This window comes from Littorina saxatilis, linkage group LG13 (assembly GCF_037325665.1).
Source record: "Littorina saxatilis isolate snail1 linkage group LG13, US_GU_Lsax_2.0, whole genome shotgun sequence".
In the NCBI taxonomy this organism is placed as follows: domain Eukaryota; kingdom Metazoa; phylum Mollusca; class Gastropoda; order Littorinimorpha; family Littorinidae; genus Littorina; species Littorina saxatilis.
The window spans coordinates 35,827,450-35,971,628 of NC_090257.1; the positions used below are offsets into that span (position 1 = coordinate 35,827,450).

Genomic DNA, 144,179 nt, shown 5'->3' on the forward strand with positions numbered 1-144,179 from the left:
AAGCCAACATCCAATATACCCACACAAAATGACGACAGAAACAAAGTCAACACCCAATACACCCACACAAACGATGATCATTCTTGTCATGATTACCCTCATCAATGTGGCCGGCTACACTTTCAGCCAGACTTTGGGTAAAGCAGACATGCAGGTGTTTTCAACTTGGCCACAGTCAGACACTAACGGGTGTGTCTCGGTCTCGGTGTACGGGCGCGAGTTATAATTAATAATAGAGGAGTGCTCTGACGTTAGCGTAAAACTTCCCCGAGGTAGGAGGACCCGCACACCCTGTTTGGGGGTGACTGGACTAGTGCGACTACTGACCACATGTGTAGAAACCCACTGTGTATACAAGGTTGTGCCATAAGTCATGCATATATCAGAAGACGTAAATGTAGAGCGATACATCTGGATCTCTCTAAAGAAAAATCACAAAGTAAAATAGTTTACTTGCCTCAGGTCTTTTAGTATTTAGTTATGTGTCCTTTGCTCCTTATAATTGACTATAGTTTTCAAGAAAGCAACGAGTATAACTGACTATAGTTTTCAAGAAAGCGAAGCGTACAGTCTTCAAAAAAAGGGATTTACAATGCCACCAAGTGACGACTGACAACTACCTCTAGATTTGTATTTGAGAGAGATGCTGTGGATGGGGTTTAGGCGTAACCTGTTTCATATGGGACTCTCTCTCTCTCTGTATGATTGCGATTGACAATTGTCCTTTTATTGTCTTTATTTTTATGTCTTAGTTTAGCAGGGACAGATTGTAAGACAAGGCGTGAGCCTAAAATCTCCATCCTTGAGTAATATCGTTCGTTCGTTCGTTCGTTCTCTCTCTCTCTCTCTCTCTCTCTCTCTCTCTCTCTCTCTCTCTCTCTCTCTCTCTCTCTCTCTCTCTCTCTCTCCTCTCTCTCTCTCCCTCCCTTTCATGGCCGTGAAAGATGAGAAGACAGTCTAGAAACAGGCGCTTGGAGTTAGACCATATTGTAAGTCAGATGTCTAAACGGTGGGGGTTCCCTCCCGGCTCCCTCCCTCTCTCTCTCTCTCTCTCTCCCTCCCTTTCATGGCCGTGAAAGATGAGAAGACAGTCTAGAAACAGGCGCTTGGAGTTAGACCATATTGTAAGTCAGATGTCTAAACGGTGGGGGTTCCACTGTACAGTATGATTGTAGCTCTATCCTACCCTTCCCCCTTCAGTTTCATCCCAGTCCATTGTTAGGATCTCTCTCTCTCCCTCTTGGTCTCTATCTCTGTCTGTCTCTCTCAGTTTCTAAGTTATATTCTTTCTTGTTGATCACACTGAGTTTCAGTTATCAAGTTCCAGTTCTCTCCGCACCCGGTGCCCTCTCACCAACCCGTGTCAAGGTCCCGTGCAAAAGAAAAATTTCAAAAATGTCAACAGTCCACATACTTTCCTGCTTTTAGCCGATTGTTGTTTTTGAAGCCATTATATCAAGGCAGCATTCTTTCCATAATTCAGTAGGCCTTGTTCTACTTTTACAATCACGGTGGCTTTACCCCCCGGGTGGGTTTAGTTCCATCGACGAAACCGATGTTGAGGTCCGTTTCAAGTTTTCCCCGCGTGCCGAGTGCACACAACTGACTTGCGCGAGGAATAAGGTGACCAGGAATAAAAACTGAGATCCTTTCTTGTCATAAAGCCACCCTCTCCCCTTCTCTCTCTCTCTCTCCATCTCTCTCTCTCTCTCTCTATCTAGCAAAGGATACGCAATGTAATAATTGCTACAAAGGCTTAAAGGAAAACGGGTAAATAATCAAATCATGATTATTGAAACACATAAAGTCAAGACTTCACTGTGTTACCGTATATGTGACTGTCAGAACAAATCTCCACTGTAAGCTATTTTGCAGCTCTCCGAGGGAACACTTCCATCTTCAGCTGACAGTAGTGACCATAGTCCATGATGTGCAAAAATGCAGGCAAACTATAGAAGGTGTCTAATGGTATTCAAGAATTGTATCAGGGGATTGGATCAGTTTTCTGCCTGAAGGAATATATCACTGAATTATTCATACTGTTATCACATCCTCTGTAAATATCTATTGCAATTACTTGGGTTATCCACGTTTCCACCAAATACTGGGCTATCTTTGGTAGCTACTTGGGTTATCTATACTGTGATCTCATCTTGTGCAAATGCTTTTTATAATTGACTTGGGATATCCATGTTGTCATCATATTTTTCATAAAGATCTTCTTCATTCATGGGTTGAAACACCCATGGCTTTTACGTTTAGGCCAACAACAACAAAATAGTCTGTTTACGGTATCCCGACCGACCCTATTTTTTCGCGCGACCCTAGACTTTTTTTGGCATTTGGGGAAAAAAAAAGTATGTTTTTTGGCAAAATAACTTAAAAATAATTATGTTTTTTTGAAAAAAAAAAAAATTTCCCGACCTACCGACCCTATTTTTTTGCCTATGTTACCGTAAACAGAAATTTTTTTTGTTTTGCCTTATGATAGTTTTTACCCCACCATTTAGCCAGCCATACACCGCTTTCGGGGGACTTCATAAAACAATCTAAAATGAACTGTACTTACTCAGATCATCTATAATTTGTCACCATTACATTCTAAAAAGTTGTAGCTCCAGAAGTTCTAAACGTGAAATTACAAGAAAAATCTCATTGTATCTGTATAGTCTTCACCTATATCTCCATCTAAAGACTGTCCTTAATTCTCAAATTGAGTTGGAAGTTGACGTCGCGAAGACTTCGTGCAGTCTTTTTACTGAAAATGTGGTGCCAAAGCTTCATGCAGTGAGCTTCTTAAAGAATACTTTACAAAATTGACTTCGCCCAATCAATCTCAGTGCTTAAGTTCCTTGCTGACTAAAGTAAATTATTTATTAAGGCCTACCATGGAAGCAGCTAAAGTTCAATGAAGACATGGGAAATAATCTTGGGATTTATCTCTGGTTGGCAACTGCTGACTGTGTTTTCACACTTGCCTCATGCAGTGGAGTTATTTAGGTGTGTATGTCCTCCCTCTATCTCTTTCTCACACAAAAACACACATATTTTGATCATTTGTACAGGTTTTTTCTTTCTTTTCGATCCCAAAACCATATCACTACCAACCCATGCTTACAAAAGATCAAATCTCAATTCGCAGAAAAAAAGCTCAACATATGTTCGAGCTTTCTTTCCACACACACACACACACACAAAAGTTGAACAAAAGTTTAACATCATAACATGAAACGTTGTGAAGTGACTTACCAATATTGACGAGGCGAACATTGTCATCTGCGATGGCCTTGAGAGCAAGTGTAACGTTCTCCAAAGACTGGTGCTGGTTCATCGGCTTCTTGATTACCTGCATGTACAACAGCAAGGATGACAGGAATGGACTTCTTCTTCTTCTTCTGCGTTCGTGGGCTGAAACTCCCACGTACACTCGTGTTTTTGCACGAGTTGAATTTTACGTGTATGACCGTTTTTACCCCGCCATACGCCGCTTTCGGAGGAAGCATGCTGGGTATTTTCGTGTTTCTATAACCCACCGAACTCTGACATGGATTACAGGATCTTTTCCGTGCGCACTTGGTCTTGTGCTTGCGTGTACACACCAAGGGGGATAAGCCACAAGCAGGTCTGCACATAAGTTGACCTGGGAGATCGGAAAAATCTCCACACTTAACCCGGCCACCAGGCGGCCGCGGCCGGGATTCGAACCCTCGACCTTCCGATTAAGAGGCCGACGTCTTACCACCACGCCACAGCGCCCGTCACAGGAATGGACTACAGTGGAACCCCCCTGTTAAGACCCCTCAGCTTCAGACTTCCTCTTTATTCACACCTTACTTTTTCACATGTTCTCTTCATAACCTCTTTTTTTTTTGATGTTAGAAAGACATTTATCTACAAAACTTGACGGGCGCTGTGGCGGGGTGGTAAGACGTCGGCCTCTTAATCGGAAGGTCGAGGTTCGAATCCCGGCCGCGGACGTCTGGTGGGTTAAGTGTGGAGATTTTTCGATCTCCCAGGTCAACTTATGTGCAGACCTGCTAGTGGCTTATCCCCCTTCGTGTGTACACGCAAGCACAAGACCAAGTGCGCACGGAAAAGATCCTGTAATCCATGTCAGAGTTCGGTGGTTTATAGAAACACGAAAATACCCAGCATGCTTCCTCCGAAAGCGGCGTATGGCTGCCTTAATGGCGGGGTAAAAACGGTCATACATGTACAATTCCACTCGTGCAAAAACACGAGTGTACGTGGGAGTTTCAGCCCACGAACGCAGAAGAAGAAGAAGAATCTACAAAACTTAAGAGTTGTACAACAGAAAATATTTTTTTCTGAAGCCGGATTGATAAGGATGGGAATATCCTTACTGTTCATAACCTCTGTCAAATTTACCTCCCTTTGAAGACTCCCTCCTTTTTGAGGCCTGATTTTCTCAGAATGTTTGAGTTTTCAAAAGGGGGGTTTCACTGAGGTGAATGAGAAATAACTCATAAATTACTCAAATCTTCTTCTTCTTCTTCAGCGTTCAACGGTTGTGTCACTAAATGTTATTCATTATGCTGCATCTAAGCAGTAAGGTTATCACAAAGTTATCACACCAGGGCCCAGGGGGGAGGATCCTGCTAAGATGGCAAGACCTACTGCTTCAGCTTGTGCTGCTTAAGCTTGACTTTTATGTTGCAATCACTGGGAATATGGCAACTGTGCTGTATCTAAGCGTCACAATATTATCCCCGCCCAATTCTCAAAAACAGAAAAATAGAGGGGGTACATTGTGTTAAAAAGCAAACACTGAAACAGGTCATCTGTTGAAGAATTTGCAGCCAGATAGTGGGCATTAAGATTTGATGTGGAGACAAGTCTGAAGGTCTTGATACCTTGAACCGATGATGAATAAAATTATTTCAAGAACACATGTTAAAACGATAACTTGCACAAAAATGCAACCAGAGTCATACCAGGACTTGATACTGAAGTGCAAGACCACTTTACTGTTCTGATCTGAAATATGAGATCAATGTACACACAAAAAATGTTTGTTTCTGATGACAATGCCAACAAAATTAAGGGTTGGTAGGTTGGTTCCTTTTTATTTCTTTTTTTGCTTGTAGTTTGTTTTTCTTTTACACTGGAGCATGTGGCTTTTTATTGGCCAGAAAATGTTCAAACTGTGTGCTCTGGATGTCAGAGAAGAGTAACTGTCCTTGCAAAGTCTGCAAAATCAAATTGTGTCCTTTTATTTCAAAGGTAACAAAAAAAGTTCTAGGGTCGGGAGGAAAACATAGCCTAGGGTCAGTCGGGGAATTGCAAACAAGGAACGTTTTGTTGTTGTTGCCTTATAAGTGTTAGCTCAATGTCATGCTTCAACATTAGAATGCCCCTGGAGCAATTTTTTGATTAGTGCTTTTGTGAACAAGAAACAATTAACAAGTGGCTCTATCCCATCTCCCCCCCTTTCCCCGTCGTGATATAACCTTCGTGGTTGAAAACGACGTTAAACACCAAATAAAGAAAGAAAGAAACATTAGAATTTCAAAGATATGTTAATTTATACTAATGCATGCATTATGCAGAGTCCAAACATAAAAATGAATGGGACACCAGAAATAAAGCTAGAAAAAAGTGTAACTTTTCAATGAACATTCCAAACTATACTGCAAAGAATGGGATCCTAGATCTCCCCATGATTAAGGCTGAAAACACAGACAACACAGAACAACAAACCTGCTTGTTCCATATTTTTGAGAAAGAGTATAGCAGGCAGAGTCATCAAAACATTGTTACTCTCAGTTGAGTCCAGCGATTCATGTGATGCAGAAATGTTCACAGTTTACCTTATAGCTCTTACTTTTAAAAGAAAAAAAAATGGTAAAGACTTAAAAGAGCTGCCTCACATTCACAAAATTACATAACATATAAAACATCTGAACAACAAAGTCACTGTGGTGAGATGAACAAAGTTGAGAAACAAAAGATATCTATACTCACCGATACAAGAACAGCACAAGACAGTACGAATTTTAAAACATCATGACAGAGTAGTATACACACTTAAAGGCCTAAAAAAAAAATAGTTGTGGTTACGGTAACCTGACCTACCCTATTTTTAGGGGCCGACCCTATAACTTTTTATTACATTTGTCAAAAAAACACACAAAAAAACAAGAAAACGAGTGCAGAAAACGCAATGAAAGCGAAAGCGCTCGAGTCGCACACTTATTTCCCTGTCAAGTAGGTTTAATTTGTACACATTAGAAAAAAAAGTTTTAAAAAAAAAAGTGATTGCCTACCTTCCTACCCTATTTTGTTGGGCTATGTTACCATAACCACACCTATTTTTTGTTTTGGCCTAACATGCACAAACATCATGGGTATTGTGCTTTTGTAATTACAGGAAGGAAAATGAAGAGAGTGCAAACATTGAAAGTGCATCAGCTATATTGATCGTTTTTTTTCTCCCTGTGTACGTTTTATCTCCAGCAGCTGAAAATTCTCTTGTGCCATTGGTCTTCATTTGTGTTACCTATGAAGAGCAGGGGTGGGACTCTCATGTGATGAAAAAAGAGGAAATCCCTTTTTTCTAGGGGAGTTCGGGGGCATGCTCCCCCGAATTTTTTTAAAATGGTACATTAAAATCTGTGCAATCTGGTGCATTCTGAGACTAAAATTCAACTCGTTTGGATCAGGTAAAAAAGACATTCTCCTCACTCCCCCACCCCCCCCCCAAAAAAAAACCCCAACACCACCCAACCGAACAAAAACCACACTTTCAAACAATGGTAACATTGTAATGGTGCATATTTACGTAATGAACCATGTATCCATAATCCACTACTGGCAATAGTATGATCCAAGTGATGCCCCAATGCATTGAAGCTCAAAATGACTATTAGTTATGCTGTTGGGGTCTATGTCGACCAAAAGAATGGGATTCACTGTAGGTGGAGTTCCTGTAGGTGGATTCCCTGTATACCTAAGACTTTAAAATTGGCAATCTTGTATACAGGGAATACCACAGGGTGTAGTTCCTGTAGCGTTTCGCTAATAAGTAATATCAATGAAAATCATGTGATGCTTAGCGACATCGTTAGAAATTTGATGTTTTTCGATCTTTTTTATATATTTCTTAGAAATTCGAGTATGGTTTGCAAGTTTTATTGAAAAAGTGCACCCTGTGGGATTCCCTGTACACTAGATTGCCAATTTTAAAGTCTTAGGTATACAGGGAATCCACCTACAGGAACTCGACCTACAGGGAATCCCACTCTTTTGGTCGACATAGACCCCATCAGCATTAGTTATCAGGAGTTTTCAGTCAGCACAATAACTCTCAAGCCTCCAGTGTTCTGTTCCATCTTCACTTCTCTCCATATCATTCAGTCAACAAGTTATAGATACTGTGATGAAATGGGACGCGGAAAAATAGATTACTCCAGCGGAATTCGCAAGTTGTGTCCGCGGATTCGCGGAAAAATCCCACCCCTGGAAGAGTCATGCAGTTGTTAGATGTGCACTTTCTGAACTGTTATCTCATTCATGAATAAGATAGAATAAAATAAAACATAAGCACTGATGTGCTATTTGATACCTTCCTCCACACAATGAGCTTGAAACTTTTCTGAAAATTGACATGATTTTAAACAACAACAGTTTCAAACTCTACTAAGACAGTGTCCATATGATATTACTCAGCAATAATAAAATAAAACAAAACAAATAGTGTAGGTGTGCATTCAGCATCACCAGTGTTCTATTTCTGGTACAGTGAACTACTGATCAAAATGTGAAGACCAGCCCATTACTTATCTTATGTCAGTGTAAAATAGACAAGACTGACAAGAGAACCGGAGTGAAACTAAAAGGAAGAGAGAGAGAGAGAGAGAAAGAGAGAGAGAGAGAGAGAGAGAGAAAGAGAGAGAGAAAGAGAGAGAGGATCCCGGAGAGAGAGCGAAAACAAGTATGTGTGCCTGTGTGTGTGTGCTTGTGCAGGGTGTGTGTGCGTGCGGGCGTGCAGTCATGATCATGTGTCAAAACAAACTAGACCAACGCAAGCCAATAAACTGATCAATAAGCAGTCATTGACTCAAGAACTCTATCACTATAATAATCAACAGATACCGCAGTCTGAACAGCATATTTTTTGTATATATATTGTGTGTATAGACTTTCAATACTGACCCTGCCGATCTTTTTGCCCTGCAACGCTTCCACAAGAGCGCACAACTTCACGCCGTTGTCGAAGTCCAATTCGAAGTCGTCCACCACTAGTCCGGAGTCATGGAGCTGGAGATTCACCCAGTTCATGAAAGTCGTTTTCTGGATCTCGATCCATCTGTCGCTATCCCCAGTCCGCACCGAAAGGCCTCTACCTTCACGGGAGCGGGCCTGATGTCCGATTAGATCCACTTCGGCCGACATGTTTCACACTTTTTCACGACTTTGACTGGAATAAACGACTAAAAAAAAGCCTGCTAAGAGATAGCTGCGCTACTTATCCCAGCTGCTGTAAAGTTTCCAACTGAAAGACACCCGCGTGCACACACAAACACAGGTACTGTGGGGTTGGGGCGTTTCCTCTCCCCCTTTCTGTCGTGGTCTTTCTTACCTACAGCCGGCGGAGTAAGACCGCGCGACACACACAAGTTGTAAACTGAGTCGACTGTGTGCTATTTGTGCACGCCTTCGCTGGGCTTGGACCACCGTCCCTCTAGTCTTTTGCCTTCTCTGGAACGCGCGCACACTTCGCTAGCCGTGTCAAAAGCTACTATTCTCTGCGCGCTGGTGCGTGACGTCCCGTCGTCGTCTGCGTTCCGACACGAAAGTTTTCTCCCTTGCTTCCCACCCAGAAATAGACCCCTCTATGCTTTTCAACGACCATTATGCTTCGATTTGGTAAAAGGAGGTGGGGGTTATGTTGGTATTACGATAGAGAAAGCATACGGTGATTCCACTGTTACTCATTCTTCCCTTCGCTACCTGTCGCGCCGCAACTTTTTGTCAGCGCTCTCTGTGCTGTGAGCGAGACTGACCTTCATGCATATTCATTACCAGTGTGAAAAACCGGTTTGGTGTCTTCTGAGTGGCTGGTGTTTTCCGAGGAGGCTAATTTTAGCTCCGCATGCTCTCGCAGATAGTGTTATGACACGTGGCTTTGTTTACATACTCGCTGTATCCGATGATCGGGTTCGACTGATCCGATCAGTGAATCCGGTAATTAAAATACCGCATTGATTCCCATTGCGACGCGAAAAGTGAAACAACGATGAAGGGATCCAAACACAGTCTGCAAGAAGTGGATTTGTAAGGCCGGCATACGGAGCTAGTGACCTTTTAAGACCCAATTTTCTCAGATTTGGGGAGTTCTTACTGGGGGTTCCACTGTAACTCTAGATTGTCCAGAAGCTGCTGGTGTTAAAAACGCACTGTAGGTGAAGTTGAAGACATAGCCATACATTTTCAATAATATTAAGATCTAGGGACTTGGGTGGTGTTATGGTCTTGGGGAATTATCCCTCAATAATTGTACACTATAGTACAAGAACTAATACTGAAGTTTCGTTTTTTATAAAAAAAAATAAATAAATAAAAAGAGAAGTACACCAGAAGAAGGAAGGAAGCGTACGTCCTGCTTGGAAGACGGAATGCCAAGAGAGAAAGAGCAGGTACACGGGGGTTAACGTACCTGATTAAGACCGAGCGGAAGCCGAAGGCCGCGCCTGACATGTTTGAAGGCAAGTTTTGTCTGTTTTCTAGCTATTGTAAATGACGGGTACCATGTGTTATCAACAGTTTTCTTATATTTCAACAGGCCAAAAAGAAACTAAGAGAGAGAGAGAGAGAGAGAGAGACCTTTATTTTACAAGGATAAAGATTTAAGGCTAAGCGAGAGAGTTCTCGTGATTCTTTTAATTAAAAAAACTCATTCATAAAAACTAGAGACTATGTTTCTGATCAAAACGAATGATTAATCTGCTGTATCATTCGCTTGTCGGAAAGCTCGGCCTACGCGCATCTCTCAAATATGACCTTCTCTTGTCTACTGGCTTGGAAGATTTATTCTACTCCCAAATAGCACTTCTTTGCGCCTCCTATGACTCCTTCGTCCTCTAGAATCCTGTACCCATACCAAATACGAGCTGATTTTGTGAAATAAAGCACATTTCTACTTGCGAAACCCATTGAACAGCCATTTCCGGTGCTTGATCGCCGACATTTTCAGCTTTGAAGGCTATTTACGGGCAAATATCAACCGCTCCCTGACTTTTTATGCATCGAGAAACAAAAATAGTCATCGCTGAATCAGTAGCTTACCTTAAATCCTGACATAAATCAAACAATACATAGAAAACAGACAAAACTTGCCTTCAAACGCGTCAGGCGCGGCCTTCGGCTTCCGCTCGGCCTTAATCAGGTTATCCCTCATGAGGTAACTGCTGGCTATAGTCCAAGACTCTCTGTTAAATAAGGACACTACTTTTCCCCGTGCTGAACTAGAGATGGAAAATGGACCATAGGCACTTGATATAAACATTATCTCATGGACTATGTATTTCTAATACATAACACTAATAACATAAGTACACAAACATGCAGTTACAGCACAGCAGAGCCTGAACTAAAATCAAGGCAAGAGACTAAAAGAAAAAAATGCTGACCTTAAACGGGGTGTGGATATCACCGTTTCTCATATAGTAGAATTCCACAATTGGTTTGTGGTAACTAAAACTAGGCCCTATGTTAATAAATAAAGTAAGTATACTCCACATTTAAACGGCTGCAGGAAAAAAATAGGTCAAATGTTTAGTTCAAACTCTTTTTCTTTCTGTATGTATGCGATACTCCATTTTTGAGCATGAAAAATTAACAGCATCCAATTCATTCGCTTGCTGGTTGAATGAAGGTGTGTAAACCTCATGTCTCTTCTTTTGCATGTAATTTTTTGCTATGACTGTTTTTACCCCACTTTCAAGATGCACACCACATATCAGCTCAATCAACCCTTAACACCAGAGATCTAAGTGTGGACACAAGAACAAACAGACTGACAAACAAAGGGTTTGATGGCTTACTTGATTGCACACATGTGTGTGTGCGTGCGTGCATGCGTGCATGCGTGCATGTGTGTGTGTGTGTGTGTGTGTTTGTGTGTGTGTGTGTAAGTGTGTGTGTATGTCTGCAAGTGTGTGTGTATGTTTGTATGAGTGTAAACTCATGTGCCTTAACAGTGTTTCAATCATGAAAATCAATTTTCACTCAATAACGCATTAAAAGTTGTTCACATGGTTGTATTTACACATTTACAAAATATGCACACATTCAAAACACCAAAGACACAACACAATCATGTCTGGAAGAACATACGCAACATGAAACAGCTGACTTCGGAAGATAACACATGAACAATTCTGTACTTCCATTTTCATGCATGTGGATTAATACACAAAAAAATCAACAACTGAAACACACACACATTTGCACACAGACCACACAGACACCCTCACACACACACACTCTCTCAAACACATACAGACACATTCTCTCTCTCTCACAAACCCTCACACACACACACACACATATATTTTTTATAACATTCTTGCTTCAACTCTTGCCGAGCTGTTCCCTCTCTCTTGAACCATTACTTCATTTTACAACTGGTTCAAAAACGTCCAAAAAGGTGCAATGCAATGTACACGTAGTTACTGATTCCACAATGAGCATAATTACAAAGCATTACAATAAAACAACAAATTGGCAATAGATCAAGTCGTTTCACTTCAGTTCAGATTTCATGAGTAACTTGCTTTCTATACCTTTGGCATTATCTCTACACAGATATATGTACAGACTTTGGAGTGGTGATACAATGTACATGAACATTTAAGACTGATGCAATTAAATAAATATCCAAGGCTTTGGGATAGTAATACATAAAGCCTGTAACAAAAAATAAGAAAGGTTGCAGTAATTGGAACATGACATTTTTTTTCTTAAGAAATCTCCAATAACTACAACCTTAGTTTTTTTTAGCATTTTTGATTTTTGAACATTAAGTCTACCAGTTTCAGTAGTGGAATGCATGAATGGAGACTATTATAGTTAGCAACTAAACGTAGGTTCGAACTACGCAGTTCGTAACTACAGATTTAGTCAGTCTGCAATGCATGAGAGCGAACTTGGTCGAGACTACTTGGTTACCAACAAAAAGAGTAGGTCATAACTTTCAAGTGACGTCACGGGGAATCCCCGTCACTGCGCAGGCGCGGTGAACTCTTCACCTTCGAAAGTGGTAAACAAACCAGCATGGGATTGGGAGCATGGTAACAGTGCGAACTTGAGTGGTTGATCGATGCAATATTATTTTGGCGAGCAAACAAGACAAACACAGGCAGAACACAAATGTTTCACTCAGTTCTTCCGCACATTACGAGAGCTAAAACTGCCCGACCGGGGAGATGTACGCAGCATATAGGCTGAGTCAGTGTCGTCGAAGATTTGAGTGATGGCTCAGTTGCTATACATGTACTGAGAAAAAGTCCGTGTCCCTCATACTGATTGTGCATTTTAAAGCAAAGCTGGAACTTTGTAACAGACAATGATGTATGGATGTATTTAAGTTTGTGTTTCAATTTATGGGAGCGAAACTGACATTTCTGAACTGAAAAAAGTCGTGTTTTGTGGAGTTTAGAGTTGTCAGTAGAGACCGAGTAATCGTTGAAGAGAAATAATTGCATGGTTCACCGATGGAGAGTTAAACGACCATAAAACCGCACCACAGGTATGTCACGAAGCTGTCTAAGTTCTACACTATACAACAAAAGAAAATTGAATGAGGGAATCAAGACAATAGATCAACTCTCTCTCTTTCTTTCTCTCAGTCTCTATCTCTCTCTCTCTCTCACACACAGGCATACGCACACACTAACACACACACACACACACTCACTCTCTCCCTCTCTCTCTAAACCGCTAAGAGGGAGGGACAAAGTTGAGAACAAGAGTGCCAGATAAAGGAAGGAATGTAATTTGGAGCGATCATTAAACAAATTAAGAAACAAGCAAGTTAGCAAGCAAATCCTTGAAAATGTGTGATGTCATACAAAAGGAGCCAACAATGTTTTGGCCTGGTGTTCTACTTACAAAATAAACTAGTAAAAGAATTGTGAGATGTAAAGAGAAAAGATTAACTGGAAACACTACCGAATTACAAGACATCATCAGTGATTTGAATCATGCACTTATGATTTTCTTCCTTTTTTCCAGATCGGGTAGAATACTTTATGTCAGTGACATATTTAAATGATTGCAATTTTGTGCTGGTTTTTAACATGAATAATTAGATACAATGAATACATTATTCAATGAGTAGGAAGTGACAATATTTTAATGTGTATGATCTTGTTTGATGAATGCCGCAAACACTCTGAGAAGTTCTTCTAAGCAAGCAAAGAAACAGAGGTAATGAAGTTGGATACTGAGATGACTATATTTTGTAACTTAGACACTCTGTCTATAAGGAAGCTAGCTGTTGCTTGAACATCATTTGAAAATTAATCTGCGCCAGTTTAAATGCATTGCTTCGGTATGGTAGAGCTGATCATCAAAATGCATCTCATGTGTGAAATTTTAGCTTTGATGTTGCACTGACTTCAGAAGACTAACCTGTTTCGTGAGTAAAAACTGCAAACATTTCAAGCTGACAAGAACAGAACGATGTTAAAATATAAGATATGATAAGGGAAATGTGAAGGCTAAATTAAACAAACATGAAATTGTAACCCACTCTGTACAAGTGGCGCGTTTTGCTGCATTGATCATCTTTTATTCTTTCATGTGTTCTTTTGAGTTTCCGACAACATTTGTTGTGTCATTGTGTATGAACGTTTTAATTTAAATGATGATAAACAATGATTGCATATTTTGTGTAAACGATTTCGCTCAACGTCTCAGATGTGGCATGCAGGCTTCACGTGGAATAAAACCATCCCTCCACTTTAACATATACCAGCTGTCAAAAACACGTGTGTTTACTTTGAAGTGTTGGAATGTTTGATCAATTAATTTGTTTAACTTCTACTGGCATCAATCCGCAAAATGTATTCATTCAAACATTCCAACTTTGCACATGACCCAGTCAGAATGTAAATGTTTGGTATGTATCAAAGTGTATAGATGGCCTAACCTCATGTAAGAGCCCATGCAGATATAAAATAGTAAGCCAAACTTGGCGTTTGCAAGAAGAACGGTGCCTTGAAACTGACAGCAGCAACAACAATTTAATTATCCACAATCAGTGTCTCTCAGCTTTTCACCCCATCCAAACCACCAGCCATCCTCTCACTAAAAACCAAAACAAACTCCCCAAAACACACACACACACACACACATTAAAACACAGAGAATCATGAGATTTGTTTGTTTGTTTATTCATCCTGTAGAATGTTTCTTTAGCCACTGAGCCAACTATGATACTCGTCATAAAAAGTAGGCAGATCCGTTTGAGGGCAAATCTTTATGATGAGGCCGTTTATTAAAAAAACCAAATACAGGTTGACCCAAAAACAATGCAACCCACAACAAGTTAATAACCTACATTTGTGGACATAAACTTCAGCCTATGCATGACCCTTCTACAAAGTGACAATTTTGAAGATCAAATAGGCTGACTTTGTGCTATTTTAAATTAAGTTCCCAATTTTGGGGATCGACTCAACGGTACGGGTTTTAAAATTGAGCGGTAGCCAAACTTGCCCGATCTAAGCGCTCAAGATTGTAACATTCGGGGCAATTCGAATCACAATAGTATACCTTAATCAACATTCAGACCTGGGAATCCCTGTTTTGGACTTGGAGTATTCTCAGACAAACTTGGTGTATTTTTTTTTTTAAATGAGCGTACTCCACATTTAAACATGCTTCACACGCGTCTGTCTATGAGTATATAACTGCTTTCTTCAGGTCACCGATGATCTAGGGGGTGTATACTCAGACATTCAGATAATATAAAAGCTAAAAGTCTGGAGGGTTTAAATTAAGTAAGTATTGATACCGTTCATGGTCAAACTTCGTTTTAGTGAATCGACCGCCGAATTTGGAATTTATTTTTTGAAATAGAGCACAAAAGTCAGAACATCTTCTGCACGTCAATAGAAAAAACAATCAAATCTGCATCCAAATCAGTCAGTTTTGTTCACATATCTGGTCTAACACTGACATTAAGGCATGTTGATTTGTGTAGGTGTCATTCCTCTGAGAAGCTGTAAAAGGCAGTTTTAGTGGGTAATGAGACAAAAACCGGTACGTTTTCGTAACTCCTCAACGCATTGCCTTCAACGTTGCGGTGATTTGTGCTAACAGTAGTAACACATGTGGGAAAGTGCATACGGATTTTAAAGTCATTTAAGACATTAGTCTGCTGTTAATTGACATGCCAGAAAGAGTTCTTAAATTGATGGTAGGTCTTCGCTGACTCATTGAAAAACAATTAATTTGTTGTTATCTTCAAGAACAATAACAGATGCGTCACACAGTTAAATTTCATGTACATATTTTATCAGACATTGGCGGTATGAGGATTTCAACGCGAACATTAATATTTTGCCTCATTCAGAGCGCTGAGCGCAAATGTAGGCCTACGCCTAGAAAAGCTCACGGCTGACACGCTTAACTGATCATGGCTCTTGAAAGAGCATTTTCCAAGAATGTGTGTGTGCGTACAAGTGCGCTGTGAACAGTCATAATTGAAAATGTAGGAAATTAAAGGTAAATTGAAGCTTTCATTTTTCTTAATGCATGCTAATTTTTTTTACAAATTCAGTTCATTGGACAGGGTACATTTTTATTTTTAAAATTCGTTCTGGCATGTCGCGCAACAGCAGAACTAATATCTCACATGACTTGAGATTCCGTGTGTACTTAACGACATGTGTTAGCCCAAATCACTGACAAGTTTTAAGACAATGCGTTGAGGAGTTACTGAAATGTACCATTTTTTGGTCTCATTTTTGTACTTAACGACGTGTGTTAGCACAAATCACTGACAGTTTTAAGACAATGCGTTGAGGAGTTCTGAAATGTACCATTTTTGGTCTCATTACCCGCTAAAACGACTTCAAAAACTGAGAGGATTGACAACTACACGCTCAGCATGCCATAGCGTTCATGTTAGACAAGATATATGTGAACAAAACGGACTGTTTTGGATAAAGATTTGATTGTTCTGTCTAATGACATGCAAAACATGTTTCGGTTTAGTTGTTCTGATTTGTGTTGTTGATTTTAACACGGGAAGCTTGATTTTGTGAATTTGATTTGTGGGAGGGGGGGGGGGGGGGGGGGGGGTCTGTGTTGCAGGTTTCACTGCATAGACACTACGTCATGAAAACCCAATTTTGTTTCTGAATAAAGTAGGGAAATTAATGGCCTTTTCAGTCATATACTTGGTTTTTCAATCAACAGCCTCATCAGTAAGATCTGCCCTCAAATGCATCTGCCTACTTTTTATGACGGGTAGTGTAGAAACCTCTGCAAGCATTCTCAACCGAATCAGATCTATGGAAAAGCACAGAATTGTGATGGTACTCTGAATTTGATCATCGTCCCCAGCGAACCCAGGAACCAAGGTGCAAACAGCCTTCCCTTAATGTAGCGGTCCTTCCTGAAAAATAAAGAAAACATATAACTGAGCACCTTCAGTATTCACGGGGTTGGGTTTTGGTTAGCGAGGGGAGGGTGTGTGTTGGGGGGAGAAGGTGTGTACGTGTTGAGCAGTGTGTGTGTGTGTGTGTGTGTGTGTGGGGGGGGGGGGGGGTGAGGAAGCACTTGCTCTTCACATGACCATTGGGATCGGGGATGGTGTGTGTGATATTGTAATCTAAACTATTAAAAACATCTGTGCGTGTATGAACTTTGTGCTCGGCAGAAATGTTTCTCGATTTTAGTCAAAAACAAGTGTGCCCTCAACCCACACACTTTCGCTCTTCAGCATCAACACTATACAGTTTGAGTTTCATTGGGAAATGTGTCTCGATTTCAGTCCAAAACAGAACTTTCAGGATCCAAAGCACTCGCCTGTCAGCCTTTTTATTAAAATACATTCAACCCACCACATTTTCCAGTGATGAAGATTCTGGGGATGTGTGTTGATCCCATTGATTTTGGCCATTTCAGATCTGGCCAGTTGTACATGGGATAGGAACATAACTTCACCCAGACACATAAAATATTGACACCCTGACAGTCAGTGACTGCTTCATGTGCATAGTTGAATTTTGTTTAAGAACGAATTTCTCAAAAGTCACTCGCAGAAGTAAAGAAGTAACATTTTTGTTAATCTGAGAGTGGTTTCCACAACAAAATCTAACTCTGAGCAGGAAGAAGCCAGGGTGTTGAATGTAGAAGTATCCGAGTGAACAGATTCATTCTTATTCCATGTAAAAGCCTGGCAAGATCTAGGATGGTGAGCCAAGGGAAGAATAACTGTATGTGCCTTTAAAATAATTCCAGTAAATTAGTAATGATTTCATTTTATCTTGCAATTTTGTTTTACTTTCCTGTGCTGCATTAGTTCATTCACACTGTGTAATTTACTTTAAGAATAGTGGCAAAGGATTTGAGAAGAGAAAGAGAACTAAAACCAAGCTTTATGTACCATTTTGTATAAATAGTACAAATTGTACTATGCAAGGATACATACAGATGTAAGAATTTATTTTATACAAAGCCGTAATGTTTTTGTGTCAATAAACTTGCATCTCCTGCCACTACTCTCAGATTCAGATGTAACAAGTGTTGACATAGCTGAATGTATCTATCTAGATTGTAAGTGCATCGACTAATGTGAAACGCTGATCTCTTTACAACACAACGTACAAAAGTCTGCCAAAAACATCTACACAGCTTCAAACTACTATCACCAGTGCCAATTTACATATCATAATCAATTTTACAATAACAATTTAATAGGCACAAGCAGGTACTTTGTAGTGGTACAGAAATGTGTGACTTACTCTTCATGGTAGTCTGTAAAGCAGCATGTCCACTCAGTCTGAATCCTCTCCAGAATCCATATATATCTGAATGCAAGAGCTGTATGAACACTTCATCACACATCATCTCTGGTTTCTTAGGAGGCCTGAAAAAACACACCATAAAATAATTAATTAACAATAAATAATAACTGTATTATAATTAAACCACTCGCTCATTGATTCTTTTATTCCCTCTTTCACAATCATAGTTTATACAGCAGCATTTACCTCTGACTCTGTTCATGCAGAGTAAATATCAAGTATTTAAACAGAAAAATAAGTCATTGTTGAATAACCCTTCTAAAAATACACAATAGACACACTTTCAGTGGCAGTGATTCAAGTGAAGTCAGTTTCTTTCTTCGTTTGTATACACACAAAAATTGTTTTGGGCCAGTTAGTGTTACTCTTGGCTTTACACACTTACTATATCAAATTATACATGCATTCAGCTTAGAAAACATACTTCTAATGTTGGGAGTGCAGTGTGAGCCAGGACATTTACAGCAAATAAGGATACACAACAGTTCATTCAGAGATAGATTTGCCATTCACTGCATTATATTGTTAGTTGAATGAGATAGATCTACAGCGATGCTTCAATGCATTAGATTAGCTTTGTTTTAGTGTCTACTGTTCATTGCTCCACCGTGGGAAATTCAGTCAACAGTGCACAGTTCCGAAGAAACCGATGCTGCTGTGCATAATCATTGATGCATTGACGATCGTTCATTGTCAATGTCACTGTCAGAAAAACAACAACTGTATCTTTCATCGTCACCACTACACAATGGCTCGTAGGCCTATTTTCCTATGACACTGAACACGCTTTCGGAGACACTCAGACAGTACTGCCAGGCCCATAGATCTAGATCTACCCTTGCTCTCACTTTCTAACAAATGTATTATTGCAATATTATCTGACACACACTCACACACCGAGGCGCACAAACGAACACACACACCGTGGGACACACAAACTACACGCACACAACGGATGAATCTTGCTCTTACCTGTTGGATGATCCAAACCGATTAAAATCAGCGACAGGAAGATGTACAAGCCAAATTTGTACAGTCGCTGATGTAAAAAGTGGAAATGTAGTCAATGTTCATAGCAAATCTCCCGACTCAAGGTAGATCGTGTCCCAAATCAGCTGTGCCGGTCACTTCACGACTTGTATTTGAACCCCCTCCAAAGCGCAATCAATGTTTCAACTTCTTTGTCGACATCATTCTTTGGTTCATGCGTCGGACTGCCGAATATTTGATTTTTTTGTACAGCAAAATCAAAGACTGTCATGGCGGCCGCCATTTGTATTTTTGCAATAGTTCGAAACTAAGGAATTTGGTCCTCCTCGGAGGAGGACCAAATTTAGGCAAGTTAGTCACCAACTTAGGTCGGAACATTTGAAAATATCGTGCCATGCATTGCGCACTAGAGCGATAGTTTCGAACTTTGGATTTAGTTCCCAACTAGCTTGATAGTCTCCATTCATGCATTCCACTACAGATTTTGTCATAAAGTCTGTAATATTACACTGGAAACCCCCATTAAAGACTCCTCAAGACGCTGTTTTCTCAGATAATTCTGTTCATGACCCCTGTATATTTACCCCCATTTTAAGAATCCTTCCTTTTTAAGACTTTAATTTTCACAGATTTGGGGAAGTCTTGAATAGGGGATTCCCCTGTACCTCTATTTCTACACTCCCTCCTTCCTAAGACCTAATTGTCTCAACTTGTTGGAGGTCTCAACACAGTGGTTTCACGGTATCATCGTCTGCCATAGTTCACACAGTGTCCATACCAACAGCAGGCTCAGTCTTGAAGAATTCAACTGCCTTCATCTGCACAACTTTCTACTGTGGCACCTGCGATGTGTGGACACCTGTCATGAAAGGACATCTTCTCTTGTCCATTTCTTCACCAAAATATACCTGTCATGACAGGCCACCTGCTATGTGTAGGGACCCTTTGGCGTGGTCCCACAGAAGTCCTTTTATCGCAGGTACCACTCTAGTTAATAAGTATCATCTGCCGTGGTTCACATCGTGTTGGAGAAGAAATCAGCACTGTCAGTTCAGTACTGTCCATAAGAGTTGAAAGGGGGCCCAGCGTTGGCAGGGGGGACCCCGGAGGACATGCGTCGCTGCAGCTGGGCCACGAGTGCTGCGGTCTGTTGCTGCTGTTGCTGCATGGGTTGTGCCGGCTGGCCTGGCTGGCCTGGTTGTTGCTGTCAACACATCACACATCAAAACACAAATTAGTTTCTTCATTCACTACTGTGAAGATCACAGATCGTAACAGACAAGTTTCATCATCTACTGATGTGAACAGATCATACATCAAACAGCAAAGTTTCTTTCCAAATGTCAAAAACTTTGCAGTCATTTTGGCACAGCTGCCAACCTGTTGTCGTGGTGGGGGAATTAGGACACTTTTTACTGCCTTAAACTTCTAAAATTTGCCAAAACTATGACAGCCTATTCCGCAAAATCAATCCTAATTATTTCCTGTGAACGTCTAGGTCTGGAGTGCTATTCACAAGTAGTGAGATATTTGAAGGGGTGTCAACGACAAACACTGTTTTAGCTAAACCGCTCTAAATTCCAATTTTAACTGGCAGATATATGGAAAACCATCTTTGAGCGCCTTTAGATAATGCGGTTGTTACCTCGCTTTTTGCTCCGTACGCATGTGCACAAACACCCTTATCAAAGGCAATTACCGTCACTCGACGCTTCCTACTAGACGAGATAAGCACGGTCAGCGGGGCGACCGATTGCATCAGACCAGATGCGGACACAGCCATGCAAACATGAAAAGATTACCCGGCGGCATCATGCCGTTAGCGACTGAAGTGCCGAGTGGTAGATCCTGTAAGTTTACGACCGTCACGTGACTTTGGCGGGTCGAAACGGGGTTTTGTGAATGGCATTTTGATTTAGTGCGATTTACAGCACAAACAGTGCCACCAAGCGGTCAAGTGCCGCTAACAATGTTCCCTGTATTCCACTCCTGGAGTGCCCTGACACAATAAAAAGTTGTACCACAAAGATGGGTAAAGATGTAACTCTCACCGGTTGCTGCTGCTGTTGCTGCTGCATGGCCATCATCTGCTGGCGCTGCTGCAACTGCTGCTGCCTCATCTGCGCGTTGGACATCTGGCCCATGTAGGCCCCTTGGTGCTGAGGGGCGGGGCCAGAGCTCATCTGGCTGTAGCCCGACATGCCACTCATACCTGTTGTGGGCGTGGCCATGCTGGGAGCTCCGCCCATCTGTGCTGGCATTCTGTAGAAAGAAAAAAAGTTGGGACTAAACTTGGATGATGTTGACTTCAAATTTCTTGCATTTTATCAGTATAAATCTGCAAATACTGGAAAGAAAATTGGCAACCGGCCAGACGTACCAGTTGTGATGTGTGTGTGTGTGTTTGCGTGTGTGTAAGAGTGTGCATGCATGCGTGCATACATGCATGTGTGTGTGTGTGTGTGCGTGCAAGCCTGCGTGTATGTCATTGTACGAGCACATGTGTGTAACTGACTCTCCCACCTCAGCCCTAAGTTAAAATCATGACCTTCTCCTTCAAGCCATTTTAATGACAAGAAAAAGACACTTCTCTTGCCTACTTACATCAGGCTGGGGAACTACTGCCTTGAAAATACTCTGAAAATAAACCGTGGTCCAGGGGGCACCAAGGCCCTGGTGGGGTGCAGGGTCCGAATTGATTTTGGGCATTTCTGGAGGGTATCACTATCAGGAGGCCTCTCCTGGCAGTATATTTCATTATTTCTGGACAGTGTGCTGTGAGCACATCCTCTGAGATTACTTTTCTTCCTGGGAAAACTATTCAGGTTTTCTCTGAAATTTGCGGATAGGAGGAGAATTCCCCAGTCTGATAGATACAGTGGAACCCCCCTTTCTTCTTCTTCTGCGTTCGTGGGCTGAAACTCCCACGTACACTCGTGTTTTCTGCACGAGTGGAATTTTACGTGTATGACCGTTTTTTACCCCGCCATTTAGGCAGCCATACGCCGTTTTCGGAGGAAGCATGCTGGGTATTTTCGTGTTTCTATAACCCACCCAACTCTAACATGGTTTACAGGATCTTTTTCGTGCGCGCCACTTGGTCTTGTGCTTGCACGGGGGGGGGGGGTCGGACACCAAAGTTGACTCTGAGAAATAAATCTCTCGCCGAACGTGGGGACGAACTCACGCTGACAGCGGCCAACTGGATACAAGTCCAGCGCGTTACCGACTGAGCTACATCCCCGCCCACCCATTTCAAGACCCCCCTCCAATTAAAGTCATCTCCCCTTTTAAGACCTTGTTTTCTCAGACTTTCTGTTTTAGAACCTTGATAAATGTACCCCCATTTTAAGACCCCCTCCTTTTTCAGACTTGATTTTCTCAGATGTTTTTGAGGTCTTAAAAGGGGGGTTCCACCATACATACATCTAATTAAAAACAGAAAAAAGACACACCTTCCAGAGGCGGGAAACTGCTGTCCCTGAGCCATGGGCTGTTGGGGCATGTAGCCGCCTTGTTGAGGTGCCATCCCCTGCATCATGGGCGCCGCCTGCTGGCTGTACGACGCCTGGTTGAAGCCAGGGGAGATCATTCCCCCGTTCATCGGGTCCATCATTCCGGGTTGCTGGCCCGGCATGGAACGGTAGTAGCCTGCTGAAGTGACAAAACAAAACCCTCGAGGTATAATTCTGTTTCAAAGCACAGCTTTCACAATGCTTGAAAATCAAAACCCTCAAGGTATAATTCTGTTTCAAAGCACAACTTTCCCAATGCTTGAAAATCAAAACCCTCGAGGTATAATTCTGTTTCAAAGCGCAGCTTCTTCTTCTTCTGCGTTCGTGGGCTGAAACTCCCACGTACACTCATGTTTTTGCACGAGTGGAATTTTACGTGTATGACCGTTTTTACCCTGCCATTTACTTTAGGCAGCCATACGCCGCTTTCGGAGGAAGCATGCTGGGTATTTTTGTGTTTCTATAACCCACCGAACTCTGACATGGATTACAGGATCTTTTCCGTGCGCACTTGGTCTTGTGCTTGCGTGTACACACGAAGGGGGATAAGCCACTAGCAGGTCTGCACATAAGTTGACCTGGGAGATCGGAAAAATCTCCACACTTAACCCACCAGGCGGCCGCGGATTCGAACCCTCGACCTTCCGATTAAGAGGCTGACGTCTTACCACCCCGCCACAGCGCCCGTCGTTTCAAAGCGCAGCTTTCACAATACTTGAAAATCAAAACCCTCAAGGTATAATTCTGTTTTAAAGCGCAACTTTCACAATGCTTGAAAAACAAAATCCTCATCGCAATCTTATGAGAAGCCAAGTTTGTGTTTCTCATTCTTATTTATCCGTTGCGTATGTTGCTTGTTCACTTTCAACACCTGATAGGTGAATCTCTTCTCTAACGTCCAGTACTTTATTTGATCAGACGTTCAATTCATAAAAGTTGAGGAGTTTATTTGCAATATTTCCACAATCTAACTGTTAAAATACCAGAAATTTCCTCTTAATCCAAACGCTGCTTCCAACTCACTTTGCTTCCAGGAAATGAGTACCCGGACACACAAGAAAGAGCATACTGTTGCATGCTTGTCATTATTGGTTTGAGCAGAGCAGTTTTAAGCTTGGCGTAACAGCGTAGCATTTTGTCTTCAAACGTGGCCTGTTACGCTGAAAATCAAGCAGTTGGCAGCTCTGAACTCACTTTGTTGTCCCATCATAGGTCCCATGGCGCCGGACTGCGAGGCGCTGTGGGGCATGGTGCCAGCGCCGGCGTACATCCCTGGGTCCATCATGCGATTCTTGGACAAGATGTGTTGTCGTAGCAGGATCTGGTTGTGTTTCTGCATAGCGTACACGTTCTGGCCTGGTGCCGCCCCCGTATGTCCCTGTAATCACAGCAACAAGACGATTAGTCTCAAAGTCCTCTGTGAACTGAGTCATGACTATATTTTCTTGTTCTTTTTTGATTAATTATATGTGTCAATTGAACATAAATCTATCCACTGTCTGACCTGTTTTAACACAGCCGACGATGATTGTCATTCCATCTTTCACATAGACACATGCATTGCTATCAATGAGTGGTTGTCAAAGACAAGTGGTCCCTATGCAAAGGTGAATAATATAGATACATATGTGCACATTATACCATTATCTTTATTTTCCTCATATCTGTGTCATTCTAGTTCTACTTATAATTGTAACAAAAATTCTTTTCCTATAATTGTCAGTATTTGTACATGGGTACATACCATTGTAAATCACTGAGATCTAGTGAGAACAGTGTGATTCATACATGAACATTAAATGTGTCGCCATTTCTGCGACTATAGGATTGTTGGCTGGAGCCTCTGATTGGAGAAACGCGGGGTCAAATTAGGACCAAAATATAAACAAACTTTACTTTGCCCACTTCAAGCTGAATTTCTAAAAGTTCAAGGAAGTGTCAGTGACAGCACATTATAAAACAGATGAAAAGTTATAGAAAACAGGTTAGGATGCACATAACAATAATTTTGACCATAGTGACTGTTATCGCAGAAATGGCCACATATCAGTATCTTTATTTTCCTAAAATGGTGTCAGGCTACCGGAGGTATGTGAGCAGGGTTCATTCTCCCTTGCAGCAGGGTGTTGAGGGCTGACTTGGTGGGACCTCCGGGCATGGAGAATCGCTGCTGTCGCCCTGGGGCCATGGGAGGCGTGTAGCCGTACCTGGGCTGCTGGGCTGCGTACCAGGTGGGGTGAGGGCCGGGTGGGGGGTACATGGGCTCCTGGTATTGCTGGTATGGCCTCAGCTGCCCTGGTTGCTGATCAAACATAGACAATCAGCTGTCTTGTCTTTTTAATTTCTGGTGTGTGTGTTGTGTTGTGTTGTGTTGTGTTGTGTTGTGTTGTGTTGTGGTGTGGTGTGGTGTGGTGTGGTGTGGTGTGGTGTGTGCAAGTGTGTGAAGTGCTGTGAGTTAGGAAAATATCTTTCAGAGACACTTTCAAACAAAAGGATGCAAGTGATAATTGTCAATGTCATTAAAGGCACAGTACGCCTCCCGTAAACCATCACAGATACTGTCAGGCTTTTACACACAGTACAAACACCCTTCTATTTGAACGCTCACCAAACGGGAACATCCTAGGTGCCCTACGTAAAGAGCGAGCAATTTTCAAAGAATTTATTTTTGCGTGAGCCATTGTGAACCCGTGTGATCCAGTTTCCCTTTTCACAATGCAGTCGTCAGTTTGTAATTTGAATGCGGCTCGCTGTGAGCTTATCTGCAATAGCACGTTATTATGTACCTCTGACTTTTCACGAAACAAACGAATGTGGTTCATAAGAACTCTAGCGATGGCTTTTGACTGCCTATAAACCGCCGTCTGCTACAAAAACCACGACCTTGCGTTACCCTGCTTCCGGGCTTTTCTTTTTTCAAACTTTCAAAACTTCGAATTGTACTGATCTTGTCTTGATAAAAAAATAATTCTTTTATGATTTAAGAATGTTTGTGTAACAAGCTGTCAATTTATTATTAAGATTTTAAAAATTATGTCTAGCGCCAAAACGCACCACGGTCCGATTCATTCTGATAATCATCGCTCCACGGCTATCGCCAGTTGAAGAGAAGTAACTCATTTTTGACCTGAGTTCAGGATGGGTCCGATTGAGATGAAGACAATCCGAAAAATAAATTCTTTGAAAATTGCTCGCTCTTTACGTAGGGCACCTAGGATGTTCCTGTTCGGTGATCGTTCAAATGGAAGGGTGTTTGTACTGTGTGTAAAAGCCTGACAGTATCTGTGATGGTTTACGGGAGGCTTACTGTGCCTTTAAGATATCAGCATCAACAAAAATTAAACAAAGCTAATCACACAATAATGATTACTATTTCACCACACACTACAAAACTTACAAAATCCAGCAGTAAAATACTTATTCACACTAATTTGTCCACACTTTAGAGGCATGCAACCACAGGAATTCATTATATATGTTTAGTTCTCTTACCTGCACGTAGGCTGTTCCCCCTTGTTGTTTGTTGCGAGAGCGACGATTTTTGTTCTTGCTGCTTTTCTTATTGTTGTCTTGCTGCGTCTGGGTGTCCACTATCTCCTTCGGTTTTTCCTCCTTATACACACAGATAAAGTGTTGCAGTTGTGTAAAGAGGCCTTATTTGAACACATCTTTCTTTTTTGACTACTGTGATGTTAGACACACACACACAAAAAAGTCTGTTTACGGTAACATAGGCAACAAAAAAAAGGGTCGGTAGGTCGGGATATTTCTTTTTTTAACAAGAAGAGCAAACGCTCGATCGAGTCACTTTCGCAGTTCTGAATATTATATGAGGCATCAGATGGACAGGAAGAAATTGCTATTCACAACACAATGAGTCACGTTCACATAAAATTTGAGCCCGGTCACTTTTATAGTTTCCGAGAAAAGCCCAACGTTAAGTTGTGTGTTGCCGAACAGAAAAGGCTAGTTATCTCCCTTGTTTTTCTGATAACGTTCGTAAAAGGCTACAGATGTAAATACTTTGATGTAAAGAATAATCCTACAAAGTTTCAATCACATCCGATGAACTTTGTCAAAGATATAAAATGTCTAATTTTTCCTTTGACGCTGACCTGTGACCTTGAAAAAGGTCAAAGGTCAACGAAACCATCGTTAAAGTGTAGAGGTCATTGGAGGTCACGACTAAACAAAATATGAGCCCGATCGCTTTGATAGTTTCCGAGAAAAGTCCAACGTTAAGGTGGTGTCTACGGACGGCCGGCCGGACGGCCGGCCGGACAGACTAACACTGACCGATTACATAGAGTCACTTTTTCTCAAGTGACTCAAAAACAAGTTATTTTGCCAAAAAACAAAGACTATTTTTATTTTTTTTATTTTTTTTTATCTATTTATTTATTTTTTTCCCCCAAATGCCAAAAAAAAGACTAGGGTCGTGCGAAAAAATAGGGTCGGTCGGGATACCGTAAACAGACTTTTTGTGGTTTTTTGCCTTATCTAATAAATATGGGAAGCAAGCACTCTAAATATAGAAAACAACAGTGACCGAGTTAGTGGTACAGTGGAACCCCCCTTTAAGACCTCCAAAATCTGAGACAATCCGGTCTTTAAAAAGAGGGAGGGGGGGAGGGCTTAAATTGGGGGGTCTAAAAAGGGGGCTCCACCATACTGTGACGTTATCTCATAACAATAGGAAGTAAGCACTATAAATATAGACAACAACAATTACTGAGTTAGTTGTATTTGGGACAATCCGGTCTTTAAAAGGAGGGAGTCTTAAAATGGGTTAAATTTACACAGGTTATAAACAAAAAGTGTGAGAAAACAGGGTCTTACAGAGGGAGTTTTAAATTTGGGGGTCTTCAAAGGGGTGTTTGACTGTATAGACAACAACTGAGGTATTCATATATGTTATTGTCCTTTGGGAACTCTCTCAATGAAATAAGGGCTGCTTCTCCTAGGGATAGCATGCAGGGACAGAATCGAGCAACTCAATCCTTTTTTTCCCCTCCTGCATGCGAGTATTTGTGTTTTCCAACCCTGGGACTTTCGCTATGAGCTTGGTATCTTTATTATGAGCTTGGTATCTTTATTATGAGCTTGGTATCTTTATTATGAGCTTGGTATCTTTATGATGAGCTTGGTATCTTTATGATGAGCTTGGTATCTTTATGATGAGCTTGGTATCTTTATGATGAGCTTGGTATCTTTATGATGAGCTTGGTATCTTTATTATGAGCTTGGTATCTTTATTATGAGCTATGAGCTTGGTATCTTTATTATGAGCTTGGTATCTTTATGATGAGCTTGGTATCTTTATGATGAGCTTGGTATCTTTATTATGAGCATGCATGGACAAGGGGTGTTCAGACACAGGAGAGTCCGCACAAAGTTGATTCTGAGTAATAAACTCCTCGCCTAACATGGGGGTCAAACAAATACCGATAGCGACAAACTGGTTTCAATCCAGCGCCCCATACAGACTGCTCAGAGCAAAAGTTACGGGGAACCAGTCTCCTGGCAACTGAATGGACTAGCAGCATTAGCATAACAAAATGACATAATGCGCTCGATCTCTCTTTCTCCCTCTCCCTCACTCTCTCTCTCTCACGCACACACACTGTATCTTCCACACTCCAAGCCCCTGCCTCCCCCCTCACAAATCAAACAAGTCGCGTGGAGTCAAAACTTGACTAAATGTAAAAAAAACATACCACTTTTTCTGGCGGTGGCTCCAGCTCCTCTGGCGGCAAGGGAGGGGGCTCCATGTAGTGCGAGTCAGGTTGCCGCAAGGAGTGGGTGTGGAACATGAGAAGTCGGTGCTGATCTTCGTGCGTCAGCGTCTTCTTCTCCAGACGGATGGCGCCAAAGTACGACCACGAGATGGGAGCCGGGTTCTTGTGCCCCTCGATCACCTCCCACGGGCTCATCTTGATCTTTTGGCCGACCTGTAGCCCCTGTGTAAAGAAAAAGGAAAGGCAAATTCCCACAAGTTTAGCCTTGTAAATAAAGAACATGGCTGTGATCTTGAATGTCTTTACCCGTCGAGTAAGATTGAAAAGAGTGCCGTAAACCTGCAGCCCTGTTGCTCTCAGACTGACACTAACTACTTCTTGTCAAGAAGGAAGAAGTTAACAGAAAGTCCGAACAAAATCATTGTGAGGACATAAAGAAGGTGTAACCCATAGGCCGGCAGCTGTCGTGAATGAACTTCCTGCTACTTGGATTTGAGAATCTGTTAATCTGCGTTCTAACCTAAGTAGAATGCTGATCAGATTCATAGCGATCCTGTGTAGCGGCAGGAAACAACAAATAATGGGACGAAAAATTGTCAAAAAATATTGTTTCCTGATAAAAAGAGAGACGGTAGGAGAAACTGGAAACCAGAACCGGTAAATCGACCAAAACATCAATACATTTCTTGGAGGTCGGTTCTAAAACAGAAACAACAGCCTGGCCGGTTTGTTTAGATTTCCTAGGTGTTTTCTTAGACGGAGAGGACTCAACAGCCACCTGTTTGGGAGTATGCCTCTTCCTGGCACTATCAGCCATGACAAAAAAGACTGATAAAAAAAAATTTCAGACAAATTTTACAAGTCCAAATTGTGGCCAAAATGTCGCCAAAATCATGAAAAAACAAGGTAAGATCTCACCCCAACATAGAAGCGAAGTCAAGACGAAGAGTAGAAGAGGAATGTAACAAAGTCAAAAGACTCAGTGACAACGGCTGTAAAACAGCCAGAGCGTACAAAACAGCGACCAACTTGACTGAGCGCTGAGGTAGGAATCTTTCTTTCTTTCTGTGTTTAACGTCGTTTTCAACCGTTGAGGTAGGAATGAATACATGGCGGCGCATGCGCGCGCATACGGAAGGCAACCTCGATCTCGGTCTGGCCTTGACCCCTTGACGGTCTATGGTCACTCTTTTTTAGAGTTGTCTTCCCTTGTTACCAAGGGGACGTGTACAGCGTTACCAGCACTGAACTAGGGTTAATTGCTTTATGTGAGTTGGGTAAGATATGTAATTTAATGCAAAACTGACAATCACAGAAAAAGGATGAAAGAAACCAAATGTAAATAAAAAAACACCCACCAGTTTCTTGGCGATGGAATCGAACCCGGTGATTCTGTTGCCTCTGGTGTCGACGAGAGTACCGTAGGGCTCCACACTGATCACCTCGTAGAACCGCTTTGGTACCGGCAACAACTGCCGCAGACGATCTGTCGCATCGGTGTGTTTGTCCCCAAGCTCTTTCTGCACACAGAAAATGGTATAGGGGTTAATATATTATGTGACTGCAGTGTATCTGGTTTTCTCATTTCAAAAGACAGAATGACAACAGTAATCGCATCTGTGTGTTTGTCCCCAAGCTCTTTCTGCACACAGAATTCACACAGAAAATAGTATTGGGGATAATATATCATGTGGCAGCTCTTGGGCAGTGCATCTAGTTTTCTCATTTAACAAGAACAATAGTAACTGAAATTTATGCAGAACCAGTCTCCTGGCACCCGGGAGAGAAAAAAACTCAGTTGAGCAAGTGACTTTCATGATTCTTGGAAAATGAGAAGCCTTAAAATGGACAGTCTTAAAATAGAGAGTACAATGTATACCACACAATATTTTTTGACAAAGTCCGTAAGTACATTGAGCTTCTTGACGAGATTGTGGTAGGCTTTACACTACCAGGAGCAAGTCTTGGAAAATGAGGTCTTACAGAAGAGGAGGCCAAAAAAAGGGAGGGTCTTAGAACAGAGTTCACTCTATGAGATTTTGTATGCAGATAGTACCTTCAGTTTCTTGATGAGATTGTGGTAGGCTTTCTTGTTGTCCTCCAGTTTCTCTTGTCCATCGCTGATGAGCGTCCCATGAACCAGCACTGAGAGCATGTCTATCACGGTGTAGAACAGCTCACTGCAAACACACCGACAACATTATTCACAAAGTGACAAGTACACCAGCATACACAGCATGTCTATCACTATGTAGAACAGCTCACTGCAAACACACCGACAACATTATTCACAAAGCGACAAGTACACCAGCACACACCTAGCCAATGGAACACACTACCTCTCCCCCTCCGTCAACAACAGTCCCTCGAATCATTCAAATCTGCACTCAAGATATTCCTTTTTTCCAAATAATCCATGCATTCTACACTGCCCACCCCATCCCACCCTGAATAACTGTACATATTTTAATGGTTGATGGTGTGTGTGTGTTAGTGACTTTAAGTCTCCGTGTGTGTGAATGAGTGTATGTGCGCCTTGAGTCGCCTGTTGGCGAGATATGTGCGCGTTATAAATATTCGTATTATTATTATTATTATTATTATACACAGCATGTCTATCACTATGTAGAACAGCTCACTGCAAACACACCGACAACATTATTCACAAAGCGACAAGTACACCAGCAAACACAGCATGTCTATCACAATGTAGAACAGCTCACTGCAAGCACACCAATAACATTATTCACAAAGCGACAAGTACACCAGCACGATGCTATCTATCTCATTGTTATTTATACTTCACTATCCCAAGCTGGGATTCAGGGAGGTTGGATGGGTGGGTGAGGGGGGGGGGGGGGTGGGGTGGGATGGTTATGATGCTAAGTTGTACCTGTTGGTTTGACAGTCCACAACCTCATGACTGATGAGTTGCAGGAGTAACATGGCCCAGTCACTGGTGGTGGGTGAGGGGGGGGGGGGGGTGGGATGGTTATGATGCTAAGTTGTACCTGTTGGTTTGACAGTCCACAACCTCATGACTGATGAGCTGCAGGAGTAGCATGGCCCAGTCACTGGTGGTGGCGTTCGATCTCTGTATCGTGTCAAACATCGCTCCAACCTGTAACATGTCATCTTCATTATCCACGTTATTAACAGCAAACAGCAGCAGTTTACAGTGAAAACGTTTTAAACCCATCTGCACTGTATGATGCCCAAAGGCATCACCGGATCCCTACGGCATCCCCCGATGCTGGCATCATAGGTTGTTGCCCTCTTTGAAAACAGTAAGACTCCCCTTTTTTAAGACCCTGCTTTCCCAGATTGTGTGTTCATTACTTCTGTACATTTACCTCCGTTTCAAGACCCCTCCCTCCTCCGAAAACGGCGTATGGCTGCCGAAATGGCGGGGTAAAAAACGGTCATACACGTAAAATTCCACTCGTGCAAAAAACACGAGTGTACGTGGGAGTTTCAGCCCACGAACGCAGAAGAAGAAGAAGACCCCTCCTTCTTAAGCCCTAATGTTCTTTGATTTTTTTACGTTTTAAAAGGTAGGTGGGGGGGGGGGGGGGGGGGGGTCTATTGTATCAAGATTGTCAACATAAAAGTTTCATATCATGTTCATCCAATTCAATTCAATTCTTTATCATCCATACCAGTGATATTCAGTAAAATCAATTTAATCAAAAACAAATCAATATTCAGCCATGATCAATCAAATGCGAAGACGTCACTTTTATTGGCTCACACTCACTGGTTCAGAATACATTCATACAAAGAAAACAGGAAAAATAATGTGTTCATCTTCAATCCCAAAGCCTGCCTTGACATAATCTACAAATATTGATAGCAGTAGCAGTTTCAAAAAGAAAAGTTCAACGCAACTCACCAGCGACAAACGCAGCCTCAAGGCTTCATGCAGATGCATACGGATCTTACTTTCATCCGGTGTTTTCTCCTGTAAAGACACAATGTTTTGGGTTGCTTTGGTTAAACTGAGAGAAAAATAATATTTCTGGCTCAATCAGTCCTAAAAGCAATGTAAAAATCTACATCTCTACATATAATGTACAAAAAAACAATTGTTTCCACACAGACTTTTCCTTTCCACACACACGTGAACCCACACCTAGAAACACATACGGACGTCGTCATGGAATTTTGGCGAAACTCATTTTAGACAGCTTTTGAGAAGATACCCAAAACTGATTATTTTTATTATGAAATAGTGTTTATATTTGTATCTGGTATGAATAAAAAGATAAATGAAAGCTAAATCTTGTTTTGTCAATCGTATTGGAGAAGGATTTACACATCAAAATCGTCAAGAAGAATTGAGTTTACACCAAAATTCCATGACGACATCGATACATTGCCTTATAAATGCTTGACACATGCACAGTGACACGTTCAGAAATATTCACACGCACACATACTCACATAAACTTACTCGCACACAAATCAAAATCCTCCCCTCTGATCCACCCCCCCCCCCCAATCACACACAAAAAACCCACTCACTAGAACTTCCTTGGTGTTCTTAATAAACTTTTGCAGCTGTGCCAAAAGGGAATTAAAAGCCCTCCCTCTGTTCGTCCTGGCATCCTCCCCTCCCACCACCCCTCCAAATCCCCCTCTCCCCTGCATAACCACCCCCCCCCACACACACACACACACACGCACACACACACAAAATGGTCACTCACCAGAATTTCCTTGGTGTTGTTGATGAACTTTTCCAGCTGTGACATAAGGGAGTTAAGCAGGCCCTCCCTCTGTTCGTCCTGGCCCTTGAGGCAGGTTTGAACCAGCGACAGGAACGGTTGGTGACCCAGCAACGTCTGGCTGTAACACACACAGGTTGCACAGTCATTAAAAAAATGACAACGATGACTTGTAAGTGTTGCTGATAACACGGAGAGCTTTCAACAGCAATTTGTTTTTGTATTGTGCTTGAAAATAAATATGAAAATACGTAAAACTCTGATTACACCTGTTAACGAAAGAACTTTGACCATTCTCCATTAATGAAAGAACTGTAACCGTTCTCCTGACCTCTTGAGGTTGCGGTCTTTCTCCTGCTTGCTCTTGGCGGAGACGAACAGGTTGTTGCCGCTCTCCAAGACCTGTCCAGCCAGCTTGAGCACCTTGCCCTGGATGGCGCTGGGCAGGCGTGAGATGAGCGGCCCCACCAGCCACACCGTCTCCTGCTCAGAACTCGACCTGAATTTCAACAAAGAACATGACTCACAAATAAACAAACATGCCTCGCAAGCATCTTGCAAGCGAGTTTCATCGACAATTTTAGGATAAGTTCATTATCTGTATCGTAAGTGTTTGTCTGTCTAGACAACTGGGTCAACGTACTGTAAACATAATGTTTCATTTTGTCATACATTAAACTTTCCAATAACCTACCATTCTTCTTTTTTGAAATGTCCAGAATTTATAACACATACAGTAGAACCTGTCTATCATAACCAGCCATGGGACCAACCAAAACTCGTCGTTATAAACAGGTGGTCACTATGGAAAGGTGAATTATATGAAGAAAAACTTGACTGGGAGCTTCTACATGACTAACAAACAACGTACTTGATTTCTTCTTGAGGTGAGCTGCCCCCGGCCTGTTTGATTTCCGTCTGCTGGTGAAACAGGTCGATGGTGGCCCGTGCTATGTGGTCCAGGATGCTGTTGGTCTCCTGTAACATGTGCACAGTATTCACTGACCGACTATTTATTTTATTTTTTTATATGAAGTCTTATATCGCGCGCGTATCTCCAGACTCGGACTCAAGGCGCAGGGATCTATTTATGCCGTGTGAGATGGAATTTTTTACACAATACATCAACATTCACATCGACCAGCAGATCGCAGCCATTTCGGCGCATATCCTACTTTTCACGGCCTATTATTCCAAGTCACACGGGTATTTTGGTGGACATGTTTTATCTATGCCAATACAATTTTACCAGAAAAGACCCTTTTGTCAATCGTGGGATCTTTAACGTGCACACCCCAATGTAGTGTACACGAAGGGACCTCGGTTTTTCGTCTCATCCGAAAGACTACTCAACTCAACTCAAATTTTATTGGCTTCAATTTTCATAGAAGAATTTGTCTTGCACTTGAACCCACCACCTAGGTTAGACTATTGGGGTTAAACGTCCTCTAAGACCAGTTTGGCCTATATTGGGACAGGTATTGGTAATACGCTGAGGATATGGTGTGATACTTTGACTCGAACAAGCCCGCTGTGGCTGTCTTCTTCGACACACCAGCATTAGGTTTGTCTCGTCAAAGTATCGCGATACGATCATGATAATCAGAGGTGAGATATGATTCATGCGTATCTTTGTGTTTCCAAGCCCTGAGACTTTCGCTGTGAACTTGGGATTTTTTCATGCGCACGTGTGCACACGGGGGTGTTTGGACACCGAAGAGAGCCTGCACAAAGTTGACTCCGCAATAACTCTCTTGCCAAACCGGGAATTTGAACCCACGCTGATACTGGCTTTCTGCAAGGTTTGAGCATTTAAAATTTAGAAAACTTGCAGTGGTTACTTTGCAACGATGTTTTTAAAGTTTGAAATTGACGGAGTTACTTTCCATGCCACCAGGGGGGTAAAGGAATATAATTCTTTCTTTCTTTCATTATTTGGTGTTTAACGTCGTTTTCAACCATTCAAGAGTAACAGTAGATAACCCTTTTTTTAAGAAATAGAAAATAAAAGGCAGTATACTCACAGCCTGTGTGGTGGCTTGTTTCAGAAGCAGTTTCAGCTCAAGGTACGAGACACGCAGCGACCACTGATCCAGGTTCTGAAACACTTCCTTCATACAGTTTCTCTCCAAACTTTATTCTTTTTTTCTTTGGCAGCCATGACAACACATGCCATTCAAAATGTGCACACAAACCAGAGAACCAATGCTTTGACTTAGGATGGGAACAAAACAAAAAACAAAAATAAATAACAGACACAAACAAAATAAAACAATAAACAAACAAACACAAGTTGGTTTTATAACATAGGTGTATTTATTCTTTCATTTTACAAGTATTCTCAAAACAATGATAACAAAGAATGCTTGGCTCATGGGCTACACTCTTCTCAGTTAAAAGTTAGGAACATGCCTCTCTGTGCACCAACACACACATAAACACCACAAACAAACACACACATACCCACACACACACACACACATATACTCACACACAAACGCACACACACACATACCCACACACACAAACACACACACACATACCCACACACCCACAAACGCACACAAACACGCACACACACACACACATGTACAAGCAAACAGCACACATTCCAACCTCTCATACACACACACTGAATCAAACAACACAGGCCTTACCATGAGAACACGATTGATGAGCTGCTTGTGGTCAGTGTCATTAGCGTCCAGCGTGCCCGGCAGACCGGCAGGGTAACAGATAGTGTGCAGCAACTGCTGGGCCTGGTCAAGAAAATCAACAAATACTGTATGATAACAATGACAATAACAATACTTTATTCATCCTTCACAGGAAATTAACGTGTAGTTTGATTCCTATATACAATATTAACAACAACACCAAACGAAAACTGAAATATTATTCAGTAACAAGAAAGGCCGTGCAGTGATCAGATGAGAGTAATACAGGCTGAAAAATACTGTATTTGTTTCTTGAAGAGCATGGGATCAATGACAAAATCACAAGCTGAGAGGTAGCAATTGAGACAGCAGTTAATTCAATTCAGAAAGCAATTAGTTCATTTGACGAAGATGGGATTGGAGCAAATCGGATGCGAGACCATACAGTAGAACCCCGCTTTAAGTACCCCCATTTTCAGACTCCCTCCCTTGTTTTCTCAGACTTTCTGTTCATAACCTCGGTAAAAGTACCTCCATTTTAAGACCTGATTTTTTTTTTATACGTGGAGGTCTTAAAAGGGGGGTTCCACTGTACCATACCTGTTTGTTGCTGAGCATAGGGTCAATGAGAAGGTCACTGGTGAAAAGGTGGTCAACGTCCTTGAGGAACTTCTCCCTGACCCACTCCTGCTGACAGATCTCCTGCAGGGCGTGCTTGGCAAAGTCATTCAGACCCTTGCTCTCCATCCCACTCTTGCTGGATCTGAACCACACACGGTTTCATTGTGTAAGTCAATATGCTACATGATCATTTCTATTTTGACTTATTTAGATTTATATTATAAGTTAAATGCCTTCATATTGAGAATGTGTGAAAACTCAGAGGAAGTATGAGTAAGTTAAAGGTGTGAGTGTGCCTGTGCCTGTGTGTGTGTGTGTGTGTGTGTGTGTGTGTGTGTGTGTGTGTGTGTGTGCGTGTGTGTGTGTGTGCCGGTGTGTGTATGTGTGTGTGTGTGTGTGTGTAGTGAGTGAGTGAGTGAGTGTGTGAGTGAGTGAGTGTGTGAGTGTGTGTGGCTGTGTGTGTGTGATTGTGTGTGTGCGTGCATGTGTGTGTGCATGTGTGTGTGTGTGTGTGTGTGTGTGTGTGTGTGTGTGTGTGGCTGCGTGCATACATGCGTGATTGTGTGTATGCGTGCATGTTTGTGTGCATGTGTGCTGGTATGCATGGTCATGTGGGCATGCATGTGTGTGTGTGTGCAGGCACACATATGTAAGTGCATATGTATGAGCATGAACACTGACACGCACACACATGTGGAGATGAGAACACATATAGGTATACATTCATGCATGTGTCTCAACTCTAAATGTGTCCACTGACCCCAGTACAGCATCCATGTCCACATCCCCGTCAGCCAGGTTTTCCAGCAGGGAGCTGATGTTGCGTTCACTTTGTCGCCCCGACCCTGTCTTTTTTCCCCCGTCATTGGTCTCGTCACCTGCAGCCACAAGAACAGTCAGCTTCAGGAAAATAACCACAATATCTTAAAGCACTCGGGCCAGAAAAGGAAAACACATCCTCACACAGAGATCAACACATACAAAAGCATACAGACGTGGGCAGACACACATACACGCACATCACACACACGCACGCATGCATGCACACACGCACACACACAGGCAAACACACACACACATAGACATACACACAGATGAGAACACAAAAGACCCCCCCCCACACACACCCAACACAAACCCCCACCCCCCCCCCCCCACCTCCGACCCAGCCATCCCATGCTCCCCACCCGACCCACACACACACAGGCAAATAAAAGCACACAGACATGCACACAGATAACACAAAAGACCCCCCCCCACACACACCAAACACCCCCACTACACTCACACACCCCTCCACCCCAGACAGCCCCCCACCCCACCAATCCCCCACCCACCCCACCACACCCCACCCCACCCACCCTCCCCCACCCCTGCCTCATGGCACCCCCTCTTTACCTAGTATAAGCATAGCTTTCAGGATAGCAGACAGTGGCCCCACAGCGACGTCCCCATGCGACGCTTCCAGCAGCTGTCGGTCGCAGGCCTCTTGCACCATGGGAACTGTCTTGGTGAGGTAGGGCCCCGCGGACTGCTGGGACGTCAGCAGCGAAGGCTTGAACAGTCGCAGGAGGAGGTGGCAAGACAGTCTGGCTCCGGGTTCAGCGTCTGTATCCCCACCCGCTGTGCAAGACAATAATAATACCGAGATTATTATGTAAAATATTAAAATCTTTAAGACTTCTCGTCAGCACTGGTATCCCCAGCAACACACGAGCAAACGACAATAACAATACCGAGATTATTATGCAGGTACCGAAGTCTTTGAGACTTTGCATTTACACTGGTGGCCCCCACCGGCTGTGGAACACACAAGCTAAAGATAATACAGGGGAATTCCACTATATCGCGTTCCACTACATCGCGAATTCAACAATATCACGGTCTGATTCTTTGGACCCAAAAAACGTGACATAGTGGAAGTCTACTATAATTCAAGTACATCACGGAAGTAGTTTAGTCTTCATGACTCTGCCCCACTGGTGGATAGATGGATGGAGGAAAACCACAGACGAAACTTGTTTGTGTGCAGACAGCTTGACAGCATACTGAAACACCGCCCAACTTCAGGATCTGCATCTACAATGGAACCCCTCTTTAAAAAAAAATCTGATTCAAGACTCCCTCCTTTTTATGACCCTGTTTGTGTAAGACTTTCTGTTCATGGCCTCTGTACATTAGACTTTCTGTTCATGGCCTCTGTACATTCGTTTATTTTAAAACTTCTTCCCTTTTTGAGACCGGACTTTCTAACATTTTTGGAGGTCTTAAAAGGGGGTTCCACTGTATCCCTGTCAATAATGAAAAAGGGAATAGAGAAGCACAGGACCACACAGGATCACTGACCACACGTGTGATCGGTCATCCATCCCCCAGCAAAACTACACTGCTTACTGTTGCCCAACACCTTAGTTCAAACCAAACCTGCCAATACTTCTTCTTCTCTTCTTCTTCTTCGTTCACGGGCTTAGACTCCCATGTTCACTCATGTTTTCAGCACGAGTGGATTTTTAAATGTATGACCGTTTTTACCCCGCCATTCAGGCTATTTCGGGGGAGGCATGCTGGGTATTTTTGTGTTTCTATAACCCACCGAACTCTGACATGGATTACAGGATCTTTTCCGTGCGCACTTGGTCTTGTGCTTGCGTGTACACATAAAGGGGGTTAAGTCACTAGCAGGTCTGCACATCAGTTGACCTGGGAGATTGGAAAAATCTCCACTCTTAACCCACCAGGCGGCAGCGACCGGTATTTGAACTCACGACCTCCCGATTAGGAGGCCGACGTCTTACCACCATGCCACTGCGCCCGTCGCCTGCCAATACAATACCACCAGTCACAGCAATGTGCTCAGTGATACATCAGTGTTATAACCATGGTGACAACAAAGAGACATTATTATTAACACATAGCTGCCAACCTATGCGAAGCTTCAAGTGTAGCAATTTAAAATGTTAAGTGTAGCAAATGGTGAATAAGCTTAGCAGTGTCTTAAATTCAACTGCACATCCATGTTAATGCTACTTTATTTGGTGTTTAACGTCATTTTCAACCACGAAGGTTATATCGCGACGGATGTTAAAGCTAGCTCAAACAAGAAAATATATACAGGGTGTCTCAAAAAAAAGTACCCGATTTTCTGTCAATACTACAGACAAGTCAGTAACTTTATTGAAATCATTTTTGTGTGATATTGTAGTCAGTTCATAGAAGTTTTGTCCCCAGTTCACAGCTTTCAGTTGAGATCGTCTGTTTTTTCACACCATGTGATCAATGTAGCCACCCCCTTTTCCAATGACAAGACTGCATCCTCATTGCCATATTGTTCATTACATTAGGGAATGTTTCCTGTGGGATGTTCTGGATTTCTCTGAGAATGTTTGCCCTCAGTTGTTGTAGGTTTTTTGGTCTGGGGTACATATTAGCGAATTAGCTTACATATTAGTTTTTCCATTTCTCGGTACTGATGTTTCAATGTCTTTTGGGGTACTTTTTTTTGAGACACCCTATTATTGTAATTACTGTGTTAATATCAGGAAACAACAGCAGGAACATATGCCCTTTTGAGAGCGTCTGCAGGGCCACTTCTCAGTGTAGACAACATTTTCTTCTGACCCATATTCTTACTGCCGACAAAGAGTGAGAAGCAGAAATGAGTACCAGGACTCACAACTAAGAGAGACACTGTTGCCTGCTTGTTAGAATGTTACTGTTTGCTTGCGTGTAGGGATCTTTTGCTTGGCGTGACAGTAATTTCTGTCGAAATTATGTTTGCTTGCGCGTGACAGTAATTTCTGTCGAAATTATGTTTGCTTGCGCGTAGGGATTTTTTGCTTGGCGTGACAGTAATTTCTGTTGAAATTAGCGTAACAGTTGGCAGCTCTGTTAACAGCACAAAACAAGTAAGAGATGCTTAAATCAAACAACTCTCTCAAGGCTTGCTTTTAGCGACCCATGTATCTCATTTTGCTACTGGCTTGCAGCGTCATTGGCTCATCTCAGCTGAAAACAATTTTTTTTCAAATTTCTCTTGCAATACGCACAGTGAAACATCCCTGCAGTGGGTCCTTCTTCACTTAGCAGATTAAGAAATATGAAATACACTCTAAATCACTGCTTTCAAAGATCTAAGAAACAAGGGGAAGCACTCAAAATAAAGACAACAACGGTAAGTGAGATTGACGCGGAACCAGTCTCCTGGCACCTGAGAGAATAACAAGCATTGAAGTGAAATGAAGCCTAAAACAAAGCACCACCAAAGCATCCACTGGTATTCTTTCTCAGATTACTGTACTTTCGGGACTATAAGGCTATAGTATAAGGCTATAGTATAAGGCTATAGTATAAGGCTATAGTATAAGGCTATAGTATAAGGCTATAGTATAAGGCTTTTGTATAAGGCTATAGTATAAGGCTATAGTATAAGGCTATAGTATAAGGCTATAGTATAAGGCTATAGTATAAGGCTATAGTATAAGGCTATAGTATAAGGCTATAGTATAAGGCGCAACTTTTTCCCTCAACTTGAACCCCTGCGCCCCATTGACCGGTATTGCCTTGTGTAAGGCAAAAGTCAAGTACACATGTACCCACATCCCTTTACAAGATAACAGTCTCCCTCTCTTGTGATATGCATGTTTCTGCTACTTTCACCCTGGCAGAGTTTCCTCTCAAACATCAAAGGAGTCGGTCTCATTGGTAAAACTCGATCACTGACCCCGGGTAAGGTCAGTCAGTGTCTGTAAACTGGGGCAGGCAGCTGGTCTCAAGTATGGGTCATTGACCTGAGGTCACCAGGCCAACCAGCTACTACAATGCACCTGCCTTTGATCTCACCGCACATCCGAAGCAAAATTATTTCGACTTTGTATTCTTCCTTTGATGTGCACCTAATGCACAGGTAGCGCCTATTGTGTGGATTTTCACCTTAAGAGTGAGGCTTCGTTATAAAGGGAAACGAAGGGCCTCATAGTCCCTAAAGTACAGTAAACCTTTGCTGTAATGAGTTCAAAGAAGAAGAAAAAAGAAATAAAACTGTGCAAAGTACATGCTTTTAAAAACAAAACATTTAGTATCAGTATTATTGCCGGCAACTGGGCACACGTTTAGAGCAGAGTTGACTGTATCTGAAGTGATCATACTTACACTCTTTGGTTTCTTCATCGCTGTCCATCTCATCATTCGCTGTGTTAACATGATTATATAAGCCATGATGTATGCACAAACAAAGCAATTACATTTAATAATACAAAAATGAGGAAAATAAAAACAGAAGAAATGAAAATGAACAGAGAGAACTCAAATAACCCATGATATTATCACTCAATGATGAAGATTAATGTTACATCATGTCCCTCAATGTCAAAGTTAGCAAAATTAGTAAGATGTCTAATGAATCGGTCAATGCAGCCTTTGAAGCAATGTACAATAAACCTCTATCCGTTTTCTTTCCCTTTAATTACAAAGCCACTAATAGCCATCTTCTAAGCAGTTATTCCAATTTTTTTTTAAAGCTGCAGATTCAAGAGAGTTTGGTAATAATGATGAACTGATTGTGTAAAACAAGGGATAATAAAATAATTTTAAAATAGTAAAACTGAATACAAAAACAACAGCACCAAAAAATAATTAATCATGGTAACAACATTAGAGTCACTATCACCTACAATCATGTTTTCATGCTGTTACTGTTAGCAAAGAACAATCTAGCTAAGCAGGAAAGACGACAATGTGTACGAAAAAAATTGTAACACCAACTAAATCTCTGTGATGTTGATCATATTGATGACTTACAACTCGCACGACTAACAAATATCCAATATCTGACACTGACTGCTACATCGCGAAGCTTTCACAGAAAATCAAATGAATGAGCTGAACAAAGCAGCATGATTGAATACAGCTGTAGTATTAGATCCCTACCAGCTTTAAAAAAAACAACAAATAATTCAAATCTGTTACCAGCACATTTGCTGCAGCTATTAATCAGCCAAGCACTGTTTTGTCAAAAATCAGAAGAATCATTTTTATTTTCAAAATATTGCTACCATCTACCTTTACTTTTCTCCATTTGTGAATTCGTTGTGCTGTCTATCACTTATATTTTTTGTCAAAGCAAACTGCTTGTGCATTACATCTGGCATATGTTTGTGTGTGTGTGTGTGCCATTGATGTGTGTGTTTGTGGAATTAGATGTGTGTAGGGAGTGTTGTAGTATGACTGTTGCATGTTTTGAATCTGTAATTCATGTGATTGGAGGTGTGTGAGCATTTAAGTTGAGATTTTTATGTAATGAATTGTAATCTTTATTGTGTACAAGCCCAAAGATACATTTCTGTATGTACTTCTTTCAGATAAAAATTGAACTGAATTGTATCGATCGAGATCATGAAAGCATGCCCCTACAGAACAGTTTTGAAAAATGCAATCTGTTGCAATCTGGGGATCTCACGAACGATCACTGGAGCTGTGAAAATGATGGAGAGTCGCCATTTGGTGGAAAACTCAAATGCCAGGTTACATGTACAGTGTACTCACTAAACTCAAATCACTTCATACATCGTTGATTTATCGTTGATTTATCGTTGAAGCTTAGCTAAGCTCCTTAACTGCTGTCTTTACTTTCACAGAATTAAAGCGACAGTGTGGGGAAACTTTCATGCACACAAGCAGTGAAAAACAACAGAATTCTGCTGGAACAATGAAAAGTTGTCATGAACTGGGGCGAAAAAAAAACAAATCAACAACAATAAACACAACAGTAACATAGGTGTTCCAAAAACGGGATATGGTATTAATGAACAAGACTGAACTAGAGCAACAAGGAAATTGCAGTGACAAACAGGAAGAGAAAGAAAGATAACCACAAAAAATATTACGTTTAACCTAGTATTTAATGGGCTAACATCTACATTTCTGTCACCTTCTTTCGTGACTACTGTGTGTTCTTCTCTTTTCCCCATCAACTTTTTGTGTGTGATCTGCAGGTGTACCCATCACTAGAACATCCTCTTGACCACCTAAACCTTCCTCCAAACCCGAATAAAAAATACCCCCCCCCCCACCCCCCCATAGAATATTTAAATTCTGTTGATTTCCTTTCAATTTCTATGGAAGTCTTTGCTCCACAATGAGCAAACAGGATTTAAGTTTAACCTTTGTTACTTAACAGTTTTTCACAGACAATACCAGACTTAACCAAGGGTTAATGAACAGAAGCATGCCATGAGGAGGAAACGAAACAGAAAGCTGGATCAATGTTAGCATATGACGAGCATGAACAGTATTTTTGTCACATCAGTTACACCTCGCTCTTGTCAAGGTGTTTCTTAATTCACACTCAGCTTGAAGCTTGCATATTACAGAGCAGAAAGCATTTAGCTGCAAGGTTGTTGTTTGGTGACGAAAAACTGCTGAAACTTCTTGTAAATTGCCAAACTCTTTGCCGTCATTCTAGCAGATTTGCCAATCTTTTTCCAAAGGAGGGAGGGGGTTGAGGGGGGGGGGGGGGTGTGGGGGGGGGGGGGGTGTGGGGGGGGAGGGGGGTTGGGAGGGGGGAGCTAATGCCAAGGACTGCCTTAACCTTCAGAAAATGGTAAAACTTTTGGCAAACTCGCCAAAGAAAATAAATAAAACATCCCTGAGCTGTAATCGAAAATTTCAAAACTAAATTTTCATTTAATTAATATACTTACTCAACTCACATAAATGGCATTAACTTCAGTTCATTGCTAAGATATTGAAGTAGTACTCGACCCTGGTAAGGGGGGAAGTAACTCCCTAAGAAAAACAATCCGTAGTCAAGGACGGGAGTCACCTCCCCTACCGGTAACCCGCACATGCGCGGTCCTGCTACCGGCCGTCATTCCCCCACGAAAACACACACCTGTAACACATATAATGTTAGCGGGGATGGATGGGAGGGTATAAACGATGTGAGTTGAGTAAGTATATTAATTAAATGAAAATTTAGTTTTGAAATTTTCGATTCAATCACATATTCTTACCTCAACTCACATAAATGGCAGATTGCACATAAAGGCGGTGGGATACTCACATTAAACTCTTGGAAGTATCTGGCCTGCGGCAACCATAGCTGGGAGGCAGTTGGTACCGTCCGGGTGAGTGCTGGCAATGTCCCGGAGGTAGTAGCTGAGGAAGACATCTTGAGACGTCCAGTATGCAGCTTTGAGGACGTCTGACATCCTACCAGACTTGAGGACAGCTAAGGAAGTTGCCCACGCTCGAGCCTCGTGAGTCCGAGGTGATCGAAGAGGAAGGACTGACTGCCCCCCCCCTTGTGTCTGCCACCACTGATAGGCATGCCTTATAAGTGTGGAAGACCATCTGGTAAGCGTGGTTTTTGCAATGTCTTTATTTCGGGCTGTATTAATCGAAATAAACAACAACTTCTGAGCTGATGCTCGAATCGGAGCGGTACGCAACAAGTAAGCCTTAAGCGCACGTACCGGACAGTTAGAAAGATCCGGATCGCCGGGGGCTAAAATGTCCCGAAGAGGCCGAATGGAAATGATCGGTGAAAGTTGGTCAGGTTTTTGATTTTTGGCGAGAAAATCGGGACGGAAACGCAGTGAAACCGAGCCGTCTCTTTCAAAAGTGATATCACGGTCTAAACCTGAGAGGCCGTGGATCTCGCTGCCCCTTCGCGCGGAAGCGAGCAGTATGAGCATGAGAGTTTTGCGCGTAAGGTCAGAAAGACTAGCGTCTTGTAAAGGTTCGAAAGCACTAGAACGGAGAAATTCGAGTACTAGCAGAACGTCCCAAGCCGGAACAGAAGTTCTCTCCGTTGCAGAACTGAGGGCCGCGCCCTTTAGCACACTCGCGATGACTCCCCCGAGGGAGATGGAGCGACCAAGCTGCTTAAGAGTAACCGAGATGGCTGAGCGGCGAACGCGCAAAGTGGACGCGGCGCGTCCCTGAGCGGAGAGCCATGCCAAGTGGTTTGCGACCTGCATTGACCGCGGGGCGACCGGGACAACATTGTTAGCTGCACACCATCGAGTCCAAGCTAGCCAGTGCGATGAATAAACAGAGGAGGTGGAACGCCTGTGAGCCTTCTGGACTAAGTCCAAAGTAAGATCTGAGGCGCCTGAGCGCTTCAGTGATCGCCGAACAGTCGCCAGGCGTGAAGATCCAGGAACTCGGGGCGATCGTGAAGAATGCCCGTCCTGGGCTGTAGAAGCTCCCCTCGCCGGAGGCTGAGCGGAATTGGCGGGCCGCTGGCGAGCCGCAGGAGGTCCGGGAACCAATGCTGACTGGGCCAGCGCGGTGCCACGAGAAGAAGACGAGGCCGTTCTAAGTCGGCTTTTCGCAGGACCCTTCCGATGAGTGGAGTGGGAGGAAAGGCGTAAGCCACTAGCCCTGTCCAGCTGATCGTCATCGCGTCGATCTTCCACGCTTCCGGGTCCGGAAACGGGGAGACAAAGATCGGAAGGCGACGCGAAAACCTCGTGGCAAAGAGGTCGACCATCGGTCGCTCTACCTGCGCCCAAAGGCGGAGGAGCGCCTGATGTGCGATGGTCCACTCTGTGTGGAGGATCTGAGAGGACCGGCTGAGGGCGTCGGCCAGGACGTTCAGGCAGCCGGGCAGGTAGCGAGCCGAGACCAGAATCTGATGGCGAGCGCACCAAGAAAGGATCTCGCATGCTCGGCTGGACAACAGTTGAGATCGGGAACCGCCCTGTTTGTTGAGGTAGGCAGCAACTGTCGTGTTGTCGGTATGAATCAACACATGGGTGCCCTGAAGGGCGGAGAGAAAATGCTGAAGCCCCAGAAAGACTGCCTCGAGCTCGAGGCGATTGATGTGCCAAAGCCGCTGCTCTTGTGACCACCGACCGGACGTCGTGTGTGTGTCCACGTGAGCCCCCCAACCCTTCTGAGACGCGTCCGAAAAGAGATGCGTGGAGGGAGGAGGAAGCGCTATGGGCACTCCCTGCAGAAGCCAAGGGGTGTTCATCCACTGAAGCGTGGTCTGCTGAAACCAGACCCCGAGCGGGACTGAAACGTCCCAGCCTTGTGAAGTCGGATTCCAGACTGAACTGAGCGCCGCCTGAAACGGGCGCTTGTGGGATCTGCCTAGCGGAATAAGGGACGACATGGACTCCATCTGGCCCTGTACAGACGCAAGCGTCCGGGCTGGAGCTGACTGAAGCCCTAACAGGGAAGACAGAAGGGCCTGCAGTTTGTCCACCCGGCGTTGAGTGGGACGGACTGTCCACTCCCGTGAATCGAACGCCATGCCAAGGTAAGTAAAGGTCTGCGACGGAGTCAGCTCGGACTTGGTGTGGTTGACTCGGAAGCCGAGATCCTGAGCCTGGGCAAGGACAAACTGGGTATGCTGAAGGCAGAGCGCTTCCTGCTGATGAAGGATCAGCCAGTCGTCCAAGTATGCCCTGAGCCGAACCCCGTGCTGCCGAACGAGGGCACAAAGTTGGCGCACCACCATGGTGAATACCCAGGGAGCAAGTGACAGCCCGAAGGGAAGGGCTCGAAACTGGAAGATTCGGTCCCCCCACAGAAAACGCAACCACTTCCGGTCCGCCTCGTGCATGAGGATGTGGAAGTAGGCGTCCGTCAGGTCGACGGACGTCACCCAGTCGCCCGGGCGAAGCGCCTCCCTGACGGTCGCCGGCGTTTCCACGGTGAACCGAATTTTGCGCAAAAAGCGGTTCAGTGGAGAGAGGTCTAAGACTGGCCGCCACCCCCCGGAAGCCTTGGGAACAACGAAGATTCTTCCGTAAAAACCCAAGGAGGAGTGGTCGAGAACCTCCTCTATAGCCTGCTTCTGCAGCAAGAGAAGGATTTCCGCCTGAATTGCCTCCCGAGCGTCGAGGCTGGCCGGGAACCGGAAATTGGCCGGCGCTCTGGACAAAGGGGCCTTGTCTTCCTGCCAAGGAAGGCGGAACCCCGATCGAATCACCCCCATGATCCATAGGCTGCTTGTCCGAGACAGCCACACTGGAAGGGCCCGGGAGAGGCCGCCTGCTACCGAAAGGGTAGAGGCTGGGGGGGTGACTGGATCGGGGGGGTCTCATTGGGGGTTGGGCTTGCGCCCAGACCCCCGCTTCCCAAAGGAAGGTTTACGCTGGTAAGGGCGGGAACGTGAACCACCCCTACCTGCCTGAGACGACTTCTGCCCCGAGGCCTTGCCTGCAGCTGGTGCAGAACTCCGTGGTTTGTTACCGTGCTGCTTAAGAGCGAGTTCCGTCAGTTGCACCACATGATGGTCACGAGCCTCCTCCGTTTGCTGCCGGAGGGCATCCAAAGAGCGTGATCCCAGCAACGCACCCTCTGAGAAGGGAGAGACTCTCAAAGAGTCTATGGTGGCCTTATCCGTCAGGCGTGAGCCATTAAGAAAAGCCTCGCGCCTCCAAAACACGACCTGAGAGTAGAGCCGAGCAGCGAGAGTCATCTGACTGTCAGTGACCTTCGCGAGGGCCGCCAAGAGCATGGCAGCATCGGCCTCAATGGCATCGTCACGGAACCTAAAAGGTTCGATGGACGAAGCGATGGCTCTCGTGAGAGACCGAATGAGCGTTTCCGCTAAGGAGGTCAGTTCGAGGGAAGAACGCCCGCTCTCCTCCAGCCCGAGTAGACTCTGTTCCGTACACACGGCAGTCCTATCTCGGCTATAACCGTCCTGCCGTAAGCGAGCCAGTTCCGGAGTCACCGGAAGTGGAGCTGTGGGCAGCGAAAACGAGGAGAGAAGAGAATGTGGCCTGCTAGGCAGCCGCGATCTTCTTGAATTAGCTGGGAGGCCGCCGCCTGCCTGAACCGAGGCTAGCCAAGGCTGAGCAGACGGGGGGGCTTCCCCATGAGCAGCCAAGAGAGGGTAGGGTGTGTTAGCGTCCGCCAACACCTGAGCCATCACAAAAGGGACGGAAGGAGATTCCATGAACCGGAACTTCGCCTTCGTGTCCCCCGCGCCCGCAAAATCTGCCAAAGCAGAAGGAGGGGGTGCGACCACAGTAGAATCGGCGGAGACACCCTCAGGGAAATACCGTGAGGTTATCTCCGCAGCCAACTCCAGAGTAGGGCCCAGTTTATTGGGAATCCGTAAAGGGGTAACAGATTCAGAGCAATCCTCATCCCCTTCCTGTTCCTCTCCAAAACCTTCCTGATCTCCATCAGAAGGAGGGTCCGGTAAACCGGAAACCCACCCGTCCACGGAAGCGGAAGTGGCTAGAGTCGGTTGAACAATAGACGGAAGCGCCGCAAACTGTCCACCAACAGCACCGCCGACAACCGGAACCGCCGCGGCGGAACCGGAAGTCGGGGCCGGAAGTCGATGCGTAACCAGGGACGGGATAGCAGGGACACTGCCACCGGAACCACTAGCCCGCTGTCCTCCACCGGAAGTGCCTGCCACAGCACAACCGGAAGTCGAGGACGACAATCCGCGGGCAGGCCCGACCGGAAGCCCCGAGGGGCAACCAGAGGAGCCTACCCCCTGCGAACTCCAACCAGGAACGGCGGCAGCCGAACCAAGAGCTACAGGTCGATGACCGCCGACAGAATCTTGTAGGCCAGAGCTGGGCAAACAAGACGCTGCTGCCTGCCCCCCAGAGGCCGGGACAGCCGAAACTGATCCCAGGGGGGCAGGCTGGCGCGCTACGCCGCTCCCTAGCGCACCCGCCACGTGATGGACGGTGTACTGCCGGGGAGGAGCCGTCTGCGAACCCGGCGACGCAAGAGCGTAACCCGGGCCCGCAGGCAAGTGTGAGCCCCCAAAAAGATGGGGACTCCCACAAACGCCGCCCAACGCCGAAGCGCTGGAACCGGGCGGCGCTAAGGCCGCGAACGCCCCTGAAAAGGCAGGGGAATCCGCAACCGAACCAGAAAAATCCGGCCCGAGATCAGCCGACGTGATCGTCGCGGACGGCCGCAGCCTAGAAAGAGAAGCCACCCCCCCCACGCCAGGCGGGAGGGGAGCGACAGGCCTTTCTGCCGAATGTAAGGCAACTAGGTCATGTTTCAGAGTTGCAAACATAGCCAGAATTTCTTCCCGCGACACGGACTCGCTAGACCGTGGCGTCTGCGAGCGCGAGAGAGGAGAAGAAGAACGTTCCCGCGTAGGGAAAACCGGTGACGGTGACGTAGAGTCGAGCGAAACCCGTTCTGTCTTCTTAGTCACCGGGTCAGTAACCAGAATTAAAGAAGTAGGCTGTGAAGAAGACACAGAGGCACGCGTCTTTGATTTAGACTTAGACTTGTCTTTATCCTTCTCTTTTCCCGGTGAAGAGAGTAGGGAAACAAGTTTGCCCTTGCTTTTTGAGTTTTTGTCCGCCATTTGCAATATCGAACACGCGCACGTGGAGATGAATTACAACAGCGAAAATACTCAAACGAACGAAAATACTCGAACGAACGCAGCGAAGAGATAGTGAAACGATCTTACCTAAAGATAGCAACGCAAAGACCAGGGTCAAATGGCCTTCCACAAAGGCCAAGGCAAAAAATATGCCGGAGTACAACAACACGTCTGTGCAGTAGTGTTGAAGTGGGTGGAATGACGGCCGGTAGCAGGACCGCGCATGTGCGGGTTACCGGTAGGGGAGGTGACTCCCGTCCTTGACTACGGATTGTTTTTCTTAGGGAGTTACTTCCCCCCTTACCAGGGTCGAGTACTACTTCAATATCTTAGCAATGAACTGAAGTTAATGCCATTTATGTGAGTTGAGGTAAGAATATGTGATTGAATGGCTTTTTCAGACCTGATTATCTTGAATTTCTTCTTTTAGGTCTTAAAAGGGGGGTTCCACTGTATTTTCACCAAATATCTTTCAGATCTCTTTTTCAACGCTACCTTGCATTGTAAAAAAGGTTTTACTGCCTGGTAACCACTTACTTTACAGTTCAAGTGGCCATATTCCATCTTTGAATGGAATTCAAGAGGGTGTAACTGATGTAACATAAAGACGGTTCTTTACCATATTGTGTGTACAAACCTGAAGGGCAAGCGGCCAGAAGACTGGGCAGGGCAATGTGAATGATGAAGTCTTGTAGGGAGAAGCAGTGTCTGCTGACTAGGATAGCAGTAAAAACCGCAATGTTGTCATGTAAAGACAGGTCAGACACCTGCATAGACAGACAACAACACTTTCCTGTGATGTACTAATCTTGTCGTGCGAGGAGAATATACGATTTATTTGTAAAGCAAAAACAAAAGTGACTTTGTGAGAGAAAAAACAAACTCAACTTACAATCTAACCAATGAAACAAACTCAACTTACAATCTAACCAATGAAACAAACAAGACAGAGAAACAAAACTGTTTCGTTCCTTCAATAATTAAACATTCCACAAATTAACCTGTCTTGGTTTTCTGCAGTTTTCGAATTCCAATTTACAAAAATAATACAGTGACTTTGTAAACACAAAAACACACACACACACACACACTAAAGTTTACAATCCAACCAATGAAACAAATAAACAAACAAGACAAAGAAATGAAACTGTTTTGCTCCTTCAAAAATCAAACATTTCATAAACTAACCTGTCTTGAATTTTCATTCTTTACTTCTTTGATATGAAGCAACCTTGTGCCTACCTAAATAAAGCATCAGGCATGTGAAAGAAACACACAGATTCTTCCCCTTTTCTGTCTTGACTGCCTACGTAAGGGCCGACCAGACTTGGACGCCGTTTTACGGTATATGCGCCGCAGGCCGTTTTATGTGTCGCGCGGAATTTTGCCGAGTGGCCACACATCGACGACTTTTTTCACAACGCGGTATCAGTGGAGCGGAAGCGTCAAGGTCACCTAAAGGCAGGAAGGTTCAGTTACATTGACTGCCACGCCCGAGCGGCTGACGTCATCGCTCTGGTTTGCTCTGATTGGTCAAATATCCGCCGTTCTATGTCTGTGTCAGAGAAATTAGAACACGTTCTATTCTTCTGCAAATAACGCTACGCGATCATAGCCCGCCGCGGCGCGCCCAGCGGGACCGTTTTGAGCATAAGTCAAATGTGGACAGGGTCGGCCTGGAGTGTCTGGACAGGCCTTTAGTTGTTGTCTTTTGGTTTCTCTGTCTTATTAGTTTAGTCGATTGGTTCATTTGTTAGATGTCTTTTGTCCTTGTTGCTGAAGTACCACAAGTGAACATAGTAAGCAACAGACACTTAAGAAAAAAAAAAAAAAAAAAAAAAAAAAATACTCTATCCTTTTTGTTCTCCAAAATTTACACTAGCAAAAGCTCTCAAAAGGATGGAATGAACCCTCACATCAATTTGTGTAAGAACGTCAAGGAATCCACTGTTGTGATTGGACGAGCAACAGAGTGAGCGCAAAACACCCAGCCAATCGCTAGTGAGGGCAGGAACGCGGGCTGTCAGTTGAGCGCAGTAGATGGAGATCTGGTTCAATCTGGAAACACCATCAAATTAATTCATCACTGTAAATTTTACAAAATCATCTCACATTGTAAATTTCAACGGAATTTTATAAAATAAAACCATCTTACATTGTAAAAGCAATCTGTCATTGAAATTTTATAAAATCATAAAACATTGAAATTGTCAATGAAATGTTATAACATTACTTTACTGTCACAACCGTCGAACGCTGATGAAGAGGAAGAGTTTTACTGTAACTCCTTCTTCTTCTTCTTCGGCGTTCCAGACTGTAACTCCAAAATAGCAGAAGAATATATCTCCCTAGAATTATATTGCAGTGGAATCCAATCACAAACAAAGTCCAATGATCATGTTATCACATAATAGCCAAGGGTGTAAGCAAACCACATGCCAAAGATCTAAGAGATATCTCAATAAATGATTGAGCAGTGAACAGATTAGTGAACCTACCGAAGAAAGCGAAACTTGCCCTGGCGCACAGCAATACCAAAATGCTGTTATACTGTGGCAGTGAAGGGGTTAAAATGGAGGTAACGTTAAAGACACCAGCAACAGAAAGGGGTGGAGGGGTGGACGGGTGAAGGGGGAGAATTTTGGGGAATTGGGAGCTTAAAATGAGTGTTCAAAGGGGGGGGGGGGGGGGGTTCCACTGCATTAAAACAATAAAAGTAAAAAGAAGAAAAGTGTGCTGACGTTTCTGTGCTGGAGGACTGAGTGATCTCCAGCAGGACGTTGCACACGAAGCTGTAGCGGTTGGGGGGGTTGTCCAGCAGCTTGTACATGTCGTAGTCCAGGTCAAACCTGACACAGTCACAAACATAAATCATTTTAGCTTTCACATGACAGTGGATAGAATCAGAAGGTTGAAGTCTACCAAAATTGTTTTCCTTCCGTGTTCGTGTTCACAAGAAATTGTTGATATTTTATCAGTTTTCTTTGTGAATGCTCTACACCAAGCCTGCAACTGCAAGCATTGATTTGAACACTAACAATTATTTTGTATAAAAAGACAAAGATATATATATATATACTATGTTTTTGTTGCATGTCTGTATAATTATCTAACTGGAGTATTACTGATAAAAGAAAAGAGAATACATTCTTGTTGCCATTTAATATACGTTATAATAATTTAAAGGACTGAAAATGCATGACACAAAATGGTAGCCAGCTCTGGAGAATAACCCTCCTCCGCCACACTGTTGCCAGAACTTATCAAAAAGCCAGAATAGACGAATTCAGGAAATAACTGTCAGTTTTTTATGGGCTGTGGAAGTTGGTTCTCTTTGTTTTTCCTTGCAAACACTGAGGCAAGCTACATGTAACACTGTAGGCCAATCATGTCTCTACACCCACAACCAATGAAAAACTTGACAGAGTTATTTCCGAACATCGTCTATTCTGGCTTCTGGATTTTTGCATTGATACTGTTTACCACACATTTCATCCTGGACAAATTATGTTGCAGTCAGGCTATTCTGATGACAATTTTGAAATAAGTTCATTATTTGTACCATAAGTGTTTGTCTGTCTACATAAACGACCACTGGGTCGATGTACTGTAAATGTAATGTTTTGCTTCGTCAATAATGAAATGTTCCAATTATCTACAATTTTCTTGTTTTTTGTAATAATGTTGTTACTCACTGGCCCCTGATGTTGTGAATCATGAAGGCTGTGTCCAGGGAATGGTTGGGTTTGGACGGCTGCACCGGGGCGTAGAGCGTCGTCGTCATCCTGGTGTAGGCAGGGTTGAAGAGTGCGTAGTAATCTCTCTGTCACAAGAAGGCAACATTTTTGTCTGAGTCCAGAGACTGAGTTTTAATCACAGAATACATCTTCTGCAGGAAAAACTCTAGTTATAGCCCCAAGGAAGTGATATCAGTTACCGAAAGAAGACTGAACATATTGGTATTCATTTATCTGATTACAGAGACTGAGTTTTAATCATCAAATACATCTACTGCAGGTCAAACTCTAGATATAGCCCTGAGGAAGTGACGTCAAGTGATTGCCTTGCTTGTTTCAGTGGGCTTTTTTTCTTTTCTTAATTTTGTTTCTTTTCCCTTTTTTTTCTTCTTTTTTCTTTTGTATTTTGGAGAGCAGGGGGGTGTGGGGTGTCTTTAAAAGGAGATTTCACTATATGTGCAAAATAAACCTTTCAGCGCTTTGCCTGACCTTGAGGTAGCTGCAGTTGGTGTAGCAGTCGTAGAGGAAGGACAGCATGTTGCGTTCCTCTGTGGAGCAGCACACCGGGTTGCACACGTTCACCACCTTCAGCGTCTCCATTAATCTGTACATAAGATAAAATAAGATAAGATAAGATAAGATAAGATAAGATAAGATAAGATAAGATAAGATAAGATAAGATAACATAACATAACATAAGATAAAATTATATTTCATATCGTCCTGTGAGGATACCCTCATGAAAATTTGGGCTGGTTCCTCACTGCGGAAAGTGAGCTGCCATACAGTACGGCGCTACCCATTTTTTCCCATTTTCCTGCATGCATGTATTCATCAGCTATTTCCCCATCCAATGTAAGTCTTAGAGTCCTGCCCATATTAACCCCACATTACAAATACTGAAAAAGAAATCATCACTTTTTCCTTCCCTCTGATCATTTACCACATTCTGGCCATTTTCAGCCCTTCCAAATGTCGGCTTACTAAAACTCCTTTAGCACATTTTCCCCATGACCACCAAAAACAATTCCTACTTTCTTTCATAGTCTTCCGGCAGAGCATTTGGCACGTTACAACTATTTTCAGTGCTTCCATCAAGGCAGAAAACAGAGCCTTACGATGTGAAGACTTGCGAGGCGATATCCCTGGAGGCGAGGAAGTAGGCGAGGTATCTGCGCAGAACTCCCACAATCCTCAGGCACAGCTTGGTGGTGTACGACACCATGAGGGACGACTCTGTCGATACCAGCTGTCGCTCAACCTCACACAGCATCTTCAGCAACTGTAAAAAACGCAAGGTTCACACGTAAACAGATTTTAACCGTCTTCTTCAGCAACTGTGGGCAACACAGCGTTCACATGTAACAGGATTCAAAACTTCTTCTTCAGCAACTGTGGGCAACACAGCGTTCACATGTAACAGGATTCAAAACTTCTTCTTCAGCAACTGTGGGCAACACAGCGTTCACATGTAACAGGATTCAAAACTTCTACTTCAGCAATTGTGGGGAACACAGCGTTTACATACAAACAGATTCTAAACTTCTTCTTCAGCAACTGTGGGCAACACAGCGTTCACATGTTAACAAGATTCAAAACTTCTTCTTCTTCTCTTGCGTTCATGGGCTGAAACTCTCACGTGTTTGACTGTTTTTAGGCATTTAGGCAGCCATACGCCGCTTTCAGGGGATAACAGGATTCAAGACTTCTTCTTGTTTTGCGATTATGGGCAGAAACTCTCACATACTCTCGTGTTTTTTGCACGAGAGGGCCTTTATGTGTATCACTGTTTTTACCCCGCCATTTAGGCTGCCACACGCTGCTTTCAGGGGACAAAACTAACATTAAAATAAATGTACTAACAAATACAATTCACTTACATCAACCACAAAGGTCATCAAGCCATTGAGGTTGAGAGCGTGCTGCATCAGCTCAAAGAGAAACGCGATGGGCTGGACTTGCGGCAGGTAGGGGGAGTTGCACTCCACGAAGCCTCGCATCTGATCCAAGATGGCCGTGGTGCACTGGGCCGTGACCGAGTGCTGGTCATGATACGATAGTTTCTGGAATTTCTGCATCAACACTTCCAGGTTGGCGGGGGAGATGGTGTTGGAGGGGGTGGTTGAACCGCCAGAGGCGGGGGCTGCTACATCTGCTCCTCCTGTTGACACAATATTCAGGGATGTTGTTAGGATTTATTTTCTTCTGTGTATTTGCCAAAATGGCTATAAAAGTTTCAGCAATTTTTGAAAGTCAAAAGCAGCCCTTGGTGTCACCTATCCCACACTGTGAAGTTATTTTTGCAGCTCTGCTGAAATTACGGCAAAGTTATCAGCGAGTGGAATTATTGTTCCTTTTGCTGATGCTGACTGCCACCACAATACGATAGCTAAATATGCTATGTAGTGATAGGTGACCATGGAAGAACCTCTGTCAAGGAAGATTCTTCCTCCTTTGTCTGTGTTCATCAGCTACAACACCCTCCAATTGTTGTGGTAGTTGTGGTGCATGATGGGTATTTTCCTGTTTCCATGGCGCACCGGACTCTGGTATGGATCACAGGATCTCTAGAGTGTTTACTGGATATGCATACAATGGGAGCTCATGCACTAACATGTTAATCTGGTAAACCAAATCTCAGAACCAAATTTTGAAAATGTCTCCATTAAATTCAAATAAAAAAAATCCCCCCTCCCCCCCCCCCCCCAAAAAAAAAAAAAAAAAAACTCCTGATGGAGATGTGTTGGTGAACATACTCATGCTAAACACTTGCAGGCAGAAGTTTACTCTGTCATCCAAATGGGAAGGTTTCATTTGCAGCCGTTTTTAATCACCCCTCCATTCAGGCAGCCTTACTCCGTCTTCAGAAAAATGTAAAAAGAAGAGCAGCAGACGTACCTGAAGACCCAGGCTCTTTCCCATCCTTGTCTTTGTCCTTCTTCTTCTTGACCTTGCCCACGTCCCCGCTGGTGACGTCGATGCAGTTGCGCTTGGAGTAGAGCTTGACGATCTCCTTGGTGGTCTTCTTGAGGGCGTGTCGCGCCTCCTCCCTCGCCTTGCCCACCCCGTACAGCACGATCAGCCGCTGGTTGTACTCATGGGATGAACAGTCCTCCTGAAATCCGCACAGCACAATCCGCAAGGGTTAGCAAGTTTAGAAATAAGAAAATATGTCAAGATTTGCTTACATTTTTGTATCCCTGAACAAAGAGAACACGGGCAATGAATTATAAATAACAATAACTTGTCATACCAAACTTGCATACTAAGAAAAGTTGAACAGTTGAAAAGAAATTCACACACACACACACATGCATATGCATAAACACACAGACACACACACACACGCGCACACACACACAAACACTCTCTCTCTATCTATCTCTCTCTGTGATCCCATACACACACCCCTCCTCTCTACCTCTCTCTCTCTCTCATCACTTACCTGAGGGATGGGCATGTGAGTGGCGTAGACCAGGTGTCGGGAGGTCCCCTTGGCCACCTGCTGCATGTGGGAGGAGTGGTGGGAGTGGCCCATCTGGTGGGAGGAGTGTGGTTCCCCCACGCTAGGAACCTGCAGGTCCTTTTCGGATTTGACTGACTTCACTGAGGCTGTTCAAAAAGTGGGGAAAAAAACAGCATTAAAAATTGGACAGACTTCACCGAGTTCCGAAACCAGAGCGTTTTAGATTTGACCAATTTCACTGAGGTTGGAGAAAGAGTGGAAACAACAGCTACAAAATCCTTGCTTAACCTTCTTCAGTGACTGCGCAAGGCATTTTCTACATTTCATTTCATTTTGATTGGGGGGCACTCAAACTCAGACCTTATAACAGAGATCACTCTATTTGACAGGAAAAACCCTGTTAAATGGAATTAAAACCAGTACAGCTGATTTTGTTTTCGTTATTTTGATATAAAAACAGATAAAATAACAAAAAAATAACAACAATTTCAGGCTAAAGCAGACACTGGTTTCTCACCTTTCAGCTGATATTTCTTTCTTAACTACTTTACGATTTTTTCAATCACATGACAAAGAAAATAAGTGCTTTAGAATTAGAAACACACAACTGTAAGCTGTACTGAACCAATCACACTGCACCCAAGATGCAATCAATGGGCAAGCAACCCTCATGATTCTCATTTATTGTTCACAATAAGTCAAGCCTGACCAGACTTGAAAAATTGCGGTTACATCAGTTCATCAATGCTTTTGGTAAACTCTATCAACGATAACTCAAAACACTAATTCCAATTCTATCAACTGTTAACTAAAAACAACCACTGAACGGATTTCTTTCGACTCTAACCATTCTTGATATAGAGATTGAATTCAATGCCTACTCACGTAAGTTTCCTTTTTTTGTCTCATAATTCTTTATGTCTGCCCACTACAAAGAACATTAAGTGGACGTTTTCGTGTAAAGTGAGTGCAGTACATGAAGGCTTACTGTAAATTGTTTCAAACATAACTTGAAAACAGAGACAGCAACACACTTGATTTCAGGGCTGATCATTCTAAAAAAGCAAGGTATTTCTTGTGTTACTTTTCCTGCCTTGAATATGGTCTACACTTCTTTCCTTCAATTAAGGTTAAGAGAAAATTGAGTCATCCTTGGTGACCAACAAAACTTGTATTTGTGCTTTAGAAGTCTTCCTTACAACTGCAAAAGCATAGCCTTGAGAACAGCTCTGCCAGTAACCATAACACAAGTATAAACTCACAATAACTTTTCTATAAAAATAAAACAAAGAAGAAGAAAACAGACACACACCAGAACTTTCATCATGCACTTCACACACAAAAAACACGCAAGTGTGTGTGTGTGGGTGTGTGTGTGTGTGTGTGTGTGTGTGTGTGTGTGTGTGTGTGTGTGTGTGTGTCTGTGTGTGTGTCTGTGTGTGTCTGTCTGTGTGTCTGTGTGTGTGTGTGTGTGTGAATACGAATACGACTAAACTTTATTGTCATGAAACGTAGTGTTTATAAGACACGGGAAGATAAATAACCAAATGATTACATTGATTCTTTTTTTTGGAAGCAATTATATACAAATTCTCCCAATTTAGTTTGTACTTTGTCTACTTGCAAAAGTTGACTTGGTACATCATATGAATATATAGGTCGATTAATTTCACTCATGAAAGATTTTCGTAATTGGTTGTTTTCTATGCAGTTATCTAGAAAATGTATTTCATCTGCTATTACTCCACATGTTTCACATAATCTATTTTCCCTAGGTGTATTGCTGTATCTACCAGTTTCAATTTTCAGGTCGTGGGCACTTATTCTTAGTTTACACAACGATTGTTTATATTTTCTTTGTTTTATGCATAACAGATATGGTTCCGTTTTATAATTTGTTACTATTCTTTGATACAAATTTAACTTTGGTGAACTTCTTATTTGACCTTTCCAGAATTGTATATATTGGAGTTCCAATTTTTGACATATATATAACATATTTGAACCCTTTGACATTAAAAGTGGACTGATTTTTCCACACATGATCTAATCCAATGACTTCTAACAATTGTTTTACAAATGATATCCATGGATATGTTTCACTGCCTTTGGTGTACATAAGATTATATACTTTGCTCAGATGAGATGTTTTTGGAAGATCCAATATGTGAAACCAGTACGCAATGATATTACATATTATGTTAATGCTAACTGGGAATCTTCCTAATTCTCCTAGTACTGGTACTACCATAGGTTTTTTTATGTACCCCAAGAATTTGTTTACAGAATTTTGAATGCACTTTTTCATGTTGATATTTACAAGTCATGCATTCTTTAAAAAATTTTGATAAATATAATTCATTTGTATTAATCTGGTGTGGAAACCAGATTTCTGCACCATATGTTGATATTGGTGAAATCAAACTATCATACAATGGTAACATAACTTTTATATTGATATCAGTTTTACGGAACGTTTGACGTAAAGCATGAAGTGCTTTGTTTGCTTGTTTGCTTGTTTGCTCAGATGATCTTGTGCTCTATTTAGAGTGCTGTTTTTATGTAGGACAACTCCCAAATACTTATATTCTTCAGCTGTTTGAATAATATCTTCTCCACAATGAAAATATATTGGCACCTTTGGATCTATTTTTGAAAATACTACTACTTTGGTTTTGTGTGTGTGTGTATGCATGTGTGCATGCATATGTATGCCTGCGTGCATGCATGTGTGTGTGTGCACATGCTTCTATTTCTAGTCTGTATTTGTTTGTGTCTACTCCAGATACATGCATGCGTGTTTATGTGTGATCTGCATCCCTTTTTTAACAGAGCTTGCACCCAAGTATACTGTGAAGAGAGCTAACGCTGAACATGCAACCTGTCTGTTTGTGGGCATTGTGTACAACAAAAACAGCAACAAAACAGAAAAGGAAAAAAACGATGACCAAAAACCCACATACACAACTTCAACCCCATGCTAACACACAACCAACACTGCCAACCAACTACAACACCAGTCTGCCCCCCAAAACAACATTCAAACAGCCACGTAAAACCCTGCCACTCAACACAAAAGGAAACCGGGGGTGGGTAGTGGGTGGAATGAGGGAGGGGGAGATGGATGGAAGGGGAGAGAGGGGTGGCTGAAATGAAAAGAGGCTGCCGTTAGAATAACAGAAAGCATGCAGTGTCACATCAAACCAGCTAAACCTGTCTTAAAAAAAACCAGCCAAAGACCCGAGGATTAACGAGGGGACTGAAGAGAATACCAGGTAGACAAAAAAAAGAAGAATTTTACACTCATGCCTAAACTCAAGGGGACACTGCCTTACCTGCTAGGATTCCCATGGACATGGCTAGGCCTACAAAAACCACAGCCAACCAAATAGTGCCTAGGCTATGCAACAAGCTATCCAATCAACACAAAATAAACACAGACTCAGACATACACACAAAACAAACAAAACAAAGAGCAAAAAGGCAGAAAAAACAGGCAACAAATACTGAGACAAACAATGCTGCAGATAAAAGCTTGAATTAAAATTCCCACATTCACATAAACTACCCACACACAAAAAGTACCAGCACATAAACTACCCACACACAAAAAGTACCAGCACATAAACTTTTCAACAACATCCAAATGAAACACAAGCTCCCTTCCCAAAAATGACATGAACAGACAATTTTGGAAAATAACTCGGTCAAAGTTGTTATACCCTGTGGAAAATTTGTATTCCTTGAACGTGAGGCAAGATGTACACACCCTGATAGCTTCTCACCAAACAATGAGCTGAGATGTATATGTTTTCAAGGAAAATGTCATCATACCAAGCGAGGGGACGCTACATTTTCAGATCCGATCGGCTCACTGACATCTGGTCCCACCTTCAAGGAACACGACTTGTCAACATCACTCAAAAATCCCTTCTTCTTCTTCGTTCATGGGCTAGGACTCCCACGTTCACTCACGGTTTTTTTGCACGAGTGGATTTTTACGTGTATGACCGTTTTTACCCCGCCATTCTGGCAGCATACGCCGATTTCGGGGGAGGCATGCTGGGTATTTTTGTGTTTCTATAACCCACCGAACTCGGACATGGGTTACAGGATCTTTTCCGTGCGCACTTGGTCTTGTGCTTGCGTGTACACACGAAGGGGGTTAATTCACTACCAGGTCGGCACATAAGTTGACCTGGGAGATCGGAAAAATCTCCACTCTTAACCCACCAGGCGGCAGCGACCGGGATTCGAACTCACGACCTCCCGATTAGGAGGCCGACGTCTTACCACCACGCCACTGCGCCCGTCACTCAAAATTCCTTACAGAGTTACTTCCAAACATTGTCTATATGCTCTAGAAAGCCATTTTACTCATTTCACATCCCAATAAACAATTCAAAGGATAAAGAAACTATCATTCATTGTCTTTGTTAAATATCAGCATTGTGATGCGGTTGATAATGACGCGGCCTGAAACATAGTTAGCAATTTCCCTATATTTATATATGTATATACATAGCCCTGTGTGAAGTTAGCCCTCACACTAAGTGAATCTCAAAATGATAACCCTTCTTCTAGTATGTTACAACGCCTCTACGGCGTTCTATCCAGAGATAGTCATGTAGTCTGCTTGAAACAACTGGAGTGGAAACCCCTTTTTTAAGACCTTAACAAAATCGGAGAAAATCAGGTCCCTAAAAGGAGGGAGTCTCAAAACAAAGGGTAATTTGCAGAAGTTATGAACAGAAAATGTGAAAAGTAAGGTCTTAAAAGGGGGGGGGGGGGGGGCTTAAATAGGGGGTCTTAAATAGGGGGGTCTTAAATAGGGGGGTCTTAAAAAGGGGGTCTTAAAAGGGGGGTCTTAAATAGGGGGGTCTTCAATAGGGGGCTCTTAAAAAGGGGGTCTTAAAAAGGGGGGTCTTATGTAGGGGGGTCTTAAAAAGGCGGTTCCACTGTACCACTTTCTCTGTGTTGCCTGTCAAGATTTATGGGCAAGATTCCAAGTCCAGAACTAACTGCACCCAGTACTCAAGTATGCCACTGCAAGGCTGAGAACCTCTAAATGAGAAACCACACAAGATAACCGACATAACTCAGTCAACCAAACGGTAGCATGTTCTTACAGAGACTATCAATAACGCAAGGACACAAACAGCGACAGCACTGCACAGCCTGAACTGAAATCTAGGCGAGAGATTAACAGAAAAACAAAATTACCAGGAGGTTCAGGGCTGGAGCGAGGGTCCTCCTTCACGGAGCCAAACAGACTGCTGAGATCCAGCTCCATACCCATGTGAATCCCCATGTCCACTTTGATGTCGTCCTGCTGCTGCAATAGATATCATCATCATCGTCATCTTCATCTCCATCATCATCATCGTCGTCTTTATCATCATCATCATCATCGTCATCAACACCATCACCATCATCTTCATCTTCATCCTCATCATCACCACCATTACCATCTTCTTCTTAGTTCCTGGGGTGCAACTCCCACATGAACTCCTTAAGGCCATGTGAGGGCCAAATCGCTATTTTCCATATATGATGATCAGCACTGTTTGTGTCGCTTTTGTTATAATACTGATGGTCTCTGAATTAAGAAACGTTAATGTGTTTGTTTATTGTGTATGTCGTTGCTATAGAAACAGGAAAGTAAACAGCAGCCATATTGGATTTTAGGAACCGTTTTTTCCATATCCAAATGCTCGATTTCTGTCCAATATTTTGCATAAATATAGATTTAGATCATATCTACAGATTTACCATTTATTTTTTCTGTGAGTATTACAGTTATTTAAAAAAAATTTTTTTTATCATAATGTTGAAATTTTGCGTAAAATTTAATATTAAAAAAATCGTAAAGCCAACATTTCTTTTCCGATTCATTATTCAAATGGTAACTCTGTAGATAGTATGTAAAAGTACAAGTATGCAGAATTTCACAGAAATCTAACCAGTAGATTTGAAATCATGTTGTTCCCAAATGTCAAAACATGCAAACTGAGGAAAAGGCAAAAACGCACACAATTTGTTTTGAAACCATTGATAGTTGTAATTAAACCCAAAATACATACATGTATCACCAAATTCCACACTGAGGAATGTTTTTCACACCTTAGAGACACCGTTTAAAAGTTAGGGAAGACATAAAACATAAGTTATTTCAAACATGTGCAGTACACCTGGAAAATTGTTTGTTCCGAGTTACAAACAATGCATACACACACTCCCAATCACAGCATGCACACCAAAAAAAGCTCGCTCACTCGCTCACATTCACACACACACACACACAAGCTAGCTCCAAATTACGAAACGTACCCAAGTCATCAATTGCACGCGTACAATAACCACAATATATATGAGAATAATGTTAACCACAATAACAATGACAAGTCGCCTAAAGCGATATAAAAACATTTAGTCAATCGGTATGAAACTTAAATATCAACACCACAAACCAGTCATCACCAAGACTACGAGATACATTTAGATAGTCTCGGCTAACAATACCGAGACGGATCACGCTCGTCTCCGCAAAGCATGAGACCATATATGTAGTACTTACTAAACCTATTTTCTGTAATTATGAGCACATTGTTAGAGTGAACATGACATTTCTATATATTTTTGAATTCAGGAAAAAATGAGGAATGCAATGCAGTCAAGGTTTAATTTGTTACTAAAAATTAGATTTTAATGACAACTTTAACAAGCAAACTCATTAATTTATTTTTAAGATTTTGAGCTGAAATGCAATATTATAGTCCGGACTTCGTCGAAGATTGCTTTACCAAAATTGCAATCAATTTGGTTGAAAAATTAGGGTGATACAGCGCTGCCTCAACTGCCTAAAAAAATCCGGATATGACGTCATCAAAGACATCTTTCCAAAAAATGGAAAAAAACATCTGGGGATATCACACCCAGGAACTCTCGTTAAGTTTTGTCAAGATTGGTCCAGTAGTTTCCTCGGAATCACTTTATACACACACACATACACCATGACCCTCATCTCGATTCCCCGTCTAAGTTAAAACATTTAGTCAAAACTTAGAACATGCCTGCAGCATATGCAGGGCCACCTTCCAGCTGCATGAACAAGTTCTTCCAGTCTCTCTGACTTGGCTGCCCGCACTTTGTCTCTCCTTTTACTTTGCTTGTCTCTCACAGCCTTCAGACTGTTCCGCACGCTCTTGTGCATCCTGGCTGCTCCAAGCCTCTTCATGTGATGTCCAGTCTAGAATCCGAAGAACTGGGCAGAGTCGGCAGCAGCAGCAGGTCCAAAGTTGAACTCTCTAAGAGCTGTACCAAGTCGTTTACTCACATGGTTCGCACACTCTTCCTTGTCAATGTGAATATCCTCACCATAGGGCTTGATGTCGTTGAGCTATGTAAAAGTCTTGGAGTCACCGTCCGACAGTAGTGTTGTGTAGCGAAGCTTGTTGGTGTTCACCGATCGACGCCATATGACACGGGCTGCTTCCACCTCCATCATCCTGATGAGCCTGCAAACAAGAACAAAATAAGAAATGTAATTTGCAAACAGAGTATTTTTTAAGTGTGTGTGTGTGTGTGCGCGCATGTGTTATTCACAGTCATTGTCCAGCTAATACTTCAATTATAATTAATGCGGAAAAAAATGAAATAAACATGGAATTACCAAATTACTGAATATTAAATTTCTAGCAGCAGGTATAGGTGCACTGAACATTGTTAGATTGTAAACGTTAAGCATAATGCATTAATTGATACCATTTGAACGTTTTTAAATACACTTGTATTGTGCCACACATACATGTACTATTTGCCATCCCCTGACCTCAGTTCTGGGAAGCCCGTTGATTCTGAAGACTTGTGAATCTCTCTTGATGCTGTAGATACAGCTCTCTCTCTCTCTCTCTCTCTCTCTCTCTCTCTCTCTCTCTCTCTCTCTCTCTCTCTCTCTCTCTCTCCTCTCTCTCTCTCTCTCTCTCTCTCTCTCTCTCTCTCTCTGTCTGTCTATCTATCTGTGTGTGTTTTCTTATTATTTTCATCACACACATGCACTCCCCCATGCCCTGAACTATTCAAGATACAAATTTAATTTTTACGCATGTGTTACAACTTTCATTATTATTATCATAAATTGATGATCTGTCTTTATGACGCTTTTTTTTTTAATCCATCATCCATGCCTTTGGTTTTGGTTTTCAGTTTCACTGGAATGCATGGAAAATAATATCCACTCATCACTATTACATTTACTTGTAATTTGCTATATATTATTTGAGTAAGTTGCTTAAATTTGAAATAAACTCTATTCAAATATGTCTGTGCAAACAGATATAATTTACCTTTATAGTTCACCTCACACTTGTCTAAGTGGTCCACGAGCCAGGCCGCATACTCCTCTGGCTTTTCCTGAAACAGCTTCTGCCCCGTAGACTCCACACCTGGCAGTAGGTACACATGACATGGGCATCAACACAGAGTCCAGTAAGTAAGTCCACAACACACCCAACTCCAATGTGCGAAGAGTGTCCACGAGTAAGCCAGGTGCCATCATAGCTCACAATAATGTTCAGGGTGTCGTCGACACCAAGAGTAGTGCCACAGTATCTTGCATGAACTTCTCGAACATATGCAACAGTGTCACTGAACACATGCTTCCGGAATTTCTCCAGTTGTGTGAATACTTGGCTGGCATGAGTATGACTATGAAAGGTCTTGTGGTGAAGTCCAGCTAAATCCATGTTTTCACAGAAATTTCTGAATGTGGTGGCTCCCAGTCCACAAGCAAGTGAGGAATACACTGCCTGTCTGTTCATGTCGAACACTTTTGTCTTGGCCTTAAATTTTGTCGCAAGATACTGTTCATACACGCTCTTCGCACGAAGAACAGTTCACCTGGGCAAATACTGCCAAGCCACTTGTTGGTCTGGAGTCTGTGCAAAGAGACAAGCACTTGTTACACTGTGGACAGCACAGACTTGCAACCATACTGTCTACTTCGGCAAAGTCTACAACACCCCTCTGGGTTTTTACCAGGGTTTCAGTAGCAGCAGATGACTTTGTGTCAACTCCACCGGACACAAACCTCTCATACGATTCTTTTTTGAACTCACTTCTTGTCTTCGTGCCGAGAATGTTTTCAGTCGAAGGAATTGACGCAGAAAATGTAGCACTAGCAGACGACCCCAAAACCGGCACTAATTCTGCCACGTCAGCCAGCACAGAAGCTGATTGCGCTGATTTCTTCGCCTTCCATTGATTCTTCACTTGATCTGTCCTCTTTTTCGTAGATTTTGGGGCTCCTCTGGTTGTTGATGGCTTGGTGCGAACCATTTTTGCACAGGAGCGTGTACTTTCACTGCTTGTAAACAAGCGCCATTGTTGTACCACGTGACCCCGGTTGAACGAATCAAGATCACATCATACGTCATACTCTCCGTATAAGGAAGTTGGCGTAGATTGACCTACATTGAAAATGTTCCGTTAGAGCCGAAGTAGTCCGGAAAATAACGAAACAACGGTCACATGCAAACAGGGGAGGCTATGTAGCAAGCAACGTCATGCAGTGTTCGCCCTGTCGTCTGCTCAAATTTGCTGATCAAGGTGTTGAAAATCGGCAATAATAAGGCAAGTTCAAGACAAATGAACGCAATCAGGCGAGGGTTGGTGTATTGAATTTATTTTTATTGCACAAAAAAAACATGTATATGCAACATCAACGGCAGAAATTGAAAGAAAAATGACCACAGTTTTCCAAACAGTCAAAATGTCTAAATGCCCAAATCTGCCCAAAAGCTCAAAAATCACCCCCGCACATCCCCTTAAGGGTTTTATGCATATGGCTGTTTTTCCCTCTGCCATTTCAAGCAGTCAGGCTCTGTTTTCAGGGGGATGAACGCTGGGTATGTTAGTGTTGCTGTTACCCACCCAATTCTCACATGGATTACAAACATTTTACCCTGCATATTCTGTTTTGTACTTGTGCATGCACACACTCAGAGGGGGATAATGTACTGGCATGTCTGCACAAAATCTGACCTGCAAGATGGGAAAAACCAGCACCCATAACCCAACACGCGCAGAGAGTTTAGAAACATTTCTTCTGCTGGACAAAACTAAAAGCTACAGGTTTGATTTTAGTTGCTCATGCAAATGGCTCAAGATTCGTGAACACAACACCCACCCGACCCAATAAAAATCATTAAAAAAACGCACCCTTAACTGAACAGGCGCAGAGAATGTACAAAAATGCCTTCTGCTGGAAGAAACTAAAAGCAACAGACTTGGTTTTAGTTGCTCATGCATATGGCTCAAGAATCATACCCCACCCAAGTAGCCTGAAATCTCTACAGCAGTTTGGAGGACCTGCAGTGCACTGCTACAGTGGAACCCCCCTTTTAAGACCCCCCAATTTAAGACTCCCTCCGTTTTAACGTAGGGGGGGGGTGGGGGGGGGGATCGAGACGAGGGTGTGGTGTATGTGTGTGTGTGTGTGTGTGTGTGTGTGTAGAGCGTTTCAGACTAAACTACTGGACCGATCTTTACGGAATGATATCCCCTGACGTTTTTTTTTCGTTTTTTCGATAAATGTCTTTGATGACGTCATATCCGGCTTTTTGTAAAAGTTGAGGCAGCACTGTCACACCCTCATTTTTCAATCAAATTGATTGAAATTTTGGCCAAGCAATCTTCGACGAAGGCCGGACTTCGGTATTGCATTTCAGTTTGGTGGCTTAAAATTAATTAATGACTTTGGTCATTACAAATCTGAAAATTGTAAAAAAATAAATTTTTTATAAAACGATCCAAATTTACGTTCATCTTATTCTTTATCATGTTCTGAAAACATATAAATATGTTATATTTGAATTAAAAACAAGCTCTGAAAATTAAAAATATAAAAATTATGATCAAAATTAAATTTCCGAAATCGTTTCAAAAACTATTTCATCTTATTCCTTGTCGGTTCCTGATTCCAAAAACATATAGATATGATATGTTTCGATTAAAAACACGCTCAGAAAGTTAAAACGAAGAGAGGTACAGTAAAGCGTGCTATGAAGCACAGCGCAACCGCTGCCGCGCCAAACAGGCTCGTCACTTTCACTGCCTTTTGCACTAGCGGCGGACTACGTTCAGTTTCATTCTGTGAGTTCCAACAGCTTGACTAAATGTAGTAATTTCGCCTTACGCGACTTGTTGAGACCTGTTTTTCTCAGATTTTTGGAGGTCATAAAAGGGGGTTCCTCTGTATCTTCATTGCAGAGACTGGAGTATCCATTTGACAAACGACAAGAAGAAGAAGCAGAAGAAGAAGCAGAAGAAGAAGAAGAAGAAGAAGAAGAAGAAGAAGAAGAAGAAGAAGAAGAAGAAGAAGAAGAAGAAGAAGAAGAAGCAGAAGCAGAAGAAGAAGAAGAAGAAGAAGAAGAAGAAGAAGAAGCAGAAGAAGAAGAAGCAGAAGAAGAAGAAGAAGAAGAAGCAGAAGAAGAATAAGAAGCAGAAGAAGCAGAAGAAGCAGAAGAAGAAGAAGAAGAAGGAGAAGAAGAAGGAGAAGGAGAAGAAGAAGAAGAAGAAGAAGCAGAAGAAGAAGAAGAAGAAGAAGAAGAAGAAGAAGAAGAAGAAGAAGAAGAAGAAGAAGAAGAAGAAGAAGAAGAAGAAGAAGAAGAAGAAGAAGAAGAAGAAGAAGAAGCAGAAGAAGAAGACAAGACATTATACTCACATCATTTTTCAACATCTCGCTGGGACTTTTGACACTGGAGGGCGCTGCGCAGTCTGCAGTCTGCATGAGGGAGGGGGAGCAGAGAAGGTCGCCGCGGGAGATTAGTGTACACATGTAAGCATCGTGGGAAAAGACGTCATGCTGGATCAGCTCATGGAACAGCAGGATGAGATTCCTGAAGGCATGCTTCTGATCCTCACTGCTGTGCTCCTCTGTAACACAGGGTCCCCACTGGTTTTTAGAAACAAAATTCCATGACTTTTCCATGACTTTCCATGAGCCTCAATAACATTTTCCATGACTAGATCCACAGGTCGCCATTTCCGAACACGCAAACTTTTTACGTCTTGTCACTGCCAGTTTTGACACTGGCTTGCTTTGCACTGAATTTGAGTCAGTTTCTACGCAGTGTCTCTTCGACAAGCAAGTCAAGCATTTGCTACGCAGTCAGATTATCAGTAATGTTTGCTGGTCCTGTCATTTCACTAAACTGGACCACAGTGACTGGACCAGCCACTGTTTGTATCCATCTGCACTTTCGTAAATTCCGTTTCGTAACCGTCACTGTAACTTGACAAACTGTCATTTTTTTCACCGCGATACACAGTTCATTGCGAAGATCTTCCTCGGTAATTCGTTTCAATTATGCATACTTTTTGTTGTCAAGAAACAACTCGAAAGAAAGTTTCAAACTCATCATCCTCCATCTTGCTTGTCGAAGCGCTAAAGTACTTTATCGATGCAAAAACAAAAGCAGAAAACTTCGACGAAACCGACTCAAATGCAGTGCAGATGACACGACGAGATAACGGAAGGAAGTGAGCCTCGCTTTGGCTCAAGTGCCGTTAAAAATACCATTATTCTCGTATGCAAATACGAACGAGAAGTTGGTCATACGAACAAGCCTTGTGCTGGCGACGCAAATCGCCGCTGGCTGGCAAATCGCCGCTGGCGTGCTAAAGGTTAATTTTTTTTTCTTTCTTATTTTTGTTAAATTCCATGACTTTCCATGGCTTGAATTGAAATTCCATGACTTTCCAGGCCTGGAAAATTAAAAATCAAATTCCATGACTTTCCAGGTTTTCCATGACCTGTACGAACCCTGATAACACCACACGAAAAGCAATGCTAGACACATTCTCTCTCTCTTTTACTTTAATGTCCCATCGCTGGAAAATTCATGTTGCTTCCTCCTAGTGAAAAGCTACCAGCAACAGAGTCGCGCTACCCACTGTACTTTATTTGCTCAGAAAAGAAAATAGCTGGAAGAAATCCGCAACTTGTCATGCCTCTCAGAACACATATCTATCAACCAAGTTTTTTTTGCCGAGACCAGCTGTGCTGCAGCAGGTCACTCAGAAATGTAGTAACTGTGTAGAAACTGTGTATCAACACGATGGAATGCAGGCGTTAGATCGACGTTACAGGAAGCGACTGAAGTGACTGTGTGTACGGATATATCCGTACCAGGTCAGATAGAGCCATATGAGTAGGTACGGATATAATGAGTTAAGCAACTTGGCCAAACGTTTTAGGTCTACTCTTTAGTGGGGCCTGTACTTTCACTCACCTAGCAGTGGGGCTCTGTGGTCGAGGAAGTCCATGAGCAGCGACTGGAAGGGAGGGACCCCCATGGACACCATGTCGTCTGACCCCACCTCCTCCTTCTCCTCCATCATCTCTCCATCCTGGTATTTCTGTTGCAAGCAAAGTCACCACACCATAGGTATAGATAGGTTTCACAGTGTTCGCATTAACCAGAAATGGACGAAATGTTTCCATTTTGGTTTGAAAATAAAGGAGAAGAGATTGACAATGAGAACGTGCTACCAATTTTGATTACATCTGACAGGTTTTCGTATCGAACTAAAGCTACGTCTTTGCCATTACTCCTTAGTTTGACCTGTTGCCACAGCATAATGTTCGGCTTTTATTCAAAGTGTTCCCCTTTCCTTGAGGTTAATACTAGTTTACAGAACAGCCAGCGCGATTACTGGTACAGGTCACATACCCGCTGACAAATGCCTTCTTTCCTTGTCAAACCTGTATGCAGGAATACGAAAGTTGTCACTCGAGACTTTGACTAATGAATTAATTCATCTTTTAACGTACAGTTGAGACGACGATTTAATGCCATATGAACCGCCTGCAAAGATGTAGCCTTTATATCCAATGAGTGAAGCTCATATTTGAATACAAATTGCAGTTGACAGGGATACTTTTATGTCGTTTTCTTCTTCATCTTCTTCGTTCATGGGCTGAAACTACCACGTTCATTCATGTTTTTGCACGAGTGGTTTTTTACTTGAATGACCGTTTTACCCTGCCATTCAGGCAGCCATACGCCGCTTTCGGGGGATTATGTTGTTTTTAATTTCTGATTCACACCGCTGTTTCTGCTTACCTCGGGCCTCATCTCATTTTGGCGACGTTCCAGGATCTTGGAGGTGACGATGGCTCGATGTTCACCGGATCGTTGAGTGCTCACCGCCCAGTCAATCAGAAGTCGGATCACCGGCTCATCGCTCAAAGGGGCCTGAAAGTTCAAATACGATTCATTGCAGTGGTTTCCTTTTCGTATTCAACAATTTGTGTTCAACTTAAGGATGAAAAGTGAGCTTGACATGACTGCATTCAATTATTGACAAAATGGTGAAAATTAGCAGGTGAGGTAATGTCTGAGTTGAGACAGTTTGTGTGTCTGAACGCTCGTGCATGAATAAACACACAAGTGTATTATATGCGAGAGTTGGTGTATTTGTGTTTTAGTGGGAGAGAGAGTGAGAGTGAGTGAGAGAGAGAGAGAGAGAGAGAGAGAGAGAGAGAAAGAGAGTGAGAGAGAGAAAGAGAGAGAGAAAGAGAGAAAGAGAGAGAGAAAGAGAGAGAGAGAGAGAAAGAGAGAAAAGAACACATAGTCTTTTCTGACCTCGTTGCCCTCCTTGTTGTTGACCACAGTGAAGATGTTTGTGTAGAGGACGTCCAGAGAATTGGTGCTGTCCACTTTGTCAAAGCAGTGACGATCCAGAATGTCCAGAACAGTCAGCACCTTGCTAGTGATAAAACCTGAAACGATAAATCTGCCATTAGTACTAATTATTCATTTTGATTCCTGCCATTCTTAAAGGAGCACCCCTTACATCCCAAGCTAAGCGCTCACCCTTTCATTATTATTTTGTCTGTTGTCCGTCTTGTTCGTTCATGACAACAACAACAAAACACACAAAACCTAAAACAACAAGAAGAGCAAACGCTCGATCGAGTCACTTTCGCAGTTCTGAATATTATATGAGGCATCAGATGGACAGGAAGAAATTGCTATTCACAACACAATGAGTCACGTTCACATAAAATTTGAGCCCGGTCACTTTTATAGTTTCCGAGAAAAGCCCAACGTTAAGTTGTGTGTTGCCGAACAGAAAAGGCTAGTTATCTCCCTTGTTTTTCTGATAACGTTCGTAAAAGGCTACAGATGTAAATACTTTGATGTTAAGAATAATCCTACAAAGTTTCAATCACATCCGATGAACTTTGTCAAAGATATAAAATGTCTAATTTTTCCTTTGACGCTGACCTGTGACCTTGAAAAAGGTGAAAGGTCAACGAAACCATCGTTAAAGTGTAGAGGTCATTGGAGGTCACGACTAAACAAAATATGAGCCCGATCGCTTTGATAGTTTCCGAGAAAAGATATAAAATGTCTAATTTTTCCTCTGACGCTGACCTGTGACCTTGAAAAAGGTCAAAGGTCAACGAAACCATCGTTAAAGTGTAGAGGTCATTGGAGGTCACGACTAAACAAAATATGAGCCCGATCGCTTTGATAGTTTCCGAGAAAAGTCCAACGTTAAGGTGGTGTCTACGGACGGCCGGCCGGCCGGACAGACTAACACTGACCGATTACATAGAGTCACTTTTTCTCAAGTGACTCAAAAAGCAACAGAATCCAACAACAAGCAAGGTTACTTTATGGAACGCTATTTTTAGACAAAACAAAACATTCACAAGTATGTCAACCTAATGGACAGACATACAAATAATTATGAGAACTTATTTGAAACACACAAGTACTCATACAGCCACATCGACATCCCCACCCGCACACACATACTGCAGGGAACGCGTTAATGCATGTTTTTTGCGTATTTGACGCGTTTTAAAATCCGCCCACGCATTTTCCCGGCGCTTATGCGTACGCAAAACAACTTCTATTCAAAACGGCATGCTCAGCAGCACATCCCAATACTGAATCAGACTATAGCACACGCGCGCGAGTTTAAAATCTCTAGTCTGTTCTGGATCAAACATAGCACAAGCGCGCGAGTTCAAATCTAAAGTCTGTTTTGGATAAAACAAAATGAGGTGACGTGCTCTCGGCATAAGAGTGTCGCAAGCGACGCAAAGCAACGCCGGTCGGTTTTCTGAAACAGAACATACACCTAAAATGCACTGGGCGTGTGGCGCCAAATCTAGGCCGAGAGACGCTTTCAGTTCAAGCCTGACATGATTTAACTGTGTTATAGCGTGACGCAAAATCGGTTCTGCTTTACGCGTTTTTTGGCCGACATTGCGTAAGCCGTACGCAATTTAAAAAATCCTAGCGCGATCCCTGTACTCACACAAACACATACACACACAAACACATACATACACAAACACATACACACACTCACCCACCAACACACACACACAAAACCTCACCTGTCTGTGACTGCTGGCATTTGTCCGACGACCAGTTGACCTCCGCCGCTCGGCCTCGCTGGCGAATCAGATTCTCCGACACGCGGATCTGAGCGCGTACCTGCGCGTTCTGGTCGCTGGGGAGCATGGGAAGGCTGGAGGGGCCACAGGGCAGGATGTCGAGGGGAGAGCCGCAGATGAAGAGCGAGGTCTTGCCGTCGCCCAGCCAGTTCCAGACCAGGGCGGTGGGACAACGCAGGGTGATGGTCTGGATGATGCCGCACAGCTTCATGATGATGGAGCGATGTTGAGGGCAGCTGCGGTACTCCACGAACACGGCCGCGAAGGGGTGGGTCGGGTGGTACTGGTTGTTGCTCGTGGTGGTCATGGCTCTGAAAAATGAACGTACACTGAATTTGATGCTAATGATAGAGAAGTTGTGGCGTACTTGCAGTAATAATTTAGCCCTTTTTAACCACTAATTTCCTTTAACAAAGTGCTAAAGTGAAACCCCCTTTATAAGACCCCCCAATTTAAGACTCCCTCCCTTTCAAGACCGTGTTTTCTCAGACTGTCTGTTCGGAACGTCTGTAGATTAACCCCCATTTTAAGAACCCCTCCTTTTAAAGACCTGATTTTCTAAGATTTTTTTGAGGTCCTAAAAGGGAGTTCCCCTGTACTGCATGTATCTCCTGTCTCTCTTTGCTAAACCACAAGTACAGCCTTGCCCAAGATGTCCAATGATAACGATGAAGCACTGCAGTGCAAAACATTCAGTTGCTTTACATATATCATCATTGCGATACAATACAGTAACAGAAGGCAAGAAACAGCAATAAACTCTAAGCTCATGGCAGTGACCACGCTTTCAGTTCTCAGTTGTTAGACTGGCCTACTTCAATAGAGAGCAATTGACCCAGTCAACGTTTTTGGGCACTTATTTCTTCTATTCATGAAACTCATTGCAAAACTTCAAATACACCACTTTTTCTATTATCATTAATTAAAATGGTAATTGTAAGCTTAAAAAACAACTGAAAGTATATATCTTTAAAGTCTGTGCCTGTGTGTGTCTATGTGTATGCAGCAAGCCTCAAATTAACTGGGCAAAGTCAACTACGCGTATACTTCGCGTAGCTCGCTGCACAGAGCTTTAGCACTGACTTTTTGGTAAAAAAAATTTGCGTAGTCTTTGCGAAGTCGATTTCAGGCTCAATCAAGGACCGCCTTTAGGCATGACACTGTGTCTGTGCACCTGTATACACACGAACAGAACTCACCCGCTAGCGTTAGCCGTAACCATGGGTGACTGTGTGCGTGGTGACATGCTTCCGGCATCAGCACACATCTGCTGAAGGTACTTGCAGCAAAAGTAGGCCAGTCGTCGTGACAACAAGGCTGACAGAGTGATCTCATCAATGTACTGAAATCAAAACAAAACGCATAAAAAGAAACTGCAAATAAATCTTTTTTGTGTTTTATGAGGGTGTAAAAATGGCTGATTGAGCAATTGGCCTTCTTAGGCAAAAAAAAAAAAATAGTCTGTTTACGGTAACCCGACCGACCCTATTTTTTTCGCGCGACCCTAGACTTTTTCTTGGCATTTGGAAAAAATAAAAAATAAAAAAAATAAAAAAAATCTTGGTTTTTTTGCAAAATAACGTAAAAATATGGTTTTTGGGGAGAAAAAAAAAGAAAACAAAAATCCCGACCTACCGACCCTATTTTTTTGGCCTATGTTACCGTAAACAGACCTATTTTTTTTGGCCTTAGCAAATTGTTAGTCCTGCCAGTACTGATTGCATTTGACAGTTTTTCCTTTCAAAATACAGCCAAATCTGCCCTTGCCACCACCTCATTAAAAGCTACCACATGCCCACAATGACCACTTCACAAGATTCCAGACAAGATGTTTTTCTATATAATTCACCTTTCCAGAGCGACCACCAGGCATAAGTGAGCACCTGTCTATAACAACCGCTTTTAGTCAATCCCTCGGGTGGTCTTTTCAGACAGGCTTGACTGTGGAACCTTTGCTATGTTATTACACCTCATTTTTACTGGTTGCCCGTATTTTTGGAATGTATTCTTCTTGATTTTTAGGCATTAAGCCTGTCCTTACCTGGGCGAAGTCGACTTCAGGCCCAGTTGAGGACCAACTTTACCATTTCGCAAAACACCTGGTGTGATCACTCCCAGTGCACTCTTACAAAAGATGAAACAGTCAACTGGTGGCTCAGGGGGTCTAGTTTCTCAATAAGTAGAGCACTGGATTTCTGATCCTTGAGGTAAAGGTTTGAATATAGATCTGGATGGACACCGGTCAACTTCATGAGATGATTCAGAGAAAGTATCTTCGTCCCATGCCATACCACATAAAAAGTTCACATTGTGTTGTCATAAGTTTTTGTGTTCTATAGGTTGATACATGTATGTTATTGTTTATATGCATTCAATTTAAAACTAGCGTGTTTTATTCAAAGTTAATTTGCAAAAGCGCAGAGAGCACTATTCCTTGTTGTTCGCACTATATAAGATCTCATTATTATTATTATCATAAAAGATCTGCCAGAAGTGCAGGTGGATGATTACATCCAAACATGCACAAACTATTCTTGTTGCTGCTAGCTTTTCACTGAGAGGAGTTAACTCGAATATCCCAGCAATGTGATGCTAAAGTATGAAATGAAATGAAAAAGAAAATGATAAGACACTTACACTGTCAATCTGGTAGAGCAACAACTTGAGCACTGTGTCATCAGCATTTCTCATCTTCTCAAGGAGTTCCACAAGCCACATCATAGTTTCATTCCGATCAAACAAACCCTCCTGCAATGAAAAGTTTCCGATTAGGCACTCAACAGGACTTTTATTTTCAAATAAACCGATCACAAATTTTGCCCGCAAGGGAAAAATTGCAGTTATACAAGCAACAGCAAACAAGCAAAAAACGGAAAATTAAGAATAGGTCTTGACCGACCACAAACTTGCTTTTCTCAAGGTCAACTCTAAAACGACATTCTTTCATTTGAGAAGTAAAGCATGTAGGCTTTGTTTGCTTAACGCCCAGCCGACCACGAAGGGCCATATCAGGGCGGTAAAGCATGTAGGCTGAGATATGCTGTTGGTTAACTGCCATGTTGGAACTAAAAGGGTAAATCCTGACTTAGCCACAGCATCTGCACTCAGCACCTACATGCGTATAGTGGAACCCCCCTTTTAAGACACCCCCCCGCAATTTAAGACCTCTACCCTTTGGTGTACACTACATTGGGGGGTGCACGTTAAAGATCCCACGATTGACAAAAGGGTCTTTCCTGGCAAAATTGTATAGGCATAGATAAAAATGTCCACCAAAATACCCGTGTGACTTGGAATAATAGGCCGTGAAAGGTAGGATATGCGCCGAAATGGCTGCGATCTGCTGGCCGTTGTGAATGCGTGACGTATTGTGTAAAAAAAATTCCATCTCACACGGCATAAATAAATCCATGCGCCTTGAATATGTGCGCGACATAAAAATAAAAAAAATAAATCCCTGCGCTTAGAACTGTACCCACGGAATACGCGCGATATAAGCCTCATATTGATTGATTGATTGGTGACTTTGCTTTTTCAGACTTTCTGTTCATAACCTGTGTAAATGACCTCCATTTTAAGACTCCCTCCTTTTTAAGACCGGCTTTTCTCAGATGTTTGGAGGTCTTAAAAGGGGGGTTCCATTGTACTTACATTGTACATGTGCTTTGCCAAGCGAGTGCAGTAGTTCCACTGCTTGAGGGCGCTCTCCATGTCGGCCTGAGAGTTGTGGTTGGCAAGGAGAAAGGCGGTCTGTGGACCGTTGGCACCACTGTGGTAGTGCTCCTGGATCTTCTGCAACTGTTCTCGCAGATACTTGGTCAGTGACTGAGTCCAGTCTGAAAAAGTGAAATGTTTGTAAAAACATAATTTACAAAGTTATGTAATGTTTTTCAACACCCATACCACTTTGCAGAAATGTAATTTTTTTCCCTTTTTTTCCCCTTTTGTTTCCCTTTGCCTAAACATCCCAACATGGATAAGTAAACTCACCAGGCACACTTATAATGGATTTTGAGATAAGTTCATTGTTTGTATTTTAAGTGTTTGTCGACTTAAAAAAAACTATCGGGTCGACGTACTGTAAATGTAACGGTTTGTTTTGTCAATACTTCAATGTTCCCATAACCTATCATTCTTGGGTTTTGATTCTAAATCAGACCTGGGAACCCCTGTTTTGCACTTAGAGTATTCTCAAACAAACTTGGTGTATTTTCAGAAAAATGAGCGTACTCCACACAGCATATGAACATCCATGATTAAAGCATGCTTCACACGCGTCCGTCACACCATTAATTAAGTTTACCTATACATTTAAAACAAATGCTTTTTTTCAATGTTTACTGACAAAAACTGTAATCATGTGTCAAAATACTGGATCGGCTTCGAGATGGGCTTGTGAAGAAAAGTAGTCAAGGAATGTTTCTGGTCGTATTTTTTTTCCACTGACCGTACTGATCGTATTCTCGACAATCATGCGTACACAATACGGCGAAATCGTATGGGTTCCCAGGTCTGCTAAATGTTAGAAGGTTAGCAGTCTATCTGTTTTAGGATTTAAAACAATTGTCTACCTATAGACTGATCAGCAGCCTGTCGACGTCGGATTCTGGAGTCTTGGGTGGCCATGTTGTGTGCAGCCGTCATCTTGATAAACCACGCAGCTCGCACCAGCGGCACAGAATACTCGCACAGCGTAGAAAAGATCTCCTCTTTCTTGTTGAACGTGGGGACCTGGCCACGCAGAAACAGAACAAGAAAGTGTGAACATTAAATGAATAATAAAAAAATTAAGCAGAATATTCTGTTTAAAATGCAGTGAATCAGAGTACCATCCAGACTGCAAAGGAAGATCAGATTAGGAGCTGCCTATTAGTATTGCACACTCAGTTTTTCACGGCTCAATCCTATCATATATCTACAACACACAATCCCTTTCTGGCAGTGGCATTCAAAAAGGAACCAGCACAAAATAGCTTTAAAATGAATTCAAACAATTATGACGAACATCAGGTATGTCGTTAATTGCCTGAAAACTAAAAGCCAGTTGTTTTCATGAACACACCGAGAGATACGCAACCCAGGCTTTCAGTTTTAATTAGTCTAGCCATGGACGAGAAGGCAAAAAAGTGAATCTGAACTACAGAAACATATCGGGGGAAATTAGGTCTAAATCTAATGCCAACTGGAAATCAAGTTGAGTCCACTGTAGGCAACTCTGCATTCACACTTAGTCCATTTGTCTTTGAATAGGCTGAAAGAGCCTCTGAATTACACTAGGATACTCTGACATTGTTATCACACATACAACCACACAATATGAAGCCAACAGCTTTCTGCTGAGATGAGCCACTTGTGTCAGAAATACAGACAGAAGATCTGAAACCAGTACCTGGGAACGCAGAAGAAGAAGAAAAAGAAGAAGAAGAAGAAGAAGAAGAAGAAGAAGAAGAAGAAGAAGAAGAAGAAGAAGAAGAAGAATTAAACCAGTCCCTTTCTGCTGTGCTGAGCCAGTTGTGTATACAAAGCAGTCAGACAGACACAGAGACAAAGTCACACATAGTGATATGCACACACACATACTCTCTCTCTCTCTAAAACCACTACAATACCTTTCTACTGAGTTGAGCCAGTGGTTTGCTGCCAGCCAGGTCTTTGAACCACGCTTCCATTCCCTGCTTACTCCGTGCCGCCTGCAAGAAAAATACTTTACAGGCAAATCCGGATAAGACGAAATTGAAGGGACCGAATTGTTATTGTGTCCTATCCGAAATTTCGACTTGGTCATAGTACAGTGGAACCCCTCTCTAGCGACCTTGAAAATGTTGACAAAAATCGGTCCTTATGGAGGGGGGTCCTTACAGAGGGAGGGGGCGGGGCCACAAAGAAAGTCACCTCAGATTTTCTTAAAAAAAGAAAACAGAGAAGTTTGAGTTGCTGACGACCGTTTCCTCAAGCAAACTGCTTCGATTTCATGTTTGACATTGTCGATGGTGTCCACCAGTTCTGGTGCATGTTTCAATGCAAAAAGAGTTAGTTTCTGAGCAAGCATTTCTTTACAGCAGTCCCTGCAATGATGAAGGCTCTCCGAGAAAGAGAGTGAAAAATCGGCCACCGTTCTCAGCATCGCGTATCTGTGTGTAACCTCTTTCATTGACAAGATACTCTAGTTTCCCTGCAGCCTTGACCAGTGAGTCGGTTACCTAATCTGTGAACCCTTCAGTTGTGTTGCTTTGTCAAAAGTTAGACACAGTCAACTAGTTTTGCTCTGAGTGAACAGTGCAGCTGGCCTCAATTTGCTGGTGACACCTCTCTGGCCACAGCACCAAACAGTACATGGCTGGGGGGAGAGAGAGAGAGAGAGAGAGAGGGGGGGGGGGTAGCTGGCTAAACTCAGTGGGGTGTCCGGTGTCACTGAAGTCAGCAGGAAGAGCATTGGAGAGAAATAGAGAGGTGTACTCTTCCAAACAATTTCCAAGGATCAGTTGTCAGGGCTTAGGGTAGTCAGTCTTCTTCTTCTTCTTCTTCTTCGTCGTTCACTAGAAGTGAGGGAGACTGAGAGCGGTTTGTGTACAGTCCGACTGAAGAGTGAAAAGTCACTGCCACAAGATCGGCATGCAGTCAATAAAGCCAGACAAGAAGAATGGTTATGACATGCGGCTCTATCTGCTGTTTTTTTTTATTCAAACTGGTTTTCAATGCTTATTCTCACAAAGCATCTGCACACCTGCCTCTGCCTCTGTGCTGTGTTTGTGTGGCTGCTTTCGTATGTCAGTGCATGGTGAGTGCGTTCACTGCCTTGTCACCACTTCCCCACCTTTTTCAGAATGTTTTCTTGGAGTTGTATAATTCTCCTTACTCCTCACCCCCTCCTTACTCCTCGCCCCCTCCTAACTTCAGTTCATACTTTATTGCGTGCCGACTGACCAGTCGGTGTGGCGTCCGTGTAGAGAAGAAGGGAATAAGGTTACACAATGCGCTTGTGTGAGACGCCAAGTTTCGTGTTTCGAGTTGCTGTAGTAAATATAGAGTAAACTTTGTCTTTGGGACTGACTTTCTGTTGTGTGCTATCCGTCTTTCGACTTACGTAAGAGAAATCCCATTTCGAGTTCAGGGTACTTTGTACACATAGATAAAGAGGGATAATTCCGGACCAGAATTTCTTTGTGTGCTAAGCGAATTTTTGACTAAACCGTTTGTGAGTTAGCTGGATTTGCCTGTACTTACTTTTTCATGCATCTTCATCACTAGAGAAATACTGAACCATACTATGCAGAAACGTCTTTAAATACAGACTGTATTAAACTTACTTCCCAGAAGTCACCACTATTATCCCCTGTCCCTTTGGTTACTCAAAACAAATGCAATTGTGTGATGTAACATTCTGCAAATCCCTGAGCATAAACTTTCAAGTAATAATAAAAAATTAAAACAATTCTTGACAAACTTTCAAGTAATAATAAAAAAAAAGGTTCTGAATAACTCTAACTTATTCTATTACATATGTCTTATGCATTCAGAGCGCTTCCCTCCCTTTGTTTATCAGATCTCAAGTAATAAATTCTGCAAGCGAAGAAAGAATGATATTCAGGCAATTTTTAAGATGTTAAAGAAACTTACAGGCCAGAAGTTATCCTTGCTGGGGATCTGCTGTTTCTTCTTGGTGTCTTGAAGTGTGTTGAGCCCCATCTTTTTGCTGATGATGGATGCAAAGTAGCTGCCAAACTTGTCCATCGACAGACCACCAACTCTCTCCACTCCAGCGCTGCTATACTGTAAACCAAAGATCAGTCCTTTACTTTTGTGCACATCAATTATTAAATATTATTACTGTATTATGTATAAAACAAAAACACACACGCATGAATGGTGTGTGTGTGTGTTAGTGCGTATGTATAAGAGAGAGCGTGTGTGCGTATGTGTGCGCATGTGTGTGTGGGTGTCTGACCATATGCATGTGAAAGTGTGCAAGGATGATATGTGAGTGAGTGTGTGCGTACGTGTCACGTTTTTGCATGAGTGAGTGAATGTGTGTGTGTGTGTGGATGTGTGTGTTAGTGTGTGTGTGTGTGTGTGAGAGAGAGAGAGAGAGAGACAGAGACAGATAGACATTGTCCTTCGCTGGGGGTATGCAGTGCCGTGGCAGTGCACTCCTACTTAATTGGCATGTTTGATTGAAATCATAACTAAAATCTGTAACTTTCACCGTTCATGGCTTTGTTTTCGTGTGAGGAGTGGAAGTAATTGAAGGAAGTGAACTCTAAGGCACAAAAACACTGGAGACGATGTGAGCGTAATTCTTGTTTTCATTTATGATTTGAAGATTGAACATGGTTTTTGACAGAAAAAGATAATCTTTTGTTTTATCACTGATGAAAGTTCCAGCGAATGACAAGAAGACTGATGAAAGTTCTCCATTTATGTGCGCCAGCGTGTATGTATCCATGTGTGTGTGACGTCATCAATACTTTGTGTGCTTTATGATAACAAGATTTACCTCCCTTGCAAGGTGCATTGTAATTGATGCACCGACTTTGTCAAAAATCAGGCTCTAAATTACTAGTCTAAGTTCTAACCACAAAAATAAGGGTGCATGTAGCAAGAATCAGACATGTCCAAAACTTCACTTTGAAAATAGATTTTGTTATTTTAGATGGGGTCTTCAGTGTTTTTCGGAGTCATGCAAGTAGTACCGTATTTGACGGATTACAAGACGCACCGTTTTATAATCCGCACCCCCGACTTTTAACAAAAAAATTGGGACGAGCCACATATAGGCCGCGTCACTATATTAGCCGCCGTCGAAAAATATATAATCAGATCGTGTCAATCAATCAAAACAACCAGGCAAACGAAAGTACCGTATCTGGCGAAATCGGCTCCGAGAATAAACAAGTGAAACAAAGAAGAAACGTGAAAAAGTTTGAAGAAAAATAATTATCACACACACAATTTGTAACCAACACACACATGATTGTAGTCCCGCCCGGAATAAGCTTTTTTGGGATGATTTACGACTTTTGCGCACATTTCGAGCAGACGAAAACACAACATGGCGGCTCTCGCTCCTCCAACTATTGCGAGACACAAAAAGCCGAAATCTCGCGCGCGCGAGATCCTGATACATCCGGTGTTTCTCTGTACGCTATCTTGTCACGACGACTTGTTGACAAACGAAGATTCGCGAAAGAAAGAGAAAAGCGCTGAGTCTTGAGTAGAGAGCTATTAAAGTACCGGTAATCGGTAATCGAGCGAAATGAAAATCCGCGGTGACTTCCATTAGGTGAATCACTGAATGCTATTCAAGTTTAGGTAACGTTTTAGCCGCATCTTTTCATAAGCCGCAATGCGATTTTTTTTTGAAAAAAAGTCGCGGCTTGTAGTCCGTCAAATACGGTACCCGGAAGTACAACCCTTCACAGAATCACCACATTCAAGTACCTATCATTCTTACCTCATCAGGAAACGAGGGGGTGTTGCTGAAGCCATGTTTCACACTTGTCTGGTTCAGCTCATCCTGTGCAAGATAAAAAGTCAGACTTTAACACACATCATATCAACAGACGATTTCCAGAAGCCTACTATGAAACTATAGAATGAAAGAAATCATGCAGATATTGTTGTTGAAAACCCGGTCTTACTCTCGAGACGTTGTGAATGTGATGCAAGTTTTGAACTCGCAACACTGCGAATTAAGACGGTTTAACAAGTTGTGAGGGCAACACTAATAAACAGAATGAATATGAAATCTGAGTTGATGTAAGAATAAACTAAATAGTATTTACAAATTACAATTCAATTGGCCGGGGATGGATTTGATTTTCTACTGTGTACTGAAGCTGAAGAAGAACGATGTGTGCCTCTATGATTCGTTAACATCTGAGATACGCCGCTCTGACATAGCTGCTAATGTTCTTTCTCACCTCTTTCTGCTTTGCATCTTGAGGGTAGACATCAGGAGGACCAAGCCGCGGCTTTTTCAGCGGCCTGTGCTCCTGAGACGGGAAAGGGGCAGCCATCTTTGTTTCTGTCTGAGGAAAACCGGATGTTGATGCTATACCGTCGGAATTGTACCCAATCGGTACAATATTCTAATGCAAAGAACTCTGCACGGCAGTGCTGGCTTTAGACATAATTATATCGTCAAAGTCACGAGAAAATCTTATTTACAAAAGACATAAAACCAGGGAATGTTGTGATTTGTAAACAAATATTTATTCGGGAACATTTTAAAAGCTAAGCCAAAGGGAGGTAATCTGTCTACCGAGAAGAGGCTATAATTATGCAACAAGTAGGAAGGGGTCTCTGACTAAATACTGCGCGACCTTGCGCGACCACGCGCTACATCAAACTAAAGCATTTACATGTAATATTTTCATTGTACTAGTATCTTCATAGTATTTTCTCACGTTGTATCATGCTTTAAGCCATACTCGGAAATGAAAAATAAGGGAGTTGTGATGGACAGTTCTTCAGTAACGGCAACCATTTATTTTGAGCTGGTATTTCCACCGTTTCAAGTTAAAATTTACTTCCAAAAGTCATGGTACACCGCTTTCAATCTCAGTCAACAGATGAAACGAGAGTTCATGTTAAATCTCAAAATATGCCATTGACTGAAGCTTCTCGGACAGTCACGCCTCTTCAGTTAAATAAATGCCGGGCCCATGCCTGTCCATAACACACTGACATACACACTGACACTGACACTGACTGACGCCGAACGCCGGCGACGCCGGGTGCGCATAATAACTCAGTGACGCACACATACACACACACATACACACAAAACACATGCGCGCATGCTCACAAACACTGTGACAAACACGCACACACACTAAGAAAGAGTAGGAAAAGAAAAGAGCAAGGCCGATCTTGTGTGTTTCACTGATTTCAGTCTTGTTTCTTTTGAAGTTCTGCATGTTAGGAATTTATACTACAGCCGGTTTTCAGTTTCCATGAAGTAAACAGGCACTCAACAAAAAAAAAAGTAATGTAGTAGTAACAAGTCATTGCACAGAATAAATCACGTCAGCATCAAAAGCGTGGAGTACTTGCATGTTTACAGCCCACGGACGTACATGAGAAGGTAATGTAAGTCCGTGTTACAGCCGGAAGAGAAAGAGAGAGTGCATACTGGCGTATGCGTGCATAGGCGTTTTAAGCTTGGATTTATTTTAGCGCCTGTAAACTTATCAACAATGGATTAGATTCAGGAACTATGGCGGGGAGACGTTCCAGTTTGGGTCACTTGATCCTCATGTCAAAGTCGACCAAAGTCATGTTCGTTGGGGATTTTGTTATTATAGACTCTACCATCACACATACATGTACTTTGATTTCAATCCACCCAATAGTTTTTGAGAAAATGGGTTTAAAAGATTTAGCTCTGGAAATGTGAAATTGTGCAAGTATATATACATGTGTGTGAGTGAGGGCAGGGGCGGACGAGGGGGGGGGCACAGGGGGCACGTGCCCCCCCCCCCCCCACCGAAAAAAAAAAAAAAAAAAAGAAGAAAAAAAAAAGATTTTTCTATGCTGATTCTAGGACCATTTCTAAGTTCAAATGGCACCAGATGGCACCATTTTGCTTCTTTGGGCAAAAAATGTTTCCGGGGGGGGCATGCCCCCGGACCCCGCTAGCAAATTCGGGCGCTTCGCGCCCATCACATTCACGTTCGATTCAAAGTGCCCCCCCCCCTTACAAAGCAACTGATCCGCCCCTGGAGGGTGTGGGAGTTGAATGTGTATGACTGAGTGCAGGGGCGGATTAGGGGGGGGGGTTACAGGGGTTCCGGACACCCCCCCCCCTCCCCGGCAGTCCACAAAAAAATAATAACTTTAAAAGAAATAATGAGTGGCTGCTGACACCAGTTGATCCTGTTTAAAATCAAGAATAAGCCATAAATTGTTCATAAAATAGCTAAATCTCTTCTGCTCCTGGGGGGCTAAGCCCCCCCCAGACCCCCCAACGGGGCCTTGCCCTGGACCCCAGGTTATAACCCATCCCCCCCTCTGGCTTAACTGCTCTGCCCCTGGAGTGTATATTCCTGTGAGTGTCTATATGAGAGAGAGAGAGCGAGAGAAAAAACAATGAAAACAACATTATTGTTACTGATTAAAAATCACGATATGTATTTCTATGTGTGTATGAAAGAGAATTTTAAAAAATAATAAAAAAAGTGCAACAGTTGTCACTTTGTGTTGAATAAACAATAGATCCAGAGGAGCGAATTACTGTGTGGTTGTGTTTACTTTGACACGTGCTTTCTGTACCTGCAATTTTTTACCGTGACCGTGATTTGCCACTGGTGTTCGTGATCGTAAAAACAACAAGAGGCGAAGCCATCAAGGCTCACGTAAGAAATCGACAAACAGTAACACAAACTCAATCACTCCGTCACACACACACACGCACGCACAAACACACACACACACACACACACACACACACACACACAGAGAAAGAGCATAGGTGAAACTGTGCAAGAAAGCGAGACACTAGATCTAGATCTGTCTGTCTGCATGTAGCCTACTTACAAGGACACGACTGCCAACTAGTCTCGGCCCGCTCAAAATAATAATGACCGAGACTTTCAGTACTTCCTTCGCGTGACGTCTAACCCTCTTACGTCATAATGTGACGTCAATGTAATGTGACGTCTTCAAATGTTAGAGTTTCTACCACAGACATACACACGCACGCACGCACGCACAGACAGACAAAGTTACGATCGCATAGGCTACACTTACGTGAGCCAAAAATCAAGGTTACTGTGATCGTGAAAGCTAAAATTTCCATTCCCGTGATCGTGATGATATCCCCCCCCCCCCCCCCCCTTTGGGGCCCTTACAAATGGCTGGCTTGTAAAAAGATTTTGACTGATAATGCTTTTCAACAATCCATAGGTAGACACTTGCATTTAAGTTTTCAGCTTCCGTGAGATTAAAAGGCACACACAAAACAAAAATTAAAACAAGAGGCGAAGCCATCAAGGCTCACGTAAGAAATCGACAAACAGTAACACAAACTCAATCACTCCGTCACACATACACACACACACACACACACACACACACACACACACACACACACACACACACACACACACACACACACACACACACAGAGAAAGAGCATAGGTGAAACTGTGCAAGAAAGCGAGACACTAGATCTAGATCTGTCTGTCTGCATGTAGCCTACTTACAATACAGGGACACGACTGCCAACTAGTCTCGGCCCGCTCAAAATAATAATGACCGAGACTTTCAGTACTTCCTTCGCGTGACGTCTAACCCTCTTACGTCATAATGTGACGTCAATGTAATGTGACGTCTTCAAATGTTAGAGTTTCTACCACAGACATACACACGCACGCACGCACGCACGCACATACGCACGCACGCACAGACAGACAAAGTTACGATCGCATAGGCTACACTTACGTGAGCCAAAAATCAGTCACGTAAGCATCAAAAGTATGGTACTTGCATCAAGGGCGGATCAATTCACTTTGGAGGGGGGGGGGTTACAAAATGACTGCAAAGATACAAGTTGAAGGCGCCGAAGGCGCCTAAGCCTCAAGGGGGGTCCGGGGGCATGCCCCCCCCCCCCCCCCCGGAAATTTGTTTTCCAAAGAAGCAAAATAGAGCTATCTGGTGCATCCTGAGCCAATAAATTACCTCTTTTTGGGGGGTGGGGGGGGGGGGTTACGTAACCCGTGTAACCCCCCCCCCCAGATCCGCCCTTGATGCTGCATGTTCACATAAGAGAAAGAGAGAGTGTGCTTACTAGCATATGCGTGTACAGGAACGACCGTTAAAGGAAGGAGATGTTACAAACATACGGAAGAAATAAACAAGTTGCGTGAAACGATATTTACAAGCATCTAGTTTAGCATCAAAGTAACAGATTAACACGAAAGAACAGTCATCGCCGAGACTATACTAAGATAGTCTCGACTAACCACATCTAAAGACCGAGACGGGTCACGCTCGAAATTCAATTCCCTAGTTCGGACTTAGTCGGCGAAGACTGCTTTGCTGAAATTTCAATCCATTTGATTGAAAAATGAGGGCGTTACAGTGCTGCCTCAACTTTCATAAAAGCCGGATATGACGTCAGCAAAGATATCTATCGAAAAAATGGAAAAAAATGTCTGAGGATATCATACCCAGGAACTCTCATGTGAAGTTTCATGAAGATCGGTCCAGTAGTTTTCTCTGACTGAATCGCTCTACACACACACACATACACCCATACCGGCACACACACACACACACACACACACACACACACACACACACACACACTGATACAGTAACATGTAAAAACGACGTTGTCGATATTTTTGGCTGGTCCATACACTGATGTGACACCTGTTTTCTCAATAAAGGCTATGGGCATGAACTTAACGGCACAGTGCGCCTCCCGTAAACCATCACGGATACTGTCAGGCTTTTACACACAGTACAAACACGGCCCTTCCATTTGAACGCTCACCAAACGGGAACATCCTAGGTGCCCTACGTAAAGAGCGAGCAATTTTCAAAGATACTTTGCGGATTGTGTCAGAGACAATCGGACCGTGGTGTGTTTTGGCGCTGGACCTAACTTTTAAAATCTAAATAATAAATTGACAGCTTGTTACACAAACATTCTTAAATCATAAAAGAATTCTTTTTTCATCAAGACAAGATCAGTACAATTCGAAGTTTTGAAAGTTTGAAAAAAGAAACACCCGAAAGCAGGGTCACACAAGGTCGTGGTTCTGGTAGCAGACGACGGTTTATGTCTATGATCGCCAGTTCCTCTGAACAGTCAAAAGCCATCGCCATCTTGAACACGCGGCCAGTACTGGCCGCGTGTTCAAGATGAAGCCATCGCGAGAGTTCTTGTGAACCACAGCCGTTTGTTTCGTGCATAGTCACGCCGTGGATGGTGGCACGCCTAGTTTTGTCCACCGCAGGAACAACACCCAATTCGTTCCCCCGCACGCGGAAGCAAAATTGTTATCTCGCAAAGGAATTGCCCTGTGAAGGTACGTTGTGGCAAATCACATTATTAAGTATAGATATTCTAAAGCAGAATTGCCTAGGCTATATGTATAATATGTAATTTATGTCTTGTTGTGTACTCGTGAACAGTGGCGTTCGATTTTCTGCCGAAGTCCGTGAAAATTATACAGAGAGGTCTCAATTTCGTACAAATTAACCTAGAACTACCATTTAAAGCACTATTTTAATACTCACAGTTTAATCTTCGATACCTTGCAGCCTTGTATGCGCGTTTTTGGGCACCAGCATCGTGGATAAGCTGCTCTAATCTAGCGTTATTTTGTGGTACTCGATTCTCAGTGGGTAAGGTCCCCCGCAGACACCAGATAAGGTCCCCCGCATTTTTGACCAAGCTGCGGGGGATCTTACCCCATCAAATTTTACTGTTGATCTGTGAACCGATCGTGAGTCTAAACTAAGGTACCCGGTAAGCTTAAACTTAAAAATGAAGAGCAGTATCCACAAGTAGTTTGACTTTGACCAGCAAAAAGATTTAAGCCCTTCTGTTGACCGTGCTTTGTGTTATTTCATCATTTTTAACGTGGGAGACAGTATTTCTGACTTGTCTTGATGACATTTCTTCTCTTATGTAGTACACGAGAGTGTAAATGGTAAGACAACTAGCTGATCCAATGCAAAATAAAGTACCGAACAGTATGATATAAACTTCAATACTAGAAAGTCTGGTTATCTACTATTTTAAGGCATTAATTTGGAGACACCTACCATGTTGTTTGTCTTGCGGGGGAACGAATTGGGTATTGTTCCTGCGGTGGAACAAACTAGGCGTGCCACCATCCACGGCGTGATAGTCAGAGGTACATAATAACGTGCTATTGCAGATAAGCTCACAGCGAGTCGCATTTAAATTAGGTAACTGACGACTGCATTGTGAACAAGTCGCGTAAGGCGAAAATACAATATTTAGTCAAGTAGTTGTCGAATTCACAGAATGAAACTGAACGCAATGCCATTTTTCAGCAAGACCGTATACTCGTAGCATCGTCAGTCCAGCGCTCATGGCAAAGGCAGTGAAATTGACAAGAAGAGCGGGGTAGTAGTTGCGCTAAGAAGGATAGCACGCTTTTCTGTACCTCTCTTTGTTTTAACTTTCTGAGCGTGTTTTTAATCCAAACATATCATATCTTAATCTATATGTTTTTGGAATCAGGAACCGACAAGGAATAAGATGAAAGTGTTTTTAAATTGATTTGGACAATTTAATTTTGATAATAATTTTTATATATTTAATTTTCAGAGCTTGTTTTTAATCCGAATATAACATATTTATATGTTTTTGGAATCAGCAAATAATGGAGAATAAGATAAACGTAAATTTGGATCGTTTTATAACTTTTTATTTTTTTTTACAATTTTCAGATTTTTAATGACCAAAGTCATTAATTAATTTTTAAGCCACCAAGCTGAAATGCAATACCGAAGTCCGGGCTTCGTCGAAGATTACTTGACCAAAATTTCAACCAATTTGGTTGAAAAATGAGGGCGTGACAGTGCCGCCTCAACTTTCACGAAAAGCCGGATATGACGTCATCAAAGACATTTATCAAACAAGTCGCGTAAGGCGAAAATACAATATTTAGTCAAGTAGCTGTCGAACTCACAGAATGAAACTGAACGCAATGCCATTTTTCAGCAAGACCGTATACTCGTAGCATCGTCAGTCCACCGCTCATGGCAAAGGCAGTGAAATTGACAAGAAGAGCGGGGTAGTAGTTGCGCTAAGAAGGATAGCACGCTTTTCTGTACCTCTCTTTGTTTTAACTTTCTGAGCGTGTTTTTAATCCAAACATATCATATCTATATGTTTTTGGAATCAGGAACCGACAAGGAATAAGATGAAAGTGTTTTTAAATTGATTTGGACAATTTAATTTTGATAATAATTTGTATATATTTAATTTTCAGAGCTTGTTTTTAATCCGAATATAACATATTTAAATGTTTTTGGAATCAGCAAATGATGGAGAATAAGATAAACGTAAATTTGGATCGTTTTATAAATTTTTATTTTTTTTTACAATTTTCAGATTTTTAATGACCAAAGTCATTAATTAATTTTTAAGCCACCAAGCTGAAATGCAATACCGAAGTCCGGGCTTCGTCGAAGATTACTTGACCAAAATTTCAACCAATTTGGTTGAAAAATGAGGGCGTGACAGTGCCGCCTCAACTTTCACGAAAAGCCGGATATGACGTCATCAAAGACATTTATCAAACAAGTCGCGTAAGGCGAAAATACAATATTTAGTCAAGTAGCTGTCGAACTCACAGAATGAAACTGAACGCAATGCCATTTTTCAGCAAGACCGTATAGTCGTAGCATCGTCAGTCCACCGCTCATGGCAAAGGCAGTGAAATTGACAAGAAGAGCGGGGTAGTAGTTGCGCTAAGAAGGATAGCACGCTTTTCTGTACCTCTCTTTGTTTTAACTTTCTGAGCGTGTTTTCAATCCAAACATATCATATCTATATGTTTTTGGAATCAGGAACCGACAAGGAATAAGATGAAAGTGTTTTTAAATTGATTTGGACAATTTAATTTTGATAATAATTTTTATATATTTAATTTTCAGAGCTTGTTTTTAATCCGAATATAACATATTTATATGTTTTTGGAATCAGCAAATGATGGAGAATAAGATAAACGTAAATTTGGATCGTTTTATAATTTTTTTTTTTTTTTTACAATTTTCAGATTTTTAATGACCAAAGTCATTAATTAATTTTTAAGCCACCAAGCTGAAATGCAATACCGAAGTCCGGGCTTCGTCGAAGATTACTTGACCAAAATTTCAACCAATTTGGTTGAAAATGAGGGCGTGACAGTGCCGCCTCAACTTTCACGAAAAGCCGGATATGACGTCATCAAAGACATTTATCAAACAAGTCGCGTAAGGCGAAAATACAATATTTAGTCAAGTAGCTGTCGAACTCACAGAATGAAACTGAACGCAATGCCATTTTTCAGCAAGACCGTATACTCGTAGCATCGTCAGTCCACCGCTCATGGCAAATGCAGTGAAATTGACAAGAAGAGCGGGGTAGTAGTTGCGCTAAGAAGGATAGCACGCTTTTCTGTACCTCTCTTTGTTTTAACTTTCTGAGCGTGTTTTTAATCCAAACATATCATATCTATATGTTTTTGGAATCAGGAACCGACAAGGAATAAGATGAAAGTGTTTTTAAATTGATTTGGACAATTTAATTTTGATAATAATTTGTATATATTTAATTTTCAGAGCTTGTTTTTAATCCGAATATAACATATTTATATGTTTTTGGAATCAGCAAATGATGGAGAATAAGATAAACGTAAATTTGGATCGTTTTATAACTTTTATTATTTTTTACAATTTTCAGATTGTTAATGACCAAAGTCATTAATTAATATTTAAGCCACCACCACCAAGCTGAAATGCAATACCGAAGTCCGGGCTTCGTCGAAGATTACTTGACCAAAATTTCAACCAATTTGGTTGAAACTGAGGGCGTGACAGTGCCGCCTCAACTTTCACGAAAAGCCGGATATGACGTCATCAAAGACATTTATCAAAAAAATGAAAAAAACGTTCGGGGATTTCATACCCAGGAACTCTCATGTCAAATTTCATAAAGATCGGTCCAGTAGTTTAGTCTGAATCGCTCTACACACACACACACACACACGGCCGGCACACGCACACACGCACATACACCACGACCCTCGTTTCGATTCCCCCTCGATGTTAAAATATTTAGTCAAAACTTGACTAAATATAATAAAAACTAAGAAAACGACAACGCTCACATCCTCTTGACTGATCTACCACCAGAGTGCTGCTGACTGTCTCGAGCCTGCCAAATCAAACTCTAAGAACATCCATCTGACAGAAGGATTAGTGCATGTTCATGTTGAGATAAACATCCAGGCCCCTTCTCAGCCCAAGTTCTAAACTTCCAAACTAGCTAAAAAAAAAATTAAAAAAAAACACACACACACACACACATACACACACACACACACACACACACACACACACACACACGACACACAATGATTGACTAGTTGAGTTAATTGAAATAACTATCTCCACGGATTTTTAGTTCAGCTCCGCAGTGCCCGCTGCAGCAAAACGAAAACTATTGATTTCAACCGTCACTGATACATATTTGAAACAGAAACCAAATTATTTAAATGGAAGCATAATTAGAGACTGTAGAGTAGTCCGTCTGGAATAATGCACCCCCGAACTTCATAATTATACTCAGGCTCAGTGATATGCCATTGTGTCAATCCAGCCGGTAATATATCCTCTTCAGAAATGACTGAAATTTGATTTTTTATTGTTGTTGCACCGTTTCCAACGTGTTACAGCTCCTTTAAAAGTTTAAGCCATCAGTTTACACGTGAGTCGGTCAAAGGGTAATGACCTCTTCTGCTCATTCACAAGATTGTCGGTTTCGCCCATAGCTCAGCGGTGTCTCCTCTGGAATGTATGAATGCAAATTAGTGTAGCAGACGACAATATGAATGACTTTACAGGTTACAAAGAAAGAGATTGCAAAGGCTGTATAATTGTATATGAATATAATAGATGCATTGCACGTTTGTATAAGCGTCAGTTTACCATGAAATTGCACTATTTTTTAATTTAAAGCGCATAGGAGGGCGTCTTACGGGAGTTTGTTCGCAAACATATTCCAGGAAGTAGGATTATCGCGATTTCTCGCCAAATCTCGTACAGCTTCAACAACTATCATGGCGGCTGCGAAGCTTCCACATCATGCGTTGGAAGTAATTTTCTCGTACTTGGACATCTCTGATCTTCGAAATTGTTCACTTGTTTGCAAGAACTGGTACAAATATCTGAACGACGAAAACAACGATGTATGGAGATTACACTGTGTGCGGAAACTGGCAGAGGAAGCGTTGAAATCTGACATTCTGAGCAATGTACCAACTTACAAGGCCAAGTTACGCGCATTCTACCACGCTTGGAACCCCAACGACTGTTCAAAAAACGTTTTTGTCAAACCAAGTGGTTTCACAGTTCATCGTAATCCAATAGCACAGAGTACAGATGGTGCGCGAGGGAAGATCGGCTTTCGGACAGGACGACATTGTTGGGAGGTGTGGTGGGAGGGTCCTCTCGGGACAGTAGCAATGATCGGACTAGCAACCAAACATGCATCAGTTCAGAGTCAAGGTTACTCCCCGCTCATAGGAAACGATTCGGAGAGCTGGGGCTGGAACCTAGTAGACAATCATTTAATTCACAATGGAGACAGTCAAGGCAACTTTCCCATGTTGAACAACGCACCAAAGTACCAGGTACTTTTCAGACATTGATTGAGCAATGCAGTTATGTTCCATCAGTGATCTGGTAACACTGAGGGGCTGTGTCCAAGTATATTATATATATTTGTTTAATTTGGCCCATTGTGTCAATTGTTTTTGTGCGTGCCTTTTGTTTGAAAGAGTGCATGGATTTATTCTCATGAAAGTGATTATGTGCACCACCATGGATTTCAGTGGATTACAGAACCACTAAAATATCCAGCAGGCACAAAAAAGCGGCAGAATAATCATCGATAAGACGATTGTGGTCGCTAAACCGATGAATGATGAAGGATCTATTTGAAAAGAAATTTACGTAATTTAATAAGACTGGATACTTCCTTTGAGCACATATATATAATTATTATGTTGTGCCCAATTCAATTATTCATGGAATTGCCGAATTTGCGGAATGACCAACATTTTTCCCATTTCATACATTTTTGTGTCACCAAAACATTACATTTACATTGCTTTGGCTACCTATTATGGTTTGTAATTGTATGGTCTGTGTTGGTTTCTTTGAGCATAACTCTAGAAATGCAGGAAAAACAACACTTTTAGTTTTTGCCATAACTTATAATTTATTAGTATTAGTACTGCAATATTAATCCACTCTAGCATCTAGCTGTCTACGTATGGTGATACCCAAGGCATTTGAGAAATTTTAAAACCCAAAATTGGCTGCCGATTTTGCAAAATGGGCAACTATTGCCTATTACAGTGGAACCCCCCTTTTAAGACATCCACAAATCTGAGATTATACGGCCTTAAAAAGGAGGGAGTCTTAAAATGGGGGTGATTTTACAAGGGCTATGAACAGAAAGTCTGAGAAAACAAGGTCTTAAAAAGGAGGGAGTCTTGAATTGGGGGGTCTTAAAAGGGGGGTACCACTGTAGTTTTATTATTGAGTATTATGTGAAATCCGCAAAAATTTCTTGCCGATTCAGCAAATTTTGCAATTCTGTGAATTAGGCACAACATAAATAATGCACTGAAAATCAACAGTTTGACCTCTAAGGCTATATGTAGTGCAGGATTGTTTTGAAAAAAAAAGTAACACGGTAAGTGTATTTATGTCAATCTGCTCAATTAATTCCCATTAGGCCAAAAAGAAAAATATGTCTGTTTCCGGTAACCCGACCAACCCTATTTTTAAGCGCCGACCCTAAAGTTTTTTTTCGCTTTTCGTACCAAAAAAACAACAAACAAAAACAACAAAAAACGGGAGGTAATCGGTCGATGAGACTTCACAATCGAAGAGACTGTCTTAAGCTTACCTCCCGTTTCCGTCGTCACGCGAAAAAAACATGGCGGCCAATGACGCCGGGAAAAAAACCCTGAACACGTAAAAAGACGTTAACTAAACGTAAGAAAAAGGTTTTTATAAAACAAAAAATTTAACAAAATTTAAAAAAACACCGACCGACCCTATTTTTTTCGGCGATGTTACCGGAAACAGACATATTTTTCTTTTTGGCCTTATGCACAAAAAACAGGGAGGCTATTTATTTCTGGTACATATATGTATTGTATGTCTTTTAGTGGAAGGAACTCCTAAGCATACATACGTGTATAAATTATAATTAAAGCTTAGATGTATACATACATGTACATTGTAGATTTACTTTATGCAGCCCTGAAAGTCCAACAAATGGTGTACTCGCCTTTGGCTAGTGAATCTGAAAATTTACTAGCCAGAGAGCAAACTTTACTAGCCTAACCAACAGTTTGTTTCAGAAACTTTACTCGCATTTGGCGAGTAGATGAACATTTCTACTCACCAGTTACATGTTTCTATTCGCCATGGCAAGTAAAATACTCGCACTCTCAGGCCTGTTATGTGGTGGTTTTTAATCAGGCCTAAAAAAAAAAATAGGTGTGGTTACCGTAACCCGACCTACCCTATTTTTAGGGGCCGATCCTATAACTTTTTATTACATTTGTCAAACAAAAAAACCAAAAAAAAACAAAAACGAGTGCAAAAAACGCAATGAAAGCGAAAGCGCCCGAGTCGCACACTTATTTCCCTGTCAAGTAGGTTTAATTTGTACACATTAGAAAAAAAAGTTTAAAAAAAAAAAGTGATTGCCTACTTACCTACCCTATTTTTTTGGCTCACGTAAGTGTAGCCTATGCGATCGTAACTTTGTCTGTCTGTGCGTGCGTGCGTGTGTGCGTGCGTGTGTATGTCTGTGGTAGAAACTCTTACATTTGAAGACGTCACATTACATTGACGTCACATTATGACGTAAGAGGGTTAGACGTCACGCGAAGGAAGTACTGAAAGTCTCGGTCATTATTATTTTGAGCGGGCCGAGACTAGTTGGCAGTCGTGTCCCTGTAAGTAGGCTACATGCAGACAGATCTAGATCTAGTGTCTCGCTTTCTTGCACAGTTTCACCTATGCTCTTTCTCTGTGTGTGTGTGTGTGTGTGTGTGTGTGTGTGTTACTGTTTGTTGATTTCTTACGTGAGCCTTGATGGCTTCGCCTCTTGTTTGGCTATGTTACCGTAACCACACCTATTTTTTGGGGGGGCCTCATTAATCTATCTTAGCTTTTGAGCTTGACTTTTTAGAGTAAGAAGTCTCTTGGTAGATCTATACCTTTCTTTCTGTGGAAATCATCTTGGGACCCCCACAAAAATAGTCTGTTTACGGTAACATAGGCAAAAAAATTAGGGTCGGTATGTCGGGATTATTATTATTTTTTATTTTTTTTAATTTAAAAAAAAACAAAACATTTTTAAGTTATTTTGCCAAAAAACAAAGACTTTTTTTTTTTCGCTTTCCCAAATCAACAAATGCCAAAAAAAGGTCTAGTGTCGCGCGAAAAAATAGGGTCGGTCGGGATACCGTAAACAGACTATTTTTTGTGTGTGCCTTGTAGATCACATGAGATCTATCAAGGCTTTTGCAATTTACATGGTAAGAGCATCCTTTTTCTTGCATACTCAACAAAAATGTACAGCCTAGCTAATTTCTTTGCTGAATTGATTTCTTAACCGACACCTAAATTTATGTTAATTATGAGGCAAAAAGTTCAGTTCACGCACAGAAAGCAACGAGACTTGATATTTGGTACACAATGTATACATAGTACATATCCAAGCGGAAGGATGTGAGCATTCAATGTAAAAGACTGGACAGATCTATGGTAGTTTCTGTTTTACTTTCTTTTGCATTCATGGGCTGCAACTCCCACATACAGTACACTCATGTTTTTGCAGAAGTGGAGTTTTACATGTATGCCCGTTTTCCCCTGCCATGTAAACAGCAATACTCCATTTTTGACTCACATGCGAAGCAAAAGTGAGTCTATGTAATCGGTCAGTGGTAGTCTGTCCGGCCGGCCGGCCGTCCGGCCGGCCGGCCGTAGACACCACCTTAACGTTGGACTTTTCTCGGAAACTATCAAAGCGATCGGGCTCATATTTTGTTTAGTCGTGACCTCCAATGACCTCTACACTTTAACGATGGTTTCGTTGACCTTTGACCTTTTTCAAGGTCACAGGTCAGCGTCAAAGGAAAAATTAGACATTTTATATCTTTGACAAAGTTCATCGGATGTGATTGAAACTTTGTAGGATTATTCTTTACATCAAAGTATTTACATCTGTAGCCTTTTACGAACGTTATCAGAAAAACAAGGGAGATAACTAGCCTTTTCTGTTCGGCAACACACAACTTAACGTTGGGCTTTTCTCGGAAACTATAAAAGTGACCGGGCTCAAATTTTATGTGAACGTGACTCATTGTGTTGTGAATAGCAATTTCTTCCTGTCCATCTGATGCCTCATATAATATTCAGAACTGCGAAAGTGACTCGATCGAGCGTTTGCCCTTCTTGTTAAGGGGATGTTTGCAGGGTATTTTTGTGTTTCGTAACCCACCAAAGTCTGACATGGTTTACAGGATATTTTCTGTGTGTACGTTGTCTTGTGCTAGTGTGTACAGAGATGGCCAAATCGTCCGCCCGATTGCCAGGGGCCGGGCTAGTAGAATCCGCCTGGCAGCTCGCCCGGCTGGCCAGTGAAAATTCTGGTCAAATGCAAAACTGTTGGTTGACTTTCAAGTTTTAAAGCCATATAAACGCTTCAGATGCAGGAATTCTGTCCTCTGCAAAATCTGTGCCATGTTCTAGAGAAACAAAAACGAGGTTCCTGTTGTATCACCGCTATTTTAATTGTGTAAAGAAAACTGACACTCATAATTTGTTGTGTGGTAAGTTCCGGGCCAGCGAAATTGCTGGCGGGCTAGTGACTTACTTGAAGTTACTTGCCCAGCTGGCGAGTTAAAATTTTGAGATTGGGCCATTATTAACTAGCTTAGTGGAAAAAATCTCCACCCAAAACTCATCAGACACAGCTGGGATAAGAACCCCGGACCTTCCACATGGAAGGTGGACATCTTAAACACTAGGCTTTTGCACTCACCAGTATCAGGTGGTTAATACTTGATCAAATAAATGTGAAGGAAGGTATCCTTAAAACTATGTTTTTCGTTTTGCAGGTTGGTGAAAGAATACGAGTGATACTGGACTGTGAAGACAACACTTTAGCATTCGAGAAAAACTATGAGTTCTTAGGTAAGTCAGGTTCACTACTTTGAATTTGATTGTACCAGAACCACTTTGTTGCTGATGCTTTTTGACTCACATGCGAAGCAAAAGTGAGTCTATGTACTCACCCGAGTCGTCCGTCCGTCCGTCCGTCCGGACGTCCGTCCGTCCGTCCGGACGTCCGTCCGTCCGTCCGGAAAACTTTAACGTTGGATATTTCTTGGACACTATTCAGTCTATCAGTACCAAATTTGGCAAGATGGTGTATGATGACAAGGCCCCAAAAAACATACATAGCATCTTGACCTTGCTTCAAGGTCAAGGTCGCAGGGGCCATAAATGTTGCCTAAAAAACAGCTATTTTTCACATTTTTCACATTTTCTCTGAAGTTTTTGAGATTCAATACCTCACCTATATATGATATATAGGGCAAAGTAAGCCCCATCTTTTGATACCAGTTTGGTTTGCCTTGCTTCAAGGTCAAGGTCACAGGAGCTCTTCAAAGTTGGATTGTATACATATTTTGAAGTGACCTTGACCCTGAACTATGGAAGATAACTGTTTCAAACTTAAAAATTATGTGGGGCACATGTTATGCTTTCATCATGAGACACATTTGGTCACATATGATCAAGGTCAAGGTCACTTTGACCCTTATGAAATGTGACCAAAATAAGGTAGTGAACCACTAAAAGTGACCATATCTCATGGTAGAAAGAGCCAATAAGCACCATTGTGCTTCCTATGTCTTGAATTAACAGCTTTGTGTTGCATGACCTTGGATGACCTTGACCTTGGGTCAAGGTCACATGTATTTTGGTAGGAAAAATGTGTAAAGCATGTGAGTCGTATGGGCTTTGCCCTTCTTGTTTTTTTTAAACTCTAAAGCTAAAAGTTCTTCTTTTTTATTACATTTATTTATTAAGTTTTGACTAAATGTTTTAACATAAAGGGGGAATCGAGACGAGGGTCGTGGTGTATGTGTGTGTGTGTGTGTCTGTCTGTCTGTCTGTGCATGTGTGTGTGTAGAGTGATTCAGACTAAACTACTGGACCGATCTTTATGAAATTTTACATGAGAGTTCCTGGGAATGATATCCCCGGACGTTTTTTCGATAAATGTCTGATGACGTCATATCCGGCTTTTTGTAAAAGTTGAGGCGGCACTGTCACACCTTCATTTTTCAATCAAATTGATTGAAATTTTGGCCAAGCAATCTTCGACGAAGGCCGGACTTCGGTATTGCATTTCAGCTTGGTGGCTTAAAAATTAATTAATGACTTTGGTCATTAAAAATCTGAAAATTGTAAGAAAAAATAAAAAATTATAAAACGATCCAAATTTACGTTCATCTTATTCTTCATCATTTCCTGATTCCAAAAACATATAAATATGTTATATTTGGATTAAAAACAAACTCTGAAATTTAAAAATATAAAAATTATGATCGAAATCAACTTAAAAACACTTTCATCTTATTCCTTGTTGGTTCCTGATTCCAAAAACATATAGATATGATATGTTTGGATTAAAAACACGCTCAGAAAGTTAAAACGAAGAGAGGTACAGAAAAGCGTGCTATCCTCAGCGCAACTACTACCCCGCTCTTGTCAATTTCACTGCCTTTGCCACGAGCGGTGGACTTACGATGCTACGAGTATACGGTCTTGCTGAAAAATTGCAGTGCGTTCAGTTTTATTCTGTGAGTTCGACAGCTTGACTAAATGTTGTATTTTCGCCTTACGCAACTTGTTGACTGATAATTTTGTTTTAAATTGCAAATTTAGTTTTTATTTACCTTAAATATATTTTGAAATTGATTATTTTATTTAAATCGGAATTGATGAAAGAAAAAACAAACAAGGAGGGAGTATCAAAAGAGAGGAGCATATCTCAGTCTCTCAGTCTCCCAGTCTCTCAGTCTCTCAGTCTCCCAGTCTCTCAGTCTCTCAGTCTCAGTTTGTCAACAGAAAATTGAGAAAGCAGCGTTTTTAGAGGGGGTTGGGGGAGGGGACATCATTGACTGATTTAGGGTCTTAAAAGGGATACTTCCAATCAAATGCAGAACACGTTAATAAGAAGACCCTATTCATGTGACCTGACATGCACGTAAGTTCAGCCTGGTAATTTCTTCTCATATTTTGCATTTTGACAACGACAGGGGTGGCGTTTCGAGGTTTGCCGGATACCCAGCTTTACCCTGCCGTCTCTGCCGTTTACGGCAATACAGAGATCTCCATGGTGTACCTTGGTCCTCCACTGGATGGCTGACCAATCGCCTGCCTTCTGTCAGATGATGGACCAATCAGGTACACTTGCCTGTCTTCTTCTCCAGTTGCCATGGAAACGCTGCTCATCATTGGTTCTTGAGAACCACTGTGGATGAATTCTTGAAGACAGCGTGGCTTACTTTCAAGGAGAAATGAACATGGAAGCAGGACAGCAAAACAAAACAATAGAGATTCAGTGTGTGTTGTTTGATGAGTAAATGGGCCCAGCATGTGATGTGCATGCTCTGCGCGTTGCTGTGCATACATGTGATAAGTCGTAGGTCATGCGTGTCCATGTGTGAAGTGGAGTGCCTACACGTGAGCATGTTATAAATACTGGCGTGAAGTTGTGAAATGGATCTGTGGGAAGCAGCGCATGCATGCATGTGTTTTTTCTTCAAAGTGATACGTGTAAGAAAGCAAATGCTTTGTGTGTGTACGTCTACAAGGCTCCGTGAATAATTGGAAAACACATGACTTCATGGATATTTGGGATCGGAGAGGTGCAGACTCGCTTTCTGTGCATTGACAGGTATATCAGTGTCTGGAAGAGGATGGAATGTGCACACAAAAGGTGCATGACTTGAGAATTACTGTGCAGTTATTATTCTGCAGTCTCCCGGATTTGACTTGATCTATATTAGATGTATTTTAATTCTTGATGCACGCATCAGGCAGGGCGTTTTGTACAACTTTTTAATGTGATGTGTGAAGTTTAAGTGGGTAAGTGCAAGCAGCAGTCTGTGTGCTGTGAAACGTGGATAAGAATATAATGAATGAAGTAGCATTTGTTATGCTTGAAATTTCTTTGTGTTGTAATTCCTTCTGTTACTGTGGTTGCTTGTATCACATCTTTAACAAATATATGCACTAGGATTGTCCTTGTGGCAAAGAATTCTTTTTTCAAATTTTGATTCATTTCAGCTCATTCTTCTGAATGTTGATTTTCTGTGTTTGTGTTACAACACATTCTAGAGATCACTTTAGAGAAGATTTAGGTCACTATACATTAATTTAAACAGCTGAAGTGTAACATTTATTTGTAACAATTTGTTTCTTCTTTAAGCAGTGTAGTGACGATTTATTTATAATTTTCAACAGTCGAGAAAGAAACACTGCTTTTTCTCATGACTTGGCATGGAACATTTCAAAATGAGTATGTAAGCAAGCGTACACACACAAAAGCAAATTGCACACTCAGAAACACATTAACATAAAATGCTCTGCATGTAAAATCTCCACATACTCTTTTACTTTAATTTTCTGTATTCAACACTACATATTTAAAATAATAGAGAACAAAAGAAAAGACGACTAGAAAGGAATTATTTTGAAAACAGAACTGTGAAGACTTCTACACAGTACAAAATGCGTAAATACTTTGTTTATCTCCTGTCTCGTATACATGTATGTAAATGTGTAAAACTGAAAAAAGACAGTTTTCGGAGAGAAGCAAGTTCGCATTACACACTGGTGCAATTCTTCAGTTGAAGATATTTTGTTGATTGTACAGCAACTCATTAAGTGTGATTCATCATTCACTGTGCTTGTTATGATATGATTTAATTTCTCAGTGTTGTGGTTTCTTTTTGTTCATGAACTTTGTTGAAAGAAATGTCTACTTTGTTTTCCCTCATAGTCTGTGTGTGTGTCTGTGTGTTCGTTGGTTAGAGATCTATGGTTAAATCTATCAAGGTGTCAGTCTGTTTCTGTGAGGTGTAATTATAAAGCTCCTTTCTCTACAGAGGCACGGCATGTAATACTTTTCATGGAACAGACACCGTAGATAGCCAACCAGAAGTGTCCTTTCATGGAGGTGTCTTGGATGGAAAGTGTTCTCTTGTGAGAGGTTTCAATGTACACATTCATGGAATGTACATTACATTTACTTTCTTGGTCTATCAGAAACATCAATCATGTTCTATAGTACAGTAGAACCCACCCTTTTAAGACCTTAAAGATATAGTATCGAAGGCACCATTTTGGACAATTTTCCGACGATTTGGACATTAAAAAGTTCAAGGGACATTCGCTACAGTACTGTAATTAAGAAACACCTGCAATGATTTGCTCAAAACTGCTTCAAAACTATGCCAAATAATTAAATGAATTTTAATCAGCGAGCGGTTTGCATCGCCCAGCTCTCCTGTCAGATCATCATTATTGTGTATTTAGTTTTCATAGATACCCATTCGTCAAAGCAGATCAAGACCGTTGGATTGAGGAAGTCAAATCTACTGTCTAGCTTACGCACACAAATTCCGTGCCATACAGCGCTTAAACGCTTCTCACAACAGAAACAAACGTAATGTCGGTTGGAGAATATGAAGGTCTGCAATGACTACCAAACACAATATTCAGATTTGAAAAATAGAACGCTCAAACACTATTTTTAAGACCTTCCTCGTGTATATTGTCTATTCAACTCCCAAAATGAACTCTGTAGCTATCGGCTAACTTTCAGATCTGTATCTCTAGGAATAGTGCATGAAATACTCGGGGTTGAAAGGTCAGGACGAAATCTATAACTCGCTCAAAGAACGTCACAATGAGAATTACAGTTTGGGGTGCCCACTCAAAACACAGCCGTTTTCAATTTGAGTAACTCAGCACTCAAACGTTTAATTTAAGGTATTCCTGGTGTGTGGTCACATAATTACAACCCCCAACCTGTACTGTATAGCTCTTCGGGCGATTTGAGACAGTTTTCTTGGTAGATATATTCCCTTTAAGGCTCAACAAATCTGACAAAATCAGGTCTTAAGGAGCAAGTCGTCAGTGGCCTTCGAAGACCTCGTAACTTACATTTTCCCGATTTTCGGATTTTTGCATGGTTCCGTCCCTTGATTTTTTTCCTATCATCTGTGAAAAGCTTGTAACTCTATCTATTTTGCAAAGGTCTTTTTCCCCTGATTTTAAAAACCTTGTATTGCCGTTGGGTGTTGAGACATTAGCGACATTAGCGGGAAAACCTCGTATTGTCTGTTTGAATCCCTGCGAGTCTGTTGAAAATCCTCGTAATTGTTCCTTAAATTCAAAACAAAAAAGTGAAAACCTCGTATCTACACGTTTTGATCTGGTGGAGAGGAATTTGATTTTTAAAACACTCATTATCTCAGAACTATGATTTTGAAGATACGAGGTCTTCGAAGGCCACTGACAAAGTGTTAAAATGGGGGTACATATACAGAGGTTAGAAACAAAATATCTGAGAAACCAGGGTCTTAAAAGGGAGGGAGTCTTAAATTGGGGGTCTTAAAAAGGGGGTTTCACTGTACATGTACCATCATCCCATGAGAACGTGTCTCTCTCTATTTCTGTGAATTTTGCCATTTCAACACATGCAAGAGCGACTCTTGCTGTTGCTAGTTTTCCACTGATAGGCAGCGCTCAATTTTCCCATCGATCGGATGAAAAACGATAAAAATTCATGAAACTCGTTTTTGGTGTGCATGAATGTTGCAGCAGACCAGTCTAATGATTACAGTGGAACCCCCTTTTAAGACCTCCACAAATCAGAAAATCAGGTCTTAAAAAGAAAGGAGTTGTAAAATGGAGATAAGTTTACAGAGGTTACGAAGATAAAATCTGAGAAATCAGGGTCTTAAAAGGGAGGTGGTCTTAATTGGGAGGTTCCACTGTTGTGACAAGAGAACAATTCCTACTGCAGAGATATTTGCATGGTCAAACATTTACATGTAGTGGGTAGATTAGCCATTAGGCAGCTTATAATGTTGAGAACATTTTAAATGCCTATTCTTGGCTGTTATGTACTGCTTTTAGAGAAAAAGACGTTTTGGGAACCTTGTGCACAAGTCTAAAAATTGTGTTATATTCAGCTGTGAAAACTTATCTGCAGCCTCTACGGTGGTCACATTTGTACGTTTTGGACCTTGCCATACAATCTGAGCGGTTTTCCACATTATGTACACAAAAATGTATGCATTTGAAGAACATTTTACTAAAATACTAGTCAGGATTTGTGACCGGTAGAGTCCAATTTCTTAATTAGATGTTTCACAGACATTCTTTTTCATTCTTGCCATGGCAAATCAGGGCAGACTATTTTTTTTTGCTGTAATTTCCTTGATCAGCTGAGTGCATTTATCACGTTTACTTGCTGAGGCAAAAAGTATTTTAATGGTAGTGTTTTTAGCGTCGACTTAATTATTTTGTGCAACTAATGCATCACTGTTAGGTACAGAAAGAGTCATGTTATGTGTTGCTTGTCATTCACTCTAAACTGTTTGTTTGTTGTGTAAGTGTTAGAATGGCTGAACAGGTCAGATTTGCACTTTTGACCCAAACTTGATAGACTTGTAAAAATGTGGAGACTATTCAAAGTCTAAGTCATCGGAAGCATGCGTTTGATTTCAAATCTCATGGGATTCAGTGAATGTCTACAGATTTGTAACAGTTATTTCTTGGCATTCTTGACGTATGGCAAGACTGATGTTAGCACAATGACAGAGTTGAATTTTTGTTTGATGTCGTGTGTGTGTGTATGCGCGCATGTATGTGTGTGTTGGGGGGGGGGGGGGGGGATGAAAGCTTTAGAGTCCTTTCATTTGGGGACTGCATTTGTTTGGGTGAAATGTACAAATCTGACCCTATCAGTACTGTTGGAGCTCAAGATAAGAAAGAAGAATTTTTGCACAGATAGTGAAAATGAAGTGGACATAACAGTATCTGAAAAGAGTGTGTGTATGAGAATTAGTTGCAGTGTGAGTGGGGCACTATATGGGAGAGACTACATGTGCCATGGCTTTAGTACTCTAGTTGATTGCAGTGTGAGTGGGGCACTATATGGGAGAGACTACACGTGCCATGGCTTTAGTACTCTAGTTGAACATGTTGCAATGCTGTGTGTCTTGTCAGTATATCCCAAAGTATCTCATTCTCAAAGCAACACAGCGTGTTTGGAAGAATTCATTTTTGTGGTCAGTTTGTTGCCTCCGTGTTTGATTAGAATGCGTTTTGTGAGTGAATGAGTATTTGTGTAAATTTGAACGTCATGTTACCCAGACATCTATATGTGCCACTCTCGTTATGGAACGGGTGTTGAATGAATCTGTCAAGTGGTTGAATAGTTCTTTTGTAAATGAATAAAGTTGAATGAGTGAGGGTACCAGTCTGATTCAAGTCTCTGTCATTATTTGTGTGTGTGTGTGGCCTGCCATACTATAAAAAACACATTACATTTTGTGTAAAATATTAATTTGAAGCAATTTAAAATGCCTCTGCCACAAGGTTGCAACCATCCAATAATTTTACTTTTTTAGTCAAAAGATCACATGTCTGTTCAAGAGTAGAAATGAAAAACTATATTTAAAAAAAACACCTACACATTACCAAACTTTCTTTAGTTGGTGTTTAACGTTGTTTTCAACCGTTCAAGGTTATATCGCGACGGGGAAAGGGGGGGATGGGATAGAGCCACTTGTTAATTGTTTCTTGTTCACAAAAGCACTAATCAAAAAATTGCTCCAGGGGCTTGCAACGTAGTACAATATATGACCTTACTGGGAGAATGCAAGTTTCCAGTACAAAGGACTTAACATTTCTTACATACTGCTTGACTAAAATCTTTACAAACATTGACCATATTCTATACAAGAAACACTTAACAAGGGTAAAAGGAGAAACAGAATCCGTTAGTCGCCTCTTACGACATGCTGCACTACCAAACTACAGAATGAAACTCTTTAACACCTGTGAAGTCATTTGTATGTTATATTATTTAATTCTGAGAGAGAAAAAACAAACATTTTGTCAAAGTATATGTACAATTGGGTTTTTGAAAAGCAAATGGAGGAGAGAAATGATTGGTGTATAAAAACAGTAAACAAACAATCTCATTTCTTTAAATAATATTAATACAATTCTGAACTGGTTTCAAAGAAATGGTGCAAAAAATTAATATTAAAGCTACTGATCAGTAAATAAGAAGAAAAAAAGCATACTGGCAACGCTATTGTAAAACCCAAAACCAAAGGCAAAATCTATTCCTTATAAATATGGTAAAAATAAACTGTGATCAAAATCGGGTCCATTAAATAGATATGAGGAATTTCAGGGGAAATGTCCCATTAACAAACAGTGCGAATGTATCTACATTTGAATAATCAATAAACAAATTCCAGAAATAATTCTGCTGTGTTTGTATGTGTTGTGACAGAGTGCATACTCTTGGAAATTAGAGGCGATCTTTCTTGAGTGACATTATAGACCAATTACTAGCAAGCAGCCAAGGACCACGTGTGGAGACACACCACTCGCTAGTGATTGACCTATAATGCCACGCGGTAAAGTTTGCCTCATATTTTCCGAGAGTACATGTATTCACTATTTCAAAACACATACAAACCTGACAGAGTTATTTCCAAATATTGTCTATTATACTTTGATTATATCCATTTTGTATACAATTTGTAAAGAAAAATTGTCAACAACACAACTTGTAGTAAAAAGTATATTATATATTAATACTATGAAAAAAAGGCATTATTTCAATTTCATTGCATAATAACAACATTACGCTTGAAACAGGCATATCATATGCAAACATTCACACATAATCATATATATATATATGCTTCAACATGTAATACAAGTACATGTAATAGTATGCTTGAATCCGTCGCGATATAACCTTGAACGGTTGAAAACGACGTAAAACACCAAATGAAGAAAGAAAGAAAGTATGCTTGAACCAGAATCCCATCACATGCAAGTTCCAACCGCTCACACACACTCACATCTTTCTTTCTTTCTTTATTTGGTGTTTAACGTCGTTTTCAACCACGAAGGTTATATCGCGACGGGGGAAGGGGGAGATGGGATAGAGCCATTTGTCAATTGTTTCTTGTTCACAAAAGCACTAATCAAAAATTTGCTCCAGGGGCTTGCAACGTAGTACAATATATGACCTTACTGGGAGAATGCAAGTTTCCAGTACAAAGGACTTAACATTTCTTACATACTGCTTGACTAAAATCTTTACAAAAATTGACTATATTCTTTACAAGAAACACTTCTTCTTCTGTCTTCTTCTGCGTTCGTGGCCTGAAACTCCCATGTACACTCGTGTTTTTTGCACGAGTGGAATTTCACGTGTATGACCGTTTTTTACCCCGCCATTTAGGCAGCCATACGCCGTTTTCGGAGGTTACAAGAAACATTTAACAAGGGTAAAAGGAGAAACAGAATCCGTTAGTCGCCTCTTACGACATGCTGGGGAGCATCGGGTAAATTCTTTCTCGTCCCAACCAATATGGGACTCCCCCTAACCCGCGGGGGGTACACACTCACATATTTCTGGATTCAAAGATACGCACGTAAAGAAAACAGACGATAGTACAACAGGTACATAAACACAATGAGCCAGTAATAACACTGGAAATAATATGATGGAGTTAATTCTCAAAAATGTTCAATCAAAAAAGAAAATGAACCACCAAAAATGAGATCAGATTGTGTTAACAAAAAATCATGTCCTAATTTCAAAAATAAATAAAAAGACAGTCAATATTGTTTTTATTTTCTGCTTGTGTTTATGTCAGTGACATTTGGAAAGATGCTGATGCAGATACAGTGGTACCTGTGATGAAAGAACATCCTTTAACAGGTGTCCTTTTACGACAGGTCAAATTTAAAATGTCTAGACAAAGCTGTCCTTTATTGGAGGATGTCCTCTTATCAAAGCATGGGTGCATAAAGGATCCCAAAGCTCTGCTTGAACTTTGATGGACTCTTGCTTCATGCCTGTATCTTCTTCAAAGGGCTTCATTTGGGCTATTCTAGCTGCAGGCTATTTTTAGCACCCATCCTTTCCCCACAGCAGAGATAACACAGCAGCTGTGCACTGAGAAGGCCAATCTCCCAGTATAGCGCGGAAGCAGTTGGGTATAACAGGCAAGCGAGCTTAACAGTGTACTGGTTGCAGCTGTTGGTAACTAAACTATTTCCTCTGCTGGGCTATTTTTAACTCACAATAAAACACAAGCAAGGAACAGCCGTGGCACATGCTGATAAAAACTTCTTTTCCCAGAATTGCCACATGCACCCCTATCTAAAGGGCCCTACAGTACCGGTACTATTGTAAACAAAATCAGCAATTCTTTAACTGTACTACCTGGAGGCAGAGAAATTTAAGAATGCTTGACACACTTAGTAGTAGCCGAGTGGTTCTAAAACCAATTCAAGATTTGCATTCAATTCAGTAAAAAGGAAAAACAGAAGAAAAAAATTCAATTATCACAGAGTATAAAAAACTGTGAATTAACTTGTACGGAAGTCCAGCTAGCTTTCACAAAAACCATCAAAATTAATTTGCCAACAATAACAAAGAAATATAGAATACACAGTTAAACAACACTGCTCAAATTCCAATGTCACTGTTACACAACATTGTCTGCCAGCTCTACCAATGCTATGCATATGCTCTTCATTACACAGGCTGTGAACAAAACACGCAAGTATAATTACATAAATAAAAAGTTATCCTGAGTCAGTTGATATTATCCATCACACAACTATTTTTACATAACAAGCAAGCTTTGAAGTCAGAGATCTTTACCCAATGTATCACCTCAACAGTGTGTGTGTGTGTGTAACGTGCGTGTGTGTGTAACATGTGTGTGTGTGTGTGCAACTGCATGCATGTGTGTGTGTGTGTGTGTGTGCATGCGAATGCATGTGTGTGTGTGTGTGTGTGTGTGTGTGTGTGTGTGTGTATGTTAGTGTGTGTATGTTTGTGTGTGTGTGTGTGTGCGTACACGAGTGTGTGTGTAAATCTGTTAGTTTTACAACACAAGTAGGTTTGGACTGTTTGTACTATCAGGTACGCATCCTACTCCAACCTGCATGCAACTCTATACACAATGGAAATGTTCACCCTCACCGAGTGAATTGAGCATAGCAAAACTAACAGAATCATCGTTCTGGAAGCAGAAAATTCACACAACAGTCGACACACACAAAATCTGTCCTTCTACATCCAAAAAGATATCTGCATGAAAAAGAATTTTATCAAAGAATCTCTCATCACACAAGTGTATTTCATAGGTACATACTTTTTCAATTATTATATTACAGAGGAATCTCACATCACAAGTATATTTCACAAGTACATATTTTGTGGATTCTTACACCCACAGAACTATTTATTACTCCACACTCACTCATTGTTTTAATTTCCTGATAGCGTAAACATTTCTTAGATTATGACACATGGGCAGCAGCGAAAGAGAAAATGCAAACTTCCTTTCCTCAGTGTGAATGCGCTGATTCAGCAGTATCAAAATTATGAGACAATCATTAAAGTTTCTATGTCAAAATATTGCATACAAAAGCGTAAGCTGCAAAAGATAAACTGTTGTCGTTCCCAAAATCTGATTACACATAATAACTGGAATGTGAAAATACATCAGATCTCTTCTCTTCTTAGCAATATCTGTTGCTACATAACCTCCCTGTACATTGTTCAAATGAATGATAGCTCTGGTATTTTCAAGATGCTGCATTTGATCTTTTTATATTTTTCACGAGACAAGTTCAATTTCTCTCACTCATTTTCACCCCAAAAGTGCTTCCCAGTTCCTGGAAAACAGACAAGACATTTTGGGGGGACTATTTCTGAAAGAATATCAGTTCAGGCAGTCTCCATTGTTTGGCAGACATTAGACAGGCAAGTCATTATGTCTATTTTGACAGATTGGAGTCTGACCAGACTTTAGTTTCTGGAGGTGAATCACTCACTTGAGCTCTCACAAAAAATACTTTTGAACATCTGTTACTCCTTTTTTTCTCCTGAGCATTGCAGTCGCAACAATCCCTTCTCGGAGAATTTCAATTTCACTGTAATTAGCTTCTCTATCTCTCTCTCTCTTAAAGACAGATTGTAAGACCAAATTGTGCCTAAAACCTCTATCCTTGTGTCTTAAAGATCAGTCAGTCAGTCAGTCAGTCAGTCAGTCAGTCAGTCAGTCAGTCAGTCAGTCAGTCAGTCAGTCAGTCAGTCAGTCTCTCTCTGTCTCTCTCTCTCTGTCAGTTGATCTCTCTCCCTCACGAGTTGTTGCGCTTTCTCTCCAGCATGTTGAGGTTCTCCTGTGTGGAGGGGTTGTGGGGATCACGCTCCAGCGCTTTCCTGTACGCCTGCTCTGCCTTGTCCAGTTTCCCCCACCTGTGGTACAGCACACCTGAAAAGCAGAAACTATGCTGAGAGCCGAATCATAAAGCACGTAACGTTAAAATCTAAGGTAGAGAGGTGCAAATATCAACAAAAAAAAGTTTAAAAATAAAACAAGAAGAGCAAACGCTCGATCGAGTCACTTTCGCAGTTCTGAATATTATATGAGGCATCAGATGGACAGGAAGAAATTGCTATTCACAACACAATGAGTCACGTTCACATAAAATTTGAGCCCGGTCACTTTTATAGTTTCCGAGAAAAGCCCAACGTTAAGTTGTGTGTTGCCGAACAGAAAAGGCTAGTTATCTCCCTTGTTTTTCTGATAACGTTCGTAAAAGGCTACAGATGTAAATACTTTGATGTAAAGAATAATCCTACAAAGTTTCAATCACATCCGATGAACTTTGTCAAAGATATAAAATGTCTAATTTTTCCTTTGACGCTGACCTGTGACCTTGAAAAAGGTCAAAGGTCAACGAAACCATCGTTAAAGTGTAGAGGTCATTGGAGGTCACGACTAAACAAAATATGAGCCCGATCGCTTTGATAGTTTCCGAGAAAAGATATAAAATGTCTAATTTTTCCTTTGACGCTGACCTGTGACCTTGAAAAAGGTCAAAGGTCAACGAAACCATCGTTAAAGTGTAGAGGTCATTGGAGGTCACGACTAAACAAAATATGAGCCCGATCGCTTTGATAGTTTCCGAGAAAAGTCCAACGTTAAGGTGGTGTCTACGGCCGGCCGGCCGGCCAGCCGGCCGGCCGGCCGGACAGACTAACACTGACCGATTACATAGAGTCACTTTTTCTCAAGTGACTCAATAAAACAAAAGATATCTGTACTCACCGATACAAGAACAGCACAAGACAGTAGGAATTTTCGCTTATAAAAGCTTCATCAGGAACAAAACACAAAAGGCAACAAAAAACAGACGTAACGTGGAACGAACAAGGTTTGAGGTTCAACAAAAGAGGTTCAAAACTTCTTCTTCTTCTGCGTTTATGGGCTGAAACTCCCATGTACATTCATGTTTTTTGCACTTTGCGTATGACCATTTTTACCCCGCCATTCAGGCATGCACCAATACGCCGCTTTCGGGGGAAGCATGCTGGGTATTTTTTGTGTTTCTATAACCAACTGAACTCTTACATGGATTACAGGATATTTTCCATGCGCACTTGGTCTTGTGCTTGCGTGTACACACGAAGGGGAATAAGGCACAAGCAGGTCTGCACGTAAGTTGACCTAGGAGATCGAAAAAATGTCTGCCTGTAACCCACCAGGTGCGGCCGGGATTCGAACCCGTGACCTTCCGCATAAGAAGCTGGGGTCTTATGCACTAGGCCGCTGCAGGTTCGAGAAATTTGGGTTAATCATAAACCAAAAAGCCAGGGGTATAGAGGACTGCCAAATCCCTCAAGGGGCAGAAACCCTGTCGGTGAGAATACATACCGTATTTGACGAATTACAAGACGCACCGTTTTATAAGCCGCACCCCCGACTTTTAACAAAAAAATTGGGACGAGCCACGTATAGGCCGCGTCACTATATTAGCCGCCGTCGAAAAAAATATAATCAGATTGTGTCAATCAATCAAAACAACCAGGCAAACGAAAGTACGGTATTTGGCGAAATTGGCTCCGAGAATAAACAAGTGAAACAAAGAAGAAAAGTGAAAAAGTTTGAAGAAAAATATCCCACACACAATTTGGAACCAACACACACATGTAGTCCCGCCCGGAATAAGCTTTTTTGGGATGATTTACGACTTTTGCGCACATTTCGAGCAGACGAAAACACAACATGGCGGCTCTCGCTCCTCCAACTATCGCGAGACACAAAAAAACGAAATCTCGCGCGCGCGAGATCCTGATACATCAGGTGTTTCTCTGTACGCTATCTTGTCACGACGACTTGTTGACAAATGAAGATTCGCGAAAGAAAGAAAAAAGCGCCGAGTCTTGAGTAGAGAGCTAATAAAGTACCGGCAATCGCTAATCAAGCGAAATGAAAATCCGCTGCGACTTCCATTAGGTGAATGCTATTCAAGTTTAGGTAACGTTTCAGCCGCATCTTTTTATAAGCCGCAATGCGAGTTTTTTTTTTAAAAAAAGTCGCGGCTTGTAGTCCGTTATATACGGTACTCTTCAAAAATAGTTAAGGACCGATTAGGAACCTGTATGTAATCTTTCAAAATGTGCTAGATGAGACCCCCCCCCCCCCCCCCCCCTTGCAGGAGAAGCTCAGAAGCTGACAACCTGGTGGCCCTAAAGAAGACAGCGGCATTCGTGCGTTCCACAGGAGTGGAAGTCTAGAAGGAGCGAACAAGAAGAAGAAGAAGAAGAAGAAAATGTGCTAAAAATCAAGGGTCCACTTTTGTCTGTCAGCTTTTAAACACAAACTGGCGAGCACCGTTCATGGCAAGGACCCTGTTGTAGAAGCTGCGCCAAAAGGAGAACGTACCTAGGTTAAGATGAAAGCGTGCTTCGCGGGGATCCAGTCGTATGGCATTGAGGAAGCTTCGTTCAGAGTCGGCCCACCGTTCCAGCTTTCCCTGTGTGTTGCCGATGTTGAACCACAGCGGGGCCGCGTCCGGCAGAATCTTCAGCGCCACCTCTCCCATCCTTACTGCCTGCTCCTGGTGACCTGCAACATGGAAAGGATTGTTACTGAGTGATACATGGCAGAGGATGATGGCTGAGCCAACACGCTATTAAACACAAAACTAGAAATGTTATGTTAATAAATAGAATGTGTCTTAAAGACCTTGTAAGGTATTACAGTGGTACCTGCAAGGAAAGATAACCCTTGGGACCAGGCAAAAGTGTCTACTCATGGATTAAAATGAATTATATAGAAAATATCACTTCAGGGATCCTTTGGGGTGGTCGTTGTAGGCAGGTGGTTGTTCTTGAGAGGTGTCCGGGAGGAAAGGTTCCACTGAACATGTAACCTTCCCATTCAGATGACCGAGTCACCTTTTCTGTACCAAGTGGCCCCGCAAGTGTAAAGCTTGTGTATGCTCAACAACAATAACAAAGTTAACAGCGTCAGATCTCACAATCCAAGGTACAGTGACAAGCTATGTCAACGGTAACTCAATTGGTAGAGCACTAGACTTGTAATTCGCGGTTCATGGGTTCGAATCCTGGCCCCGAAAAAATGAAAAACAAACCCAGGTTATCCAGAAGAATGATGGCGTTGGACCATGAGTTGACATGTTCAGGTTTGAGTATGGTGGCGTTGTGCCACGCGGCCAGTGCATCCTCGTGGCGTTTTTGCTCCAAGTACTGCAACACAGGTAAGAGATCCTAATTACTTACCATGACAAAGACAACATGACTCAAATTTTTACATGTCAAAGCTTCTTGAAAATCATCCTGAAGATCCTTTTTACCATCCTGAAGAAGGCAGCGACAAGCTGTCGAAACATGATAAACATCGTACCAAGACTCAAATTTTCACATGTCGAGGCTTCTTGAAAATCATCTTGAAGATCCTTTTTACCATCCCGAAGAAGGCAGCGACAAGCTGTCGAAATATTGATAAAGATCGTACCAAACCTGGTTACTGTTGTGTTCTTTTTTGATTTAAATGTGAAGGCTTCTTCAGGAATAACATACAAAAGTGTCTCATCAGAACCCAATTTGTTTTTAACAAGACAGGTAAGTGTTTCGTTCACAACATCTTTACCAAAAGTTGTCTACGGCGCCAACTTTCCTTTGTTGTTTGATGTTGTCATTAGAGATCTGCATCATTTCTTTATGATTCTGCCATAAGAACTTCACTTAAAATTGTCATACTGATCTGCATCACTTGTTCACAATTTTCCTTTTCAATACCCAGGCAACCATGTAACAATCTTTGTACTTGTGATTCTTATTCATAACACTACAACCTTGAACAGGGAACTATGGTCAAGTATAAAAATGTGATTGTCGAGGTTTGGGAAGAGATGGTTAAGCCTGTCTTTTTCTGACCAGGTTTCCCAGGTTGTAGTAGCAGTCAGGGTACTTGCGGCGATGGAGGATGGCCGTGCGGTAGCTGGACTCTGCTGCCTCGTATTGCTTCAGCTGTGCTTGCACAATGCCTAGGTTCATCCAGGCTGCCGCAAACTCAGGGCTGTAACCAGTCAAACATAAGTGTTTTATCATCCTATTCAGCCATGAGATCTTTCTTTCTTTCTTTATTTGGTGTTTAACGTCGTTTTCAACCATTCAAGGTTATATCGCGACGGGGAAAGGGGGGAGATGGGATAGGGGAAAGGGGGGAGATGGGATAGAGCCACTTGTTAATTGTTTCTTGTTCACAAAAGCACCAATCAAAAAATTGCTCCAGGGGCTTGCAACGTACTACAATATATTACCTTACTGGGAGAATGCAAGTTTCCAGTACAAAGGACTTAACATTTCTTACATACTGCTTGACTAAAATCTTTACAAACATTGACTATATTCTACCAGTGTTGGAGCCAAACTCTGGGGTCCTGCCGACGAACTGCGCAAGACTGCGGACTTCCTGGCAGCCACTGGTCTGAGGATTTAGCACGGCCATCAACATCGAACGCAGAAGAAGAAGAAGAAGAATTGACTATATTCTAAGCCATGAGATCATGACATTGTTACAAATAAATTACTCAGGCCTTAAAAGTGAGGGAGTACAGTGGAACCCCCATTTTAAGACCCCCACAAATCTGAGAAAATCGGGTCTTAAGAAGGGTGTGTTAAAATGACAGTAAATTTACAGAGGTTATGAACAAAACGTCTGTGAAAACACGGTCTCAAAAGAGAGGAAATCTTAAATTTGGGGGTCTTTTTTGTTTGTTTGTTCGTTCATGGGCTGAAACTCCCACGGCTTTTACGTGTATGACCGTTTTTACCCCGCCATTTAGGCAGCCATACGCCGCTTTCGGAGGAAGCATGCTGGGTATTTTCGTGTTTCTATAACCCACCGAACTCTGACATGGATTACAGGATCTTTTTCGTGCGCACTTGGTCTTGTGCTTGCGTGTACACATGGGGGGTGTTCGGACACCGAGGAGAGTCTGCACACAAAGTTGACTCTGAGAAATAAATCTCTCGCCGAACGTGGGGACGAACTCACGCTGACAGCAGCCAACTGGATACAAATCCAGCGCGCTACCGACTGAGCTACATCCCCGCCCGGGGGGTCTAAAATGGGGTGTTTTCAAGTGTATTAATAATCGAGGTACAATTATAAACATTATGAATGGAAAATCAGAAGAAAAAAAAAGTTCTTAAAACCAGTGGGGGCCATGGCGTCTCTAAAGGGTTTGGGGGGGGGGGGGGGGGGGGGTTCGACTGTACGTAAAGGCCAAGCCAGCTTACTTGATGGTGACAGCTCGTGTCAGCAGAGAATGAGCCTCCAGGTTCTCTCCCCTATCTTTCAGGATGTTGGCCAGGTTGTTCATGGCCTGATCATACTCTGGGTTCAGTCTGCAGACAAAAATTAAAATTAAAAAGTGAAGAAACAAACAACATCAAAATAACACTAACAAAATCTGCAATATCAGGTTTGAGAACATAAAATGTTTAAGATTAACCTACAAGCATCCCCCCTCCCCACCTCCCCCTTCCTCCCCCCTCCCCCAACAAAAGAAATTGCAAAATTGTGTAATCTGGTGCAATTAGAGAATCTCAAAGCATTGAGAAGAGAATCCAAATCCAAACCGAAAACAACTAAGAAAATTAAAATGATTTTGTAGCATCGTATACATTAGGACAGTCTTTTTTGCTCCAAAAACAATTGGATGGGCCTTATAATTGGGTAGTGCCTTGCGATCAAAAAAATTACAGTAACTGTTTTTTATTAAACAAAAGTCAAAACGAATCCTGAAAAATACTTCATGATGCAAAGGTGATCTATAAAAATACTCACTCGATGGCCAACCGATACTTGTTGATTGCAAAATCTACCTCCCCACGGTCGCCCCGAAGCTTGGCTATGTTGTAGTGAACCTGTTGAACAAAATGATTACTAAAGTCTTGAATAGGTTGTGACAAGAAGTGTCTACGGAGTAGATCCTTAACATATAGCATGTCAGGGGTGGGACTCTCTTGTGATGAAAAACAAGGAAATCCCTTTTTCTAGGGGAGTTCGGGGGAACGCTCCCCCGAATTTTTTTTAAATGGTACATTAAAATCTGTGCAATCTGGTGCATTCTGAGACTAAAATTCAACTCGTTTGGATCAGGTAAAAAAGACATTCTCCTCACCACCCCCCCCCCCCCCCAAAAAAAAAAAAAACCAACCAAACCAAAAAAACACTTTCACACAACAATTGTAACATTGTAATGGTGCATATTTACGTAATGAACCATGTATCCATAATCCAATACTGGCAATAGTATGATCCAAGTGACGCCCCAATGCATTGAAGCTCAAAATGACTATTAGTTATCAGGAGTTTTCAGTCAGCACAATTTAACTCTCAAGCCTCCAGTGTTCTGTTCCATCTTCTCTTCTCTCCATATCATTCCGTCAACAAGTTATAAATACTGTGATGAAATGGGATGCGGAAAAATAGATTACCCCAGCGGAATTTGTAAGTTGTGTCCGCGGAAATCCGCGCATTCGCGGAAAAGTCCCACCCCTGCATGTTGACATGATGAACCAGTAACACAATCAATACAGTAACACACACACACACACACACACACACACACACACACACACACACACACACACACTAACACTAACACACACACACGCCTGAAAGCATCCCCCCATCCCCACTTGCTATTTTTTGTTTGGACAAAATTATGCAAAATCATGCAATCTGGCAAAATTGGGCGATATGAAAATAACATCTGGAGTACAGAAAATCCTACAAATCTGTCAGTTGGTGGAAAAATCTCATGCCTGACATTCATGACTGATCACTACTGCATTCAAACACACAAATTCAACGAACTAAAACAGCTTGAGAGACCTACTGCAGAGGCTGTTGTGAACTTTCGTGTATATTTTTTAATTTTCCAAGCATCTACTCTTCAAATCTAACAATCATTACTTTACAGCTTGGGTAAAAAGTAGAGCATTTATCTACAATTTCACTCTAGTACAGAATTCTAAATTGAATTTTACCTTTCCATTCAAGGGGCAGACCTTTTCTCCTTCAGAATACAGAGTCAACTCATCTCGCCAGTGTCTGCTCCGCTGTAAAAACAAACGGCATCTTTTAAAGCGGAGTACTTGATTTATGAGAAATGACATCATCTGCTAGGCTTTACAGCTGTGGAGACAACGGTTTGTGATCCTTATCATATGAAAAGCTTGAAAAAGAAGGCATATGTACTCACTCTTTCTAGGACCTTGAGACCCAACAGTTCTTCAATATGCTGCTTGAATGAGTATAATCAAATGCAGTACAGCGAGACCACCCCCCACCCCCCAATTTAAGACTTCCCCACTTTTAAGACCTTGCTTTCTCCGATTTCCTGTCCATAACCTCTCTAAATTTACCTCCTTTTTAAGACTCCCTCCTTTCTAAGACCTGATTTTCTCAGATTTTTGTAGGTCTCTAAAGGGGAGTTCCATTGTATCGTAATTCCAAAATTAAAAAACACACCGGTCTTAGCCCTTTACTCCATGCAAAGCATTCTTGGCCAGGGTGGTGTCCTAAAATGAATGCGAAGTTGTTGCATAGAAAGAGGATGAAGAAGATTTTAGGAAAGCACTTTCACAAGCTGGTATATAGGAAGTTCATGACATTGTATGCATCTCAGCATGACATATCCAGAGAAAGGGGGTTCAAAGTATCAAACTCACTCAGGGTTAATATTACATACCCATTCTAACAAAAAATGAGTGATGCAAAAAATAGCTCAACCCTCTGACCTTCTGGACCAGGTTAAAACAGTTCTACCTGTGATGAAAGAATTTACTGTTCGTAAAATCTGTAAATTTACCTCCCATTCAAGACTCCTTCCTGTTTTAGAACCGATTTTTTCAGATTGATGAAGATCTGAAAAGGGAGAGGACTACTGAGTACAGTTGAACCCCCCCCCCACCCCCCCTTTTAAAGACCCCCCTAATTTAAGACTCCCACCCTTTTAAGACCGTCCTTTTTCATATTTTCTGTTCATAACCTCTGTAAATTTACCTCCATTTCAAGGCTCCCTCCTTTTTAAGACCTGATTTTCTCGGACACAGCTGATAAAGTGAAATGTTTGATAACAGCGAGGTCTGTGTACTTACATGTATACACCTGGCAATAAAAACGAGGCACAGCAAGCACACTCCAACTCCAACCATCTGCACACACAAAGCAGTACCATGCACTACACTATCGCACAAACACTACAGATAGAAAGAACCAGAGAGAGACAGAAAGAAAAAGAAAAAAATAAAGACAGTTAAAAAAAGGAATAAGGAAGAGAGAAAGAAAGAAAGAACGAAAGAGAGAAAGAAAGAGAGAGAGAAAGAAAGAAAGAAAGAAAGAAAGAAAGAAAGAAAGAAAGAAAGAAAGAAAGAGAAAAAGAAAGAAAGAAAGAAAAAGAAAAGAAAAGAAAAGAAGAGAGAGAAAAAATAAACTAACAATCTGGCAAGACATGTCAATCATAGACAAATGCACACACCGAGGCACACCTCCACTAAAGAAAGCTTGTGAATAACCACCCTATGGTACACAGCAAAAGGACAAGCTAGGTCCTAGAATGTGCAAACTCTCTATATTGTGCTGTTCTGATCGACGTGTGAGTGATTAAAGGCACACTACTTCTGGTGAAAACAGTTGGGCAGACGTGGCCAGACTCTTACAAGGGATAAGACCATACAACCGCTTGGTCATGTACCAAAACTCAACACTGACCGCTTGTTGACAATGAGTTGGAATAATTGTTGATGAATTACAAAATATATTTATACAAAAAATGCCACTGTGCAAAGACGGCACCCAGGCTGTTTACTTTGTTGTTCTTGTACAGTGGAGTCCGGGTACAACGAATCTCAAGGGAGATGCATTTTGGTTCGTTATATCAGTAATTTGCTGTAGAGTTTTCAACCCTAAATGGCCTCAAGACAAGTTTTCCCAATCACTTTCAAATGATCGTCCCATTGATCTTTCCTTGGAGAGTACAATCTCTGCATGTTTTCAACAGCTTCATAATATAATCAATAGAGAGAGGCAAACTAACAGCGGGAGGTGCATGAAAAGCGCCAGTTTTCACGATAAAACTTTGACTCGCTCATTCACGGGACAATATAACTGCACTCCGGACTGTCCACAGTGTTGAGCAATTTAGGAGACTTCACTGCCTGAGATCGTAGAAAACAAAAAAACAGTTCCAGATTTCAAAACCATATTCGTCAGCCATTGTTTTTAGCAAGACAGACCACATGTGCACGAGCTTCGCTGACGTACATCGCAAAATGTCATGACGTCACCACAACTTTCGGTTTTAGTTCGATCTGTTCCGTGCACCTCCCGCTGTTAGTTTGTTCAGAGTTCGCTCATCACGCGATTTGCACTTGTGTTTGTGTATTTTTGTCTTTGGAGACAATTATTGACATCAGTTCGTTGTAGCCTTGTGACTTTTAGAGACAAAACGGCTCTGGGGCGATGAAAACGTGTTTGTTAAAAGAGGGGTTCGTTATGCAAATGAGTTCAAAAGGTTCGATGTAGCTGGAAAGTAACAAGTAAGAAATAGAAGGCTGTCTGCCGGGAAATCAATGGCAGTTTGTTAAAAGAGGGATTTCGTTATACCCAGGTTCGTTATAGCTGGACTCCACTGTATGTGCATGACCAAGCGGCAGTGCAGAGATGGTCTTATCTCGTGTAGAACCCTGGCCAGATGTGAGAATTTGGAGAGCCAACGGAAGGAGTGTGCCTGTAACTTGGAATATTTGGTTGGACCGACTCAAATCAACATCAGACACTATCAACATGATTGTAGGATGCATCCCTACTGATCGCTCGTATGCATAATATTTTACTGTGGGAAGTAAAAATATGTGGGCTTTACTTGAGGCTTTGCTCAGAAAAACATTATTATATTCTAGCATGCTGTCAATACATTAATGTAATGCCATAGGAGCCAGCAGCAAGGATATAACCTTAAAGTTCTCATCAGCTCACCATAATTTCCTGCACTAACTATTTTGAAAAATAAAATGTTGGGGATCCAGACTTCAATTTTGTCCAACAAAATGAATGAGTTATGTCATGCACAAAGCCAGCACACCTCACGAGTCTGCCTCAGAAAAATTAGACCACAGCCTCTTGCGTTACGTGCAAATATTTTTCTAGTGTGCAATATAATAAATCCCCCCCTTCCTCTCTCAAGACAATCTCCAATTCTTCACCTGTCTCAGAGGTCGATATGAAGACAATCGTACAGTTCCCATGGTAACCAGAATGCAGAAACCCGCAGAGGGAAGGTAGAGGTTTCTCTCTGCTATGACGAAACCAACACGAAACAGCAGGTTGGAAGCAGGTAGAAAGGTTCCTACCAAGAAGGCGAGTCCAAGCATGGCACACCTGTACAAATACATTAATAATAAGAGTAATTGTCAGTAAGTACTAGCGTCACATGATCAAAGGAAAGCATTTCATTAGATACTAGGGCGAGTCCGCTAAAACTGTAAGCATAATACAATGATTGGTTTTATAACCTGCACTATCCAGGAATATCCTGCACAAAACTATGTGCAATCAGCAAAAAACAATAATTAGCAGCAATAATTAGTACAGTGTTTTCACAAAACAAGGCAAATAATGTTCATAACACATTGTTACATTATGTGTAGTACACACACATGAACGCATGCGACATGAACACTCAGAGCAGAGTACTTCTTCTTCTTCTTCTGCGTTCGTGGGCTGAAACTCCCACGTGCACTCATGGTTTGCACGAGTGGAATTTTACGTGTATGACCGTTTTTACCCCGCCATTTAGGCAGCCATACGCCGCTTTCGGAGGAAGCATGCTGGGTATTTTCGTGTTTCTATAACCCACCGAACTCTGACATGGATTACAGGATCTTTTTCGTGCGCACTTGGTATTGTGCTTCCGTGTATTTGGTATTGGACACCGAGGAGAGTCTGCACACAAAGTTGACTCTGAGAAAAAATCTCTCGCCGAACGTGGGGACAAACTCACGCTGACAGCGGCCAACTGGATACAAATCCAGCGCGCTACCGACTGAGCTACATCCCCGCCCAGAGCAGAGTACAACAATGCACTTCTGACCTCTGTCACTTTGCGAGCTGAGTCGAGGGTTACGACTCTGACAGAAAGTGCTCATTATCTATGCGTAACATTTAGAGACTTAGGCAGTAAAAGGTAAGGCCCTCTTGAAATAACGAGTAAACCGCTGCCCCTCCAAGATGAGCAAAACATATTATTATCTTCTTAAAATCAGAATTTAAAAAAGTGCAGAGACGTAAAAAGAAACACAGAGATTCCTTAACAACCACTCAAATCTGACCTTTTCTCATGCACCAGCTCTCCAGACAGGGTATGGAAGACAAGACAGCCAATGAAAGCCCAGAACACACACACGAAGACCAATCGGGGGTCTGCTAAAGAAGTGATGGTAGGAATGCAGCCCATGGACCAATCAAAACACAGCCACCAGGGGTTGAGCAGCAACCATCCATTGATGGCATAGAGGTAGTTGTAATTTAGGCCCTGATTACAGAGAATCAAAAAACAAGAAAGGTAAGTTTTTTTAATGTTACTTTAATCATAGACGAAGCAAAACATTCACAAAAACTTGGACGAACAAGATACATCAAACAAATAATAATGAAAGGTGATTGTTTATCTCTGGATGTTGGTTCTTCTAAGATGGCAGGAAGCAAACTGTTTCTTTGATTCTAGATTTTGGAATGGTTCAGTCTTTCTGTGATTCTAGATTTTGGAATGGTTCAGTCTTTCTGTGATTCTAGATTTTGGAATGGTTCAGTCTTTCTGTGATTCTAGATTTTGGAATGGTTCAGTCTTTCTATGATTCTAGATTTTGGAATGGTTCAGTCTTTCTATGATTCTAGATTTTGGAATGGTTCAGTCTTTCTATGATTCTAGATTTTGGAATGGTTCAGTCTTTCTGTGATTCTAGATTTTGGAATGTTTGCAGTATTTCTGTTTCAGATTCCAGCTCAGCAAGAGTGAAAATATTTCGATTATGTCTAATTCTGGCTTTTTGTGGGGGGTATTGCATAGATCCACCAGTGACGTTGCTAGGATTCATATTGTTAAAAACATTTGCCAGTATGGCCGTGACATTTGAAGGCAATTTTTCAAAGGTTAAAGACAGTCCTTGGCATCCCCTTCCTTCCACTGTAAAATAAAAAGTTTGGAACATCTGCCAAAATGATGGCTTGAAAACTCTGATATAAATGCTTGGTCACATATTTTTGAGAAAACTGTGGCAAACATATATTTGAATAGCAATGCAATGTTTAAACATGGTTAACAGGCAGGTTTAGATGCACCAAAGACAATCTTCCACTCAATGGAAGGGACAATTAAGTGTTTGTCATTGTCAATTAAGACTCCATTCAGACACTTACCTTGTGGGCGGGGACATAGCTCAGTTGGTAGCGCGCTGGCTTTGTAGCCAGTTGGTCGCTAACAGCGTGGGTTCGATCCCCACGTTCGGCGAGAGATTTATTTCGAGTCAAAGTATCACACCATATCTTCAGCGTATTACCAAAACCTGTCCCAATATAGACCAGCTGGTCTAAGAGGATGTTAAACCCTATTAGTCAGTCACACTTACCCTGTAAAGGGAGCCATTCACGAAGGAGTGGGGGTTGTCGGGAACTTGGAATGTAGGGGGAGATAATCCCATCACTTGCAGACGCACCAACAGGAAGACGAAAGCAGAGACCACCAGAACACACTGTCTCTGTATCAAACACTTCACCCATGGTGATAACTCCTGCACAACCAAGAAACAACAAGCCATAAACATTGCTTCCTTCCGTAAAAAACAAGAAATTCCTCCGAGGTAGGAAAAACACCCCTGTTGGTCAAAGGGAAATAACCATTCTCACTGCCACCAACTGAGAAGGTTATTTCCCTTTGACCATTAATATGTCCCTCTATAAGTCCTTGTAGAATCTTAATCCACCAATAACTCCCTAACAGTGTGTTTGACTGGTCCCAATTTTTGTAAGGACCGTCTCAGGAATGTATAGAACCTGTTCACCAAGTTTGGTGACGATCGGTCCGTTCATTCTTGAGATCTATATGCGAACACAAACAAACAAACACATGGACCGAATCCTATACACACCCCTATACCGGGGGTGTAAAAATTAACCATTTGTGACTTAGAAAACAACAAGCTTACTCCTTTTGGCAACATCTTCGACTAAATCACGTTAAAGGAATACTCCTGGTAAAGAAACTGTTCAAATACATTATCCTTACAAGCTCAATCATCGGTTATGTAGAGAACAACAACCAGCTTACTGCTTTTAGCAACAACTTTGACAAAATCCCGTTGAAGGAATACTCCTGGCAATAAAACCGTTCAAATACATTGTCCTCCCAAGCATTATCATCAGTTATATAGAAAGCAACAACACACTTACTGCTTTCAGCAACATCTTTGATCAAATCATGTAAAAGAGATACTCTTAACAAGAAAACCGCCCTAACATTTCAACAAGAAGAGCAAACGCTCGATCGAGTCACTTTCGCAGTTCTGAATATTATATGAGGCATCAGATGGACAGGAAGAAATTGCTATTCACAACACAATACAGATGTAAATAATTTGATGTAAAGAATAATCCTATAAAGTTTGAATCAAATCCGATGAATAGTTTCAGAGATATGATATTTCAATTTTTTTCCTTCAAGACATACCTGTGACCTTGAAAAAGGTCAAAGGTCACCAAAGCAGACGTCAAAGTGTAGAGGTCACTGGGAGTCACGTTCACATAAAATTTGAGCCCGGTCACTTTTATAGTTTCCGAGAAAAGCCCAACGTTAAGTTGTGTGTTGCCGAACAGAAAAGGCTAGTTATCTCCCTTGTTTTTCTGATAACGTTCGTAAAAGGCTACAGATGTAAATACTTTGATGTAAAGAATAATCCTACAAAGTTTCAATCACATCCGATGAACTTTGTCAAAGATATAAAATGTCTAATTTTTCCTTTGACGCTGACCTGTGACCTTGAAAAAGGTCAAAGGTCAACGAAACCATCGTTAAAGTGTAGAGGTCATTGGAGGTCACGACTAAACAAAATATGAGCCGGATCGCTTTGATAGTTTCCGAGAAAAGTCCAACGTTAAGGTGGTGTCTACGGACGGCCGGCCGGCCGGCCAGCCGGCCGGCCGGACAGACTAACACTGACCGATTACATAGAGTCACTTTTTCTCAAGTGACTCAAAAAGTAAAACATAGGGAAAGTGGTGCTGGTGACGTACCTCTGGGTGGCTATTGTGACCATTTTGGTGTGCTTTCTGTTTAGATGAAGATGCTGATGATTTCAACCCTATGAGCTTGAGGGGATCCACACCACTGACTATGATTATGTCATAGGCACAACAGATACCCTGCAAAATCAAGAGAAACACAAATAAACTGGAGAAACTAGGCTCCACAGTTTGATCTTTATCAGAATCACAGAGCAAAGCCAAAGTAAGCTGTGAAACATCCAAAAGACTGTGCATTTTCATCCTTTGCAATAAAGTACATGCAATTATATGAACTGCAATAAAGAATGATCTAAAATTCAAATCAAAAGCAAGCTGCCAAATAGCTGAAAAGAGAATATCGCGTGTTACACTCTTCAAAGACATGTAACGGGAAGATGATTTACCCTCCGCAAAAGATACACATCAAGTTACACTTAATTGTGCTCTTCCACTCTATTTGAAAGAAATTTTAAACAAGTTTTAAAAATATCAGCATGAAAACAGGTTCACCACAATGACGAAAATGTAGCAGTATAATCACTGTAATGTCGTTTGTGACGCAGACATGGAAACGTCACCTGTTGTCCTTGTCTCACTTGTATAAGCACAGAACCAGATGAGACACACAGATGGTTAGACAGACAGACAGACAGACAGAAAGACAGACTCAAGGGTCAAACTTACAATAACTGTGATGCCTTGCTCTTTGCTGAAGGTTGCCAGAAAACAACAGAGAGCGCTAAGCAGCATCCACGACCAGCCGACTCTTTCTGGTCGATACACACTTCCATTCTCATCTGCAAAAAATTAAATATAACAAGTATTATGCACGAAGAATGCTGAGAGAGTGGGAGGCAGAGAAGGGACAGAGAGCAAGGGACAGAGAGCAAGGGACAGAGAGCAAGGGACAGAGAGCAAGGGACAGAGAGCAAGGGACAGAGAGCAAGGGACAGAGAGCAAGGGACAGAGAGCAAGGGACAGAGAGCAAGGGACAGAGAGCAAGGGACAGAGAGCAAGGGACAGAGAATGAGAGACAGAGAGCAAGGGACAGAGAATGAGGGACAGAGAATGAGGGACAGAGAGCAAGGGACAGAGAGCAAGGGACAGAGAGCAAGGGACAGAGAGCAAGGGACAGAGAGCAAGGGACAGAGAATGAGAGACAGAGAGCAAGGGACAGAGAATGAGGGACAGAGAGCAAGGGACAGAGAATGAGAGACAGAGAGCAAGGGACAGAGAATGAGGGACAGAGAGCAAGGGACAGAGAGCGAGGGACAGAGAATGAGGGACAGAGAGCAAGGGACAGAGAGCAAGGGACAGAGAATGAGGGACAGAGAGCAAGGGACAGAGAGCAAGGGACAGAGAGCAAGGGACAGAGAGCAAGGGACAGAGAGCAAGGGACAGAGAGCAAGGGACAGAGAGCAAGGGACAGAGAGCAAGGGACAGAGAGCAAGGGACAGAGAGCAAGGGACAGAGAGCAAGGGACAGAGAGCAAGGGACAGAGAATGAGAGACAGAGAGCAAGGGACAGAGAATGAGGGACAGAGAATGAGGGACAGAGAGCAAGGGACAGAGAGCAAGGGACAGAGAGCAAGGGACAGAGAGCAAGGGACAGAGAGCAAGGGACAGAGAGCAAGGGACAGAGAAAGAGGGACAGAGAGCAAGGGACAGAGAATGAGGGACAGAGAGCAAGGGACAGAGAGCAAGGGACAGAGAGCAAGGGACAGAGAGCAAGGGACAGAGAGCAAGGGACAGAGAGCAAGGGACAGAGAGCAAGGGACAGAGAATGAGAGACAGAGAGCAAGGGACAGAGAATGAGGGACAGAGAATGAGGGACAGAGAGCAAGGGACAGAGAGCAAGGGACAGAGAGCAAGGGACAGAGAGCAAGGGACAGAGAGCAAGGGACAGAGAAAGAGGGACAGAGAGCAAGGGACAGAGAAGGAGGGACAGAGAGCAAGGGACAGAGAGCAAGGGACAGAGAGCAAGGGACAGAGAGCAAGGGACAGAGAGCAAGGGACAGAGAGCAAGGGACAGAGAGCAAGGGACAGAGAATGAGGGACAGAGAGCAAGGGACAGAGAGCAAGGGACAGAGAGCAAGGGACAGAGAATGAGGGACAGAGAATGAGGGACAGAGAGCAAGGGACAGAGAGCAAGGGACAGAGAGCAAGGGACAGAGAGCAAGGGACAGAGAGCAAGGGACAGAGAGCAAGGGACAGAGAGCAAGGGACAGAGAGCAAGGGACAGAGAGCAAGGGACAGAGAGCAAGGGACAGAGAGCAAGGGACAGAGAGCAAGGGACAGAGAATGAGGGACAGAGAGCAAGGGACAGAGAGCAAGGGACAGAGAGCAAGGGACAGAGAGCAAGGGACAGAGAGCAAGGGACAGAGAGCAAGGGACAGAGAGCAGGGGACAGAGAATGAGGGACAGAGAGCAAGGGACAGAGAGCAAGGGACAGAGAGCAAGGGACAGAGAGCAAGGGACAGAGAGCAAGGGACAGAGAATGAGGGACAGAGAGCAAGGGACAGAGAGCAAGGGACAGAGAGCAAGGGACAGAGAGCAAGGGACAGAGAGCAAGGGACAGAGAATGAGGGACAGAGAGCAAGGGACAGAGAGCAAGGGACAGAGAGCAAGGGACAGAGAACGAGGGACAGAGAGCAAGGGACAGAGAGCAAGGGACAGAGAGCAAGGGACAGAGAATGAGGGACAGAGAGCAAGGGACAGAGAGCAAGGGACAGAGAGCAAGGGACAGAGAATGAGGGACAGAGAGCAAGGGACAGAGAGCAAGGGACAGAGAGCAAGGGACAGAGAGCAAGGGACAGAGAGCAAGGGACAGAGAATGAGGGACAGAGAGCAAGGGACAGAGAGCAAGGGACAGAGAGCAAGGGACAGAGAGCAAGGGACAGAGAGCAAGGGACAGAGAGCAAGGGACAGAGAGCAAGGGACAGAGAGCAAGGGACAGAGAGCAAGGGACAGAGAGCAAGGGACAGAGAGCAAGGGACAGAGAATGAGGGACAGAGAGCAAGGGACAGAGAGCAAGGGACAGAGAGCAAGGGACAGAGAGCAAGGGACAGAGAGCAAGGGACAGAGAGCAAGGGACAGAGAGCAAGGGACAGAGAATGAGGGACAGAGAGCAAGGGACAGAGAGCAAGGGACAGAGAGCAAGGGACAGAGAGCAAGGGACAGAGAGCAAGGGACAGAGAGCAAGGGACAGAGAGCAAGGGACAGAGAGCAAGGGACAGAGAGCAAGGGACAGAGAGCAAGGGACAGAGAGCAAGGGACAGAGAGCAAGGGACAGAGAGCAAGGGACAGAGAGAAGGGACAGAGAGCAAGGGAGAGAGAATGAGGGGAGGGAGGGAGAGAAAATCCAACAGTAATGATAGGGATAGAAAGAAAGTTCAAAAAGGGTACATCTGTACTTAGACAGGTGTGTGTGCGTGCGCATGCATGTGTGTGTGTGTGTGTGTGTGTGTGTGTGTGTGTATGTGTGCATGTGTGTGTGCATGATTATGTGTGTGTCTGCATAGTGCATGGTTGTATCTGTAAACACATACACACAAAAGCAAGTGCAGTCAAATAATTTACTCCTTTCTCCTGAATTGTTGACACTTTAACTTCTTAAACAAAACCAAATGTTAATTCTTATGGTAATACAAAAGAAGTTATTTTATTTCACTACAGTGAAACCTTTCCTTTAGCATCTAAAAACGTTTGAGGTCTTTAAAAGCAGGAAGTCTTAAAATTAAGATACTCTACTGAGGTAATGAACAGAAAACTAGAAAAACTGGGGTCTTAAAAACAGGGTTCTACTGTACTGTTGTTCCAAACTTGTTTATTATTTACTAGAGTTTTGAATGACCCCAAGTGTTTTGGACAGACCGACGGATGGACTAAGCCGTGTAAGGCCTTTTAATAATACATGTACAGATGCTTACCATCTGAACAGGCCCTGACGTAGGCCAGAAAAGACAGAAGAAAGAACACAGCACAGAGGAGATCTGCACGTCCTACCAGCCCTGCCACCTGCTCAACATGAAACAAAGCATCCCCACAGCTTCAAAAACAGACAGTAAAGAGCAAAAATGGCATTGCAAAACAAACATAGAAACAAACAAAATAACTTTTGTTTTTACAAATTATTTATTGTTTAACAAAAAAATTGTGCTTTCTACCATCTTTTAAAGCAAACATAACCATCCAGAGCAAAGTGTTCATGCATCTTTTAATTATTACCCTTCTGTTGTGTACCGTGCTTGTCCAACTGACAGGTCAAAGTTCTGGTGAATGTTTGGTATTATATTTATCTAAATGTTGTTTTGATTAACCATTTCTTTATATTCTTGCAAACTGAACAAACAAACACAACCACATGCGTATCCACAAGAAAATTCAGAGACTTAATTAAACCATGGGTTGCACTGAATTGTACTTTTTAGTGATTTTCAGAGGCTGACAAAAACACAAGACCTATTTTGTGCAGCAACGGGTCATATGATGACTGAAAAATGCAGAATTTAGGCAACATTTTGAAATGAGAGCTAACCCCTGCTGAAGGTAAATGCAAACAATTTCACTCACACTCTCAGTGTGGACAGGATGTACTGCAAACAACAGTGAACAGAAAAAAGCTGATTTGGACACCGGTGATGCTTTTTCGTCATCATGTCCAGCTGTTCTGGACGTCCCTTGACCGCTCAGTAGAGAAGAAAATGCAGACAGGAACAAGACGGACACCACGCCATGCAGGACAATGTTGACAACGTGAAATCCTAATGGATGCAGACCTCCGGCCAGCCAGTAGTTCCATCTAAAAGAAACGACAGTGTTAAAAGAGTTCTAAGTACCAGATTTTGTGAACATCTTCAGGACTCAATAATGACTTGTTCTTTTTCTTCTCATTAGTTCATGAGTCACCTGGGGGACACTGGCCGAAATAGTTTTTTTGGCATTTCTGGAGGGTATCACTATCAGGAGGCCTCTTTTGGCAGGAAGTTTTATTATTTATCGACAGTGTACCATAGCACATTGATCAGGACTGGTGTACAAGTCTCTATAAAGTCATCTTTTCATGCAGAGTGAACAAATTCAACTTTTACTTCTTGGAAGAAACAAAAGAATCTTTTATCAGATACACAACGGAGATTATTTTTCTTTGTAAGAAATTCAATCCGGTTTCCTCTGAAAAAAGAAATTTATGGATCCGAGGGCGAGGAGAATTCCCCTGTGTGATGAATTCACAACCAAACTTACCTGTAGGTGAGCACAGTGAGCGGTCGGTATGACTTGTGGGACTTGTTGGTGAGCTTGTTTCCCCAGAAGTCATGGTACAGAAGGTCTGTTATGGGTCTCTCTGGCTGTAGGTCCTTGTTCCCTACGATCGCCTCACTGTCGTCGAACACAAAGTCCCCATCGTAGCTGACCACAAAGCAGACTATGGACACGACGAAAAGGATGAGTCGCGTAACCACAGGTGACAATGCTGGAAGTGGCAGGCAGTCATCCCATCTTTTCTGGGGGGTGGCATTTGGGTCGTTGTAGTTTTTGTGTTTGCCATTTGTCTTGTGCATGGCAAACGCTGTCATGGTTTAGAGGAGTTCCGCACTGTACAAACTGAAATTAAGGAAAAAATAAATCATTTATATGACCATGTACAACATTCACAACAGCCACACACAATTTGCATGTTAAACTATTCAGGGAAAATTTTGCATACAGTTGTTTGTTCATACTCATAGGCTGTTAATTAAAGAACAGATGCCTGTTTTATAACTATAGGAATGCTTTGGGGTAACCCCTTACATGGCGAATAAGCGTAGGTGTTCATGAAACTATTTTGTGCTATCCAGGCAAGATATATAGAGAGATCAATATATATATAGATCAATATATACCATTGGCTGACACCGAAACAGTCATTTACAATCGTTAGAAAACACCCAACGGGATTGGCAGCTCTAAATCGAGCAGCCATTTTTTTTGCGTGTCTAACACCTCCAACGAGATTATGCTCACCTACTTTTGCTAAATTCTAGTGTTCCTAATGCACTGACAGAGTGGTCTCCAAGTAATAATAAGTAATATGCTACTTCCTACTATTACTAATCCTAGTTGCATTCGTCAAAACTGAACTCGTGGCTACAAACTAAGTTACTAAGAAGCCGACGTCACAATATTTCAGTTTTTCCCCCAATTACAACACATGTCATGCTTGTAAGTTTCATGTAATGTGTTATTCAAACATTTGAATTCAACTAAAAATGTATCTAAACTCAATGAAATGTTTTACTTATTTTTGAAGATGGCATCTTTTGAATTGAACAAACAAACCCCTTCTGTTGCTGCTAACATTTCATGGACCTTTGGATAATGGCGAATTTATGTTTACAATTCGTGTCCTTGTCAAATCCTGCTAGTGAGTGCTACACATTATCAGTTTCTGTGTGTGAGTGTGAGAATGCTGCATACATGATTCTGTCAATCTGAACATGTGTTTTATGTACGTGTGTGTGAGTGTTTGTGTGTGTGTGAGTGTTAAATGCACTTTAAATCAAAGCAACCGCAGTATATCATTCGGCTATCATTCAATGACTCGTGCAAGGCTGGGGCTATTACTAGTATTAATGCAATCCTGCACATTCCTGCCAGTGGCAGTGCTATCCGGTGACGTCGAATCACTGGTGCGTGACCGTCACCGTGTCTCAAGAGTCTGACCTATGCAATATATGCGAGCGATTTTACTCACGGGTGAGAATACAATCCTGAGCATGACACTTCACGGACCACTCACAATGCAGACATCCACTGTTTTGCGGCGCTGACAGAGCTTGTAACTTTCGAATTCATTACAATCTCTCCACTATGGAGGTCTCCCTATTGACGTCATCACTTCGTGCGCACCGGGGCTTGGAGGGCAAGAAGCCACCGCGCCGCTTAGCGAAAACATGGAAGCGTGGTGCCGATCGCGAAGTTTCGCTGCGGCGATTCCGTATTTGCGTCGACGATTTGGCTAAATTTCATTCAAGATGGTGAATACTTGTTGCATAATCGGTTGCACAAGCCGAAGCAACAAGGAAAATGCTCTTGCATTTTTCAGAATTCCGAAAGTCGACGCTGGAGGAAGACACCGAGATTTACTCAACAGCAGTATTAATTTTGCTAATGATTGAAACACCGATTCACTCGCTTTTTGACTGAAATGTGCAGTTTGAAACAAGATTCAACACTGCTTATGTTAATGCCATAGCTTTTTGACTCAAGTGTGTGCCTTAATCAATGCTGGTTAGCATGTCTGTATAGTTTATTGACAAGTGTGTGATTTAAAACAGAAACAAAACTGTTTATGTGGATGCCAAACCTGAAACACAGTATTGATTTGACTTGTGTACAGTATCTGTATGACTTGTGCTGGCTGGCATGAGTGTAGTTCCTTTTTTTGCTTCCTGGCTCAAGTGTGTATAATTCAAAGCATTTTCAAGACTCAACACTATATTCCTTATTTGATTTTGAGATCTGATGCCAATTAAGTGTGTGTGTGTACAGTTCTGTTATTTTTTTCTCACTTTTTTGTCAGTTTTTATATGTAAACAGTTACCGTTCATTGATTGGAAACACTAATTCACTCATTGTCAGACATGTGATTTTTGACTGAAGTGTGCAATTTGAAACAGATTCAACACTGCTTTTTGTTGATGCCATAGCTTTTTGACTGAAGTGTGCAATTTGAAACAGATTCAACACTGCTTATGTTGATGCCATAGCTTTTTGACTCCAAGTGTGTGCCTTAATCAGTGCTGGTTAGCATGTCTGTACAGTTTATGCTTTTTTTTATTGAAGCATGTGCGTGTGTCTTATCTGAGACATTTCTTAATTGTGAAGAATCTGGTGAGTGATTGTCAGAATGAGTGTGTATCTGTGTAATGGCTCCTTTGTTTAGTCAACAAAGTTAATATGTTGAGCCCAGCTGTCCTAAACGGAAAAATATGTGTCTGGTTTGTCTCAAAACAGTAACGTTTCACAAAATTGAACAAAACTGTTGAAAACACACCTACTGGAGCTAACAAAGGCAGAGATTAGGTACAAATCAAAAGTAATGTGTTAAATATCACACTCACACCAGCTTCACATTCACAGAGTGACAGATTGGTAAAAATTAAAATACATATAATGTGTTCAACGCTTTATTTAACTGAACTGTCATTGTCAACATATATATAAAAATTAAAAACAAAAAACACGTAACACTGAATTCAGGGAAATTTTTAGTTACTGTCTTCAGCAGCACTAAAGTAAAACGAAATAGAAAAAATAAAAAAATAAAAACAAAAAACACACACACACATTACACATTTACAGGTTCACAATAAATGTTCTAAGGTAATATCAAAGTAAGCACTAAAGCAGACACCAGACTTGATCCCAAAAAGGAAAAAAGAATCGCTTCTCCAAACATAAACATACAAAGTTAGAAATACCATTTCTCGAATAACAATGAAATGAAAACTCACACACACTGAAGCAGAAATAATAGGTAATCTAAAACTAAAGAGCTTCACACATAAACATACAAAGTTAGAAATAGAACTACAAGTTCTTGAATAATAACAAAATGAAAACTCATACACAGCAGAAATTATATGTAGTCTGAAACTAAAGAGCTTCGGTCAATTTCTCCAAGTATCGCACTTTAGCAACGTCACTCAATGATGTAATGTACTTCTCTTTTGGCTGGTCGACCGTTTTTGTTCCTGATTTTGACATTATTCAATTAAAACACTCCCGAATCATCGAGCGGCGCACTGACGCTACTAGCCGTTCCGCTTCTTGCCCTCCAACCCATTTCTGCGTATCACGTGACACCGCTCCGAAGTACGCAAAAGGGAGACCTCCATCCCTTCGGCGGCAGCCATACTGCCAGAAAGCGATGCAACCTGTCGCAAAATTGAGTGGGAGAGCTCGATCACAGCTATGCAACCAGCCATGGGAGAGCTCGATTACGGATATACAACTAGCCATGACGATTGTCCAACTACAGCAATCTTAAAAAGTGTGTGTGTGTGTGTGTGTGTGTGTGTGTGTGTGTGTGTGTGTGTGTGTGTGTGTGTGTGTGATTCACAGCTCCAAGCGCTTTACAATTAAAAAACAAACTCACACACACACACACACACACACACGCACACACACACACACACACACACACACACACACACACACACACACGCACACACACACACTGACACACACTCATACGCACATACAATATACAAATCATGACATTAGAAAATACAGAATCAAAAACAACAAAAAAGGTAGGCTATTGGAACGTTTGTTATTGACAAAACAATACATTCACAAATATATTGACCCAACGGTCTTTTAAGTGCGCAGACAGGCGGGGATGTAGCTCAGTCGGTAGCGCGCTGGATTTGTATCCAGTTGGCCGCTGTCAGCGTGAGTTCGTCCCCACGCGGTTCGGCGAGAGATTTATTTCTCAGAGTCAACTTTGTGTGCAGACTCTCCTCGGTGTCCGAACACCCCCGTGTGTACACGCAAGCACAAGACCAAGTGCGCAGGAAAAAGATCCTGTAATCCATGTCAGAGTTCGGTGGGTTATAGAAACTGACACGAAAATACCCAGCATGCTTCCTCCGAAAACGGCGTATGGCTGCCTAAATGGCGGGGTAAAAAACGGTCCTACACGTAAAATGATTCCACTCGTGCAAAAAGCACGAGTGTACGTGGGAGTTTCAGCCCACGAACGCAGAAGAAGAAGAAGAAGAAGAAGAAGTGTGCAGACAAACAATAACGAAAACTTATCTGGCTGATTTTTCGGCTTCCGCCTGCCACGAAGCCGCAAGCGAATGAATGATTATATGACGAAATTAGTGAAATTTTGGAACGTTGGCAGTCTCTTTGTTTTTTGATTTATTAGAAAATACAAGCAAACCGTCTAACCCATCATAGCGACAAGAACAAGCACACAGTCAATCAGTGACAGCAACAACAAAATTCAATGCCGTACTCACTAACACATAGAGAAGTGCGTATGATCAGGATGTTCTTGCAGGTTCACTGGGCTCCTGCATGTATTTCATAGGCTCAGTGTGGACATAGACCAAATAGCCTATGGTGTGGATTAGTGTTTGTTCGCGCACATCCTTATCATTACCATACACTTTGATTCATTTTCAAATTGAATAGGGAAACACTATTGTGGGGGGGAATTGGCTGTCTGCATAAGGACTACATTTTGGTCCCGCAGAGCCATATGCCGGTTATTTGTGCGTGTGTTTGTGTGCCAGTGTGTGTGTGTGTCACGTGTGTGTGTGTGTGTGTGCACGGTGTGTGTGTGTGTGTGTGCACGGTGTGTGTGTGTGTGTGTGTGTGTGTGATTGTGTGTGTACTGATATTTGCATGCAGACGTGCTCGTGCTCGTGCGTGTGTGTGTGTGCATGCCGTGCGTGCGTGTGCGTGGAGCACGTACGTTCGTGTGTTTGTGCGTATGTCTGTCTGTGTGTCCGTATGTCTTCCAGTAAGAAGACTGAGCTCAGGGATTCTGTGAGTACACTTGAAGAGAACAGGTTCGAGCGTTGCGTAGTAAGACGAGATGTGTGGGAGAGGAAGGGGGGGGGGGGCCTCGTCAGCGCCGGTCACAACGCACGGACATCAATCACACAATGACATCAGTGGGTCTGTTGGCCGCTCCCTGACAACATACATCGTGTGTAATACGTTAGGCAAGGCCCTGTACAAGGCTAAGGACGAATGTTTCACTGAACCTTCACTTTCGAAGTGGACTGAGGATGGTGGACTGAGGATGGGGGAGGAACGGGGGGAAGGGAGTGAATAGGAAGATAGGGAGAGGGTGTGTGTGTGTGTGTGTGTGTGTGTGTGTGTGTGTCAGTGTGTGTTCGTACGTGTGTGCGCTTGCATGCGTGTTTGTGTGTTTGTGTGTGTGTGTGTGTTCGTACGTGTGTGCACGTGCGTGCGTGTGTGCAGTGTGCAGTGTGTGTGTGTGTGTGTGTGTGTGTGTGTGTGTGTGTCAGTGTGTGTGTGTGTGTGGACGAGTGCGTTGATATGCTTGTTTATGTCACTCCGTCCTTTCACTCATTAAACTGTCTGTCAGTCAGTCCGTCCGTCTGTCTGTCTGTGTGCAGTCTTGACACATAAACTTGCGTGTGTGCGTTACCAGGCTGCACACGCCAAAAATCTACTCATCACTACATTCGGGTACAGAACACAATTGATTTGATAATTACGCTGTTGAGTTCAGTATAATACTTCGAGGGTACTCAAACATCTATCAGCAGATGTAACCAGTGCGATGTCCCGTCACCAGGCAGTGTCAGAAAACCGGTTTCCAACGGTCGCTTTCAAGATTAATTTTGGTCTTCAAAGGACAGCGACTCCATTTTTTTCTGTTGGAAGGTACGCTCCAGGCTGGCATAGCAACAACACAACAAGTTACAGCTTGTGTGATTGTTTATACTCATGATTGGCGTGAAGTGAGACATTGTTTTGTTTGACCAAAAAAACAACAGAAAAACCCAATAAAAATGTATAGTACAGCCCCCCCCCCAACACACACACACACAAATGCCAACCACAAAAATGTGTGCATATCGAGGGTTCCCTGCCAGAACCCAGTATCTCGACTTTTTGGTGATTTTAATTTTTTTACACCAAAATATAGTTATTGACTTCCTCTTCAATGTAAATATTGAGTTTGAACCAAAAACTAAAAAGGGATCGATTTATTGATCAGTGCCGAAACCAAGTATCGTTTGTTGTACACAAACCATCCGTGCCAAAACCCTGTATAGTGAGATACGGGGTTCTGGCTGGCATTACTTCGGTGAGGATCATAGAACGTTCCCTGCCAGAACCCTCTATCTTCAGATACGGGATTCTGGCTGGCATTACTGCGGTAAGAATCATAGAACGTTCCCTGCCAGAACCCTGTATCTTGAGATACGGGATTCTGGCTGGCATTACTGCATTAAGAATCATACAACATTCCCTGCCAGAACCCTGTATCTTGAGATACGGGATTCTGGCTGGAGCCTTTCTGACTGCAACTAACTCGCAATGGTCAGCAAAAAACACTTATTTCGACATACGTGGCTTTTGTGGGACAAAATCAGACACAGATTCAACAGAATTCGTGAATCAAAAAGAAATGTTCGGAGATGGATCTTTTCGGCGCATGTTTTTTTATGCAGAAGCAGGCGGGTTCATAACCAGAACAAATTAGTGGATTTTTTTAAAGCTAAATGTATTGTTATGGTTTGTCAATAGTCAAAACTGTCCCGTAAGGGCGTATCTAAACTTGCATAAACATGTGAAACGTGACAAAGCGGCGAAGTGTTTGTGACACGTTTTTTTTTTTATATTACTTGCGATATTAACTACAATGTAATCAGCTGCAGAACCAACGTTTACGGCCAGTCAGTGTCAAAGACTTGTTGTTTACCCGTGATTTGTAAAAATGTAGAACATTTTACAGATCACGGGGCGCCGCGATTTGTAAAATGTTTTACAAATCACGTAAATGCCCCCGATATTTTTTCTTGTCATCTCCAAAGTCAAGGGATCTATTAGATTTTTTTCTTCTTCATTTCTTTATAGTCCCATCGCTGGGAAATTTGGGTCGCTTCCTCCCAGTGAAAAGCTAGCAGCAACAGAGTCACGCTACCCCAAACTGAAGGGATCTATTAGATTTTTTGGATTTTCTTCTTCATTTCTTTAAAGTCCCATCGCTGAGAAATTTGGGTCGCTTCCTCCCAGTGAAAAGCTAGCAGCAACAGAGTCACGCTACCCCAAATTCAAGGGATCTATTAGATTTTTTTTCATTTATTTATTGTCCCATCGCTGGGAAATTCGGGTCGCTTCCTCCCAGTGGAAAGCTAGCAGCAACAGAGTCACGCTACCCCAAATTGAAGGGATCTATTAGATTTTTTGGATTTTCTTCTTCATTTCTTTATAGTCCCATCGCTGGGAAATTTGGGTCGCTTCCTCCCAGTGAAAAGCTAGCAGCAACAGAGTCACGCTACCCCAAATTGAAGGGATCTATTAGATTTTTTGGATTTTTTTTCATTTCTTTATTGTCCCATCGCTGGGAAATTCGGGTCGCTTCCTCCCAGTGGAAAGCTAGCAGCAACAGAGTCACGCTACCCCAAAGTGAAGGGATCTATTAGATTTTTTTAAAAATTCTTTATTGTCCCATCGCTTGGAAATTCGGATCGCTTCCTCCCAGTGGAAAGCTAGCAGCAACAGAGTCACGCTACCCCAAAGTCAAGGGATCTATTAGATTGTTTGGATTTTTGTTTCATTTCTTTATTGTCCCATCGCTGTGAAATTCGGGTCGCTTCCTCCCAGTGGAAAGCTAGCAGCAACAGAGTCACGCTACCCCAAAGTCAAGGGATCTATTAGATTTGATTTTTTTTCATTACTTTATTGTCCTATTGCTTAGAAATTCGGGTCGCTTCCTCCCAGTGGAAAGCTAGCAGCAACAGAGTCGCGCTACCCCAAAGTCAAGGGATCTATTATATTTGTTTTTCTTTTCATTTCTTTAGAATGACCGACGTCTTTTTCGTGCTACAGTGGTAACACGGTGGTGGAACATGGATTCGAACCTACGACCCTACGATCACAAGTCCAGTGCTCTACCAACTGAGCTACTGGGCCCCCGGGTACACTTTTGCCGTATGGGCGATTGCACCTCCGCACCGCCCCCCCCCCCCCCCACACACACACACAACTGGCAGGCTGGATTTGTTTTCTTTGTTATGCTGAAAATCGTAATGTTTTACCTATCCGGCCCAAACCACCCCCCACCACCAAGCATAGAGGCTATAAACAACAAATATTAATAATAATAAAAGGCATGTAGACTTTGTGGAATGCGATATTTTAACTTTTGTACAAATCGCGGTTTTAGGTTCGACGAAATTTATTTTGTAAAATGTTTCTACATATTTACAAATCACGGGTTAACACGAGTGTCTAAAATACGGGAGAAACGAGATTTCAAAACAAGAACATATTTTGGGTCAACTTGACTTGCCAGCCTGCTTTAACCAAAAAGCATTGACGGGTCACCATATCGATAATGGCACAGCTGAATGATGATCAAGATAATTATGCACCCGCACAGTATCATTAGAGGACGATGGGAGGAAGACCATAAAAAGAACCCTGTTTCTCGTGTTATTATGACGGTTGTGGGATTTGTTGTTTTTGGTTGCACACGAAAAAGCTTCCTAAATAAAAAGAAAGAATGGTAGCTCAAATATGTAAAACAAGCAGTGCATTACAAAACTAAACAACACAAAATTCGTGGTGTGTTTCTCACATTAATTTTATTGTTTTGTTTCACAGCATGAATCAGATATTTCATTTGGCAACGTCTCCATACTCGGTAAACTTCCAAGGGTAGTCCTGCCAGAACAACGTAGGCAATGTTTTGTCAGGCCCCAAGACTTGTGCACTAAAAGTTCCCACCTCAAATACTTATATACTGTTAATAATTACAATGTTTTTGAAAAAACCTATACATGACAAAATCGCTCGAAAAATCCGACTAAAATCCCGCTGTTGTTGTGTTAAAAAAAAAGTATAAACTGGTGTCTGGCACTACTGTCAACAGAAACGAGAAACATGTTGACAAGCATAGGCCAGAATACTGTGCAGGAGCGCGTTTTTGTGTGTGTGTGTGTGTGTGTGTGTGTGTGTGTGTGTGTGTGTGTGTGTGTGTGTGTGTGTGTGCGTTGAATGGCCACCCGGATAAAAAGTTGTACGATGTACTGGGATTTGGCTAACAATTCACATGGTAAGAGGCTGCAAACACGTGGCATTAAAAGCCTTTTTTTTATTGCCTCGCTGTTGGCACAACAACAGTTCTAAAGTAAACATAACCGGAAAAAAGCGATGAAAACATTCTTCAAACAAATAATACCGTAACAATACCAACAAACAGACAACTCTTGAACACAATTTACCCTTATGAGCAATGCAAGTGCGCGCGCGGATGTGTGTGTGTGTGTGCGTGTGTGTGTGTGTGTGTGTGTGTGTGTATGTATGTGTGTGTGTGTGTGTGTATATGTATGTGTGTGTGTGTGTGTGTGCGTGTGCGTGTTAGTGTGTGTGTGTGTGATAATTGAGCAACTAGAGCAGTCTAAAAACGGTGTTTTTTCGGAAAGTGTACAGGCGCCTGTGCGTGTAACGTACGTCATCAAATTTAGCTTTTACGTCACGCGTTTGCGAAGTTCTACACATCGTGCTGACTAAAACCACGTGTAAAATCGATTCTGGCTGGTCAAGTCTGTACATAGAGCAGGTCCGAAGCTCTGGCAAAATGCTGTATCATCATATAGGTGGTTCTGGCTTTATCACTTTGCGATTTTTTTCATGTTGAGAAGAGTGCCAAAACATCGTATCTGAAGATACGGGGTTTTGTTACGGCTATTCTGTGTGATTTGACATGTTGGGAAGAGTGCCAAAACATCGTATCTGAAGATACGGGGTTCTGGCAGGGCTATTCTGTGTGATTTGTCATGTTGGGAAGAGTGCCAAAACATCGTATCTGAAGATACGGGGTTCTGGCAGGGCTATTCTGTGTGATTTGTCATGTTGGGAAGAGTGCCAAAACATCGTATCTGAAGATAAGGGGTTCTGGCAGGGCTATTCTGTGTGATTTGTCATGTTGGGAAGAGTGCCTAAACATCGTATCTGAAGATACAGGGTTCTGGCAGGACTATTCTATGGATTTTATTCTGTACGGTGACTTGTCAAAACCAAGTATCTCAGAAATCTTGTAAAACACAACAATAAACAGACACTCACTTTGATTTGTGTGTTCTTTTCTTGTGGATTAGGTTCTTTACAGACTGTTTATGCCCTTACAATCATTTCAAATCTCTGTCTTTCGTTTTCATTTTTTTACCAGCATTGCAAACCTTGAATAGACTGTCCTGAAAAGTTTTCAAAAAGCGAGATACTGGGTTCTGGCAGGGAACCCTCGACATGTTCTAATTAATTAAAGGCACAGACCCTCTCGTGAAAAGTTCGGCTCACATCAACAGATTTGTCTAGGCTTTTTACACGGGATGAGATCATCCCTCCACTTGGACACGTACTACAACTCATTCTTCTTCTTCTTCTTCTTCTTCTTCTTCTTCTTCTTCTTCTTCTTCTTCTTTGTTCATGGGCTTAGACTCCCACGTTTACTCATGTTTTTAGCACGAGTGGATTTTTACGTGTATGACCGTTTTTACCCCGCCATTCAGGCAGCATACGCCGATTTCGGGGGAGGCATGCTGGTTATTTTCGTGTTTCTATAACCCACCGAACTCGGACATGGATTACAGGATCTTTTCCGTGCGCACTTGGTCTTGTTCTTGCGTGTACACACGAATGGGGTTAAGTCACTAGCAGGTCTGCACATAAGTTGACCTGCATGGGAGATCGGAAAAATCTCCACTCTTAACCCACCAGGCGGCAGCGACCGGGCCAAGATTCGAACTCACGACCTCCCGATTAGGAGGCCGACGTCTTACCACCACGCCACTGCGCCCGTCACGTGACTCAACCTTCTGACTGCTTCCTGTTGTTGATAAATCAGTTTCGCAGATTGACAATTCATTTATCCAAAATTCCGACTCAGCACAGAAAACACCAGGTAGTTGGTTGTTGGTATGTTTCCAAGCAGAGGGATGACCCTATCTCATATAAAAACGTGAGCATATCTGAGAAGGTGACCTGAATCGTTAACACGTGAAAGATCGCGCATTAAAAGTTGGTGCACACTGACTTCTGTTTGTGCATGTTCACTCCACAAACGGGTTCCGGCCTGTAGGTCAAATGGTCCGACTTATATGTTCTCTCCAAAATGTGTACCAACTGACCCCTTTGGTGTGGCAAGGCACACTTGCAAGCGGCGAGCGACAGCTTTCCTCAATGGAGATTGCCCTGATCATAGCTGTACAGAATACCCCTCCCCCCATCCCCCCCATCCCCCCTCCCCCCACACAACAAAAAGAAGGAAAAAGAAATGCAAAACAATATCATTTTGAATAATGAAGTCAAGCTATCGCATTTATTGTTCGTCACTGGTAATTTCGCGCGCCGTTCGCAAGTGTGCCTTCTACCATATATAATTATATTCTAGCGTTTGTGCCTTAGGAACCGCAAAGCTCGCAGGAAGTAACAGAAGGTGTAAAGCCAGTACGGTAGCTCCTCCATGTGGCACCCACCACCACCAACCCGTCGGATCCACTTTTTGTTTAGCCTTTTCTCCACAATGAATTAATTTTGATGGACATTTTCAGCAGCCGCAGGAATCTATATAGTCGGATGAATAATTATATTTTCGGATTGCCGAGTTGGAGTTTCATAAAAGTTGGTTATTTACCACTTGGTAGGTATAACTCCTTAAAGTTTTCGACGAAAATGCCTTACTTAGACGGTAACTGTCACAACATACATCCTTTTCCTTGTCAAGGTTCTACAACCTTTAGGGACAAAAACTGTATTTAAAGATCAAATACAACAAACAAACAAACCAAAAACAAAACAAAAAGAAGACGGAGAAGAAGAAGAGAAAAATAGAAGAAGAGAATTACAAAACAAGTGTTGAGGAATGTAAGAGATGCCCAATGACAAATTCAGACGTAGGATACAAAGACAGAGCACATAGATGATTTACAGTCTGCAACGATTACCAAAACACAGCCTTTAAAATTTGAACAATTGAATTATCAAACAGAGAGAGTAGTTAACGGTATTCCTTGCGTTGAGTGACATTATTCCAAACCCCCAATCCCCCAAGCTATACGGGCGATTTCATTGAGGACAAAAAGGTGCAGCAAAGAAAAACGCATATATAAAATTAATAAATTGAGGTCGAAGAGGTCTCAGAAACATGCTCCAACTGAAATCTCTTCCAAACCGTCGTCTTTGATGTTTGTGAACGAAACCTGTTTGGTGTGTTGCAAGCGAGAGCGTGTTTCGAAAAACAACATTTGTCACAAATTGTGGCGTTTCTGGCCTTTCGAGTTCCTTGCCTTCACGATCTGGGCGTGTTATGAATCAGTTGGCGTTCCTTGTCCAAATAGTTGTGGTCTTTGGTGAGACTTTTCGAAGAGTAAGGTGCTGTGATTACATATGACTGTGTTGAAATGTATGGCTACCATTTTCGTTGCTGTGTCGATTGTTTTTCAACATTTTAAATGTGACTGAAAATTAAGGAAATACGTCTGTGGCATCTCTGCGCTTTCTGTGTTCTTGCATATTGTGTAACCAGGATTATTTTGTCATTACTAACCTGTACTTTTACCCACTATCGGAAAGAGTTCTGTCCCGTGACGTTTTGTGTGAAACATTTTCAGTTACGAATCAAACTTGATGGATTTTATTGTTCGGGTAAAATGCTATGTCTGAACAATTTTAGTCGAAGATGTAAGTTTAATGTGTTCGAAAAAGACACGAAACAAACGTTTGTGTAGTTAATCAAGACACTGTTCTTGGCAAAATGGAGAAAACAGATAAACCGGCGTGGGTGAAGAACTTCGAGGACACGTATGCAGCTCCTTTTCTGCCTGCATATTCAAAGCCAACGGTAAGTGCATACGTGGAGTTTTCTTATTTGTCTGTATTTTTTCTTTTTTGTGCATATGATGCAGTGCCACAGGCGGCAAAAGAGACCCTGCGCATGCAAAGACTTGAGAATGATAATTACTCCCTCCCGGGGACTTGCGATTAATAATTTATCCCTCGGAATGCGCCCTGTACTAATCGGATTTTTAGTTCAGGTTGATAATGGTCGATCTGATGAACTGTAAATTTAAACTCAGTGATACCTAGCTTCATTTGTTTTTACATTTAGTAGAAGTTTGACTAAATGTTTTAACGTAGAGGGGGAATCGAGATGAGGGTCGTGGTGTAATGTGTGTATGTGTGTGTGTGTGTGCCAGTGTGTGTGTGTGTGTGTGTGCCGTGTGTGTGTGTGTGTGTGTTTGTGTGTGTGTGTGTTTGTGTGTGTGTGTGTGTG

The 144,179-nt window shown here is 42.1% G+C and overlaps 4 protein-coding genes and 2 long non-coding RNA genes across 15 annotated transcripts in view; 1 reads left to right on the top strand and 5 right to left on the bottom strand.

Annotated features, from left to right (window-relative positions):
* Positions 1–8,963, bottom strand: part of LOC138945608 (filamin-A-like) — a 175,176-nt gene extending 166,213 nt beyond the window's left edge. The window contains exons 1-2 of one of the 5 annotated variants that reach the window (XM_070317058.1): positions 8,176–8,940; positions 3,250–3,346 (exon numbers count right to left, since the gene is read on the bottom strand). In XM_070317058.1, coding sequence (XP_070173159.1) covers positions 3,250–3,346; positions 8,176–8,415 — 337 coding nt within the window. In that variant the 5' untranslated portion in view covers positions 8,416–8,940. Of the gene's footprint in view, positions 1–3,249; positions 3,347–8,175 lie in introns of all 5 variants that reach the window. The other 4 variants (XM_070317059.1, XM_070317060.1, XM_070317062.1 and 1 more) reach the window with 4 other exon arrangements.
* A 5,440-nt stretch (positions 8,964–14,403) lies between these two features.
* On the bottom strand, positions 14,404–19,173 carry LOC138945612 (uncharacterized). The gene is made up of 3 exons (XR_011449051.1): positions 19,038–19,173; positions 18,003–18,127; positions 14,404–16,651 (listed from the first exon to the last, which is right to left on the bottom strand). It is a non-coding gene; the product is annotated as an uncharacterized lncRNA (long non-coding RNA).
* Positions 19,174–19,536: 363 nt separating this feature from the next.
* Positions 19,537–83,350, bottom strand: LOC138945610 (mediator of RNA polymerase II transcription subunit 12-like protein). 5 transcript variants are annotated; one of them, XM_070317064.1, is made up of 44 exons: positions 83,250–83,350; positions 82,781–82,843; positions 80,947–81,099; positions 78,939–79,019; positions 77,901–78,060; positions 76,981–77,165; positions 75,967–76,077; positions 74,529–74,671; positions 73,270–73,640; positions 71,498–71,634; positions 70,976–71,107; positions 70,142–70,268; positions 68,572–68,783; positions 62,073–62,184; positions 60,185–60,214; positions 56,829–56,995; positions 56,282–56,498; positions 55,264–55,544; positions 54,502–54,665; positions 53,873–53,987; positions 53,342–53,469; positions 52,388–52,495; positions 51,563–51,704; positions 50,284–50,413; positions 41,462–41,500; positions 37,712–37,936; positions 37,074–37,191; positions 36,293–36,455; positions 35,693–35,794; positions 35,060–35,134; positions 33,907–34,013; positions 33,367–33,534; positions 33,018–33,156; positions 32,201–32,269; positions 31,320–31,429; positions 30,365–30,488; positions 29,667–29,828; positions 28,288–28,530; positions 26,063–26,182; positions 24,654–24,872; positions 23,765–23,948; positions 22,511–22,706; positions 21,107–21,317; positions 19,537–20,259 (listed from the first exon to the last, which is right to left on the bottom strand). In XM_070317064.1, exons 1-44 carry the CDS (start codon positions 83,343–83,345, stop codon positions 20,107–20,109), a joined length of 6,492 nt encoding a protein of 2,163 aa, XP_070173165.1. In that variant the 5' UTR covers positions 83,346–83,350; the 3' UTR covers positions 19,537–20,106. The 5 variants fall into 5 exon arrangements, with proteins under 5 accessions (XP_070173165.1, XP_070173164.1, XP_070173166.1 ...); XM_070317063.1 differs by having other exon boundaries at positions 22,511–22,709; XM_070317065.1 differs by lacking the exon at positions 60,185–60,214 and having other exon boundaries at positions 22,511–22,709.
* On the bottom strand, positions 62,527–66,666 carry LOC138945611 (uncharacterized). The gene is made up of 2 exons (XR_011449050.1): positions 65,195–66,666; positions 62,527–64,366 (listed from the first exon to the last, which is right to left on the bottom strand). It is a non-coding gene; the product is annotated as an uncharacterized lncRNA (long non-coding RNA).
* Positions 83,351–93,135: 9,785 nt separating the features above from the next.
* Positions 93,136–105,688, top strand: LOC138945614 (F-box/SPRY domain-containing protein 1-like). Its single transcript, XM_070317071.1, has 3 exons — positions 93,136–93,713; positions 98,232–98,307; positions 100,443–105,688. Exons 1-3 carry the CDS (start codon positions 93,141–93,143, stop codon positions 100,550–100,552), a joined length of 759 nt encoding a protein of 252 aa, XP_070173172.1. The 5' UTR covers positions 93,136–93,140; the 3' UTR covers positions 100,553–105,688.
* A 583-nt stretch (positions 105,689–106,271) lies between these two features.
* On the bottom strand, positions 106,272–131,994 carry LOC138945613 (protein O-mannosyl-transferase TMTC4-like). Of its 2 annotated transcripts, none has more exons than XM_070317070.1 (17): positions 131,877–131,994; positions 130,385–130,735; positions 129,713–129,941; positions 129,070–129,157; positions 125,826–125,938; positions 125,151–125,279; positions 123,491–123,652; positions 122,195–122,397; positions 121,070–121,244; positions 118,964–119,020; positions 117,851–117,922; positions 116,643–116,722; positions 116,093–116,200; positions 114,725–114,866; positions 113,920–114,034; positions 113,208–113,390; positions 106,272–110,750 (listed from the first exon to the last, which is right to left on the bottom strand). In XM_070317070.1, the coding sequence occupies exons 2-17, from the start codon at positions 130,714–130,716 to the stop codon at positions 110,617–110,619; spliced, it is 2,322 nt and encodes a 773-aa protein (XP_070173171.1). In that variant the 5' UTR covers positions 130,717–130,735; positions 131,877–131,994; the 3' UTR covers positions 106,272–110,616. The 2 variants fall into 2 exon arrangements, with proteins under 2 accessions (XP_070173171.1, XP_070173170.1); XM_070317069.1 differs by having other exon boundaries at positions 130,385–130,744.
* Between the last annotated feature and the right edge of the window lie 12,185 nt (positions 131,995–144,179).

Coding starts and splice junctions, on each gene's coding strand:
- LOC138945610 (XM_070317063.1), bottom strand. CDS start 83,345: ATGGCTGCCCCTTTCCCGTCTCAGGAGCACAGGCCGCTGAAAAAGCCG. Junction 73,641..74,528: donor GTTACGGCTAACGCTAGCGG/GTGAGTTCTGTT, acceptor TTCATTTTTCAG/AGCCATGACCACCACGAGCA. Junction 71,635..73,269: donor ATGCCAGCAGTCACAGACAG/GTGAGGTTTTGT, acceptor TTATCGTTTCAG/GTTTTATCACTAGCAAGGTG.
- LOC138945614 (XM_070317071.1), top strand. CDS start 93,141: ATGGCGGCTGCGAAGCTTCCACATCATGCGTTGGAAGTAATTTTCTCG. Junction 93,714..98,231: donor ACAACGCACCAAAGTACCAG/GTACTTTTCAGA, acceptor TTCGTTTTGCAG/GTTGGTGAAAGAATACGAGT. Junction 98,308..100,442: donor GAAAAACTATGAGTTCTTAG/GTAAGTCAGGTT, acceptor TGACAACGACAG/GGGTGGCGTTTCGAGGTTTG.
- LOC138945613 (XM_070317070.1), bottom strand. CDS start 130,716: ATGACAGCGTTTGCCATGCACAAGACAAATGGCAAACACAAAAACTAC. Junction 114,867..116,092: donor ACACGAGCTGTCACCATCAA/GTAAGCTGGCTT, acceptor GACTGGTTACAG/CCCTGAGTTTGCGGCAGCCT. Junction 110,751..113,207: donor ACGCTTTCATCTTAACCTAG/GTACGTTCTCCT, acceptor TCTGCTTTTCAG/GTGTGCTGTACCACAGGTGG.